Source organism: Cervus canadensis, chromosome 2 (assembly GCF_019320065.1).
Source record: "Cervus canadensis isolate Bull #8, Minnesota chromosome 2, ASM1932006v1, whole genome shotgun sequence".
In the NCBI taxonomy this organism is placed as follows: domain Eukaryota; kingdom Metazoa; phylum Chordata; class Mammalia; order Artiodactyla; family Cervidae; genus Cervus; species Cervus canadensis.
In genome coordinates this window covers 87,295,172-87,401,343 of record NC_057387.1, presented here as the reverse complement: position 1 = coordinate 87,401,343, position 106,172 = coordinate 87,295,172, and the positions used below count along the sequence as shown (strand labels likewise).

Below are 106,172 nucleotides of genomic sequence, written 5' to 3'. Positions count from 1 at the left end.
TTAGACTTGACAGTCAACATTTCTAACAGATTTCCAGATGATGCTAAGGCTTCTAATTTGTGGGCTACACATGGAGTAACAAGGCTCTAGACCTTCACTGTCTAATACAGTGGCCTCTGCTCACATGTGACCCTTGACCACTTGAATTGCAGATAGTCCAAATTGAAGTGTGCTGTAAAATGCATTCTGGATATCAGAATCAGAGCCTAAAAGTATGAATGAAAAACATCTCCACTTTTCAGTATTGATTATATGTTAAAATGGTAAGTTTTCTAATGTGGCTACTAGAAAATTTACATGACTTGCTTTCATGATTTGCATTGTATTTCTGTTGGCCAGTATGGTATCCTCCATACCATATTCCATCCATAAAAGGTGAGCTTAAAGCAAGACCTGCTGGCTCGTAAAAGGAAGGGAGAGAATACCTTAAGGAATTAGGAACTTGGTGTAACAGATTGGACATCTCGAAATACTCTGGAGTTGAACCAGGATTTTAATAAAATTAGATCTTGGATCTGACATGTGTTCTATTTGCTATTCAGAGCAAGGCAAGGTGCTCCCTTTGTAAATGTGGCTGCCTTTTGCCCAGGGTCATATCAAAAGCTCTGATTTCTGAAATTTATCCCGTGAAAAAGCAGATTCAGTGCAGATTTTTTGTTGTTGTGGAGGTAGAGTTGAGCTTTAATGTATCACGGGTGAACGGTAGCACACCTTGCCAGATTCCCAGTGCAAACAACTAGCCTTATTTGCCAAACTTAGCATGTATTGTTAGTCAGACGTGAATCTAATTTGATCACCGCCCACCATCACCAGGCTACTGTTGCTGTGGTGTAATGCTACAGCACAGAGTGGCATCTGATTACTCGTCAAACATCCCACCCATTCTGATCATTTTGGAGGGCAAATCTTTCAAAGCAACATCTGATTACTTTTCTTTTATAAACACAGTGTACTATTGAAACTAAAATCTCTCTTTAGCTTTTTTTTCTTTCAAGTTTCTCATTTTCCCTTGCTGGTGAGTCCTTTGAACATATATATTTTGTTTGATCCAAACAGTTCATTGTAGTCATTCATAGAGTTATGAAAGTCTAGTCTTTGTTTTAATGACTGAAACAAATGATGAAGGTCAAGAAATTATGACTAGCATAAAATAGATGAGGTAATCTCTGTGTGTTTTAACTTGCAAGATTTGCATGTTTAAAATTAGACTTTCTTGTTTCTAGAATTCACTTGCTAACTAATGATGAACTTTGGGCAAGTGATTCAGTTCTGCTAATACTTAGCTTAGTGTTTAAAACTAAGCCACCTTACCTACAGAAAGCTTGCAAGAATGAATAAATCAATGGACTGTAGCCCGCCAGGCTCCTCTGTCCATGAAATTCTCCAGGCAAGAACGCTGAAGTGGGTAGCCTTTCCCTTCTTCAGGGGATCTTCCCAACCCAGGGATTGAACCCTGGTCTCCTGCATTGCAGGTGGATTCTTTACTGTCTGAGCCACCAGGGAAGCCAGTGTTACCCAAAAACTGTGGTGAGTGATTCCCTGCCCTAGAGTCTCCTAAGGATTTGTTAAAATAAAAATTCCTGTACCCCACCCATATTTACTGAATCAGAATTTTTTAGTTTGTTAGGATTACATAATAATCTGACATTAGGCCAAATTTTCTTTTCATACATTTACTCCAAAAAATGCTGAGCTATTCATTTGAAGAAGTATCCATTGAACTTTTAACCTGTGCCTAGTCCTGGGGATTCAGCACTGAACAAGACAAAAGACAGTATTTGCCTTAAAGAAGCTTCCACTCAAGAGAAGTGAGACAGACATGTAACTTAAGAGGACGTAGATCAGCAGGCTAAATTCACATAATGATAAAATAGAGCTGGTAATGAGATGCTAGGGGAGGGAGATGGAGGGTTAAGTTTTTAATTAGGGATTGCAGAAGGCCTCGGAGGAAGAGACATTTGAGCTGAGTATGACAAAAAGGAGCTAGTCATATAAACATCTGGGTGAAAAGCTTCTGAGGAAAGGAAAGAACAAGTGCGGAGCCTGAGATGGCAAATGCTTGGCACCTTCTAGGGACAGAAAGAAGAAAAAGAATGAAGGTCAGGTGGCTTGTGTACAGTGAACAAGTGGGAAAAGATGAGAGAGACAAGTGGCAGATCATCTAGGCCTTGTGGCCATGGAATTTGGCTTTTACTTCAGTGTAACAGAAAGCCTCTGATTAAAGGTAAATCATGTCATCTGATTTATAATTTGCAGATTGAATCCTTGCTGCTTGATGGGTCCAGCGTGTGGATCATGGGTCATGGGGGCTGGGCAAGAGTAGAGTAGGGAGGTGCAATCAGGACCATTAAAGGAGCCCAAGTGAGGGATGCTGGCAGCTTGGACCAGATGATAGCAATAGCAGTGATGATGGTGATGATGATGAAAGGTTAGATAGGAGGCTGTTTTGTAGATAGAGCTGATAGGTTGTGTTGATGCATTTAATGTCAGAGTGAAGGAAGAGAGGGAGTAAAATCAAAAGTGACTTCTTCCTAAGGTTTTACCTGAGCATCTGAATGGATGGGAAAATGCAGGAGAGGAATAGATATGGGGTGAGTGGGGAAATCAAGAGTTCCGTTTTAGATAAGTTTGAGAGGCATAATGAGATGCTCAAGTAGGCAGTCAGACATATGAGTCTGAAGCTCAGAGAAGTCATCAGGACTGAAGGATAAATAAAGTTGGGGTTCTACAGTATAGGGTTGACATTTGGAACCCATGAGAGTATAGAATCACCTAGGGAAAGTGTAGATAGAAAAGAGACACAACCTAGGGCCTTCCCACACTTAAGATCATGCGAAGGAGAAGGAATGGATGTTGAAGACAGAAGTAAAACCAGGAGAGCATGAGCCTAGAAGTGAAAGTGCTATGATAAGAAGGGAGTAGTGAATTGAGTACTTCAATTTGGATGAGGCAAGTTATTTGACAAGTTGGAGGTTGTCCATGGCTTTGATTGGGTTTGGGGGAGGGGTGAATGTTAAAAACCCAACTGGAGTAGATTAAAGAGAATGGGAGATAAGGTGGTAATAAGAACTACAGGAGAAATTCCCAAGCCATGTCTTTTCCATCTAAACTACATAAAGGAGTATAAATTCCAAATTCTTTTAGTAATTGAGGTCTTATGGTTAAAGGAGTATTTTGTTTCAGTTTTTTCATTCAAACATTTAAAAGAATAGAACAAACCCTCATATACTCATTACACATTGCGATAGGCTAAATAATGACCACCTCAAAGATGTCCAGATCATAACCTCGGCAAATGTTACTTTACATGGTAACAGGGACTTTGTAGATGTGCTCAAATTAAAAATATTGAGATATGGAGATTATCCTGTCATCAGAAGGGTCATTCTAAGAGGCAGGAAGATCAGAGTCAAAAGTGAGAGATGTGATGACAGACCCAAGAGGTCGAAGTATTACAGTACAGGGACCGCAAACCAAGGAAGATGGGTGGCCTCTAGATGCTGACGAAGGCAGAGAAATAGATTCTCCCCCTGAAGCCTTCAGACAGAGGGAAAACACATGAGCATGAGAAAGCATGGGGAGTGTTTAAAAAATGCTTCCCAATCATGGAAATGCTTCGGACCATTTAACATCTTGACAAGTTTCATAGAGTTAGCTTGTAGCTTTCTCTGGTCTTGAGATTCTCCCCACTGCCTTTTTTGTGTTAAACACAGCTTTGATCATCTGGAGTCTTGCATTAATAAATACAAGATTATTTTCAGAGGGAGGGCTTTCCTGGGGCAGAGGAACATAATTTTTCTGGATCCAGAGCTAATTAAAAGAGATTTGATTCAGTAGCACAGCTATGGGAAGGAGTAGCAAGGTCCTCTGAAGTGTGCGTACAAAAGCTGGGTGATTATTTGGCAAGACTGGTACATAGACAATGCAAACATCAGGCGGAGGTTGGATTAGATGACTTTGAATGTCCTTTCCAGGCTTGGAAATCTCAAACACTTAGGTTTCCCTGGTCATCTCAAAGAATTCTGTGAAATGATCAAAAAGACTATTTTGATTCCTACATATATATTTTTAAATCAAGTCACATAATGCTCATGAGGTTAGGAATAGAAAGGGATAACAAGATAAAACATCCAGCAAGTGTACATCTTGGGAGGAAAATTGCTGACTTAAGAGTTTGGATTAGTGTTCCCTGAAGTTCCCAGAGATCACTCAAGTGAAGTCGCTCAGTCACGTCCAACTCCTTTCGACCCATGGACTGTAGCCTACAGGCTCCTATGTCCATAGGATTTTCCAGGCAAGAGTACTGGAGTTGGTTGCCATCACTCAAGGAGCCTGTAGGAAAAAAAAAAAAAGCAGGGATCTCCCTGGTAGTCCAGTGGTTAAGACTTTACCTTCCAATGCAGGGGGTACAGGTTACATCCCTGGTTGAGGAGTTAAGATCTCATATGCCTTGTGGCCAAAAAACCAGAACATAAAACAGAAGCAATATTCTTCAAATTCAATAAAGACTTTAAAAATGATCCACATTAAAAAAAGTATCTTGAAGAAAGTGCAGATAACCTCCACCCCTCCATTCTGATTCTGGAAAGTGAATTTGCCCCAGGAGCATGCATTTTAATTAATCAGCACATTCCCACCCCTCCCAAGACTCTGATGTGGCAGATCCCAGGACTCCTTTTTGAGACACTGAATGAAGATGATGCGATGAGGGTGACAATGATCTAAGTGAAGTGCTCTGTAATTTCAGTGTGCTTAGAAGATGGGAAACCAGTCTCAGAGATGTGAGGGGGGTGGTCCTTTTTGGGAAAGTCAAGATGTAATCTCAGATTGATTCTCAGGTTCAGTATTTCCCCACAGCAGAGTGCAGGCCAAAAGGGAGAATTTTGTAGGCCTTAATCTCATTCATTCCCATCTGAAAAGAATAGGAGGTTTGAGTCATTGCCTAAGTCTCCCAACCTATAAAATGAAACAATGATGGTTGGATCTTGTCTTCTCAGTGAATGAGGTAGGACAAATCTGGAGGTATAGACCTCTGGCTTGGTGGGGCTGAAAAACTCTGGTAAAGCATCTCCCTCTGCCTTACTCAAAGGGTTCAGAAAGCAGTCACAATGCAATAATGAGCCCAGCTTTTCTTTCCTGCCTGAAACAACCAAAAAAGCAGGCAGAATATATGAAACAACAGTTTAGAAACACTGGCAATAAAGGACAGTGACTCCCAAGAGACAGGATACGTGAGCCCTATGATTGCTCCAGCTTACTGCCTAGAGAGATTTCCTAGACTGCACCAGAGGGACAGGGAGTCCAGGCAGAGTCTAACATAATCCATGAATTGAGGAGTTAGAGCTTAGAGTTCAGGAAAAAACAAGGCAGCTAGAGTTCACAGGACAGAGCAGCAGACAGGAGAAAGCCACAGACACAAAGAACTCTGGAGATGGGCAGAGAGTGCCCCTCGAGAATCCCGGAGAGGACCGATCAGCACTTGCCTGTAAGGAAACTACTTCAGGCCAGAGAAAGAACCACCCAGAAGGATTAAAGGAAGCAGTACTTGATGGCCACACAGGACTAGGAATAGTAGATAAACCTCATTATCCACGGTATTGAATTCAGAAAATTCTTACCTCCGTAGTGGAGAATAAATTAGTCCCAGATAGTAATTAGCCAAGACGAAACATGGCTCTGGGCTTCCTTGGTGGCTCTGACTGTAAAGAATATGCCTGTAATGCAGGAGACCTGGGTTCACTCCCTGAGTTGGGAAGATCCCCTGGTGGAGGAAATGGCAACCCTTTTGAGTATTCTTGCCTGGAGAATCCCATGGACAGAGGAGCCTGGCGGGTTACAGTCCATAGAGTCACAAAGAGTTGAACATGACTGAAGCGACTTAGCGTGCAGTCACGCAAACATGGCTGTAGTCCTGCGCAGTGAGTCTTAAAAGCAAGAAAGACCTTAAAGAATCAAGTGTTATAAGTAACTTAACAACATTTCAGAGCCACATCAAGAATACAGGAAATCAAAAAATGTAACACTCAACAAACTAAAATTCACAATGTCTAGCATCCAATAAAAATTTAGCAGGTAGAGTCTAGAAATAAACCCTCAATTTACAGTTCATTGATTTTTGATGGGTGCCAAAATAATTCAATGGGGAAAGGATAGTCTTTTCTACAAATGGTGCCAGGCATCTTGATAGCCACAAGCAAAGAATAAAATTAGACCCTTTCCTCATACCAAATACAAAATTTATCTAAAAATGGATCATAGACCTAAATGTAAGGGCTAAAACTATAAAACTCTTGGAAGAAAGTATGGGCATAAATCTTCGTGACTTTGGGTTAGGCAAAGTCTCTTCAGATGTGACACCAAAAGCACAATTGACCAAAAATGAAAATTAAAGACAAAAAGTTAGATTACATCCAAGCTAAAATCTTCTATGCTTCCGTGGACAGCAGTGAAAAGACAGCCTACAGAATGGCAGAAAATATTTGCAAAGCATGTATTTGATAAGGTCTTTAGTATCCAGAATATATAAAGAATTCTTACAACTCAACAGTAAAATAAATTACTAAAAAGTGGCAAAGTAGCTGAGTAGACATTTCTCCAAATAAGATATGCAGGTAGCCAATAAACACATTAAAATATGTTCAACATAATCAGTTATGAGGGAAATGCAAATCAAAATCACAATCCACATGAGATGCCACTTCACACCCACTAGGATGGTTATAATAAGAAAGGGACAATAACAAGTGTTGGTGAGGAGGTGGAGAAATTGGAACCCTTGTACATACACTACTGGTGGGAATGTAATATGGTACAACCACTGTAGAAAACAGTCTGGCACGTCCTCAGAAGATTAAACATATTTATGACCCAGCATAAATATGTTTAAAGGTTAAACATATGCCCAGGTTAAACATATGACCCAGCCGTCCCACTTCTAGAGAAATTAAAATGTTCGTACAAAAGCGTACATAAATGTTCACAGTAGCTCAAAAGTAGAAACAACCCAAATGTCCATCAACCAAGGAACTGATAAACAAAATGTGATATATATATATATTCACACAGTGGACTATTACTCAGCAATAAAAAGGAATAAAGTACTGATACATACTATGAAATGGATGAAGTTCAAAAATATGTAAGTGAAAGAAATTAGCCACCAAAAACCCCCCACATTTTGTATGATTTCATTTATATGGAATGCCCCAAATAGGCAAATCTATAGCGACAGAGTAGTGGTTGCCTAGGGAGAGAGGCTGGGTAGAAAAGACAGCCAATGGATATGAGGGTTCTTTTGTGGGTGATGAAAATGTTTTAAAAGTGATTATAGTGATGGTTACACAACTCTATGAATAAAGATTATTGCACATTTTAAAGCAGTGAGTTGAATGATATGTAAATTATACCACAATATAGCTGTTCAGTTCAGTTCAGTCGCTCAGTCGTATCTGACTCTTTGCGACCCCATGAATCGCAGCACGCCAGTCCTCCCTGTCCGTCACCAACTCCCAGAGTTTACTCAAACTCATGTCCATAGAGTCGGTGATGCCATCCAGCCATCTCATCCTCTGTCGTCCCCTTCTCCTCCTGCCCCCAATCCCTCCCAGCATCAGGGTCTTTTCCAATGTAGTATATGAAAAGTAAAATTATCAGGCATGAAAAGAAAGAAAATATAATGGGGTTGTAAAGAGTCAGACATGACTGACACAGCATAATGAGAAGAAAAATCTATCTAAATTCACCCAGAACTGACGGATGTTAGAATCATCAGAGAGGGACATTAAAAGTAATTGTGTTCTATGTGTTGAAAGAGTTAAGTAGAGGCATAGAGGATACAGGAAAGACCCAAATCAAACATATCCTTGTAATGAAAACAACATTGTATAAAATGAAAATTATTGACATTAATGGCAGGTTAAAATGGCCTGACATGAGAAGAAATAAAAGGCATCCAGATTAAAAAGAAAGAAAACTGTCTTTATTCACAGACGATATGATTTCAAGTATTATTGTAAAGCAACTAGAATCAAGATAATGTGGTATTGGTATTGACAGTCAATGGAACAAATAGATCACAAGTATATGAATCACCATACTTTAACAGAGATGTAAGGACAAATGAAGGGCTTCCCTGGTGGTTTAGTCATAAAGACTCCACCTGCAATGTAGGAGGTTACCTGCAATGCAGGGGATTGCCTACAATTCAGGAGACTGCTTGCAATGCAGGAGATTGCTTGCAGTGCAGGAGACTGCCTGCAGTTCAGGAGACCTGGGTTCGATCCTTGGGTTGAGAAGATCCCTTGGAGAAGGAAATGGCAATCACTCCAATATTTTTGCCTGGGAAATCCCATGAACAGAGGAGCCTGGTTGGCTACAGTCCACGGGGTAACATGAGTCGAACACAACTTGGCGACTAAACCACCACCAAGGACAGTCAAATAGAGAAAGGACTGTCTTTTCAACAAATGGTGCTGGAACAATTGGATTCCATGTGCGAATACAAAACAAAAATAATATGGATTCATTATTTGCACCATATACAAAATTTAACTCAAAGTTAATCGTAGACCTAATTATAAAACCTAAAACACTGAGGTTGCCTCAGAACTGGAGAAGATGTCAGGACAGGCTTTCAGCTCTGTGAAAGAGCTCTGAAAGTACTCATGGACTTCCCAGGAGACTCTTCTTCCAGATGTGATATGTATTGGAAATCCAAATACATATCCAAATCCAGATTCCAAATAGGAGATACTGATACTAGAAGTAGGTTGTCTAAGTTATACTTACAGTTCTATCTAGGTCACAGCAGAATTCCCTTACTGCAACTACATGCTGAATATTTGATTCCAAAACTGAGAGTAATTCAACATGGAGGATGAGTCATTGGAAACTCCTGGATTCTTTTTCTAGGCTTTAAAAATGGCTTTAGTGAACAAGTCTAATTGCTTAGTTTATTTGCCAGAATCTCACCAGCAGTTAAGAGAATTCACTATTATTCAATTCAAAGTGATATTTTGAAGTTTAACCAATGAATGTCTAAGTTATAAATCCTTGCAAAGAATTGTTTTACTTCAGACCTTCAGGATGAAACCAAATTGAACTTGAATCGTTTTGTGTCAATGGCTTTTCAAAGAAAGAGTATCTTTTTCTCCTTGTGGAGAAATCAACTTAGACACTACTGAAATTTATCTAAACAAAAAAATGGAGCTTTTTTATCACTCCATTATAAAATGGAGTTTTTCTTAGAAAAAAGCCCTAAAATTATAAACACTTTAGAAGAACATATGGTATAAAATCTTTGTGACCTGCATTAGGTAATTATTTCTTAAACATAACAACCGGAAGCATGATCCATAAAAGAAAAAATTTGACAAATTGGACTTTTATCAAAATTAAAAAATTTGCTGTTTGAAAGACACTGTTAAGGGAATGAAAAGACAAGCAAGCCATTAGACTGGAAGAAGTATTTGCAAATGATAATCTAATAGAGAGTGTGTGTTCCAAGTATATAAAGAACTTTCAAAACCCAGTAATGGGGTTTCCCCATTGGCTCAGTGGTAAAGAGTCCACCAGTGCAGGAGACACGGGCTTGATCCCTGGTCTGGAAAGATCCCATGCTGTGGAGGGGCTAGGTCCATTCACCACAACTACTGAGCCTGTGCTCTAGAGCCCAGGAACTGTTACTGAGCCCATGTCCCACAGCTACTGAAGTCTGCACGCCTTGGAGCCTGTGCTCCACAATGGGAGAAGCCACGGCAACGAGAAGCCCTAGCACTTCGACAAAGGGTGGCCCCTGCTCATTGCAAGTAGAGAGAAAGCCCGTAGAGCAACCAATACCCAGCACAGCCAAAATAAATTTAAATTTTTTTAAAAAACCCAATAATGAAAAAACAAGCAATTAGAAACTGTTTGAACAAACTTTTCACCAATGGAGATATATGGATGGCAAATAAGCGCATGAAAAGATACTCAACATCATTAGTCATTAGGGAAATACAAAGTAAAATCACACTGAGATGCTGCTAGGACTTCCCTGGTGGGCCAGTGGTTAAGACTCCATGCTTCTGCTGCAGGAGGCACTGGTTTATCCCTGGTCAGGGACTAAGATCTTGCAGGTCCAGTAGCACAGCCAAAAACCCCACAAACCAAACAAATAACAGCAAAACAATGAGATGTTACCACCTACCCATTAGAACAGCTAAAATTAAATAAAGACCCATCTTACCAAGTGTAGGTAAGAATATGATACAACCACGTTGGAAAACAAACTGTTTCATAAGCAGTTAAACCTACACCTACCACATCCAGCCATTCTATTTTCCAAGATAAATGAAAGTAGATGTCCATATGAAGATTTATTCAAAAATGTTCAGAGCAGCTTCATTTGTAATAGCCCAAACTGAGAATAGCCTAAAACCTATTAGCAAATGAATGGATAAATGGAGAGTGCATCTCTTAAGCCTGGAATTCACAAATGATGGTATGTATATCCATACAATGGAATACCACTCAGCAATAAAATGCAGTGACTATGGGCTACAACGTGGATGAATCTCATAAGAACTATTCTGAGTGAAAAAAGCCAGAGAGACCAAAAAAAAAAAAAATTATATGCAGTATGATTTCCCTTACATAACATTCTAGAAAAGTGCAAACTAACCTATACTGATGGAAAATCAGTTCAGCTCAATTCAGTCGCTCAGTTGTGTCCAACTCTTTGTGACCCCATGAACCGCAGCACACCAGGCCTCCCTGTCCATCACCAACTGCCAGAGTTTACCCAAACTCATGTCCATTGAGTTGGTGATGCCATCCAACCATCTCATCCTCTGTCGTCCCCTTCTCCTCCTGCCCTCAATCTTTCCCAGCATCAGGGTCTTTTCAAATGAATCAGCTGTTCGCATCAGGTGGCCAAGTATTGGAGTTTCAGCTTCAACAGCAGTCCTTCTGTTAGGTAGTTAGAATAGGGAAAAAGAGTCCAAAATGGTGGTGGCTAAAAGACCTGGAAGGGAAAGCCCGCGAAAATAGAACAAAGGAAGGTCCGAGGACCGGAGTGAGAACCTCAGGTAAAACAAAAAACGCTCCTGCCTAAGCCCAATTTACATAAGGCAGGCCCAGGGACAGAGAAACATATAAAAAGAGGAGCCAAAGCCCTCTTCTCCCCTTTTTGCTCCCTCTCTCTCCCGAGTGATGGGGCGATCTCCTCTTCGCGTCTCTGGATCGACGTGCCCTCACGCCTCAAAGATGGATTTTCCTGCTATTATCTAAATAAATAGAGCTGTAACACTGAGCTGTAACACTGATTTATTTAAGAGCTATAACACGGTCCATTCGAGACCTGAGAGCTATAACACGGTCTGTCCTCCGAGAGCTGTGACCCGCCAGGGGGCTTTAATGTCCGTCACTCCAAATTTTTGTTGTGACGAGACAAAGAACCGAGGAACATACACTCGCGTGACACTTCCAATGAACACCCAGGACTGATCTCCCTTAGGATGGACTGGTTGGATCTCCTTGCAGTCCAAGGGACTCTCAAGAGTCTTCTCCAACACCACAGTTCAAAAGCATCAATTCTTCGGTGCTCAGCTTTCTTTATAGTCCAACTCTCACACCCATACATGACCACTGGAAAAACCATAGCTTTGATTAGACAGACCTTTGTTCACGAAGTAATGTCTCTGCTTTTTAATATGCTGTCTAGGTTGGTCATAACTTTCCTTCTAATGAGTAAGCATCTTTTAATTTCATGGCTGCAGTCACCATCCACAGTGATTTTAGAGCCCAGAAAAATAAAGTCAGCCACTGTTTCCCCATCTATTTGCCATGAAGTGATGGGACCAGATGCCATGATCTTAGTTTTCTGAATGTTGAGCTTTAAGCCAACGTTTTCACTCTCCTCTTTCACTTTCATCAAGAGGCTCTTTAGTTCTTCTTCACTTTCTGCCATAAGGTGGTGTCATCTACATATCTGAGGTTATTGATATTTCTCCCGGCAATCTTGATTGCAGCTTGTGCTTCTTCCAGCCCAGGGTTTCTCATGATGTACTCCGCAGTGGTTGTCTAAATATGGAAGTGAGGATCAGGGGGGGTGAGAGTGAAGGATTACCAAGGGGCACTAGGACTCTTGAGGATGATGGACATGTTCACGATGGACATGAAATTATGTGATAGTTTCATGGGTATATATGTGTGCCAAAACTTATGAAAGTGTACATTTTAAATATGTATAGCTTACTGTTTGTCAATCATACTTCAATAAACCTGTGTGTTTTTTTTTAAAAAAAAGAACTCTCTGAGGGACTCCCCCTGATGGTCCGGTTGTTAAGAATCCACCTTGCAATTCAGCGGACACAGGTTTGTTCCCTGATCAGGGAACTAAGTTCCCACAAGCCATGAAGCAACTAAGCCTGTATGCCTCAACTGCTGAGACTTGTGCCACAAGCAGAGAGTCCATGAGCCACAGTGAAAAATCCTCCATGCCACAGCTGACCCAACGAAGCCAAAGAAAATAAAAAAACTCACTGAACTATACACTTAAGATCTGTGTATTTCACTAAATGTAAATATAACTATAAATGTATGTTTTGTTTTTTTAATAACTTTTTTAAAAAAGAGAAATCACTTTTTTGGGAAGAGAAATCGCTCTTTTTAGAAGAGAAATCGCTTCTGCCTGGCCTGGAGTTGCTGGGTGGCCCTCAGAATCCCAGAGACGGCTACCAGGCTGTGTCAGTTTGGGCTGGTCCCCTCCCTCTCTACTTCTCCAGGAAGCAGTGTCTTCCTACCAGAAATCTGGCTGGACTCCAAGCTCCTTACCACCTCTGATGTATGTGGTCCGGTGAATTTTAGGATGAATGGAGAGCCCCAGGCAAACAGTGATGGCAGAAGGTTAAACCAGGTCAGATTTCCAGTCCAGACCCTGTGGCGAAGCCTGAGCCATTTTAAATTCCATTCATCTATCCCTGCGTATTTGCACAGAGAAGAACCTGTTGTACTTAACGTACTGATCTTGGAGCTGGGGCCAGGGAGGCTGGGACATGGCAAATATTGACGCTGGCTGCCTGAGTTCTCTCTGCAGGCTGTGGCATTAAATCCCCTGCTATGCTGATGTGAACCAAGGGAGGGGCCTGGCTGATCACCCTGGGCTCTGCGTCTTCCTGGACTAGCTTATGGAATGCTGTTTGGGAGGTTGCTACAGCACCTGCTTCTTTCTGAAAGGAAGAACCAATAAACCAGAAAAGAACAAACACCATTCTTCTGCCAGCACCAGCCACCTCCTGTTGACAGGCTGCCTCCCCCGGCGTAGGCTCCAGCTTTCTCTTCTAGGGAGTCCTGGCTAAGAAAGAGTGAGCCATCAAGGAGTGGGGGTAGTAGGCTCTGGGCTTGGGCCCATCAAGGTTTGATCCTGGCACCATCTTTTAAAAACTGTGTGGTCTTAGCCCAGCAACTTCATCTGTCTTAGCCTCCGTGGAGTACGAATACCAAGCCAGGTTCCTTTACAAGGATAAAATAAAATGAGGTACAAGAGCTAACACATAGAAGTTTGCAATAGTGCTTGGCATGTACTAAATGCTCACCAAATATTGCTAATATTTGTAGACAGGGACTGTTGCCTGCCATTCCAGTAAACAAAGAATGGTGCCCACTATACATACCACTTTTGTAAAGATCAAGCCATTAGCCCTTGCAGCCTCCCACCAATGGTGCACCATGAGGGGAATCCAGAATGGAGAAAACCAGGAAATACTCTGTGCTTTGGATACTGGTCCGAGATAGTTACAATGCATATGTAAAGAATGATTTCAGTGGACCCAGAGTCTTGTATCTTCCCATGAATAGAAAAGTGCCAAAATCATTCATTTGAGATGTCTGTTCTTTGTGATTAGCGGTAATCTTTTGATGTTCAACTACCTGTGTGTGTTTGTCTTCCCAGCAAGAAAGAAAAACAAACCTGTATATCCTGGCTCCTCCCTTGTCTCTTCAGAGTGGTTCCTCAGACCTGTCTGAGGGCTGTCTCCTGGACTACAGTTTTCAGTAAGGTCCCTGAGTAAAACTTAACTTGCAACTTTTAGTTGTTTATTTTCCTTCTGTCGACATACTCATTAAAGGCCCTGCCCTTTCTTCTGCTGGAAGCTTTACTGTTTCCCAGGGGAATTCACCTTTTGGCTTTCCCTCTCCCCTTCCTGCCTGCAAAGTAGTCTGGTCATGACATCCATGTACAAAGGAAAGCCTTCTGAGGAGAGCCTCTCTTCCAGAAAAAGGAAGCAAATGTGTTTTTTGTCTGCTGAAAACCTCTGCCAGCACCCTGCATGTTCAGGGTCAAGTTCACCTCTCCTGCTCAGAAACCAAGACTCTTCTTAATACTCCAGCCATGAGGGACTGCTTCTCATGCCCATAGGCTCCCTCCTTGCACTGGCAACCTGCAGCTCTTCAGCCTGGTCTGCCCTGTCTCTGGCTCCTCCCTGGCCCTGCTCAGGAGTCTCTGCCACTGGAAGCTTCCCAGACCTCCTGAAACTTAGCATGAAACAGCCAACTGCCATAGCTAAGTGTCCAGACTCCTGGTGCTGTCAAACCCAAGCCCATGTGCTCAAGGCACAGGAAGGCCAGATGAATGGAAGTATCAGAATTTAGAGCAAAGAAAGGTTTATTGCATGGCCAAGCAAGAATAGGCAGGCAGCTCAGGCTCAAAAGACCCGAACTCCCCAATGGCTTTCAGGGGAGCATTTTGTTTTTACAGGGGAGCATTTTTAAAGGCGACATTTGGGGATGCAGGTTCCAGGATTCCTGATTTTCTTTTCATTGGTTGGTTGAGAAGTAACAGTGTGGTGTTTCAGGAATCTTAACCATCCACTCTCTGGTTCCGAACAGTCTGGGGGTCTAGTGCTTGTGCTCAGCCTGTGGTCACCAGCCTCCATCTGACTTTGGGGGTCTTAGTTGCTACAGAACAACTCGAAGATAGGCATCAGATTGTTATGTTTAATCCTTGAGGAGGAAGTAAGACTCTGTTTTATCCCTGAACTATTATTACTTTTCTTTCTTAACTTTTCTTGTTTTCTCGTTATTTTTCTTGTTTAACTGCTGTTCCTTTGTTTCTATATTCTTCCCATCCCTAGTTATTAATAGTAACTGCTTGAGTCTGCTCTTTGTAACTCAGGAAGGACCTAGGAGACCAAGTGAGAAATGAGGGGGTGAGGCACAGAAAGGCTTTTGTTCTGGGAGACGCCGCAGGATTCTCAGTTTCCCTGCCTCTGCGCTCACCAGTCATGCGCCTTCAACAAGCTGCCTGGCCTCTCTAAACCTCGCATAAACACTGTACCACCCTCGGATGCTTGTTGGAGGATGAGAGGTGAAGTTCTTCTTAGCATGGTGCCTGATTAGTAGTGAGCACTCAGCAAGTGTCAACCGTGTGCACCTAGAAAGCTGGCTTTTGGTCTCCCCCGGGTACTGACATGCTGAATGGACTCAGGCAAGTTGGTGTCAGCTTTGGTTTCTTCATCCTATAAACTGAAACATCTTAACCCCACGGGCCAGTTAGGGAACGGTTGACTGAAACCATCCACCTTGGCCAGACAGAATGATAACTTGCTCATGTGTTGTCTCACAACAGGAGGTCTCATCAGTAAGGACCCTGAGTCAGACCAAATATGGGCCAAACACAACCCCTAAATTAACCCGATTACCACAATACAGCTGGAGCCACGTGGCAGAGCAGTTCTCCTGGGTTCCCTATTGCTCTCCATCCTGGGGCCCCTTCACAATACAGTTTTTTGCTATGTCAGTTTGTGTGTCTTTTCGGACAACTCATTTCTGAGTGGTAGGCAGAGGCCCACTTTCAGGCCCTGGGAAGGGGCCCCCCTTCCTGTAAAGGCCCATGGATGGGCTTCATTGGGAGCAGAGGGTAAAATTATGTGCAACTGAGTGCATCTGAACATTTTTCTGAGAAACTGCAGCCCGCTGAAGAAGCTCAAGACTGAATGAGCACTGAGGTCTCCCGTCTTCTCTCCCACAGGGACCAACCTTTGCACCACCAGCCCCTGGCGGGAACGGGGCCTCTCTGGCAACTGAAACACCGAGGCTGACTGGTATTGAAACAGGAGGGAAGGAGTCAGCGCACAACCTTTAAAAGAATGGCAAAGCCCTTGAGGATACAACATACACTGATTAGAACTGTTAAGTCCAATTTGGCAGAAGATTTGACTTCCGGTGGATCTCACTGTACACTCACATTAGCATGTGCTGAATGACATACCCACAGGCGCCATGGCAGTTCCAAGGTTAACCATAAAGGGTCAAAAGGTGGATGGTGGGCCAATTCCTGGAAAGCTCCCCTTTCCCAAAATAGTTGGAATAATCCTCCCATTCATTAGCCTGTGAAATTACCCATCCCATAAAAACTAACCACCCAGTGTTTCAGGTCCTTCACCTTCTGAGATGGCCCATGCTCTGTGTGTGGAGTGTGTTTCTCCCAGGGCCACTCTCACCTTTTGAGATGGACCGCATTCTGTCTGTAGAATATGTATCTCTCTAAATAAGTCCACTTCTTACCTATCCCTGAATTCTTTCTGCGAAGAGATCTAAAGAACCTGAGCTTCATTAAGTCCTGAGACCAGGCATGTGACCTCAATTAAAAGACAGTGGGTTCAAGTCCCAACCTGGGTTTTGGCTGAGTATGAGCCTAATCTAAGTTGTGTGGTTTCAGCGGGAGCTAGCATAGGCTCCTGTTCCCATGGCCTCTCCCCAGTGACCTTGTTTTCAACTCTAGTGCTCCGGGTGTCAGGAACATGTTGGCCTGTGAATGCTGGGAATGAACTGCTGGACCTTTTCTTGTTCCCCATGTTATTCTTAGTCGCTCAGTTGTGTCTGACTCTTTGTTACCCCATGGTTTATAGCCCGCCTGGCACTCTGTCCAAGTAATTTTTCATTTTTTCCTCCTCAGGGGTCAGTCAGTTCCTCTGGATCAGTCTTCGGAACTGAGGATGCCCCAAGCATGCTGGCTATGCCCCATTTGTGCTGCCCTCGGAGAGAAACTCAGCCAAAGGTGCCAGAATCCAGGGCTGGGCCTCGCTCGGACGGGATCTCTGAGGCATCCTGTTCCATGAGCTGGCCCTCAGGTCATCTGAGTCAGAAACATGGTTACATCCTGGCTCTCCAAGTCCCGTCCTTGGTGCCCTCAGCTCAGCACTTCCTGCTGTCCCACCCATCCTTCCAGTGTGAGATGCCTCCTCCGTGACACCTTCTTCTCCTCGGGTGCTGGGGTCCAGGTCTGTTCACCTCTGGGTGCCTGGCACTGGGCTTGGCACAGAACAAGCACACAGAGACTGTTCAGTGAGCAAATGAATTGACTCAGGTGGCAATAAAGAAACTGCAGCTCATCTGTCTCTCAGATGCCCATTTTTAATTCAAAACTCACAGAAGACTGATACATGCTGCTGCTGCTGCTAAGTCGCTTCAGTCGTGTCTGACTCTTTGTGACCCCATACATGGCAGCCCACCAGGCTCCCCTGTTCCTGGGATTCTCCAGGCAAGAACACTGGAGTGGGTTGCCATTTCCTTCTCCAATGCAGGAAAGTGAAAAGTGAAAGTGAAGTCGCTCAGTCGTGCCCGACTCATCGCAACCCCATGGACTACAGTCCACCAGGCTCTTCCATCCAATGGATTTTCCAGGCAAGAACACTGGAATGGGTTGCCATTGCCTTCTCTGAGACTGATACATAGAATTGATTATATTAATTTCTAACAGGGATATGTATGTCTTCATCAACAGGAACCCTCTTATTAGCCAGATTCCAAGTCCATGTTTCAGAATAAGTGTGGGACACTTTCTGACCCTCAAGCTACATTTTTAAACCCAGAGACTCTGCCTTTACCCCGGCCAAGATAGGGTCACATTGGTAGCAAAAACGACTTTGGGGTTGGGACACCATGGACCGTGTTTGAGTCCCACTTCTGAGCCTGACTTTGCTGTAAGATCCTGGGGGCCACAGTTTCCTCATCTGTTTAATGGATATATCCATCCATGCCTGCCTGGGTGTTGTAAAACTGGAATATATGCCAAGAAACAGCAGGTTCACTCAGGCTTTGGGACTGAAATACAATCCCTACCTGAAGGAACCTGGGCTGTTTGGTTGGGCAGGTGGTCTTGGGTGAGGGTGGAACTGGTTCAGAGGAGAGGGGATGGAAAGGGTTGAGGAGGGGCTCCTCAAGCTGTTCTTCCTACAGCTCAGAGCCTCCTGGGGTGGTTTCCTTGTGGTAGGGTGACAAGTACCCTGTCTCATGTACATCTCATGTGATCCATCAGTGGGCCCCACTAGGAGTATTGAGCTGGGAAAAACACTGAGGCTATATCCAAACCTAGCAACATGTGCCTTAGGTACCAAAGCAGCAGGAAGTGGCATATATATTATATATATATGCCAGCAAGAAGGGCTAAACTTCTCAGCTTGGTGTTCAAGCCCAAAACTTATTTTTTCTCCAAGGAGTGACAAGGTCAGTATCCACAAGCCTGTCTTGGAGCAAAGGAGCAGATTTCCTCTGTGTGTCGCCAGAGGCAGGCCTCAAATCATGGAAGCAGATTTCCCTCATCTTTGTTAGGAGTTGCCTAACATGGTAATGAGCCCCCCATCCCTGGAAGAATTCAAGCAGAGGTTAAAAAACTTGAAAGCAGGAGAGGCAATTCCTATTCAGAGACAATGGTGTGTAGATTCCTCTATGTAATCTCAAAGACTCCTTTCTGCTCTTGGATTCATAACACATGTGAAGGGTTATCAATACCATTCCAGCCAGCATCCCACTCTGGCCTGGGTGACTCAGTCAAGGGCCAGGACAGGAGTACTCATCGGACCAGTCGGAGCAATGCTGCACATGATCCCGGCAGAGGCTCCTGGGGATACAGCTACAGTATTTGAAGACAGTCGAGGGGCAGGGCCACCACCCAGGGCTGCAGGGTGGGCAGGTAGTCACTGGGAAGATAGAAGAACAACTGGAATGCCCCATGCACCAGGGCACTCCTTAGCCCTGCAACTGGCCATAGCCCCCACAGCCCCACTCTGTCTGACACAGGTTGACTGTATTCCTTATTTCCTGCAGAAGAGAGGATCTAGACTCCCCAGCTCAGCTCAGAGCCTCCTGGGGTGGCTTCCTTGTGGCAGGGTGACAGGTACCCTGTCTCATGTGCATCTCATGTGATCCATCAGTAGGCCCGACTAGGATTACTGAGCTGGGAAAAACAATGAAGCTGTATTCAAGCCTAGCAGTATCTGCCTTAGGTACCAAAGCAGCAGGAAGTGGCATATATACCGTATATGTGCCATCCAGAAGGGCTAAACTTCTGTGTGACTTTATGTGTGACCTCAAGCAAGTCTCTCACCCTGTCTGAGCCTCAGTTTCCTCATCTGCTCAAGGTTGTTACTAAGAAAGATAGGCCAAGTGCCAGGCTCACGGTCAGTGTTCAAATATTATTGTGTGCATGTCATCTCCCATCCTCCTCTCTCACCCTAAATTTGGTCCCACCAGCCCACTTATGACTCCCTGAGGGAACCTCGCAGGCCTCCCTCCTTTACCCTGGACCCTGGGTCTCCAGCATTCCCTGCTGCACACCCAGCCTCTGCCTGGTGAAACCCTGTCCATTTTTTAAGGCCTGCTTGATTACAGCCTCTTCTGAGAGATCTCCCTTGATGATTTCTTCTCCCCTTCCCCCCAACAAAAACCTCTCCAGGACTCCTGGCACTACCTTTGGTCACTAGCATGATGTAAGTCCTGGGGATAGGACATATGTTTGACCCCTGGCTGTCTCCCAGCAGAACCTGGCGCCAGGCCAGCCCCCCCAACAGTGCTTAGAACATATTTGTGGGTTGAATGCCAGGGAAGAGATTGGAAGCAGACTCTGGGGCAGTGAAAGAACTCAAATCTTAGAGTTGGGAGACCTGGGTTTATACCCAAGCTCCCTCTTTATCCCTCACTTTACTAAGTTGCTTCTCCCCTCTGGCCTCAGTTTACCTACATATAAATTGGGGCCAGTGATTCCTGCCCTGTTTTTCCTCACAGGATTGTTGGGTGGTGCAGAGATGAGGGAAGCCCAGGTTCAAACCCCAGTTGGGCCATTTATGTACTCTTCTTGTGACTGCTCTCTGGGCTCCCTGGCTTCCTCATTTGAGACCTTGAAACTAAGTTTCCCACCACAGAAGAATAACCCTCCGGAAGGAAACACTTGTAGTGGTAATGAACACTCTGCCACTTGAGGCATTTAGGCAGAAGTGGAAAACTTCTTCCTAGAATGCAAATAGGGGGCGCAGGGGGAACCTCAGAGATTCTCTGGCTAACTTCTGCCCTCCGGCCGCTACCTGGCCAGTTGCCCAGCCCAGCCTGTGCCCAGACCCCCACCTGGGCTCAGTTCATCTGAGCAGTCCCCACAGTTGTTGATCCCGTCACACATTTGGTCTGAGTAGATCCAGGAAGCAGGGTCTCCACAGTGAGCCACGAGAAAGCCAGGGAGGCTCTGGGGCACAGCTCCTGCAGAGGGAGAGGTGAGGCAGGAGCAAGCCCACATTTGGCTGCAATTCAGGTACATTCAGGCTGCAGGTGTCTTATGGCTAAATGGAGGTGGATTGTCCTGACCACCCTGGCAACTGATAAACCCGGGGTCACTGAGCATCCAGGAAGGGCACAAGGAGAAGGTTTCCTGGGGAGGAGGTCAGTCAAGGGGAGATGAGGGTTCTTGCCCTGTTTATCCAACAGGATGCCTAGAGCTGCTTCTCCCTTCCTCACTCCTACTCAGCTCTTGCTCCTTCCCATCCACACCATGTCTTACTCTGCTCCTCCCTCCAGAAATGTCCTTCTCAACACCTGTCCAAAACCATCCCACCTGCAAGCTTCCTCCAACTGGAACACAACAAAAATAAATGTGGGGTTTTCCTGGTGGCTAACCAGTAAAGAAATCACCTGCCAATGCAGGAGACACGGATCCAATCCCTGATCTGGGAAGATTTTACATCCCATGGAGCAACTATGCCTGTGAGCCACAACTATTGAGCCGGTGCTCTAGAGTCCGAGAGCCACAGCTACTGAGCCCATGTGATGCAACTACTGAAGCCCCTGCACTTAGAATCCGTACTCCACAACAAGAGAAACCACTGCAATGAAAAGTCCGAGCACTGCAACTAGAGAGTAGCTTCTGCTCTTTGCAACTAGAGGAAAGCCATACCAGCAGTGAAGACCCAACACAGCCATAAAGAAATAAAATAAATAATTTTAAAAAAGAATAAATGTGAAGTCTTGCACTTGGGTCCCAGAATTCAGGGGATGCGGGTTCACATGTTTTGTGAGAGGGAATCAGAGAACCCTTCTTGAAGGTGGGTTTTGTGTTAGACAGCAGTGTGACAGCGCTACCAAAATTAACACTAACTCGGGCCACATCACTAGAGATATAACCCAGACTTAGGAGGGGAAAAGTCTTTGTTCCCTGGACTGGCCAGAGCCAGCCGGAAGTGTCACGGATACCTCTGAGGCTAGTCCAGGGAGAGCGACACGGCAGTTGGTTTGTGTTCTGTGGATGCTGGTGGAGTGGGAAAGACCAATCACAACGGGGTGACTGGGAGTTCAAAGGGTAGTTCAGGGAAGAGGAGACTCATGTAGGACAACAAAGCAATCTCCAATCCATGCAGTGCCACCATCACGGGAAACAGATTGACATGTGGTTTTTGGAGGGTAGGGGTTGATGGGAGGTTAGAGTTAGAACCAGTCAAGGGTGCTATTGGGAGGGGGCCCTAAACTCTGTACAAGGGAGACGTCCCCATGGGAAAACCAGAGTGATAGGAGCAGCTGCCTCAAGTTGTAGTGAGCTTCTATCCTGGGAGTGTGCAAGCAGAGGATGGATGGCAGAGGGGATTGGGGCATGAGATGGAAAATGGGCTAGATGAATTTAAGATCTCTTCTGGTCTTGAGAGCTCATGATGCAATGACCCTCCCCTCATAAGCTACCCCACCCCACCCACTCTAACTCACCAATCTCTTTTCCTCCTCTGTGGCAACTGCCATGCTCCTCTCTCTTGAGAACTGTCAGGTCTAAATTCTGGGATTAGACCTTCTCATTCATTCCTTGGTTGATTCACTAATTTCATCATTTATTCAACACATCATTCCAGATATTTCTCTGTGCAGAGCCCGGTGCCAGGCCCTGGGCCCCAAGATCAAGCAGACTAGGTTTGCCTCAGAGGAGTTCACAGTCTGATGGGGGTGGCAAACATGCCAAATGAGATTGACAATCAAGGTGACTGGGGCTGGGACACAGGTTAGCACAGGGGCTATGAGAACCCAGTAAAGGGAACGTCATCTAGTTTGGGAGTCAGAGAAGGCTTCTTAGAGGAGGTAATGCTTGAACTCTGCCGTGAGGGTTACATAAAGTTTCTCCAGGCCCAGAATGGAGGCATTCCCTAGTGTGGGCATATGTGTGTGCGTGTGACAGGGACAGAGAGGGAGAAGCAAAGGCATAGAAGCACGCAAGGGTGCCTGGTACGTTCAGGGTGGTCGAGCTTCAGTCTGGCTGCAGGGAGAGCTGGAGTTGGGGGCAATTCCCGAGGGGCCCTGGCGTAGGTACTCACGGCACAAGGCCTCCTCCTCGTCCTCGCCGTGGGCACAGGTGCGGACGCCGTCACAGACCCTGCTGGCCGGGATGCAGCTGCTCCGGTCGTTGCACAGGAAGCCCGTCCTGTTCATCTGCGTCACGCAGGCCTGGGCCCCTGGGTGGGCAGGGCGAGCCCCGGAAGGGTCAAGGGTGGTGTTCACAAGGGCATCACCAAGTTCTCCCCTCTGAGCCCCACCTGAGCTGGAGTGAGGGGCTGGGGCCACGGGGAGGACACTGAACTCGGCATTGAAGATTGTATGCACGCCCCAGTTCAACCACTGTGTGACTGCGCTGGCTGTGTGACTATGGGCAGGTGACCTGACCTCTCTGTGCCTCAGGTTCCTTGTCTGCAAAGTGGGGAGCATAGCACACACCCCGTGGGGCTGCTGGGGAGATGACATAAAAGCCTTTGTGTCAGTAACCCTAGAGAGAGTGCAGAGAAAATCATGGTTCCCATGTCTATTGAACAACCACCTCACGGGAAGCTCCCCAGGACAGGCCTAGGGTCAGTGACGCGGTTTTCACGGCAGGGTTCCTGGTGCAGGTGAGGGTGTCAGAGGCAACATCCTGGGGCCAGCTAGCGACCGTTATGCCACAGTCCTTATGTCTGGGACAGCTTGACAGGCTGCAAACACCTTCACATTTTTATTCTACTGTTTCCCTGAATCCTCGCGCAATGTGTCATCATTAGCCTCATTTTATAGATAAGAAAAGTAAGACTCGGTGAGGTTCAAGAGGCCTGGCCACACAGCTAATAACCAGGCTGCTGCCTCTCTCCTTCCTGAGGTCGGGCTGCCTCTGCAGTGCCCAGGAGTGGTGGGGACCATCTGAGTGTCTGTCCCTTGGAGAGTCTTCGCTCTGTCTCACTGCGTGGAGCACCCAGCCCTGGGGCTGCTCCAAAGAATTAGGGGAGAGAAACTGTCAGAGGAGCTGGGAGGTCCAACTTTGCGGGTTGTGCACGCAGACACACATGTGTGCAGGTTGGAGGTGGGGGCGAGTTTATGTGGGTCGCAGCTCATCTCCTGGAACAGCCTCAGCTAGTGTGAGGGGGCTGGCTCTCAGAGACACATTGTAACACACACACAACTGCTTATAGACATACACACTTGGACACACTTGCGCAAACACAGACATGCACACACAAGGGCAAACACACACACAGATATGTTCCTGCACATACAAGCATATGCATACACACAGATGCTTGCACACATGTACACACAGACACACAGGTGCATGCATGGAGTTGTGAACACACAACTCTGCATGTGTTCACATCTACCCGCAGTGTCCATGCACAGGCACGAGGGTGCCGTGGATTCTACCCCTACTCTCACTGTGTCCCCTTAGCACCTCCTGCTAGGCAACAGGCATCTCTCAAAAAGGTAGGTCTGGTGACATTCCACCCCCGGCTTAATTCCTTTCCATGGCTCTCTAGATGGTGACCTCCTTCCCCAGTGCAGCCTTCGAGGCACTGGGCCCTGGGCCTCTGGCCCTACCCGCTGCCCTGTCCATCGAGTCCACTGACCTTCTCCTCATATTTCCTCCCACCCCAAGGGCTCCACACATGCTGTTCCCTGTGCCTGGATGCTTTTCCCGCCACCCCCTCCACCAACCAGTCCTGCTTTCCCTTCACGCTTCAGTGCCTTTAACTTCTCAAGGTGCCCATCCTGACCCCTGGACTGGCCAGAGCGTTGCTCCAGACTCTCAGAGCTCCCTCTAAGCCTGCCTTAAAGTGGTTATTCATTAACCTCCGTGTCACTGCAAACTGTTAGCTCTATGAGGTCACGTTTGGTGTTGGTGCTCACTGCTGAAGCCTGCCTGGCCTCAGGGCTGCACTGGACAGGTCCCTGTCCTCTGTGGTGGAGACAGACACACAGAAGGACAACACCACTCTGGGTGATCGGGCCTGGGGGAGAAGAAGTGTGAGAGTAATGGGAGCTGAAACAAGGCTCCTAAACAAGGCAGGCAGGGAAGGCTTCCTGGAGGAGGTGGCATCATAGCTGGGTCCACTTCAATAGCTCAGGATACAGATGTGCAGATGGAAGCTCAGAGATGTGCGCATGTCAGGGTCAGTGTGTATCTGTACATGCGCCCTAAGGAACTGTTCAAAAGTCACTTTGTGGAGAAGCCAGGCAGGATCAGTTTCCCCCATCACTCTGTGCTCCCTCTTCCCTCCCAACAAGTCTGACCCACTCTCTCTTGCCCACCCTGACCTGGCGTGCGAGATGGGGGTCCAAGGATGGCGACCAGGGCGATCAGAGCTGCAAGAGTTGTCAGCAGGAGCATCAGGAAGGCTGAGAGGCAGACCCCTCGGCGTGAGTAGCAGCAAGGGCTGCAGTCCGCTGTGTGGGGTGGGAAACCAGTGATGGAGCAGCCAGTGCCGGGGCCCAGGGATCCCCCACCCTGAACCCTACAAGTGATCCCTCCTCTCTGGGGTGCTGGGGTAGGACAGGCTTCCCTGGAGGAGGGTGCTCCCAAGCCCACTGAGATGCTCTCGGCTCTGTCTGTGGACTCACCCCACCAAACGCCTGGCCCTGGCCTACATCCAGGTGAGTGGCAGTCGGGATGAGGGTCCTCGGTCTCTGCTCCACCCCCTAACCCTCGTGTCCTTCCATGAGTCTGTCTCCTCAGGAGATAGGGAAGGAGACATGTACACCTGCTTACTGAGTTCCTGCCACAGGGCAGAAACCAAAGCAGGCCCTTCATAGCCATTATTTTCATTATTCAAGACTACCTTTATTTTACAGATGAGGAAACCGAAGCTCAGGGAAGGAAAAGTCCAGGCCCCCTTGTGTGGAGCTGTTAAGTCAGTCCACATCTATCTGCTGCCAAAATTGGTGCTCTTTCCACGATGTCAACTGATTATTCATTCTGGAACCTGCCAGGATGCTGGTTGGAATCCCAGCTCCACCACTTTTCAGCTGGGCCACACTGAAAAGCCATTTTACTTCTCTGTGCCTGTTTTCCTCATGTGGGAAATGGGGCTCTAATGCCTAAATTAGAGTTGTTGAGAGGATTAAGCTAGGTACTGGATCAGAACAGGGCTTGGTACATAGTAAGTGCTATAAAGGTTCTAGCTACTATTTGTCTTTATTAAGCATCTACTATGTGCCAATCTGGAAACGACAGTGATGCCTTTAACTGACTTTGCTTCTGAATTTTTCTGGCTTGTGAAATAATGAAAGAGAATAGTATTGGGGACCTACTAAGTTCCCTGGTGATTCAGATGGTAAAGAATCTGCCTGCAACATGGGAGACCCAGGTTCAATCCCTGGGTCAGGAAGGTCCCCTGGAGAAGGAAATGGCAACCCACTCCAGTATTCCTGCCTGGAGGATCCTGGCAGGCTATAGTCCATGGGGATGCAAAGGGTTGAACATGACTGAGTGACTAACACCCTGCTCTGTAGAGGACGTAAAAGCAATCATAGCTCTGATCCTTGCCCTCCAAAAGCTTGTAGTTCACTTAGAAGACAAGGTCTGGACATGTTAAAAGGAGAGCGTGAGCACTCCTCTGTCCCCTGGGGACTATTATCTGAGGAAAGGAGCAGGAGCGTGTGTCTCCAGAGGTCAGCCCAGCAGCAGGCACACAATAGGTGCTTTGTGAATGTTCTGACCTAGAGGTCCAGGGAAGAACCCAGTTCAGGTCAGTTCAGGTCACTTCCAAAATGTCAGGTCCACTGACATTTTCAGAGCAGCCTGCTCTGTGCTGGTCCATCAGTCAGACCTGTAGCTGTACCCCAGCAGCTCACACAGCCAGGTGACCAGTGTGGTGAAGGAGGTGTCCTGGGTGCGTAAAGGAGGATGGCATTTCCATGGGTGGGTGAGGGGAAGGTGCAAGGAGAAGGCAGTCCAGGTAGAGGGTGCAGGAGGGTAGAGGTCCTGATGGCATGTGGGGGACAGCAAGTGTGGCTGAACTCTTAGTGGGTGTAGCTTGGGAAGGGAGACATAGACGGAGATGCAGCATAAATCTGAAGCTCACATTCCCTGCAGCCTTGGTTGGTGCCTCCCTTGTAAACTCGGGTAACCAGGGAGACAGCGAGAAGGCTGGCAAGAGAAGGAGAAGAATCCTGGTCGGTCGGCCAAGCAGCTGCTTCTCAAATATTTGCGCAGCACAGGCTGGGCAGGAGGGGTCACAGGAGCATCTCGGGGTCCACGGCCAGGTGAAGGTTGCACTTCAAAGCCTGAAAGCCCTTAAGTGCTGATCCCCCTGGGGACAGATGGGAAAAGGAGGCCATTTTTCCACACCAGGCCCTTCAAGAAGCAGGCTTGAAATAAATGAGCGCCAGTGTGGAGCAAAAAGATTCTGGGGCTCTGCAAGCCGAGGGACCCTAATTCGAACTTGAACCCTGCCTCACGCCCCCCATCCGTGCGGGATCCCAGCTTGGCTGAACCACCCGACCTCAAGTCACCTCAGCTACCTCGTCTGCTATTTCACCCAACAGGAGACCCCCTCAGAGCTGACCATTGGGTGTAGAAGAGGCCCCATGGTGCTGGGCACACAATAGGGCCTTGATCCTTGATAGTTATTAGTAGTTATCTACCTCTCTGGGTCTGTCCCCTCAGTGGTCAAATGAGAGTCAAGATTGGACACATAGCAGGTGCTCAATAAAAGTGTTCTTTTCTTCTTTATTCCACAGAAGTAAAGCACACTGTCCTGGTCACTTGGTGAGCCAGCAGCCGAGAGCAGGTACTCAGTAAACGTGAGCTCCCTCCCACCTTATCCCTCGGAGGTAAAGAGACCCACCTGGGCCACCCTTTGAGTCAGGGTCTGGACTCTACAGCTCTTTCCTCTATGGGTTTTGAGGGGCACTGTGTGTCTGTGAGGTGGGCAGCACACAGTTCATGCTCACATGTGCTTATGCATTTAGCAAATGGCCATCAGTATGGATGGCCAGGACCCTGGGAATGGATGACATCAACAACGGGGCAGAGGTCTGAGAGACGGAGGGAGCCTTAGGGAGCTGCTTTTGTGTCTCCATAGCAACAGCCCAGCATCAAGGGGGTCCCATGTAGGGGAGGGGCTGGCCCCAGGCCCCCCAGCCTTTACCTTCCCCTCCAGGGAGGGCTTTGCTTCCAGCAGCAGCATTGCTATTGGCATCCCCCTGCCCAAGAGAACAGAATGTGGGGTGGGCTGAGGTGAGGGGAGGTCTAGACTGAAAAGCTTTTCAGAAGCGTCACCAAGAGCCTTGGGGAGAAACCCTGTCCCTCCACTTGGATGCCCCACACTCCTGTCTCTTTCACGTTCCCACACCTTTGCCTGTACTATGCCCTTGCCTGGAAAGCCTTTTCCTCCGCTGCCCATTTGGCAAACATTCACCCTTCAAACCAGCTCAGGGGGTACCCCCTTGGAGAAGCTCCCACAGGTGACCCCCTTAATGTCGATCGTTCCATCCCCTGGCCTCCTGGCCCCTCCCAGCTCCCACCACCTGAACCATGTACCTGGTTCACCTGTTGTGTCTCCCTACAACCTGGTAGAGGGCCTCCGGGGTGGCAGGGGACCCGAGTCACCTCAATGTCTCCCCTCTTTACTGCCCACCCTTAGCCCGGGATTTGCACTCCCACCCCAGGTCAGGAGCCATCTCAGGGCAGCTCTTACCTGGGGCAAGATCTTGTTCATGTCTCTGGCTACTAGCTCCAGTCTCCGGGCCCTAGGCAGTGCAGAAAACTCGGCAGGTTCCTGGCCTGTCACCAGGGGCAGCCAGGAGGAGGGATGACAGGAGGCCTCTCCTGGCCGCACCCTCCCTGTGGGCAGCTCCTCCCAGGCTGCCTCCCAAGAAGAGGAAAGGGCAGGAGGGCCCTGCTCTGGCCTGGCCTCTTCCCACTCTGCAGGCTGACAGCCATGCTCCAACGCCAGAATTCTCTATGTTACAGAAGAGCCTGCGGTTCAGAGAGCGAGGAACTGCCCTTGAATCACATGGTGTGGGGTTGAGAGGGAAGTTGAACCCAGAAATTTTTCAGTGTGTGATTTTTCTCCACATCAATGATGAGATGGAGGATCTCAGGTCTCCCCCAGCTGCATGAAATCCAGGCAGAAAGACCCAGAATTAAGATTCCAGTGGCTAAAAAGCAGGGGTCACGTTTTCATTGATGTTTGTCCAATGAAATACATAATCTATGTGGAAAGAATGTGTATTTTCCACTAAAATGATAGGTCACTTAACCTGAGTTTCAGCTTTCTCATCTGTCTCTCTAAACTTCTTTTCCCCTCATTCCTGAAGAAAGGTGGTGTCGTAGATGGATCTCTTTGTCCTCCCCACTCAACACCCAACACTGTACCAGACCCACTCAGTCCACTTGCTCTAATGTCTCCCTTCTTCCCCCTCTCTTTCCCTGAAAAACAAAATTTAAAAACGTAAGAAAATACAAAAAACTTGGAAGAATAATGTAACAAATAAACAAATAATGTAACAAACAAATGTTTGTGTTTAGTTGTTCAGTCATGTTTGACTCTTTGCCACCACATGGACTCAAGCCCGCCAGCCTCCTCTGTCCATGGAATTCTCCAGGCAAGAATACTGGAGTGGGTTGCCATGCCCTTCTCCAGAGGATCTTCCTGGCCCAGGGATCAAACCCAGGTTTCTCACATTGCAGGCAGATTCTTGACCATCTGAGCCACCGGGGAAGCCCACCATCCAGAGATAAGAAATGTTAAAATTTAGTCATCTTTCCATCAAGTATAGCAAAACTATCAGTCAGTCAGTTCAGTCACTCAGTCATGTCCGACTCTTTGCAACCCCATGAACCACAGCACACCAGGCCTCCCTGTCCGTTATCAACTCCCAGAGTCCACCCAAACCCATGTCCATCGAGTCAGTGATGCCATCCAACCATCTCATCCTCTGTTGTTCCCTTCTCCTCCTGCCCCCAATCCTTCCTGGCATTAGGGTCTCTTCCAATGAGTCAGCTCTTCGCATCAGGTGGCCAAAGTATGGGAATTTCAGCTTTAACATCAGTCCTTCCAATGAACACCCAAGACTGATCTCCTTTAGGATGGACTGATTGGATCTCCTTGCAGTCCAAGGGACTCTCAAGAGTCTTCTCCAACACCACAGGTAGTCCTCTTTTTTTACCCAGTTGTATTATTCCTTCCCTCCCTCCCCAGAGCCAACCAGTTTCCTGAACATGCCGTGTATGCTTCCAGTGGCTAGGTTTTATACACTCTCTAGAAATATACATACACATACACCTAGAATCACACTGCTGCTGCTGCTGCTAAGTCGCTTCAGTCGTGTCCGACCCTGTGCGACCCCATAGACAGCAGCCCACCAGGCTCTGCCATCCCTGGGATTTTCCAGGCAAGAACACTGGAGTGGGTTGTCATTGCCTTCTCCAGAATCACACTGCAGGGGCCCCCCAACTTCATCAGATATTGCCCAACCACTCTTCCAGGAGGCTGTACTGGTTTGCACCCCCATTAGCAGTGATGAGAGTTTCTGTCTCCTCAGTCTTGAAAGTGTCAGACCTTCTGACATCCATCTTCCTCTGGTGGGTGTGAAATGGTGTCTCACTTTGGTTTAGTTTGCGTTTCTCTAGTAACTCCTATGGCCATCACCAACTGCTAACATTTACTGACCACTTGTTTTGTCACATGCTGCACTGCATGTGTTACGTATGTTAACCCACTTAGTCCTCCCAACTACAAATGATGGAGACTATTACTATCTCCATTTCACAGATGAGGAAATTGAGGCACAGAAACATTGTTACTTGCCCAAGGTTCACAGCTGAAAGGAGGCATAGCTGCATCATAGACGTGGGTGGCTGAAAATTTCACACAGTACCTCTACCTATCCCCTCACTTCTCAAAAGTACGGTCCTCGGACCAGCAGGACCTCATCATCTGTGAGAGATGGAATCTCATCCAGGCCCACCAAGCCAGAACCTGCATTTTAACAAGAGCTTTAGGAGGTTCAAATGCATATTCAATTTGAAAAGCCCTGCCCCAGCCCTTGCTGTTATGTTGCCCTCTTAAAATGTATTGGTCGTGTGGATTTCTTCCCTGGTGAAATGCTTTTTCCTATCTGTTGTCCATTTTTCTATAGGTGGCTTATCTTTTTCTTATTGACTTATGGGTTTCTTTATGCTGAATTTGAATCCTTTGTGGCATGGATCAAACACATCTCTCCCAGTAGTAGCTTGTCACTTGCTTAGAGTGATTTCTGCTGGCTCCATTCACCTTTCTAAATCCATCTTTCTTGTCCAGAACCAGGCAATAATCTCATTCCATGAAGCCTTCTCCAACTCTCCCCTCCTCCTCAGATCTGCCTTTCCTTATACTCCTTAAGGTATAGGGCTCTATCTGACCTTGGCTATGGCTAGCGGAGATCCTCTGCCCATAAGATCAGCAAATCTCAGCTTGTCAGACAAACCTGGGTTTTTATTCTGATTCTGCCAAATTAATACCTGCCTAATTTAAGGCGGCAAGTCACAGCCTCTCTGTTTCCTTATCTGAAGAATGGAGATAAGAATACTTACCTCAGAATTTTGTGGTTAGAACAAAGTAAGTGCACATATGTGAAGGTGTTCTGCACCCTGGGAGAGTACAATATTGTTTCTGAATGGCTTGGTTTGTTTATAACTACAAAGAGATCTGCTTGAGGGCGGGGACTATTTTGTAGTCCAGGGTGCAGCTCAGGGTTGGTCAATAGTAAGTGGGCAACACAACTAGATTGACCCAGGCACCTGTCACATCGACTTCCAGACCTGCCTAGAGGTGAGGCTCAGTCCCTGCTTCAGCATCTATCACTGTGCCTTCCATAACTCTGAGAGTCCTGGCTGGATGCCTTTCCTCACTGAGACTCTCTTTCCTCAATTCTAACATGGAGATGTTAAACCCCATCCTGCTTTCCCAGAAGGATGCTGTAAAGACATATTTAAAGGTGACAGTGAGAGTACTCTAAAGGGCTTTGCAAAAGTCACGGGGAATCAATATACAAACTTCTTCATGAAATATCTAAGTAGGCACTTTTACAAGATAGCATTATAATATTTCTCAGTGCAGATGAACCAAATTTTATTTGGCACATACATACTTAAGCATTATGAAATTTTCAGATGTGAGGCTCCAATAATGACTGCATGATGGTATCTCTTGAGGTAACATTTTCAAGAGATGTTGTTGAAACCTTTCATTTCTAATCAGTTGCTGATTTCTTTCCACCCAAGCCTTCAATTATTGCTACAATGTTGCAAAACAAGTCAAGTATACAAAACATGTAATAGTAAAATAAGCCCAAATCATTTAGAAGTGAACAAACAAATAAAAATATTATACTCTCAAAATAACAAAGTAAAATTACTCAACCCCCAAACCAGAGATTCAGTAACTTGGAAGAAAAAAAAGTTAAATATTTTCACTAACTTCTAACTGAAATATAGCATGTCCTTTAATTATGAACACAATCAACGATTGATAGTACTGTGAGTAGTTCCTGTGACTTTATCACCAATAGAAATCAGACATTTACATATTATAATTGTTGCAGAGATTTCAAAATAAAATTTGAAATTGCTTTGAAATTCCAGTAGTTTTAGAACCACCACTAGGCCTTATTTTATGTGTTAATAAAGAAGTACATATATACATAATCAAAAATTTTTGAAAATAACTTAATTGTATTTTAATGATTAAAACATTTTTTTAATCAGTTTTCTTTGAAATCCTTTATGCTTGGTTTTATGCATGTGAAAACATTATTCTGAGGAAGAGTCAGTCCATAGATTTCACCAGATTATCCAAAAGGTCCATGGCATGAAAAAGGTCAAGAACACCTGCTCTAAACAGATAATTCATTAACATCACAGGAAGAGAATACTTAATAGTGAAATATGTAAAGTTGACTTCAACAATTATACATTTCAGAGAAGGTATACAAACAACACTTCAGAATTTAATTATTGCAAAGAGTCAGAAAACCTACTCTAACCGTACAATCTAGCTTCTCACAGAAGGCTGCATTTCCCACTAACTCAGTCTTTCGTCTCTGTACATACTGTAGGGTAAGGGAGTCAGAGAAGGCGAGGTTCGGAAAAAGAACGAGACTGGCACTTTACAGGAACAGATCACCTTTAATGAGGTGAGAAGGGGCAGCAGTCAGATTAGCGAGCAGCTGCACTCACCTAAGAAAAGAGTAAGTATATATAGGCATATATGTGGAAATATACTGTCTTAAGGGGGCCTGTTCTTCTCCAAGGTTGTTCAGAGTAGTTCTCTCTTAAATGTCTGGGGTAAGGAATTCTGGAGATCGACCAGAGGCTGGACCGGCTGGGAGCTGGGTGTAATTAACCTTAAAGTCCATTTGTTTTTCCTTCGGGTGAGAGATTTTTGTTTTGTATAGAATGGTGGGGAGGACCGGGAAGGGAGTTTTAACTCCAGGCTATTTTGAGCCAGGCAACTTTCCTTCACATACCTCCACCCTTAGATTCTAGTCTAGAAGTAGAAAGAAACATAAAAAAGGTAGCTTCTACTGTTGATACTCAAATGCAAACATAACCTACTCTGCAACTGGTAACGTGGAGGCGAGGGCTCAGAAACACCCTGGGTTAGTAGAAGCTGGGCTGGCAAACCTAGAATTTGAGGACAGTAATAAGTAGGCCAAGAATTGTGGTTTAAAAAGTTAGCCCAACGTGAAGTCTGGTAAGAAACTTAGGAGTCCATGGGACAGCCTTCCAGTTTGCTTGGCAATACTCAGATTGTGCCTATGACCCAGTGAGTAGGCTTACCATCCAAACAATAATGTGGAGCAACAGAGAGCCTTATACTTAAGAGCTCAAAAATATTAATATATGTCAAACAAAATGAAATAGGGTTATTGGGCATTTAAAAAAAAAAACTACACAAACAAAAAAACCAACCCTGGGAAGCAAATGGAATTTCCCATTTCTCTGTGGCTGGATAAACACAAAATTTAATAGATCCTGGAGGAAACTACAGAGCTAAGACATTGCTGTCCTCTCAAATGCCCCCTCAGTCTATAAGGCGCACTGTTGTCAAGTGCATTGTTCTAAAGCACTGCTGCTCTCATGCTTAAAACCTATGCTTGCCATCTTGCTCAGGACCAGGTCCAGGTTTACTAAGCTCCTTTATTTTGTGGTCTGTCTAGCTCCATCTGTTGCTATGTTTTTGCATGTGCTATCTCAGGCTGCTAAACCATTTGCAGTTCCCCACCTGTTGCCTCTAGATGTGAGCATGCTATCCTCACTGGTACACTGCTCCCTGTATTTTGTCTGGCTTTCCTTTTCCCTCTAGGTTTAAGCATGGGTATCACTGAAGCTAGGAGTCCTCCCATAGTACTTCATGCTTATCTGGTCATATCACATTAATAACAGTTTGTCTCCTTTAAAATCTGAGCAACCCGAGTTGGGTACTGGGTCTTTGTTGTTGCAGCTCCATCACCCAGCATAAGGCCTGACACTCAGGCTCTCAAGTGGTTGTCGAATGGTTAAACTGTGGATCTCTAATAGGATATCTTGGCAAAATCGCTGCCATGGTGTGGTGACAATGGGGACATAGCCGAGAATTTTATAGATTGTTCCAAAGGTTGGTGGGAGGGCTGACTAGCTTTATTTAAAAAGGTCTACAAATTTCTGTATTAATGATTCCCCTCGTGTGGTCCTAAGATACATAAGAGCCACAAAAATTATAATGGGAACTATTTTATGTATTTAAAAATATCACAGTGGAAATGACACAGTCACCTAAAATAAAGCCACACAGACTAATAATAAGAGATAAAGTTGTTTGCTTTTGGCTGAGCCAAAGTACCAGGTTTCAACATGCTAATAAGCAGCTCAGATTGACAGATGATACATCATAAGGATTTCTAAGATCAATAGATCAGATAATCTGGTAATTTCTGATTTACAAAAAATATACCATATTGAGGGGGTATTCATGAAGTTTTGTGAAAAGATTGGGAATCTTTGGCCTAAATCATTCATTAGGATTACTACCATCTTTGTAATCATCCAAATCAGCATATCTCTTAGACCAGGGACCTGAACCAAGTCCTTCCGGCAGGATTGAACCAGAGATGCCAAAGGTTTTGATAATTTGCATAGGAACAAAGGCAAGCTTCTCAAGATGTTATGTGGTAGAAAAGAAGGTGATACCTAAGGGAAACTACTTAAAGTTGGGTCCACTGAAAGGGCTAAACTGTTACTTTAGGAAAAGGGGCCAGTTTTGTTGCTTTTGTTGGAATTTTCAAGTCAAATATTTTAATGCTGTATACATTTGGGGGAGGGGGTGGTAATTTTTCTATTTTTAGAAGTGTTTTTGAAAATGTCTGGTTAATCATGCTAAAATAAAAAGGACGTAAATATTTGAGTGCCTACCAAATAGAGGAATGATTGGGTATTTCTACATACAAGGAACTGTCTCATCAACAGGAGGGGAAAATCTGTCTAAACTTGGATCAATACTTTCAAGAGGAATGACAGTGTCTCGGGGTACTTCATTCAGGAAACAAAGAGAAGGAAAACCAAGGGAAGGTGGAAGACTATAGGATAGTCATATAGTTGCTCTCTTGTTCAGGTTATCTTTTGTATTGTTTTGTTTTTATAAGGGAGGACTTTCCTAATTGTAGGCTGACTCCTACAAATCTGCAGCATTTTGAACATATCCCCCTCAGTTTCCTTCACTTGGTGCACTACAATTAAACCTGTGTCTGATTAATGAACATAAGTGTGTGCCATAAGTGGTAAATAAGACAACTGGGCTTTTTTTTTCCTGAGGTAAATCCAGTCCATTTCTTGTGTTTTTATAATTGTATTCTCACACAAAATAAGAAAGAGACAATGACTGCTTGGCAACCACTTAGTAATTTCCTCTTTTCCCCATTTGAATGTGTTCACATACTTTCTAACCCTCTATCTACCAAATCTAGACAACCTACTACTTAGAAAACTAAAACCTATTATCTTGTGACCAAAGCCTTACTTGGTTAATTGTATTTTCTTTTGACTCAGAGAAAGCTAACGACTAGGCTGAAGGTAAGTTAGTGACTCACTCTTCAGTCAATTGGCACTACTGCAGTTGCCAGTAATGCCCACGTGAGTGAAAAAATAATGGTTTGCAAAGTCATTTAAGATTTCATGGTATAATGACATTGAATCACTTTAAGACTGTAGTGTATTATGTTACCTGATGTCATTCTTCTTTTTGTACCTGTATTATTGATAATAATAATAATAAAGGAATGATAATAACAACCATTTTCTGCAAAGTGGAATCTAAACAGTCCTGCATCACTAGAGTCAAATTCTTACTGTCAAAATGAAGTTTTCTCTGAAAATATCTTTAACTTATACTTGACATGCTTTATAATAGAGAAAAATAGTTCTTTGGAAAGATCCATCCAACAGAAAAATCTATAGTCTGTGCAAAATAACATAAAATACACTTGTAAAAAGATCATTTTTGCTTTCATTTGCTTCCTGATCATATAGCAATAAACAGACACAGAACATTTCCTGTTTATTTTCTGGGTTGGGCAGTGGCAAAAGGGAAAATCTGGAAAGTCAGCTGCATTATTAACTCAAATTTCAGCACATAATTATTCAAAGAAAATTTTAATGATTTCAGTTCCATACAACTGAAAATGTAGTGTATCAAAGGGTATTTTCTACTAAACTTCAAATTACAAGTTGTCGGCCATTTGTGAGCAACAGCATCATTTCCTACTGAGTATTCAGCTTATTAACTAAGGTGAGTGACATGGCAGGCGGTGGGGAAGAACAATGATCAGCTCACAGAATTTGGCTAAGAAAGGAAACAAACAAAAACAATGCAAATAATAATTAAAATAGCTACAGATATTAGTAAAATAAAAATACAATCCCAAATAGCCATCTCTTAAATTACTAGAAAAAAATTAAAGGTAAAGTTACAGCAAATACAGTCTTCACAGATTTGGGTAACTTTATTTGCATTTAATAGTGATTTTTAAGCCCTATATCCAATGAAACCATTTTAAAAAGCTCTATGAGGAATGGAAACTTAGATGTCTATTCCACTTTTCTTAAAAAAAAAAAAAGCTTAAATTTCTGAATGAGCAAGATTCACTTTTGCAGGTAGAGGCCCTGCTTCTTCATGATCTTCAGCTTTAGATCTAACAACCACAAGAGAAGAAGCTGGATATCTGTTTAGCTTTTGTTCATTCATAAATTCCAAGTCACCATAGATACTCAGCTTCTGCAAAAGGAAAAAAAAATCAATCAATGAATATTAGCAATTTGGATAATTAGGAACCTCTCCAAGTAAGGTTTCAAATAGCAAATTAATATGCTAAGATTTGGTTAAAAAAAAAAAAAAAGAAGAAGAAGAAGATTATAGATATGTGATTCAATTCCCAGTGGATAGTCAAATAAAAATTTTCCATATGTCCTGACTTAAAATACTTACAAATTAACAACTGAGTATCAGGAAAAATTGCTCAGGTTTAAATGGAATAAGTGTGGTCATACCACACCCGGTATTGATTCTGGAGCATGGATTACAGATGCTTGATGCCTTGAGTGATCAATTCCTTTGAGATCTTATCTCTCCAACCAAGTGGTCAAATGATTTGGAGTAAGTTCCTCTGCTACTAAATGTTCTAAATTAACACATATGGAAAATGGTATGTATGATTTTAAGTCTGTGAGTAGAACAAAATATATATACAAAATAGTTTAACATTGACAGAAAGGTCTTCATAAACATATAAAAGTTCGAATTGTTACTAACATACTCAAAAAGATACTAAAATGAAAGAATGAAAGCATAAACAGCATCAGGGCAATGTCATAAAACTCACTGAAGTATAATGGAAATGTCTAGTATCTTTTGAAAGTACGTCTATTTAGATACAGGTTTACCTTCTAAAGGTAGAAAAAGAAAAGTTTTTACTAAGAGGTGGGGTAGATTTTGTTGTTAACGCATGTGGCAATAAATCTCTGATTCTGTGAGCTAAAAACTGAAGCGCTGACATTATTGACAGGGCACTAACTATATTAAAAAGATAGGGACTTCCGTGCTGGTCTAGTGGCTACGACTGCACTCCCAAAGCATGGAGCCCAGGTTTGATCCCTGGTCAGGGAACTAGATCCTACATGCTGTAACCAACAGTTCGCAAGCCACAACTAGAAGATCCCACACGTCACAACTAAGCCCAGTGCAGCCAAATAAATAAATAAGTAAAAAACAAATATGTATTAAAAAAAAAACAGAACCATATACAAGTATATTAATGTTGGAAAGATGCTTTTAGTAGGTGCTGAATAAAGAGCACCTTCGAAGTTTAAGTATCTACAATATCAATATGTACAACAATATGGAGCGTAATGCTCAGTGAAAGAGGCCAGTCACAAGAGACCACACATATGGATTGTCTATGGCTGGTAAAGATGCTTGGAGGAAATGGGGAGTGACTACTAGTATGAGTTTCCTTTCTGGGGTGATGAAAATGTTCTAAAAGTGACTGTCATGATGGCTGCCTACTTGAACACATTTCTGATGTGGTCTGCTATCTACTGTTTCAAGGTAACAATAATCCTTCAACAAGGAAGTGGCCCAGTACTTGACACTTTTCCAGTTAAGAGAAAATTTTCAAGACAAATTCAATGGTTGATGGATTGGACATGGATCTGATATAGTGAGGCCTCCTTAAAATCCAAATTAATAATTTGGGTTTTATTTGGGTGATAATTTGCTCTGAGGAACAATCAAAGAAAAACTTTCACAATTCTACTTAACATTTAAAAGCCTTGAAACAGTGACAGAAACTGTTTAAATGATTCCAAACATCTGTATGGAAGAAGCTATCTAAAAGAACAAGGAGAAAGAGTAAAATTTGTGCAGAGAAATGGATGGGATCATATGGATAACCTCTAACCAGTACATTTAGTGATTTTGTGGCTACTCTGTATTCTCAAGTGAAAATGAAAGTGGTCGCTGAGTTGTGTCTGACTTTGCGACCCCATGAACTGTAGCCCACCAGACTCCTCCGTCCATGGAATTTTCCAGGCAAGAATACTGGAGTGGGTTGCCATTTCCTTCTCCAAATTATCAATCAAATACAAGGGTACAATAAAGGTATTTTCAAATGTGTTAACTTGGAAAGTTTACTGCCCAAGTATCTTTTATGAAAAAAATTACTTAAGGAGGTATTTCAAAAGTAAAGAGGAATCTAAGGAAGAAAGCAACATACAAGAAACAGTGGCAACTGAGATGACTTTGATGGGAAGAAAGCCAGAACAAAACAAAAAAACAAACGTTCCATTAAGCAGAGAGATTTGGAAGATTCTCCTGGGAATACTTTTTAAGTAATTCAGGTTTATAATTTGCTTTCATGTGACTCTAATCACCACTGTACTTGGTTCTATTTTGAATATCTACATAATCATAATATTGTAAATATGGATTTTAAATTTTCAGATCAACCAATAGCAGAGTCTGAAAGCATATATACAGAAGAATGAATTTATTTTATTTCTCAAGGATTTAACTAATGTAAATTGAGAGTTAAAGAGTATAGGAAGAAAGTGAAAAGCAGTAGTAAGGAGTCAATAGAAATTTATAAAGCATTCACTAAAAGTATGCAAAATAATAATACACATTGTAAAAACTAGGAAGTGAAGAGATGTAAGTGAGAGACAGTGTAAGGGAACTAAACTCCTCATCTATAGTAGAAGGACATCAGATAAAAAGCAAAAAATAAAAAATTTTAAAAAGGCAACTGCATGGAAAAATGTTTTAAAACTACTGACTGGTTTATCTGAGAATTGAGGAAGAGGAAATCAATTTTATTAGTCGTTCACTGTTAGTCGACTACTTAGTCGTGTCTGACTCTTTGCGACCCCCCTGGACTGTAGCCCATGAGGCTCCTCTGTCCATGGAATTCTCCAGGTAAGAATACTGAAGTGGGTAGCCATTCCCTTCTCCAGGGAATCTTCCTGATCCAGGAATCAAACCCAGGTCTCTGGCATTGCAGGAGGATTCTTTACCGTCTGAGCCACCAGGGAAGCCCCTTATGTCACATGTATTACTTCTAAAACTTAAATTTAAATACTAAGTATGTATTTGGGCTTTAGGCCTGGCTTTTCTCTAACCAGTTAGGCAATCTTAGGCAAGTTATTATACATAAATCTTTTCCTAGACTCAAATTTTTTTCTTTCTTAAATTATGAAAGTTAAGATAATACATTTATAGAAGACTTGGAAAATACAAAGTTATGCATAGTTCCACTATATGTTACAATTATTTTTTAAGTAGACAGATTAAGATTTTTATCTGGAGTTTCAATATCAAACTCTCAAAAATTAATAGAACGAGTAGAAAAGTAGAAAGATATAGTAGACCTGAAAAGCAACTACGAGCCAATTCATCATAATTAAGGTTTATACAGTTTTCACACAGTAGAACACAAATTCCATTCAAGTTCTCATAGATATAAACCAGGAGACCCTGGAACATACGCAGAGGCATAAAACAAAGGGCAAAAATTTCATGGTCTAAAGGTATTGAAATCTTAGAGAGTCTGTTCTCTTATTACAGTGGAATTATGGTAGAAATCAGTATCAAAAGATATCTGAAAATAACTCACGTATTTTCAAGTGCAAAGTGATATTTACCAAGAGAGATCTCAGACTTAGCCATCAAAAGCCCAAGTTAAAAGACTGAAAATGAAAAAACTGCAGAGAAGCAAGCATTTAAATGAGAAATAAATATCAAAATGAGAAATTAATATTAAAGATACTTTTAAAACACCATGTATTTGGAAATTAAATGTCCCTTTTAAATGATGGATGTATCTAAGAAGCCATAACAAGGAAAGTTAGAAAATATTTGCAACAGAATAAAAATGAAAATTCTGACTTTATCAGAGTTTGTTGCATGTAGCTTTAGCTGCGCAATGCAACCAGATACCACAGGTGGAATCTTGAGTAACGTAAGAAAACGAGTAATGGATTCTAGCATAAAATTTTGTGAAATCTGAACAAAATCTGCACTTTAGTTAATAATACTATATCACATGTTAATTTCCTATTTTGTGCTTTGTTTTACAACACAGTATTTCTTTATATTCTCAAATTGGATTAGAAATTTCAAGCCTCAATTTAAAAAAAATCACTAAGATAATAATAAGCTTTCTAGTCTCTAAGCAATAATATTATATGCCAGAATAAATGGAACTATATCAAAGTTTTGAGTGAATGTAAGTTAGAAATTTAGCGTTCTATTCATACTTAGACAAGTGGAATCAAAATGTCATACATTGTTTTAGCTAGGCAAAAATCCATAGGTTTTCTAAAATATATATATTATACATACTATTTTTATATGTATGTATAAAAAACTTACTACATTTAATAAAGGCTTGAGAAAGAACAAAAATCCGCAAAACTAAATTTCTTAACAGAATTTAGATTAAAAAGCTATGGCAGCTCTGGCATTTATATAGTTTTTTGATTGTCTCTCTTGAGACTTAAAGATTCAAAACAGCAAGATTCTTGGTCTTTTTTTTTTAAAGACAAAGAAAATAATGTTTATTATAGTTTAAAACATGTTTCATTCTACTCGAGTCTTGAAACCTATAACATTTAACTTTGTTCATCGTGATCTTATTCTTCATTGTCTTTCTAATTTCCTGGACAGGGTCGTTACCTGTTCACACTGGATGCTACCAGTAAGTATGTGTGATTCACTAACGTGAATATTATTTGGAGTCTTCTAAAACTTTTTTTAACTGATCACGTGAAATCAGATGATCATGGGTTTGGCAAATAAAAAAGGAAACAAACAGATAATAAGATAACAGAGGCAGCATTTATATGATTACTTGTTGCTTTGGTCCTTTTCTGAGGCTGCCTGATCTCTAGAAAGGAATATCCAATACTGCTGAACCCTGTTTTAATAAGTCAGGTTTGACGTGAATGACAACTCTTTACTATCTTAAATAGGTAGTTCAACAAGAGAAAGGCATTATTTCATGATGTTTCCCCAAAAAATGACATCTTAAATGTGAAAGAACAGGGGGGAAAAGTGGAGAAATAAGGATCAAAATCTTTAGAAGTCAAGTTACTCAAAATGATACTGCATTAAGATCAACCAATGCCCACTCTTTCTGGCACTATTATTAAATGATGTATGATGACTATTTACTATGTGCAAAAGAGGCTAAAGATAAGTTATTTCAGAATTTTCCTAAATAAGAAGAGCAAAGCTGTTCATAAGTTTCCAAGACTACATTTCTGGCCTTTATTACAGACATTTTAAGCTTTATTTGTAGTGACTGAAAAGGAAGCTTTTAATATTTCATGTTTGAGTTCAAGATACCAGGTCTATACTGAAGACAGACATATTCTCTCAGCAGGTTTCTGATTTCTTATAAACACACGGGATTATATATGCAAACTATATTAACAAAATATAAATAGCATTGTTCACTGCTTATATAGGTTAAAATGCACTCTCATGTTACTATGGAGAGGGGTCAGAAGTAATTTATGTTCCAAAAATAAAATCAATGAAAAGGTTTTATGAAAGTAAATTTTAAAGTAGGTGACTTAAATTCTCAGCTATTTTTACAGTAAATTAAGGAGAAAATATCAGAAAAGGAGTATCTACACTGCAATATTTTAAAAACATTAATATGTATTGATATAGTTCAGTAAAAAGAAATCCACTAAAATGGCAATACAAAATAGTTCTGGATGAGTGACTTTTTTTCCTGCTTCTTTTTTTTTTTCCCCTGCTTCTTTATATATAACTTTATAAATTCTATGTCAAATATATAGAACTTTTATAATTAAAAATAGAGTTGAAAAAACATTATTTACTTAGCTAGCATGGTTTCAAATACAAAGTAAAGCCTAAAAGCAGTGAATACAAACAGCTGTCTTTGATACATTTTTCTTGAAAATGTATCTTAGAAAAGTATATATTCTTTGAGGGTGTCACCATATTCTTGATTGTTAAGGACAGGAAGAAGAGTTCTAGAGAGGGGCAAAGTGACACCCATATGCAGATATCAGGAGGGAATATAATAACTGCTAATATGACTCCACATGTGGTTCTAATGCTTTAGGCTTCATGATTCAGGGGTGTGGGGGGCATATGTGGAAACAGTGAGATGCTCTACAAACAACCTGGAAATAAGGGGACAGAACTTCTCACAGAATTAAAACTATACAATCAAGACAAAATTTATCACAGCAGAGACAACATCTAAAAGGAAAAGAAAGCTCACAAGTCATCTGAAGAGGAGGGACGGATTCCCAGGTCTGTAAGATGTAATCAAACACCAATGAGAGGCATTGCTATGTCTAAACAACACCAGAAGATGTCAATTCTGTAAGTCAAGTAAGGAGATTAAGAGAGGAAGAACTATGAAATGTCCATCTAGGAACTGTTTCAGTAAGCGTTTGAGCATCCTGGCTCAAAAACATAAACCATGTGGTACTGGTGGTGTTCAAATTCCTAGTGTCAGAGGCTACACAGATGAGCTCCTGATATGAGTCACATTATCAATTTCCCTAGTGATGGAGGGTAAAACAAAAATTTATTACTACAGGTTTGTAGCTTTGCTGCTGTGATTTAGAGTCATGGGGCAGTTCAAAAGTAAGTTAACAGGCAAAGGCAATCCTATATAAGATGTCTAACTTCTACTTTATCAAGAACCAAAAAAATGATTAAAATATCGACATCAGAACTAAACAGGAACACAAGTAGGTAATAAGCAAAGAGGATGTTCAGATGGTATCATAAACAGATGAGTTCTTTAGAAATTTACCCACTCTCTGATATTTCCACAATTCAAGGCAACCCTGTCTAACTTTATCTATTTGTTTAAAAACTGTCCACTTTTCTCTCTCTGCTAATCCATATCATTCTTCAAAGTTCAGGTCAAGACCCTCGTGACCTATCCTGACAATCCAACACATACTCTCTGCTTTCCTTAACACTTCATGTATTTATTATTTGTGCCACTTAAATAGTTGATCAGCTGGAGGAAAGATGGTATATAGGAAAAGACATAGGAGTTGCAGAGTCAAAAGACAGGAGCTTAATTCCAGGCTCAAAACTTTCATAGCTGTGCAACCCCAGCAAAGTTATCTAAACTTCACAAGCTTATTTACTCATCTACAAAATGAATAATAAAACCTGCTTTAGAGTTGTGCTGGACATGTAAGATTCATGAAAACTTTGTAAATTTTGAACAACTATATAAATATCAGTTATCAACATTATCCTATCCCAATTCTGTGTGCCTATATCCCATATGGTCTTAATAAAAACATGAAAAATATTATCTGAATCATTATTCATGTGTAAATCTTATAGCATATCTTTATAGTCTGTGAACTTAAGAGTACTGTTCAAGCATCATGCTAGGGACATGCTAACTACTTATTATCAGATTCTATTTTAATTTCCCTCCTTCCTTCTTTTCACTCTTTTTCTACTGGATTTTGAAGGCACACAAGAACTACAGTTTACTTCAGTTGGATGTGATGTCAATAGAATTTATTTTTAGTTACATAAATAATTTTTCTTCCTTTAAAGCTAAGTTGAATCATCAAATTAGAGGCTTTTTCTGAAACAAAAGCCCTTTACCTCATGATTCCTGGGCCAGTTAAATTTTAATTAACAAGAAAGTCAAGATAGTGTTCCATCTCTCTCAGAGTATAGCAAAACACATTACTCAAAATCAAACGCTTCAGCCTTGATGCTTCTAAAGCAACAATTATTCCTTAACATTTGTGGCAATGTTAAATTTAAAATTTGAAGTAGTTCCACAAGACTTCTTTCTTATTTATCACCTTAGAAACATGTCAGTGGGTTTTTTTCAGTCTCCAAGGCCTACGAGGGGATTCCCTGGCAGTCCAGTAATTGGGACTCTGTGCTTCTACTGCAGGGGGCAAAAGTTTGATCCTTGGTTGGGGAAATAGGATCCCTCGAGCCATGTGGCATGGCCAAAAATAAATAAATAAATAAAAATTACAAAAAAAAGAAGACCTAGGGAGAAGAGAGACATTGAACTCAAGTCAGCCAGTGTACACTGGTCACTATAGTAGTTAGCACGACAGAAAATTGGGAAGTGATGCTTATGCTGCAAACCTGTAATTCTCATGTGTGCCAACCCCCATGTGTGTGATTAAAACCGCCAAATTTTCTCTCATTCTATTAGTAGAAAGGTTTTGCTTTTCTAGTTAAACAAACAAAACATTTTAAAAAGGAAATGATATGGCTCAGTCTTCAAATGGCCTAAGGGTTAGAATTAAATTTACCTCAGAGGGCACATACTGCTCCACAGCTGTAGCAACAGTTGCACAACAAATCCAGAGCAACACCATCACAGAGAGGACAAGAGTCATGGTTAAAATCCACCCAGAGTTACTGGGGAAAAAAAAATCAACAGTTTTGTTAAAATTGCATAACATTAAAAACAGAAGGTTCTTAACAATTAAAGGCAATCAATTTTGTATACTTAGTTTAATACTACAAAATTTTATGTGTACTACCCTTAAAACTATTTTAAAAAAACATTCAGAAGAAAACATTATAATAGCTATTATATTAGGATGATATAATCCTCCATTTCTCAAGCTTATATAGCATGGCTATAAAACTTTTATAAATTAAAAAAATCAGACATATTGGCTTTCTGCTAAATATATAAAATTAAAGCAAATTACTGTTAAGGATTTTTTTAAATTACTAAATGAGATAAAGCAAATCAAAGTGTTTTATAAACTGTATACTGCTACACAAATATATATATTTTTGCAAGGTATTATGATAACACTAGCTCTAAGAAAACCCAATACCCCAAAGAATTAAGGTACAGAATAGGTAAATTATGAAACAATAACTTGTTTTATAAAAGGACTCACAACAGGCTTCCAGAAGTTAACTTCTCTATTATATTTCAAATATTTAACTTGCCACAATTTACTTGAATTTCAATTTACAAGAGTATATCTATTATGAGGCATTCTGTATTCATCACAGCATATCTTAAAAAAAGATAGTTATATTTTTCTTATGATTAAAATATCTCAGTGTAGAAGGCTAGTTACAAGAATTTGTAACTGGAGTTTTTTCCATAATTGACCTATTGTTTGCCAAACTATAGATTAAGATTCAAAGAAAAAGCTATTCTTAAAACGTTAGATTTAAAAGAGTAACATATAAAGTCTATATGCAATAAATGCTGGAGAGGGTGTGGAGAAAAGGGAACCCTCTTACACTGTTGGTGGGAATGCAAACTAGTACAGCCGCTATGGAGAACAGTGCGGAGATTTCTTAAAAAACTGGAATTAGAACTGCCATATGACCCAGCAATCCCACTTCTGGGCATACACACTGAGGAAACCAGATCTGAAAGAGACACGTGCACCCCAATGTTCATCGCAGCACTGTTTATAATAGCCAGGACATGGAAGCAACCTAGATGTCCATCAGCAGACGAATGAATAAGGAAGCTGTGGTACATATACACCGTGGAATATTACTCAGCCATTAAAAAGAATTCATTTGAATCAGTTCTAATGAGATGGATGAAACTTGAGTCCATTATACAGAGTGAAGTAAGCCAGAAAGATAAACACCAATACAGTATACTAACGCATATATATGGAATTTAGAAAGATGGTAATGATAACCCTATATGCAAAACAGAAAAAGAGACACAGATGTACAGAACAGAATTCTGGACTCTGAGGGAGAAGGCGAGGGTGGGATGTTTTAGAGAGAACAGCATTGAAACATGTATATTATCAAGGGTGAAACAGATCACCAGACCAGGCTGGAGGCATGAGACAAGTGCTCGGGCCTGGTGCACTGGGAAGACCCAGAGGAATTGGGTGGAGAGGGAGGTGGGAGGGGGGATCGGGATGGGGAATACATGTAAATCCATGGCTGAGTCATGTCAGTGTATGACAAAAACCACTACAATGTTGTAATTAGCCTCCAACTAATAAAAATAAATGAAAGGAAAAAAAAAAAGAATAACATATAATGACAAAATGTTAAAGGGTAGTAAGGCACCAGTAAGATGCTAGGTAGTGTAGTATTAAGTGTCAGGGAATGTTTGATGGGAGGATTCCTATGTGCTGTCTCTCATGAGTCCTTTGTCCCTCTTCAAGCGGAACAGCACGCTGCTCCCAGGGACTGAGGTCATTGTGTGAGGCAGGCTTGGGTCTCCTTTAGTAAACATTCTCTTTAGGACAAAACCGCTTGGTCTCGTTCCCCTTTCTTGAGATATGGATTGTCTCCTGACCTTGTGACTAACATTACCCCTTGTTCCCTTGGTAACGGTTGCTGTACGTTTGGTTTTCTGATCTCTATCATTCCCGAAAGAAGTTTCTTGTACCACAGCCTATATATACTCATAGGAAAATCATTAAAGCACCTTTGCTCCATCAGAGCTTAGGTCCCCGGGTCTTTTTTTTCTCTCTCTCTCTCTTTCTCTCTTTTACTTTCTTATCGTCGACTCCGTACCACCAGGTTCCGGTCCATTAAAGGACCCCAACAATTAAGGATAAACTGTAGGGAATTCCTTGATGGCCTAACAGTTAGGACTCATTGCTCTTACTGCTGGGGCCTTGGATTCGATCCCTGGTCGGGGAACTAAGATCCTATAAGTTGAGTGACGTGACCAAAAAGGAAAAAAAGAATAAATGGTAACTTAAGATTAGGCAATGACTTAGGTTTCATAAAACTTATCAAACTGCAACAAAAATCCGAAACACGGAATGAGAGAAAAAGTCCCCTCTTTTGGTACAAAATCAAAAGCAGGTTTAGAAGGAAAAGGAAGGGAAAATTTGAAGTTCAATTCTTATTTTCTTACCCAGTCTTTAAAATAAAAAGTACCTGATATCTGATTAAAACCTGTCAAGAAACGACTTCTACTCTAAGAAGTTACAGGAAGCATGCAGTGTGGACTACTGAAGTGTTACACTTGAGACACACTCCACTTGTTCACCTCTCTACTCAAGTGCTTGACCTGGTATCTGACATGGGTAGATAACCATCACTAAGTGCTACTGTCCCTTTTTATGGTGAGGGGCTGCAGGTGGTTGTAGGGGGAAGGCTCATATCAGAACTCCTTAGAGGAGTAGAAGGTTGCATACTTTGATAAAACCCTCCTCACTCTAGAAGGTTTCATATTTCTTCCCAAGAGGACACAAGGTACCCATTACCCTCACCAGTCCACTTTCCCTTGCCACCCTAAGAATCTTTGGCATGGAGATGACACTCAGTATAAAACACAAAACCCTCCTTAATCTATAGCCCTTATCCACCTCCCCTAGCCTCCTGTCTGGCTATGGAGATATAAAAATGAAAATCCAACCCTCAAACCATTCAAATACAGAGTCATCCCTTGGTACTCCCAGGGCAATGGTTCCAGGATTGCAACCCCCTCCTGTACCAAAATCTGAGGGTGATCAATTCCTTTTTATAAGTGGCATAGATCTCCACATAACCTACATACATCTTCCTATACACTTTAAATAATCTCTAGATTACTTATAATACCTAATAAAATGTAAATGCTATATAAATACAGTTGATCCTTGAAGAACTTAAGTTTGAACTATGTGGGAGAATTTATTTATTTTTAAAAATTTTGTTTTTTTATTGAAAAAAATTCATGTGAAATTTTTTTTCCAATAAATATACAGTTGGCCCTCCAACTAAATTAATTAAAGTTTAACTGAGATGTCTGAAGAAGTGCATATTGTAACATAAATCAAAGACCCCCAACGAGAACAAGAGTGCTTCTGTACTGCGGGAAAAAAACCCTTGGGTTTTATTAAACTAGAGTGAGTTATCACCTTTTAAACAAACCAAAACATCCAAAAGTGCAGTTTTTGTAGGAAAAAGATGAAAAAAAAAAAGTTGTTTTTTTTTTTTACTTTTGAGCAGTTAATATAACTTTAAAATAATAAAAAGGACTGCATCTCTCTGATACAAGCCAGATTTTATCTTCTGTATATATAAGTGAAGATGAATACATACAGAGACAGGCATCTTAAAAAGCCATCACTTTCTCCATCTTCAAGATAGTTCCTATGTGCCTGTGAACTTCTCATTTGCAGATCTGCTGAAATAATAAGGTACAAGTTAATGATATCCTATATTCCAAAAGGGGGTCTCAAATGACTGCTTCTAGATATACACACTGTACCCAGTTATTTCTGTAAATGTAACCTGGTATATTTATAATGAATGCAAGTTCCTCTGGCACATTAAAAACCAGCTGGATACTATACAACATTATGAATTTCCTAATTTATTTTTAAATTTTTATTGACATTGCTGCTTTCCATGTCTGAATGTAATAATAGAATGCTTTGTTCAAATCTAAAGTTAAAGATGGGAGTTTTCCTGGTGGTCCAATAGTTAAGAATCCGCCTGCCAAGGCAGGGCACAAGAGTTCGATCCCTGCTTCAGGAAGATCCTATTTGTGGCGTGGCAACTAAGCCCATGCACCACAACTACTGAGTCAGCAGTCTAGAGCCTGGGGGGCACAACTATTGAGTCCACACACCGCAACTACTGAAGCCTGTGCTCTGCAACAAGAGAAACACACACACTGCAATGAAGAGTAGCCCCTGTTCTTTGCAACTAGAGAAAGCCCACAAGAGGCAATGAAGACCCAGCATAGCCAATAAATAAATAAATCTTTAAAAAAATAAAAAGATACAGTTAAAAGATTATTTTGGTGGGTGAATGATGATAGCACCTGTGTGCTGTCATCATTCACCCACCAAAATAATCAGAAAGTTAATAAAATCAGTATCGAAAATAAGGAATGAGTTAATACATTGAAAAAGGTAAGCACAGTTTTAGCTTGATGTTTTATATTTCTGTGAGTTTAAATTCACTTCTAGCATAGAAATAAAAAGAGAATAAAAACATATTTTCAGGGTAGTTTCACTATTTGGTTAGTTTATTGGAAGATACCAGGACATCTCCTTAGTTCATACTCAAAACATCCTTAAAGGAAAACGAAATGTTTTTAGAATAGTGATTCTCAAAGTGTGATCCCCAGACCAGCCAACAGAACCCAGCAACCTGTTAGAAATGCAAATTCTCATGTCTTATCCCAGATAGAGTAAATTGGAAACTTTGGAGGCGGGGCTCAGAAATGCTTTTAATAAGCTCTCCAGGCCATAATTCACAATAAAGTTTGAGCACCACAGTTTAAGCTATTTATTCACCTTCCAATAATCATACAATCAATTCTACCACCATCAGATCTGACTGCTAATGTTTTTAACCCTAGGCTAGTTAAAATAAAACTTACAGGACATTTTGCTTAGTGACGATTCTTTCAAATTTGTAGGCTCCTGCTCCAACTGTGGTGCATACTGGATTTCTGGTTTAGACTAAAATGATAAGAAAGCAATTAAGTCATTTGTACTTCTTAAGCCTTTCTCAGTAGCAAGTTCTGTAAAATATCATCTCTATAGACATTCAAATTGAGAAAAAGTAATAGAAGTATGGTATAAAAAATAAAACACACACAAAAAAAAAAATAAAACACAGTAACTACAATATATATTTTAATTGCTTGTGCTAAGCTCTAGATCCAGTGTCTTGCAAAGAAACAGATTTCCATCATTGTCAAGAATAGTCAGTTTAATTTCCTTACAACATTAAAAAAAGTATTACAACATAGTACATTATCATACCCGATAAAAAATGAGTTCTAATTCTGGTTGATCAGGAATAATTTGGCAGACTGCCAAAATTCCTGGTTAGACACATCTCTTATCTTTTCTCATCTGAAACATTCTATTCTTTTCTACATATGAGTAACTCATAAATTTTAGCTCAATACTCCATACTTTAGGGCTTCCCTGGTGGCTCAGCAGTAAAGAATCTGCCTATCAATGCAGGAGATGTGGGTTCGATCCCTGGGTTGGTTGGGAAGATCCTCTGGAGAAGGAAATGGCAACCCACTCCAGTATTCTTGCCTGGGAAATCCCATGGGCAGAAGAACATGGCTGGCTACGATCCACGGCGTCGCAAAGAGTCGGAAACAACTAAGCGACTAAAAACATAGCTAACAACTCCATACTTTACATCTTCACGTAGCTCTGATGCTCTGGAGTAGGGGGTTTCTCCATCATAATCATTCTTAAGTTGACACAAAGAGAAAAACAGTTAACCATACATCTAATCAGGAATGAAGGATTCCACTCTTAAGAGTCAACTTAAGTAGCTTTAGGAAACAGAATTTATTCATGAACTTAAGAGAAAATTCGTTCTGTGTTTCACATATTACCAAATTACAGGGTAACCATGACTCAGGATGATGCTAAAAATCACATACTAGGCTTACAGTAAACCACTCACTTGGCAGTGATAATTAAAAGGTTTACTTTAATTACTTCCTGAGAAAGCATCATAACATAATTCGTTGGCTGGTAAATTCGAGGAATTTAACAACCAAATTAAAAAGAAGACAGCATGGTAGGGTAGTATATGAGCCTTGGAGCTAAAGTAACAGGTTTGACACCTAATTCTGTTACTTCTGGCAGTGTGACCTTAAACAAGTTAACCTCGCAGTTTCCTCATCAATAAAGCAGCTGTAATGCAACTTCAAGAAGTTGTTCGGAGAGCTGAGACAAAATATATAAATGTCTAGTACACATGAATCTTCACCAAACAGCAGCTATAATTATCAAATCCCATGATAAACAATGAACTGGGAGAAAAGTTCTCTCTCTAGAAGGCAACATGCTTCTTCAACAAGCTCTCTCATCAGAGTTAAGAGGAAAAGCACTATTAACAACTAAAAATTATGTCCCATTGCTTTTCTCTAATATCCATATGTGGTATAAATACACACCATTATTTATATTCAAACTACATTAATTTTCCTTATCTCTTATATCTGCTGCTGCTAAGTCGCTTCAGTCGTGTCTGACTCTGTGCGACCCCAGAGATGGCAGCCCACCAGGCTCCCCTGTCCCTGGGATTCTCCAGGCAAGAACACTGGAGTGGGTTGCCATTTCCTTCTCCAATAAATAAAAGTGAAGTCGTTCAGCTGTGTGCAACTCTTAGCAAGCCCACGGACTGCACCCTAGCAGGCTCCTCCAACCATGGGATTTTCCAGGCAAGAGTACTGGAGTGGGGTGCCATTGCCTTCTCCGCTCTTGCATCTATAGGTTTCATTTTATTAATTAACCACTCTAAAATTTAGAAGACTCAGAGATTTTGTTAGATACAGATCAATAGGCTTTAAATAGATTTCCAGTGGGCAGAGGGAGGAGTAAATCACATTGGGTCCTGATGCCCAATGTAGGTTTTAATGCAGGCTAAAAAGTAATTATTATTTGATAATAAATATTTGTAAGGGACTAAGTATGTGATTCTATGCTAAGATATTCATTTAAAATATATACATTACTACTGTTAGTATTTAAATGAATCTATGAAGCACAGTTATCACCTGGAATATAACTATTTTTCCATCATCAGCTTGAAGATAAAAAGTCCACGAAGAGGTTATGAAGCTCTGTGCAGAGTCCACCATATCACTCCAGAATGATCTTACCAGAGTTAGAGGGAACAGTAGATGCATTTTTGGCATCAGGGACATGAGCTTAAAAAAAAAAAAAGATTAAATCAAGGTGAAATATATTATTTTTTATATACACATATACAAAAGAACAATATAATCAAACCCTTATTTGGACAGAGTATAAAACAAGTGATTCTATTATCGTCATTAGCATCAGAGTAAACTCTTCATTATCTATGCAATTAACCATGAGAAGCTTAAATTCCTAGGATCCTTTAATGTACCACCTAATACAATATAAGCTACCTGTCACCTCTATGAAATTAACATGCTTTTGAATTAGGTCCAAAAATACAGAGAATCTTAATTCTTCTCTTTTGATTAAACAAGGATTAACAAGGCCTCAAGAGGTAGAAGGGGAAGGGACAAATCTTTAATACTTTCATGTAAAATGAACCATCCCGTAACACACACCAATGGAAAAAAGGAAGGTAAAAAATCAATCCAAGGAATATATGCATAAAATGTGAGATATCTGATAACAGGGCAGAGTGAGGGAAATATTTACCGGCTGACTATATAAACTACTGATGAGATTTTTACATTAACTGGTATCATCTCCCCTTCAATTCTGACTATTGACTAATTCAACAGCAGTGAGCCCCTCTAGAGAATAAGAATGAGACACCATTCACTGAACTCTAGGGATAGTTTTGGTTCTGGCTCTATTTCAAAAGAATGACAGTATGGGGTTATTAAGAGAGAAGAGCTTTTAGAATCAGAAGAGATTTGTATTCATGATCTAATTTTTCCATTGAAAAGCTGTGAAATCATTCATTGATTAGTTCACTAAATAAGCATTCATTGAGATTATAAATTTTAAGAATCAGAAGCCAAGTGTGTTTTATTTATCCACATATGTCTGTGTTTAATCTATGCAGGACAGAGGTGAAACACAGGGTGATACATGTGTATGGGGAAAGGCATCTAACCCAAACTGGGGTGAGAGGTGGTTAAGAAGGCTTCACAAAGGACATGATACTTGCCCTGAGTCAAAAGGATTCACTAGGCAGATACAGAATAGAAGAAAAAAGATATAAAGTCACGATGAACATATTACAAACATTAAGAACTTCTCAATTAAGAAAAAGGGAAATAAAAATGGGTCTTAAAAATTAGAAAGTATGTTTAAAGTTACTTATAAGAGAAACACAATTTAAAACTGTAATGAAACTAGTACACTGCCAAGGACTGGCAGGAGGAGGAAACGACAGTGACTGCTAATGGGTAAGAGATTTCTTTTTTTGATAATGAAAACGCTGTGGAAGTAGATAGTAATGATGGTTGCACAGTCTGGAATAGACTAAAAACTACTGCACTGAATACTTCAGAAGAATGATTTTTATAGTATGAATTATATCTCAATTTTAAAACCTGACAGAAACTCCATACAAGGCAACTTTGCTCTATTTCTCAAAATAAAAATGCATATACTTAACGCAGCAATTGTATTCCTATGACTTTATTCTAGAAATATAAATGTGAAAAATACGCATTATATGTAAATCTAAAAAGTTAGAAACAACCCTACATGTCCATAAACAAGTGAAGTGAAAGTGAAGTCGCTCAGTCGTGTCCTACTCTTTTCGACCCCATGGACTGTAGCCTATCAGGCTCCTCCGTCCATGGGATTCTCCAGGCAAGAATACTGGAGTGGGTTGCCATTTCCTTCTCCAGGGGATCTTCCCAACCCAGGGATTGAACCCGGGTCTCCCGCATTACAGGCAGACGCTTTAACCTCTGAGCCACCAGGGAAGCCCCTATAACAAGAGACTACTTAAATAAATGATACATCCATATAATGAAATATACATGTAGTGGAAAAAATGAGTAGACAGTCTTTAACTATACTTGTAGTTTAGAAAAGAATACACGTATCCTTGTATATGTATAAAATACCTCTGCATTGGTAACCCTGGCTACATTAATGGAGGAAAATGGAGTGGTTAAGAGATACAGGGGTAGGAAACTTTTCACTATACAACTGATCTTTGAACAATGGCAGGGGTTAGGGGTGCTAAAATCTGTGAATATACACAGATTATAGTTGGTCTCCCGTATTTGTGATTCAGCATCTGAGAATTCAACCAATTGTAGATCATGTAGTGCAGTATAACATTAAGAAAAAAACAAATTCAAGTGTAAATGGTCCTGCAGTTAAAATCCACATTTTTCAAGGGTCAACTGTATGTGTGTATATATATACACATATTTTTTTCTTTTTTACCTTTTGAGTTTTGTACCATGTGGTTGTATTTCCTATGCCAAAGTTAATAAAATTCAAAAACTTTTCCCCGAATGCTTAGATAGAGTATGAGGGGTAAAAATTCTAAGAGATGATATAGAAGAGGTAATCAGAAGCCAGGCTGTGATAAATGGTTTGGATTTAAACCTGTATATAATCGGAAGCTACTGAAGTATATAAGATAGAAGAATCATGGCATGAGATTTCCATTTAGAAAATAAATATGCAGACACAGACTAAATGATAGACTAGAAGGGGCTGACGTGGGAAAACAGATTGGCAGTTAATTTAGTAATACAGATGAGAAAAGATGCTGATCTAAGGCAATGGCAGGTAGGGTAAAAGGAACTCTCCATTTCTCTGAGCCTCAGTTTTTTCATATGCAAAATGGGGATAATATTGTCACGGGACCAAGAAAAAAAAAAACAAAATGAGATATGGGTGTGAACATACCTCTTAACATTAAAGCATTATACAAAAATACCTGACTTTTCTATTTGCAAAAATAATTTGCTTGCTGAAGACTAATTATAATACTGAAATAGGATCATGTGAACAATACACATTTCAATACAAAGTGCAATCTAAGCAGGCATTTCTGAAGGGCAGTATTGTTTCGTACTTGTTCTTGTCTCAATTCTGCGTATGGCAGCTGATTCTGGCAACCAAGATGGCAAGCATATTGCTCATCAGATTGGGAATATGCTTCTGTACATGCTGGAAGAGAAAAACAGTAAATTACAAGAAAAAAAGAGAAGGAGAGAAAGAAAAGGGATAGAACAGAAAGTAAGGAATTTGGCATTTTATAAAGCAATTTATTATACTTAAAAATTATTTCATTAATATGAATTTTCATATTTGGCAATAACAGCAAATGTTTTATTTTACTAAAATCCCATATCTTCTGCCTCCCACAAGTCAAATGTTTCAGGAATAGATCTATTAATTACACACTCAGGCTCTGGCTATATGATGACATTCACATGAGGTGAACCTCATAGCTAAGGTTTGCAGAAAAGAAAAAACACTGAATTGGCAACCTGAAATTCTGGCTCCATCCATCTGTTGGCTGTGTATGTGACCGAGGTAGAGCTATTTAACCTCTCTGACTATTTATTTTTATTATGTCTAAAACAGAATACCACCTACTTTATGGGGTTGAACAAAACGATACACTTTAGTAATTTATACAAATATATGATATTACTGTTAAGAACTGGATCACTGAGTTCAGCAGCAAGGGTATTCACAAGGCAAAGAAAAATAAAACAATCAGTCTAACATCCTAAATTCTGAGAAAACTGAACTTTGAAAATGTTCTGCAGCAGGATTCCAAACTTGGAATTAGTCTCTACCACATATATGCTCTTTACTTAGTTTACTAGAGCCATTTCTTTCCTGTGATATAACACTTTACACCACAATTTTATTTTTCTTTCCACCCAGTCATGCATTTGTAGTATACTTCTCAAAGGTACTAGATAATAAACTGAACAGTATTATGCACATATAAAGATGGCCAGTTAGGAGACTGAGCCATAAAAAAAGAGGTTATGATATCACACAGGGTAGATGGAAATAGTGGCATAGTGATAGGGAGAAAGCTACCTCACTGCACTGAATAAACAGTGTAAGGTAATGAATGAAGAAAATTCCATTATAGTTTTTTAAAAGCCAAATATCAATTTTGTCCTGATTACAGGTTTCTTTTATTAAACACATCGCTTTGGGCAAAAGGTAAGAATAGTGGCTTAAGAGATGACAAAGACTCTAGTTACTTCTTTTATTGGCATGACTCACAAAGAATACACTATTAAATACTGAGTCAAAGGCCTGATTCAGTAAAAAAAAAAAAAACTTGGGAGCTAAGTCAACTAGCCTATGATTGAAAGGCTTAGGAAAATTATACTATCCACTGAAAGGATAGTGATGAATTATGAGAAGGGTAATCACTATTGCATTTGTCTAAACCAAATACTTGGTTAAACAAAGGTGTTCCTATCTATAGTACAAAATAAATACTGTCTCAACAAATAGATGAAATTTAAAGCCCATGAAATTTCTAGCAGCAGCTCTTAGAAGTTCAACTTTATAATAATTAAAATATTTTTGATGATTAGTTTAAATAGTATGCTTGTCATTTTCCAAGGAAAATACATAAAAAGCATAATACAACTCAAAGAAAACACCAATGTTATATACTGCTGATGTCATTAGCATAGCATCTTACCAGATTCACATTCCAATTTGGTCCGATTTAAATCAATTCCATCATCCACAAACTGACAAATAGAAAACAGCCTGCAACCTCTCTGACATGCGTACAACTCCTCTTCCTAGGGAGGTCAAGAACAGGGAGGATTAACAAAAAAAAAATAGTATTTTTCCCTTATGGGGGAAAAAAAGTCAAAAAGAAAGCAAAGTTAGTAGGGTTTATTATAAATTGTCCAATAAAAGTTTTATAACTGAAAGAAAGAAAAATGATAGAAGTCAGGTAATACTTAAGGCTATATAGTCTGCCGCATAAAGAAGTTTTAATTTCTTACTTTAACAGTGATATCCAAAACAAATAATAAGTGATATAAAGAAACCAAGTGCATAAAAACATCACCCTTTTCCTACAGTCCATGGTCATATTTTGGGGGGAAAAGTTGAAAATAAAAATAACAGTGACATAATCAGAACTTTTAATAGAGGCAAAAATGAGAAAACAAGTACTTTAGGACCAATGGTGTACTTCTGCCACATAAATATTTATACAAATCATCAGGCCTATCAGGAAAAATATCATGACCAGTTTTACATAGCAGATAGTGCTATAAAGGCCCCCACAAAGTGAGGTACACATTTAGAAAAATGCTTAAATGAAAGGATTTTTTAAAACTCAGTTTACCTGAACTGAAAACAGAAACAAAGGCAACATGTGACATATGCAAAAGGCCATTGGAATCAGCAAGACTTAGATTAAAACCTTTCAGGTCAGCATGCACATTACTTTACCTATCTACTGATAAACGTCAAAAAGGAAATAAAAGCTATAAATTACCTCTAAACCCCTCAACAATGCTGGAAGACAGCTATTCCTAGTGCAGTGCCCGGAACACTGAAGGTGCTCAATAAATGGTAGTAGTGTTAATCATAATAATACATTTTAAAAACAGAAAACAACAGTTGTAGGCATCATTGTATTTGTGTGAGAGCTCAAGAGAAGATTTTCATTGCTGGAAAATGTGAACAGCTCAGTAAGACTAATGACAATGTCTTCAACAGGCTTTCCTTTGGTGAAAGGTATAGTATTTGAAACAAACCAGTATATGTGGGGAAGCCCCCTCAACTTACTGTGGGATCCACTGTGTACAAACTGGCAGGCACCTAATAAGGAAGGAAACAGCACGTGCATATACCAGTTAGCAACCAATGGAATACAAAGTTATGCATTTCTTTCCAGCAGGATTAGTAAAATTTGTGCAGCAGCAACAATCCGTTAAGAGGAGATGGCTGCAGTCTAGTATTTATTGTTGTTCAGTCACCAAGTCATGTCAGACTCTTCACGACCCCCTGGACTATAGCACACTAGGCTTCCCTGTCCCTCACCACCTCCCGGAGTTTGCCCAAGTTCATGTCTGTTGAATCAGTGATGCCATCCAACCATTTCATCCTAATTGTCTAATATTATACAATCTTTATTATACAACTTTGAAGGTAGTGCATTTCTGGATGTCAGTTCTAGCTGCATTTATTGTTACAGTGAAATTGAAGGAGTTTTAACCATTAAAGTAAATTTTATACCTGAGTAGCTTTCATAAGACAGTAGAATTCTCTCATGTCTTTGGAGCACCACATACTTCCTACTATGGCATGGAGAAGTATGAGCTCATTAGTATGAGCTATACTGCAAGCCATTTTGCTTTCAGCTATGTTTTCTTTTATTAAACCAATCCAATAAGCCCTCCAGTACGATTTTCAGAAGAGAGTGTAGCATGGTAAAAGAGTCTAGGTTCAGGAATTAGCCCTGGTTAGTCACTCAGCCTCATCATTTATTCTGCACAACCTTAGGCAAGGGCCTTAATCTCTCTCAGCCTCAATTTCCTTAGTTGTAGAACACTGACAATACTTACATGTCAATCCTGAAATATGAGGAGGATTCTGTATTTTATTTACATATTATTTTATATCCTAGCATCATTAATATTATGCTATACTATCTAATAAACAGATATGACATTAATAATATATTTTGTGAGCACCCACAATGTACCAGGTACAGTGTTAACACTTAATATATCATAGGACACCTGGCACAGAGCAGGCACTCAACTGGTAGCAATTAAGTCATATCCTTGTTCTAAATAATTGTTTCATGTTTCATACAATGTTTCATGCCCTATGCATCCAAAATTACTGGCAAGCTCATATAAAATATACCTTCTCTAATTTAGACCAAATCCTCCTTAAAGGAACCCTACTATCTATAGATTTTACACGCATTTTCTTATCCTGAGCTAAGTCAAACTAACTATTCTCTTCTTCAGCACTACTAATATACTGCACATACCAAACTGGCCTTATGACATCTGACAAAGGAAAAAACTATCTGTTGCCATGTGTTAGGTACTGTGCTAAGAGTACCATGTATATTATCTTTAATCCTCACACTTACTCCGCAAGGTGTAAGGATTTTTTTTTTTTACAGTTGACAAAATGAAGTCATGAGAAGTAATTATCAAGGACCCACAGATACGTAACTGTAAAGAGGGAATAAAACCAGGTTTGTAAGGTTCCAGAGCCCACACTCTTAAAAATGACCAGGCTGACTCTAACTACCTTTATTATTCACAGGACTTGTCTCCTGTATTTGGACCCAGACAAGTTACACAATTCTACCTCTGAGGAAAGTGAAAGGGTGAAATATGATAATTTTTAAGTACCTACTACAAACAAGTAAAGTACCACGCTTTCTTGCAACAAATAATTTTGAAAAAGAGTCATTAAAATGAGATTTCTATTTGCCAGTCACAAATACCAGACCAAGAGAGGCTTTAGGAGCTTGTAAATTTAAATAATATAACACCCACTGCTTTTTTCCAAACCATAAAGCACAATAATTTGACGGAGGACCAAAGGACATCAGTGAAATAATTAAATATTTTTAATCTACAACTTTATTAATAGAAAGCAGTATAGTGTAGCCAGTTTTAGGATTGAATTCCTGCTACTCCACTACTTCTTGGCTATGTGACCTAGGTCAAGTCACTGAACATTTCAGAGCCTTGACTTCCTCAGCTGAAAAGCCCAACTTGGCACGGTGAGAATTAGGGATAATGGAGGTAGATCTCCCATCATACTGGCTAATAAGACAGCAGGCAGTTTATAAACTTTAAGTCCAGGACAGGAAACCAGGTGATTTAGAGTTCCTAGGGAGAATAGTTTTACTGAAAAAGAAAGAAAGATTTATAGATATCACATCAATTGTTAGAAAGTAGTGGATATTATAAAAGTACTCTGAGGTTCCAGAAATGTCTAACCTTTTAAATTGCTTATTCTCCAGCATATGTACTCAAGTAACTACAAATATGCTAGGAAAATCCCAAAAAAAGGGCGGGGGTGGGGGTTGGGAGGTGTGTGGGAGGGAAGGCCAGTATATCCAAACACTATAAAGATACAAAATAAATCACTGCCCAATTCCAGGCCAAATCATTATTAATTTCCTCACACAATCCTCTTACTTATGAGCGATTTTATAAAAAGAGAAGAAAATAATGTATTCAGGAGCAGTACACATTGATTTAAAAGTCTAGAAGCCAGAATTCCTCATTTTTCTCTCTTGATTGCTAACGATATATTTGTCTCTGATAATTTGATAATCCCCTCTCCCACACTTTTTCTTGAAGACTGATAATCCTCAAGCAATGTGAAACCCAGCAGTAAACAGATATATGGGCAGAAACAGCAGTTAGAACTTTTCATTTCAAAAGCCTGAAAGCACTTGCCAATAAGGAACATCCTCAACTTTTTCTCCTAGTCACTTTGTAGTTTGAGAGAGCAAAGAGGCCTAGCCACATGTTTAAGCATATAGCATATGGAAGACAAAGCAAAAACAAGGGCAGAAAGACCAGCACAAGCTGTTATAAAGAAAGTCAGTGGTGTGGAGGGCGGGGCTTATGCCCAAATCACATATTTGGAAGGGTGGGGGACAAACCATGCAATTTAGGATGCTCAGTCAACAGTTCTTAAGCTGCAAAAACAACTTGAGAAGTGGAATGGAATTAAAGGAAAGGCTGCACCTAGGGACGGACAAGGAGGGGAGGAAGGGTCACTCTCTTCGTAATATGTGATCCGCTGCGAGGGCCAGTCTCGTTTCTTTCCCACTCTACTAATCTCCTGTCTTCTGCTGCACCGAAAGGTAAGTTCTCTGAATGTAGAAACCTAACTGCTTTTTCTCTAAGCCGTCCCAGTCCCAGTCCCAGTGTCAGCACCTAGCACACAGTCACTCAACACAGGCGGAAAGCCCTTGCTGAGTGTCTCCCCACTCCTTAGTACATTTCATACTATGGTGGAATTATCTACTTGTCTGACTCCAGGTACAGACTGCAGGCTTCCAGCCCAGAGAGGCGCTAAGGGAAGAGGGGGTTAAGAACTAACCTTTTAGTGGACTGGCGTATCTGCAGCTTTCCCCCCTCCGCCCCGCCATCCCTGGAAAGTGAGGACCCTGCATTAATCATCTGGATCCTCCTTCCCCTCCGAGCGTTCTTCTTCCCCGCCTTCCCCATAAAACCCCAGAAAAAAAGGGGTCGTGTCTTGCTTATTTTTCTGTCCCCGGCCTATTACAGGGTAGGTGAGGCACAAACTTCCGGTAATTACAGCAGAAGCGGGATGCGGGTAGGATTAGGGAAGAAAACAGGAGCCACATAGATGGGAGACAAAGGTTGAAGGGTGGATTCAACATCAGGCTCCCAGAAATGACAGAGGTGCGGGAGAGCGGAAAGATGGGCGACCAGGGAAGGGCTGTAGCCCGGTTCGGACGGGCCCTACCTTGGGGTAGGTGTGCAAGGGATACGTCAACTGACAGGCCCGGTGACAAGACGCCGTATCACCCAAGACCGAGTCAAACGCTTCAGCTGAAGCGGTTCCGGAGCCTCCGGCCAGAGCCATGGCCAGCAGCAGCAGCGGCGAGATCCCCAGTTGGGCCCTGAGCCATAGTCTCCCCTTCGGCACCGCCATTTTGTTTGCCTCTGTCACAGCAGCACAGCTTGTTGCTGTTTTCTTTTCAAGGTTCCTCCTCCTTCCGGGACCAGCCCCTTCCCCGCCCCGCGGGCCGCTGCTTCCCCCTCTGTAGTCTTCACAGCTCCGCCCTGACCCGTCCGAAACTGCCGCCTCCCGCCCCACCTCTACGAACTTCGAGGTTGGCGAGAGGAAGTGCATCCAAACATCGCGAGTACTAGAGCGAAACGACTCCTCCCTCTGCGAGGCATGCTGGGGCATGTAGTTCCCTTCAAGCGGGAGGCGCCCGGTGGTTGGGGAACTTGGTCTCGGGGAACTACCAGCTGCCCTAGGCGCTCCGGAGCCTGCCCATTCGCGGTGTATTCTGGGGAATGTGGTTTGGTTCACCCCGCCCACCTTCTCCCCGCAACCACCGCTGGCTGGCCTCGTACTTCAGCTGGCTGGCCGAGCTTTTGCCGAGAAAGTGCCAACCCTGAAAGGCGTTCAGACCCCCTAAGGCCCAGGCTTGGGCCCTCAGAGGGTGCGTGCTGGAGAGGCCCAGCTGCTTGGCAGGGCTGCTTTTCCTGGTGGGTCTCACGTGCCATCGTTAGCCTTCCCCTTCTTGGGCTCCTGAGTGCTGAAGGCAGAGGAAGGTGGTGTTTCCCTTTGCTATGGGATTAGAGCAGGACAGTCTTCAGGGTCCTTTGACCGTGGAGCATTTCCTGGAGATGAGAACCCTGCTGAGATCTGGAGGAGGTTGTTGGATATTGGTTACAAGGGGAACCCTTGGGGTTGTGGCTATGGTACGGTAGTTGTTAAGAGAGCTTCACTGAACCTGGGGGAAAGCTAACCCAACCACAACGCAACCTAAGATGGAAGAGGCTTTAGAAGTCACCAGGTTCAACGCCTGGCCCTCTACTGGTAGCCACTTTACAGTGTGCACTTCGGAAAGCTAGTCACCTCTTAATTCAGGAAGTAGACTGATCATTGTATACAATTTTCAGTTTTTAGGAAAATGTTCCTTTTTTAAGAGGAAACCTTCTTTTAAATTCCACCCGAGTCCTAATAATTCAAGAATGCTTCCAGAGTGTGTAGAACCCAATTATGTCACTTCAGGGAGCACACATCACTGAAGTTTTGATGACATTTTAGAACCTGCCCTCTTCGTTGAGCAGAACACGGTACAAGCACGTGAAGGTAGTTGGAGTCCCCTAGGAATGGATAAATTCGTCATTCGAACACCCAGAATCCAAAATAGTCCTCAGAAGAAAGATCCTGGAGGAAAGATTTACAAGCAGGCCACCATTGAATCTCTGAAGGTGAGAGGGGATCCGGGAGTGGAGAAAATGTGCAAAGGACTGGGATGGCAAGGAGGTCTGGAGAAGTTCTACTATAGAAGACCTTTGAGTTCCTTATTTCTGTGCTTTTTCCCCACCGTGTTCCTGACCACTCCAAATTTGTTTCCCCCATACCCTATTTATCAATTTCTGGACCTTTGTTACACCCTTCTAATTACTTTAGCTTTGTGGTATGTTTCACTAACTGGTAGGATACATCCTCTTAAATTATTCTTCTTTTGCAAGATGTTCTTGTCTATTAAATGGAATGTTCAAGTACCAAATATGATTCGTGTACCCTGTACAAACTCAGTAAGATTGGGTGATGATACCACCCCTCATCATATTGACCGGAACTGTATCACGTGGCCTTCACAGCCACAGCTGAGACTGAAAAAGAGACTGTTAAACTGGACTCTTTGCAACCTCAAACTGTCTGACTTATGTTGGCAAGGAAGAGGCAAGGCATCATGAATACAGTATAGACAACCAACAGTGAATCAATGAATGTAAGAACCCAATTAATGGTAGTTACTGCTTCACTTAATAGTGAAGGACAGGGGAGCCTGGTGTGCTGCAGTTCATGGGATTGCAGGGAATTGGCCACAGGTTAGCAACTGAACAACAAGAAGTTTCTTCACTAAAAACAAGCAGAAAACTGCTTGCAATTATTTCTCTTTGTCTTCTTGAGCCTCTCCTAATTTACGCACTTCTTCTTTCTGATTTCCTTTATTGCTTCCTCTTTTCTTCATTAGACTGCTAATGTTTGTGCTTTGCAGAGCTTTGTCACATTTTATGTATTTGGCCAGGGTAATCTTACTCATCTTAAGGCTTGCCGTGCTGATGACTGCCAGACTTGCACCTCTGGCCTAGGTCTCTGAAGAGAGTGGGATCAGGGGCTAGAGGAAAATTTACAAACACTGTGATGATGTGGGGGGGAGGGGGGGGCTTCTGAGTACTTGACTTAAGTACTCTGTTGGACTTTTAGATATACCACACGTTTACCAGACCCAGATTAGGAAGTGGTATAGGGAGGTGTAAAGAAAAACCCTGGGTTCTCGGCCTCCTGTGCAGTTGGGTGATCTTTAGCAAGTCATTTTCTAAACTGGGATCTCACTTTGTCCTTATCTAGGAAATGTGGTGGTTGACCTATGTCATTATGTCAGAGTTTCTTCAAACAAACACTGTTGTCCTTTCGGGCAAGATGACTCTTCCTCATTTGACACTGTCCTGTGAATTTTACAAAGTTGAGTATCTCTGGCCCTCGGACACTAAATGCCTGTAACACCTCCCATTGTGATGACCAAAAATGCCCTCATGTGTTTACAGGTAGGCCGTAGTTAAGACCCACTAAGCTCAAGATGATCTTTAAAATCTTCCCTAGTTTTGCAGTTTTGTCAATTCCTAGAATACAAGTGTTTCAAGTGTTTCAACTGTTTGCTCAGAGTATCCATGAATAATTGTAGACTCTATGTTGTATACAGTCACTACTGTATATAATTCTCAGAGACAGTGGTGGACAGGACTGTGGTATCAGACTGTCTGGAAGAAAAAAAGGGATAGTAGTAATTGACCTACATGTACACTCAACATACAAACACCCAGATTCTAATATGCCTTCACCTGTCCCTTCTGCCCTTGGTGTACCCCTGTGGGCCCCAGTTGAGAATCACTGTGTGTGATGATGAGAATAAGTCATGTGAAGATTGTGGAGTCAGAATAAACAACAGGCATATGAAGTAACATTCTCCTTCGGTGCAATGGCTTTTCTTCCAAACCTTCTTCCATATTTATTTTATCCATATACCAAGTAACTGGGACTAGAAATTTAGAAACCACCCTTAATTCTTCTTCCTTATATCCAGTTTTCAATTTTGTCTGCTAAAAATCCTTTCTGCCCTTACATCTCTCTCTTTAAATTTCAAAATCTTTTTGAATTTAGAGCAGTTCTGTAGTCTGTTAACTTTCTCTCCCTGACTTTGGCATCCCCTATCATTCCAACCTCCACACTTAAGTCAGAGAAATAAGGCTTAAAAAAACAAAACTACTCAGGTCACCTCCTTGCCAAAGGAAACCCTTCCCTCAGTGGTTTCAAGTCATCTTTCGATAAGACATTTCTTTACATGACACCAAAGGCCCTCTGTGACCTGGTACCTGCCTGCCCTGCTGCTCTTCTTATTTACCTTCTGTCCAGTGTCAGCTATTCACAATTTCTCAAAGATGTGTTCTTTCATACCTCTGTATCTTTGCATTTGCTGTTCTGTTTTCCTTGAATGGCTTTTTTCTCTTGTTTTAGAGGCAGTATGGTGTGGTAATTAACAGACTCTGGAGCCAAACTGCCCATGTTAAAATTCCAACTCTGCCACTTAAACTACCTGTGTGACCTTGGGCAAGTTATCCTCTCTGTGTCTTTCCTTATCTGTAAAATGGGATTAATAATAATATCTATTTAATAAATGAAGTGTGAAGTGAAAGTCATCATTTTATTTTATAATAACTTATATGGAATTCTTCAGGCCAGAATACTGGAGTGGCTACCCATTCCCTTCTCCAGGGGATCTTCCCAACCCAGGGATCGAACCCAGGTCTCCCGCATTTTAGGTGGATTCTTTACCAGCTAAGCCACCAGGGAAGCCCTAATAAATAGATAAGCAACTAGGATATACTGTATAGCACAGGGAATTCTAGGCATTATTTTATAATAACCTAAAATAAGCCTCTTATCCTTCTCCATCAAAGGGCAGACAGAATGAAAATCAATTCCACAGAAAACTAACCAATCTGATCACAAGGACCACAGCCTTCTAGCTCAATGAAACTATGAGTCATGCCGTGTAGGGCCACCCAGGATGGGCGGGTCATGGTGGAGAGTTCTGACAAAATGTGGTCCACTGGAGAAGGGAATGGCCCACTACTTCAGAATTCTTGCCTTGAGAACCCCATGAACAGTATGAAAAGGCAAAAAGATAGGACACTGAGAGATGAACTCTCCAGGACTGTAGATGCCCAATATGCTACTGGAGATCAGTGGAGAAATAACTCCAGAAAGAATGACGAGATGAAGCCAAAGTAAAAACAACACCCAGTTGTGGATGTGACTGGTGATGGAAGTAAAGTCCGATGCTGTAAAGAGCAATATTGCATAGGAACCTGGAATGTTAGGTCCATGGATCAAGGCAAATTGGAAGTGGGTCAAACAGGAGATGGCAAGAGTGAACATAAACATTTTAGGAATCAGCAAACAAATGGACTGGGATGGGTGAATTTAACTCAGATTACCATTATGTCTACTACTGTGGGCAAGAATCCCTTAGAAGAAATGAAGTAGCCATAATAGTCAACAAAAGAGTCTGAAATGCAGTACTCAGATGCAATCTCAAAAATGACAGGCTGATCACTGTCTGTTTCCAAGGCAAACCATTCAGTGTCACAGTAATCCAAGTCTATGCCCTGACCAGTAATGCTGAAGAAGCTGAAGTTGAATGGTTCTATGAAGACCTACAAGACCTTCTAGAATTAACACCCCAAAAAGATGTCTTTTCATCATAGGGGACTGGAATGCACAAGTAGGAAGTCAGGAGATACCTGGAGTAACAGGCAAATTTGGCCTTGGAGTACAAAGTGAAGCAGGGCAAAGGCTAACAGAGTTTTGCTAAGAGAATGCACTGGTCATAGCAAATACCCTCTTTCAACAACACAAGAGAAGACTCTACACATTGACATCACCAGATGATCAATACCGAAATCAGATTGATTATATTCTTTGCAGCCAAAGATGGAGAAGCTCTCTACAGTCAGCAAAAACAAGACCAGGAGCTGACTGTGGCTCAGATCATGAACTTATTGCCAAATTCAGACTTAAATTGAAGAAAATAGGAAAATCCACTAGATCATTTGGGTATGACCTAAATCAAATCCCTTAGGATTATACAGTGGAAGTGACAAATAGATTCAAGGGATTAGATTCTGATAGAGTGCCTGAAGAACTATGGATGGAGGTTCGTGACATTGTACAGGAGGCAGGGATCAAGACCATCCCCAAGAAAAAGAAATGCAAAAAGGCAAAATGGTTGTCTGGGGAGGCCTTACAAATAGCTGAGGAAAGAAGAGAAGCGAAAGGCAAAGGAGAAAAGGAAAGATATGCCCATTTGAATGCAGAGTTCCAAAGAATAGCAAGGGGAGAATAAAAAAGCCTTCCTCAGTGATCAGTGCAAAGAAATGAGGAAAACAATGGAATGGGAAAGACTAGAGATCTCTTCAAGAAAATTAGAGATGCCAAGGGAACATTTCATACAAAGATGGGCACAATAAAGGACAGAAATGGAATGGACCTAACAGAAGCAGAAGGTATTAAGAAGAGGTGGCAAGAATACACAGAAGAAGTATACAAAAAAGATCTTCATGACCCAGATAACCACAATGGTGTGATCACTCACCTAGAGCCAGACATCCTGCAATGTGAAGTCAAGTGGGCCTTAGGAAGCATCTATAAACAAAACTAGTGGAGGTGATGGAATTCCAGTTGAGCTATTTCAAATCCTAAAAGATGATGCTGTGAAAGTGCTGCACTCAACATGCCAGCAAATCTGGAAAACTCAGCATTGGCACAGGACTGGAAAAGGTCAGTTTTCATTCCAATCCCAGAGAAAGGCAATGCCAAAGAATGCTCAAACTACTGCACATTTGCACTCATCTCACATGCTAGCACGGTAATGCTGAAAATTCTCCAAGCCAGGCTTCAACAATACGTGAACGGTGAACTTCCAGATGTTCAATCAGGATTTGGAAAAGGCAGCGGAACCAGAGATCAAATTGCCAACATCTGTTGGATCATCGAAAAAGCAAGAGAGTTCCAGAAAAACATCTGCTTTATTGACTATGCCAAAGCCTTTGACTGTGTGGATCACAACAAACTGTGGAAAATTCTTCGAGAGATGGGAATACCAGATCACCTGACCTGCCTCCTGAGAAGTCTGTATGCAGGTCAAGAAGCAACAGTTCGAATTGGACATGGAGCAACAGACTGGTTCCAAATTGGGAAAGGAGTATGTCAAGACTGTATATTGTCACTCTGCTTATTTAACTTACATTCAGACTACATCATGTGAAATGCTGGGCTGGATGAAGCACAAGCTGGAATCAAGATTGCCAGGAGAAATATCAGTAACCTCAGATATGCAGATGACACCACCCTTATGGCAGAAAGGGAAGAAGAACTAAAGAGCCTCTTGATGAAAGTGAAAGAGGAGCATGAAAAAGTTGGCTTAAAACTCAGCATTCAGAAAACTAAGATCATGGCATCTGGTCCCATCCCTTCATGGCAAATAGATGGGGAAACAATGGAAACAGTGACAGACTCTATTTTTGGGGGGCTCCAAAATCACTGCAGATGGTGTCTGCAGCCATGAAATTAAAAGACACTTGCTCCTTGGAAGAAAAGTTATGACCAATTCAGACAGCATATTAAAAAGTAATGAGAAGTCTTTTCCAGCAAAGGTCTGTCTAGTCAAAGCTTTGGTTTTTCTAGTAGTCGTGTATGGATGTGAGAGTTGGACTATAAAGAAAGCTGAGCACCGAAGAATTGATGCTTTTGAACTGTGGTGTTGGAGAAGACTCTTGAGAGTCCCTTGGACTGCAAGGAGATCCAACCAGTCAATCGTAAAGGAAATCATTCCTGAGTATTCATTGGAAAGACTGATGCTGAAGCTGAAACTCCAATACTTTGGCCACCTGATGTGAAGAACTGACTCATTGGAAAAGACCCTGATGCTGGGAAAGATTGAAGGCGGGAGGAGAAGGGGATGACAGAAGATGAGATGGCTGGATGGCATCACTGACTTGATGGACATGAGTTTGAGTAAGCTCTGGGAGTTGGTGATGGACAGGGAGGCGTGGCGTGCTACAGTCCATGGGGTCACAGAGAGTCGGACGCAACTGAACTGACGTGAAAATTGCTTAGTCGTGTCCAACTCTTTGCGACCCTATCAATTGTACAGTCCTTGGAATTCTCCAGGTCAGAATACCAGAGTGGGTAGCCTTTCCCTTCTCCAGGGAATCTTCCCAACCCAGGAATCAAACCCAGGTCTCCCATGTTGCAGGCAGATTCTTTACCATTTGAACCACAAGAGAAGCCCAAGTATACTGGAGTGGGTAGCCTATCCCTTCACCGTCGAAGTTTCCTGATCCAGGAATCGAAACAGGGTCTCCTGCATATTCAGGTGGATTCTTTACCAACTGAGCTATCAGGGAAGCCCCATCTACTTAATAAGCTCGTTGCAAAGTTTTAATGAGTCAATACATGTAAAGTGCTTGGCACAGAACCTGGCTAGTACTAAGTACTATGTAAGTGTTGTTATCAGCTGCTTTATGAAATCCTTTGTCTCCATGACCTAGTCAAGAGTCTCCTGTATTATAAGGTCTTTCCTAGCCACCCTCTGTCCCCCAAATACAGAACCAGTCTAATGACTCCCTTCTCTAAGCTATCCCTTTTCTTAACGTGCCGCATTAGCACACTTCCTGTACTTGTGCTATGTAAAAGGTGTTTTTCTTTTTTTAATTGGAGGATAATTACTACACAGTATTGTGATGGAAACGTGTTCCTTTTCATGCGTGTGTCCTGGTATACTCTCAGCATCTGGAAAGACTATGTGTTAATGTTTTTGTGGCCCCAGTAGCTGTCGTGGGATTGGGCATATAGAAGGCCGTAGTGCATTTTTCTGAATGACCAAATGAGCTAAAACTCTTCAAGCCTGGACGTGGTGTATGAGCCCTTTTCTGTTCTGTTGTGTCTGAGGTGCCATCTCCTTATCTCTTACAGCTCCCCTTTCACAGGAATGCATTCCAGCCAGACCTCACTTCTTGCTCTTCTTTTTCTAAGCTCCTCTCTTTCATGTCTCCAGGGCTTTGACTTGATGCTGATCCCCTTTCCTGCATCTTTTACAAAGTGAATTCCTACTCATTTGTCAACCCACTCAAGTGAATCTTAGATTATAAGCTTCATAAATACAGGGACCTTGGACATTTTATTTACCTCTCTACCCTTGGACCTAAGACATTGTTCGGCACATATTAAGTCGTTAGTAAATACTTGTTTAAAAAGTGAATGCTGAAATGCTTTCTGGGGAATTAATCTTTCCCTCTTTGATATTCTCTTAGCACTTGGTTCAAATATCTGTTTTAATTAGCACTTACCTTACTATATTGTAATTGCCCAGTTACCTGTAGTTTCCCCAGTCTATCATGAACTATTCGGACTGGGATTGCAGTATCTAACTGTGTTCTGATTCTGCTCTAAGCCCTAACACAGGGCCTGCTATATTGTATGTAAAAATTTATTGAGTAAACAATAATCATTATTATTTGGGGATGTTCTTGCTGGGTCTGGATAGTAAGCTACTCCACAAATGCTATTGTGAAACAGCTTTATACTCAGTTCTATGCTAGGTACGCTAGAACATAAGAAAAATTTAAGATAAAAGTATGAGCCTTTATAGGACTTCTTCTTAGGACATCATAAGAAATTAATAAGTAATGATACAAAAGCATATGTGCTCCATTACAAAATTGTTGTTTAGACAATAGGGGGTCAAGAGTTAGGAGAGAGCTTAGCGTCTTGTTTTAGGGGTTTAGAGCACCTTAAAGAGATGGAAAGATTTGGCTAGGTAGAGGGAAGTTAGCAACATCTAGCCATTCAATAAGTTGTACCTACTGTTCTCTTTCCTTTATGCATGCATGCATGCTCACTTTCCTTTGTGCACAGTACAAATTAAAAACAAGTTAAATTTGAATTCTAGAGTTAGAATTAGCTAGATCCACGTTTTGCCAAGTGACTCTTCCCACACACCACCATTATGTTTTAATGCTAAGAATTTGCTGAATGGTCAAGCCTCAATTTCCTTATCAGTAACATCAGAAATAGTATTTCACCTGCAGGGTTGTTATGAGGGCTAAATAAATAAATGCACGTTGAAAGGGCTAAGCATTGTGCCTGGCAAAAAATAAAAACTATTAAGTAGTTCTCTCTTTTCTTATATGGAAATAAAAGAGGCTTGTGTAGTAAACCTAGAGCTGAGAGTGATGGTGGCGATGGTGATGATGATAGTAATGATTACTGCCTATATTTATTGAGCCTATTTCTATGGGCCAGGCATTGTGCTAAGTGCTTTACATAATAATAACTCTAAATTTGAATAATAGCTCTGTGAAATGGATGCTTTTATCATTTATATTTTACAGATGAAAAAAATATAAGGCACAGAGAGATTAAGTAGCTTGTCCAAAGTCTTGAAGCTCAGTGGTAGAGCTGGGATTTGAACTAGACAATCTGGTTCCACAGTCTGCCTCCTATAGGGAGAACTAAAAAAAATTGGAGGTTTCTGAATGCCAGCAAAGGAGGCATAAAAATCTTGGGATATTAGGACCATTGTACTTCTGTTATCAGCATATTAGAAGTAATTTTGCCATAGCCTTATCACATTCAATGAAAGTGCTACTCAATAGAGCTCATGTGGTGTGCATTTGAATAGTAAAGGTTAATTTGGTTAATCTCTTCTTACTCCCTAAGGGAAAGTGATTTCTTCTGTTGGTTGCAATAGGAGATTTTTTAAATTGAAAAATTCTGAAATATGCCTATTATTTTAGGTTATGCCCTTAAGAATGCTCTGTAAGTCTTCACACCCTTTGTAGGATTGACTAGCCAATATTGTCCTTGCCCCCACCAGTGGAATGTTGCCCATGTTATTGCTTATGAGCGAAGCATTTTCCCTCATTGGTTTTATCAGAGCTTATATTTCAGCCATCCACAACTATAGGACCAAATGGGATTTTGGAAGCACCTTTTCTTTCTGGCAGTAACCATTCCACTACTCATAGTAGCTTCCCATTGATATTTCATGTCCATTTCCCTTTTTTCCTCTAAATATTTCAGATAAGAACTTGTTGCATCTGTTCTGGGGCTCATATTTGGACAGACTTAGAGAAACATTCTTTGTAAGTATGTGAAATTCTTCTCTGGAACTAATTGCTATATTTTTCTATTTTTGCTCTATTATTTCAGATCTGAAGACTACTATACTTAGTCCTTGAGGGTAGAAATAACTGTTCAGTTACATCTGCTGATCCCCTGGAGAAGGAAATAGCAACCCACTCCAGTACTCTTGCCTAGAAAATTCCATGGATGGAGGAGCCTGGTGGGCTACAGTCCATGGGGTCGCAAAGAGTCGGACACGACTAAGCGACTTCACTTCTTCTTCTTATATCTACTGTGCATTGGGGATAGAGAAATAAGAAATGGTTCTGGCCCTCAACTTGTTCATAGTCTAGTGGAGAAGACAGCCTTGTAGATAACTATTTGCAGAAAGCACATATGCAGTAATTGATGTCTTTGCAGATTGCATGGGAGTTTGGTTAAATGTGGTTAGAGAGAGGCAAGAAAGTCTTTGTATAGTAGTTCTTTAATGTCTTTAAGAATAAACAGATGTTTATCATGTGGTTCAGGCAGAGAAAGAGCATCCCAGGCAGAGGATGTCAAATACTGTGATTTGTTTAGGCAGTTTCAAATTGTTTGATGTATGTTGAGCCAATGGTGAGGCCCTGAAAAGGATGTCAGGAGCCAGGTCATATAACACCTTTTATGCCATGCTAAAGAGCTTAAACGTCTATAGTTCCATATGTTGAAATAATCTGATGTGGAGCCCCCAACCTCATTCCAGCCATGTAGAAATGCTCAATAAAAAATCTCCAATACAGGAATTACCCTGGCAGTACAGCAATTAAGACTCTATTGCAGGGGCCCGGGTTTGATCCCTGGTTAGGAACTAAGATTGCGTGTGCCACATTGTGTGACCAAAAAAAAAAATAAAACCAACAGCAAAAAAGTCTCCAGAACAGAGCTGAGCTTGAAAAGAAAAAAGAGAAACCCTCAGGTGCCAGGAAGAGAGAGGAAATCCAAATGCAGAGCTATAAGTGGAAGTTGAAGGTACAGGCATACCTTAGAGATATTTCAGGTTTGGTTCCAGACCACTGCAATAAAGCAAATTTTTTTGGTTTCCCAGTTAATATAAAAGTTATATTTGAACTATACTGTATAATCTGTTAAGTGTACAATGGCATTATGTCTAAAAACATGTACATACCTTAATTTAAAAATATTTTATTGCTAAAAAATGCTAACCATCGTCTGAGCCTTCAGTGAGTTGAAATCTTTTTGCTGGGTCTTGCCGTTTGGAGGGTCTTGCCTAGATGTTGCTGGCTGTTGTCTGATGAGGATGGTGGTTGCTAAAGGTTATAGTGGTTGCGGCAGTTTCTTAAAACAGTGAAGTTTGCCATACCAATTGACCCTTCCTTTCATGAATGATTTCTCTATAGTGTGCAATGCTGTTTGATAGCATTTTACTCACAGTAGAACTTTCAAAATTGAAGTCATTCCTACCAAACTCTGCTGCTGCTTTATCATCTAAGTTTATGTAATACTTTATATCCTTCCTTGTCATTTCAACAGACTTCACAGCATCTTCACCAGGAGTAGATTCCATCTCAAGAAACTTTCTTTCCTTGTCCATAAGCAGTAAGTCCTTATCAAAGTTTAATCATGGGACTGCAGCAATTCAGTCATATCCTCAACTTCACTCATAATTCTAGTTCTCTTGCACTTTCCACCACATCTGCAGTTACTTCTTCCACTGAAGTTTAGAACCCCTCAAAGTCATCCATGAAGTTTGGAATCAACTTTATCCAAACTCCAGTTAATGTTAATATTTTGACTTAGTCTCATGAATCATGAATATTCTTAATTGCATCTGGAATGATGAATTCTTTCCAGAAGATTTTCAATTTACTTTGCCACCAGAAAAATCACTATCTATGGTAGCTATAGCCTTACGAAATGTATCTCTAATGTATTTCTCTATGTATGTATCCTAGAAGTATATTTCTAGGTCTTGAAAGTCAAAATTAGTCCTTGCAACAGAATGGATGTTGTGTTAGCAGGCATGAAAACAACATTAGTTTCATTGTACATCTCTGTCAGAGCTCTTGAGTGAACAGGTTCATTAGTCAATGAGTAGTGATATTTTGAAAGGAATCTTTTTTTCTGAATAATAGGGCTTGACAGTGGGCCTAAACTCTTCGGTAAATCATGCTGTAAACAAGTGTGCTGTCATCTAGGCTTTGTTACTTTCATAGAGCCCAGGAAGAGTAATTTGCATAATTAAGGGCCCAAGGATTTTCAAAATGACAGGTGAGCATTGGCTTCTATTTTAAGTTGCCAGCTGCATTAGTCCCTAACAAGAGAGTCAACCAGTCCTTTGAAACTTTGAAGTTAGGCATTGACTTCTCCTCTCTAGCTATGCAAGTTCTAGATGTCATCTTCTTCCAGTATGAGGCTATTCTATCTACATTGAAAATCTGTTGTTTAGTGTAGTCACCTTCATTAATTATCTTAGATAGATCCTCTAGATAGCTTGCTGCAGCTTCTACCTTAGCACTTGCTGCTTTACTTTGCACTTGCATGTTATGGAAACTTCTTCCCCTAAACCTCATCAACCAACCTCTGCTAGCTTCAAACTTTTCTTCTGCAGTTTTCTCACCTCTCAGCCTTCATAGACTTGAAGAGCATTAGGGGCTTGCTCCAGATTAGGCTTTGGCTTATGGGAATGTTATAGTTAGTTTGATCTATGAAAACCACTAAAATGTTATCAGCATTAAGTCTGTTCTGCTTTCTTATCATTTAATTTCCACCAGGAACTTTTCCTTTGCCTTTATGACTTGGTTAACTATTTGATGCAAAACACCTAGCTTTTGGCCTGTCTTGGTTTTCAACATTCTTTCCTTACTAAGCTTAATCATTTCTAGCTTTTGATTTTAAATGAGAGTCAAGCTACTCTTCCTTTCACTTGAACACTTAGAGACCATTGTAGGGCTGTTAATTAACCTAATTTCAATGTTGCTGTGTCTCAGGGAATAGGAAAGCCCAAGGAGCAGGCAGAAATGGGGAAATGACTGGTTGGTGGAGCACTTAAAATATTTATCAGACAAGTTTGCTGTCTTACATGGGCATGGTTTATGGCACCCCCCAAAACAATTACAATAGTAACATCAAAGATCATTGATCACAGGTCATAACAAATATAATAATAATGGAAAAAGTTTGAAATGTTGCAGGAATTACCAAAATATGACAGACACGAAGTGAGCATGTGTTGGAATAAATAGCATCTATAGGCTTGCTTGATGCAGGGTTGCCACAAACCTTCAGTTTGTTAAAAAAAAAAAAAAAAAAAAAAAAAAGCACTATCTGCAAAGTGCAATAAAGTGAAGTGCAATAAAACAAGGTATGCTTCTATGTAGTTTTATGGAAATCAGGCACAGAGTTTGGGGGCTGGATTTTAGGGCCACTATGAGGATTGCAGATAAAGGGGCTGGAAGTCAACATAGGGCTACCATATTTTTGAAAAATGAGCTAGAAAAATTCCATCCACCAATCTAAGGAATCAGCATGAGGATTATATCATCTCAGGGTTTGGGTTCAAAAAAAGTTGACCCCATAATAAATTAGAACCTCACGCTTATGACTCTGTGTGTGTGTGTGTGTGTGTGTGTGTATGTGTGTATTTAACTTCATACTATCTACAAAGCTGAAAAATTAACATGAAAACTGGTCCAGAACCAGGGAAATCCAAGGATCTTGACAAAGGCAAAGGTGAAATTTCCATGTTAAGACTCTTCTAAACCTAGAGTACATAGGATTCCCTTGGAAAATATTAAAAATGTACTCATGGTCAAAACTTACAAAACTTATAGTAAAGTAAATTACCAGGAGGGAGAATGAACAGGTAGATTTAAGTAATAGAATTTCTACTCCAGGAAACATAGGTAACAGTCTGAAAGAGATCTTAAATGTGTTAAAAATATTCACAGAGATAAAGAAAGGAATAGAAATGGTAAGAATAGGATAGTATGGAAAAAATGGGCAGATTTAGAGGAAAAAAAACAGAATTTGTCCAATGAAAAACCATATTTGTTGACAAGCACATTGGACAGGTTAAAAGTAAAGTCATAGCTATGGAGAGAAATGCTGAATTGAAAGCTGAAAAAAGTGAAAGTATTAATCACTCAGTCCTATCTGACTCTTTGCGACCCCATGGACTGTAGCCCGCCAGACTCCCTGGCCCTGAAATTCTCCAGGCAAAAATACTGGAGTAGCCATTCTCTTTTCCAGGGGGTCTTCTCAACCCAGGGATTGAACCTGGGTCTCCTGCATTGCGGGTAGATTCTTTACCATCTAAGCTACCAGAAAGCCCAAATTGAAAGCTAGATCTGAGGAAATCACTGGAATGCATCCCAGAGAAATAGAAATATGGCAGAAATGTTAAGAGACTTGAAGGACAGGCCAAGAGACCATGTATATTTCTAGTAGGAGTTTTCCATAATGTAGAGACTTGGTATAGATTTCATTGATTATCTTAAAAATTGTAGGGACAAACACTAAAATGATAGAAATAGAATGTATAACTTCTAAGCCTTGAAAGAAAAAACAAGATTAAAGAAAACTCAGGCTGTTAAATAAAAGATAAGAAGAAAAAAGGCAAAGAGAAAGTATGTCCAGTATATCAGTAATCATGATAAATGCAAATGGATTAAACATGCCTGTTAAAAGATAGAAATTTTCAGATTGGATGGGGAAGGAGGAGCAAAATAAAGCAGCCATAAGCTAGTAAATCATGACCCAGAAAAGTTGAAGGATAGAAGACATATGAATATATAATAGGCAGGAGTTCACTGAAGCAATGTTTATAATAGGAAAAATATGAGGGGGAAAAAGTCCTAAATATGCATTAGGGGAATCGATTTTAATATTCTGAGATATTGTATATAAAAATAATGGAATAATATTCAATACTATCAAAATGGATCAACTGGGTTTATATGTATCAGTATGGGTAAGTCAAACTATATTGAGTGAGAAGTGCAAGTTGCATAATATGATATTTATATCTACTTCCTACTGAAAATATCCCTTACCTGGCTTCATTTGTGTTTCATGCCATTTAACACCAATGTTATTTTATATTATAACAGGTCATGGAAAAGTACTCTGTGTCAATTTTGGTTAGGGCTCCGAAAGACTGAAAACAAAGTGTGCATGTATACATGCTAAGTCGCTTCAGTCATGTCTGACTCTTGACGACCCAGTGGACTGTAATCTGCCAAGTTCCTGTGTCCATGGGATTCTCCAGGCAAGAACACTGGAGTGGATTGTCATGCCCTCCTCCAGGGGATCTTCCCGACCCAGGGATCGAAGCCGTGTCTCTTATGTCTCCTGCACTGGCAGATGGGTTCTTTACTACTAGCGTCACCTGGGAAGCCTTGAGAACAAAACAATATGTATAAAATGGTGTTCCCAAAAGTTATTTAGACCGTCTGTGCAGAACTTGTGAAGGCATCTTCACAGTATGTGAAGACCAGCTTTGGAATCCTATCTTAGGTAATAAAGAAAGTTGAAGGTAAAGAAAGAAAGGAATAAAAATTCCTTTGGATAAAATGGGACGGCTGTGGTATTTTCTTTTGGAGAACTTGACCTCAGTTCCTGGAGTTGGTAGACAGAGACCATACCTGTGCCTGGGAAAGTCTAAAACCAGAGGGTTTTTACTGATGCCACTGAAAGGGAAGTGGTTGCATTCAGAAGGCTGTTATGCTCAGAGTTTTTCAGGGCAAAGATGTGGGCATAGCAGAGAAAATACTGGCTAACCTGGAGTTGAATTAAAGGGGCTTGGTTCACAAGGATCCTTAGAAGGGTAATGGAACCCCTACAGAGAATGTATGAAGCTGGTTGCCAGAAACTGGAGACTTAGGGTAGACCTCTATGTGGCTGGCTGGAAAAGACCTTGCCAGTGCTGTGGGAATACTACAGGTGAGATCTCAACCATGGGAGCTCTCCATGGAACCACAAAAACAACTCATGAGAGAGAGTCAGCTTTTGACTATCTGCCAAGTCTAGAGAGTACTGAAACCTGGTGAGCATAGCATCACAACCAAAAGTAAGGCTTTTCCTGACTGTTACTGTTCCTCCTTTTCCCAGTTTCAAACCTGGAAGGATCAGAGACCAAAGCAAACAAACAGCTAGGGAAGGAGGAGAAGCAAAGATGGGGAGATGGAGAAGTCCCCAGACATCCCCTTCTCCTAGCACAGGCAGCTAGGCTAGACCCTGCCCAGGGAGGTAACTGAGACTTTTTTGTTTTTTTTTTTTTATTGAATTACCACATACATGTAGAAAAGTAGACAAATCCAGAGTGTACATCTTAAAAGATTTTCACAGAACACACTTGTGTCACCAGTATCCAGATCAAGAAACAGGACATGTACCAGAAGCCTGTGTGCCCCTTCCCAGATAGAAGCAACTTTATTTTTTGTCTCCCAGTTTATTTTTAAAAATTATTAGTGGAAATAATTTTAAGTGCAACATAGTACAAAGACGTTCCTCATCCCTTTCACCTGGATTCCTTAATTGTTGATATTTTACACTTAATGGAAAGATTCGTGTCAGCTTTAAGATGGTAGTTCTTTCTAGAAATGGAAGGAAGGGATTAAAGGGTGAAGGGTGTAAGGAGACTTGAACTTTACAGTGTTTTATTGTTTTATGTGAAATGGCAAAATGTAACTCATTATAAGTGGTGAGTTACTCTAACTTTTTGTGTTTGAAGTTTTAAAAAATTCTTCATACAAGAGAAGATTTGAGTTTTACCATCTAGGACGTAGGGAGCTGTTGAAGTGTGCTTTTTATTGTTGAAATAGCTATGTCTTTATGACTTCTCCGCTCTCAGTCCTCCGCTATGGATTAAGACACTTAAGTGAGCTATAGGGTTGGTTCACCTCAGCATCGTTTTTCTTTTCTTCTCCTCCTTTTCGCCTCTCAGTACTAAGTGCCCAGTGGTGTCTGACATGGTAAGATTAAAACTTGCACTTTTCCTAATAGATGTGACTCTCTTCCTGATTTGCAGTAAGCAGGGGCTGCTTTTAAGCAATTACCCATCATTTGGGGCCATCATACATACTGTGCTTTGGTTCAGGTCATAATCAATAATTCATATGTCAGTAGGAGCCCCATTAGTTCAGGTGAAGGCAGATGTCTTTCTAATCAAAATGTTCCATTTTCCAAATGACTTTTCTTTTTCCCAGAGAGTTGTGGTTATAGAAGACATAAAAAGATGGAAAACTATGTTGGAGCTTCCTGATCAAAGCAAAGAGAATCTAGTTAAAGTCTTACAAGAATTAAAGAAGAAAATACCTTCCAGAGAAGTGTTAAAGTCAACAAAGATAGGTATGTTCCTTCTGAATTTTATGAGAAGTGCTTCTGTTTTATCTCTTTCTTTCTTTCCTCCCTCTTGCAAACATTGTTGTCTATCATATCACTACTTCTCAAACTATCTGTGGTGAGAGACCATTGTTTAAAAAATTCTCCATTGATTGTAGACTAATACTTTTATAGTATAATAAAAATTATCAGGTAAATGAAATTAAAATATACGAAGTGCAAGCCCTATTTTTTAAAAAAAATTAGATTCAACAGATGTGGAAGTACTTTGTCAGACTACTATAAGAGTTTCTAAATGCTTACTTCAGTTTCTGCACTTATTGCGTGATCTGTGGGTAATGTTTTGAGTGTGCTTGATGCTGGGTGTGCAGAAATGAAGAAGACATGAGTGTGACCTCAAGGAATTTAGGGTATGGTGGAGAAACCAGCACGTAGACAAATGTAAGTAGTAAAATAGTTTAGATTAAAAGTAAAAACATATGAATAATGTCTGTGGTACCATTCTGATCTGTGCAAGGTGTATGCTGGCACAGAGAACAGAGTAGTCTTACATCTGGGGATTTCAGAAAAAACTCCATAGAAGTGGCAACAGGTCACTTAAACCTTGGCTTTTCTGTCTTGAGTAGAAATAACTTCCAAAGCATGGTTTGTAAAAGCAAAATGATAGCAACTTTTGCTGCTACATCACTTATTACAGCATTGGAGTTATCTTAAGAGGTAAGTCAGGAACTACATCGAATTACCATTTTAGTACAGTACACAACTGTGAATAATGTGCGAGGGAGGGCCAACATGTGTTCCTCAAGCTGCTCCCAAGTCCCCAGGGAGTCCAGGGTAGTCATTCACAGCTGCTGTTCTTGCCCTCACCCGTGCAGCCATTGCCTTCTCTGCCTCCCCTGACCTCTTGTTCATGAGAAGCAGGAGAGAGAGTGGCTTCAGACTGGCGCTAACAGCTGGCAAGAGCTGTGTGAAATCCCCCAGAGGTTCCCCCAAGAGTCTTGAGAGTTGCACCCCTGTAATATAAACCAGAATCTGAGAAAATTAGATGCTTAAAGAACATAAAACCCTATCATTATAGCCAAGGAGATTCTCCCATCTGCTGCTGGATTTTCTCTTTATAGGTTGTGGTCACTAGAGGGCAATAAGACCATTCATATGAGCAGATAAGGTATTTCCACCAGTAGAGGGTACTAGTGGTTAATATTTTATGACATGTGCATGTACATATGTGTATATATATGTTCATATTTAGGCACACCACAAATATACTTACAATCAGATCTTAAATGTCAACATAATAGACTGGAATTATCCTATAAAGACAGAACAGATGACAGTTTTAAAAATCATTTCTATTTGTCCTTTGAGTACAGTTGCAAGTATGCTAAGTGCAATTACGAGCATGCTTTCAAGAATGGGCGTGTCTGATGTTCAGAGATTTCAATTCAAGGATCATAATGAAACCACAACAAGGGGATATGACTTAGGAGGACCTGGAAACCATCCAGCATTTGAGTATTGACCTTATCCCAAGCCTTGCCTAAACCTGAGGTTGTGTGGAATATAAGGGTTGCGTTAGTTGCTAGCCTGAAGATTCATTTGTGTCACTGCCTGAGAATGTTTACATTCTCCCACCTTTAGAGTCCTTCCTGTCCCTGTCCCATGAGACTTCTGTGAGTGCTCTGATGATGGGAAGTTAGCCCAAGGAGCACATGTGTTGAGAGTAGAGAAGGTGTTAAAGAATGTGTCAGGCAGGGTTGTGTCATGTGAGCTGTCCAGAGAGAACATGGTGCATGCAGAAACTAAAAGGACTCTGGTATACTTGAAATGTAATCAGTTAGAGAGTCTGGATCAGATGGAAAAGGCTCTCGGTAAGTCATTTGAAACTGTTTGGTCTTAGGCATGGGTTTGGATTTATGGCAGGTTGGCCCCCTGGGCCTCTCATAGCATCCTATGACAGAGCTAACCAGCCCTAAACCATTGCCTGGCCTCTGTCTGTAGGCTGCAGGCACTGAAGTGGGTTGCACAGTGGGGGCGGGGGGAAACTGTTTAGTCTTAGCATGCGTATTAATTACCTCTCCCTGTGTACAAATTACCCCCAAGTTTAGCAGCTTAAGTATTTGTTATCTCACACAGGTTTTCTGAGGGTCAAGAATATGGGAGCTGTTTGTCTGAGTGTTTCTGACTCATGGTCTCTTAAGAAGTCACAATCAAGCTGTTGGCTGGGGCTGTCTGTAGTCATCTGAAAGCTTGAGCAGGGCTTGAAGATCTGCTCCTAATGGCTCACTTAGCATGGGAAACAACTACGCATGGGTTATGAATACCAGGAGGTGAGGATCAGTGGGGCTGCCTTGTAGACTGGCTGTCACAGCATGTGTTTCTTTAAATTTCACCTAGATATATTCTTCTTCCTGGACCTGCAGACTTATGTTCATTTGTAGAAGTTTTACAGCAGTTATCTCTTCAAAAGCGCCTCCTTTTCATTGTCTATTTCTTCATTCTGGGATTCTACAATTAGAAATAGGTTAGATCTTTAATTTTCCATGTCCTTTAGCTCATATGTCTCCTTGTTTCTCATAAAATTCTGGGCAATTTCTTCAGAGATATGTCTTCCAAGTCACTAATTCTCCTTTCAGTTGACTCTGATTTGCTGTCTCACCCATTCATTGAGTTCTTTCTTTCTGAAACCATTTTTTTATTTTTGCAAGCTTTCTTTCTTCCCCAAATCTGTTTCTTTTAAATGTTACTTGTACATATTTGTGATTGTGCCTTTTATTTCTGCAAACACATAGTGTATAGTTCTTCTGTAGTCATCTGACTGTTCTAATATTTGTTGTCCTTAGGGTTTAACTCTATTGTTTATTGTTTCTGTTGACTCTCCTGGTGTTTGCCTTTTCCTGTGCTTGTTGATTTTTCTTTTTTTTTCGGCTGTGCTATGAGTCTTGTAGGATCTTAGTTCCCCAGCCAGGGATTGAGCATAGGCCCTCAGCAATGAAAGCACAGAGGCCTAACCATTGAACTGCCAGAGAATTCCTTGCTTGTTGATTTTTAATTGTGAGCTCATTATTTTCTTTCAATCTGTGGGAATTCTGTGGGGCTAAACTGGAAACATTTCTCTGTAGAGGGGATTGGCTTCTTTTTTTGTTTGTGCCAGTAGTCAAGGACCACTTCTGACCTGAAATGCTTTAGCACACCACTCAAGGATCAAGCACTCCCAGCTCAGAATCAGAGTCCCAGCATTAGCTCTCTCATTTCACCACTGACCCAAAGCAAAGTATTTCAGTAGTGTTGCTATTAGCATCAGCCCTTAGGATAACCCTATGCCTTTAGCCTCCACTTATTTTTTTTGAGATGATTTTTATCCAGAATCAAATTCTATTGCAGTGAAAGTGTAGCTTTAGTCCACTATAAAGCCTCAGATCCTAAAGATAATAAGTGGTTGTTATCAAAAGATTTTTGAATTCTTATTTGCAGTTTAGAAATACTGTCTCTGCATAGGGGAAGAGTGTTTGAGAAAAGCAAACTTGAAAGCAGGAAGCCCAGTTAGGAAGCTACTAAAACATTTAGATGAGAAATTAGGGTGGCCTGGAAGGGGTTGTAAACATGAGGATGGAGAAGTGTGGTTGGAATCAAGAGACATAAATGCATTAAAATCCAGCGAACCTAGAAGTTGATTGGATGTTGGGGAATGAAGAGAAAAGAGTGAAGGCTGAGGCTCAGATTTCTGATACAGACAAATAGGTGTATGGCAGCATTACTCATTAGGATAGGAAACAGCATGTTTGGAGGTGGGGGGAATGGTAAGTTCAGTTTTGGACTCACTGTGTTTGACATATTGTGGGACATCCAAGAGGAAATATCCAACAGAATGTTGGATATATAAGGCTAGAGCTAAGGAGGGACTATAAATATATACTTGAGAGCCACCATCAGCATGTAGTGAGAAAGCAAGGCAATTGCCCAGGAAGAGTATGTAGGAAAAGCAAAGAGCCAAATCCCAAATCCTGAAGCACACCAGCAGGCAAGAGGCTTGTGGGAGATGGGGAAGGTGTGACCAGGGAAACAGGAGAGAATGTTGCTGTGGAATGAGAAAGAGTGCTTCTGAGATGGGATTCGTCAGCACTGTCCATTGTTGTCAAAAGGCCAAAGAAACTAATTCTAAAATTGCATGTTGGCTTTTGCAAAGTAAGGTCATTAATGATATTGCTAAGGACAGTTTCAAAGGCATGGTTAAGGGCAGAAGCTTGAGTGAAGAGGAGGTAAGGAGATGAACTGTGAAAATAGACAACTCTTTCAAGAAGTTTGGTATTGAAAGAGAGAGGTGGCAATATCAGAAAGGAATGTGGGATTGAAAAAAGTTCTAATTTTAAAAATAGAGAAGTCAACCTGTTGAGCAACAGGTTCGTAGGGAGGCCTTCATCAAGGAGAATGGACCAGACTTTGCAGGAATTGACTGTGGAAATGAGAATGCCAAGATGCCTCTCGTAGCCTCTTTACTGGCACTTGCTTTCTACCTTCACATACACTTAAATCTTCTCCTTTAATTGTCTGCCATCTTTTCCAGATACCTTGTTTCTCTTCTTCTTTATATAGTTAGATTCCTTTAAATATGATTAATAATCGCAACTCCCATTTCTGACTTTTCTACTCTTTCATTCTGTGCTGGCTTCACCCATAACCACTATTATTCTGTCTTGGGACACAAGTGATTTCATTCTATCCAAATCCAATAGTCTTGTCTCAGTTCTCATCTTCCCAGAACCATGAATTTGAGACCATTGATTACTTTTTTCTGTTAACATAAATGACACTGAACTTGTTGCTAATTCTTTATCTATTTTATAAATGTTTATTTCCTTGAAGTCCTTATCTGAGTTTGTAATTGCTTATTTAATTATTTACTTTGTTGTTTTTTTATTTTCAGTAACTCTGTGCCAGCAGGACCATGCTGTATATTTTAGTCACCAGCGTGTTTTAAGCATTAATGTGGCATATGCTCAGGATACATTCATCAAATGAATGAAAATGACAAAGTCAAACAAGGTTTTCTCCATGGTATTTGTAGCTTTCTGTATTCCTGTTTCTTGCCCTTCTCTGTTTCTTCCATCTTTGTTCCCTGTCCTCTCAGAGAGGACTGTTCCATAAAGCTCAGAGACCTCAGTCTTTGGCTCTGCTTTAGAGCGCTTAGCCAGAGAGGCTGTTCACCTCTTCAGCCTAACTGAGGCCTTAATTCAGACAGCTCCTGGATATGCATCTCCTGTCCTGATCCATTTCTGAATCTTAGATTTTTAGAATTACTGTTCCAGTTTACATTACTACCATTTACAATAACATCTTGTTTTCATTTGCTGTATGGAATGGATTGTTTTCTATTGGCTTATTGTCATTCTGTCCCTTTTGTGTGAATTTTTGTGTTTTGTGTCTGTTGAGATCTTATAGTTTTTGTTATCTGTATTTGAACTTTATAAATGTCAATGTCATAAACGTCTAAATCCATTTAGCTACTTCAACTTATAAACAAGGAAATTCAGACTCAGACAGATGAAGTGACTTATCCAGGGCCACATCGTGGGTTAGCACCGGCGATGTAATGAGAACCCAGGTCTCTTGGGGCAGTGTTCTTTCTTGGTTAGCAGACTGCCATTGTGCCCTGAATCCCAGCCATATGTGCCTTTATTTTATTGGACTGTCTCTATGGGTTCTGCCATCTGCTCAAGCTCACCTCTTTTAAATCAGAATTTAGTGCCTTTTCTTGTGTACATCATATGGGAGTTTTCTCCTAGTATTTTCATTTTAGTCAGTGTTTGCTCTGACATAAACTCTCTAGGAGCAAATGTCCAATAGGCAGTTGGAGATGGAGAACTGAAACTCAGATGAGAGATATTTAGACTAAAAATCTGTATTTGGAACACATTTGCCTGGAGGCATTTGCTTAAAATCATTTAAGTGGATGAATTCTTTGAGTGAAAGAAAAGATTAAAGGGCTGAAGGATTGAAACGAAAATATCCATGGAAGGAAAATGGAAAGAGGAAGAGGAGCTGCTGAAGAAGCGGATGGAGTGTAATTAGAGGAAGAGAACCAGGGCCATGCAGTGACACGTGGACTAAGGAGGAGAGTGTTTTAAGAGACAAGGAAAGTGAGTGGCCTCACTGTTCTCCAGTGGTCTTTGGAAGTTGAGGGCTCACTGGGCAAAAGCCTTTGGAGTTACCTCTTAATGGGGCCTCTGTGACTGGAATACCTTTTTTTAAAGGAAACCACTGGGCAGGAGGTGGCAGGTAAATGGCTGACAAGGCGGTGTAGTGAGGCCTCGCACCCTGCCTGGGAGGCAAGCATGCGCTACTTCTGCAGTACTGTGGATATAAGTAATCTGGGAAAGGTTTTAGGTCAATCATATTGATCTGATTTTCATTTATAATTGATTAACAACAAAAAAAAACCCTATACTTACAAAATGCCTTCCTCTCTATGACTTCCCTGGAGGAGGAAATGGCAACCCACTCCAGTATTCTTGCCTGGAGAATCCCATGGACAGAGGAGCCTGGTGAGCTACAGTCCATGGGGTCACAGGGTTGGACACAACTGACTGACTAACACACTATGACTTCATTTGATCCATATAACAATTCTATAGGGTAAATATTATTATTTTCTCATTTTACAAATGAGAATACTGAGGCTTAGAGAGTTTGAAGTAACTTGCCCCAGTTCAGGAAACAAAATAAGCTACAAAGCTAAGAGGGACTTAGGCCATGTCTTGCCACCTCCTGAAACCCAAAGATGTACCTTGGCAAGCCTATACTGGGGCTTTAAGGCCCAGATGAAACATAATGTTCTTTGTGAAGCAAAAGTGTTTGTTGAATGAATAAATGAGTTAGTGAGTGAATGAATGACTGGGTATGTGATTTGACTTGCCCAAGTTCACAGAGTAACTTAGTGGGAAGGTACTTTCCAATGGCCTTCCATTCTCAGGTTGTTCTGTAGGTTCACATTGCTTTAGCAATCCCAAACTACTGAGAAGCTCCTGTATTCATTATCTATGAACAGTGCCATAACAAACTGCCATAAAATTGTTGTTGCTATTGTTGTTCAGTTGCCAAGTCGTGTCCAACTCTTTGCAAACCATGAACTGTAGCACGCCAGGCTTCCCTGTCCTTCACTATCTCCCAGAGTCTGCTCAAACTCAAGTCCATTGTGTCGATGATGCCATCCAACCATCTCATCCTCTGTCACCCCCTTTCTCCTCCTGCCCTCAACCTTTCCCAGCCTCAGAGTCTTTTCCAGTGAGTCAGCTGCTAGCATCCGGTGGCCAAAGTATTGGAGCTTCAGCTTCAGCATCAGTCCTTCCAGTGAATATTCAGGGTTGATTTTCTTTAGGATTGAGTAGTTTGATCTTGCTGTCCGAGGGACTCTCAAGAGTCTTTCCCAGCACCACTATTCCAAAGCCAGAAAAGTAATGATTTAAACAACAGATTTATTATCTTGCATTTCTGAATGTTAGCCCTTCAGTACAGGTCTCAGCTAAAATCACGGTGTCAGTAGGGCTGCATTCCTCCTGGAGACTCTAGGGGAGAACTGGTTTCATTGCCTTTTCCAGTTTCTAGAAGCCACCTGCTTTCTGTGGCTTGTGATTCCCTTCCTCCATCTCCAAAGCTGGCAATGGTGGGTTGGATTTTTCTCACACCTCATCTCTCTGACCCACTCTTCTTCTCTTCTGACTTTAAGGACTTATGTAATTAGATTGGGCCCACCTACATAATCCAGACTCATCTCCTCATTTGGGGGTCCTTAACTTTAATCAGGCCTTTTTCCATGTAAGGCAGCATATTCACAGGTTCTGAGGTTTAGGGCATGGATATCTTTGGGAACATTATTTTGCCTATCACAGTGCTCCAATGACACTGTGCCCTTTCAGCTTCTCTGCTCTTGTTCACTCCAGTGCTTGTCAAGACTTAGGACAAGAACTGCCTCTTGCATGGTATTCCCTGGCCCATTTGCCAGCCAGATTGACTTCTTTGTCCTTTTGGCTCTCCTTTGGCTTCCCCTTTCAATACTGTCTTAGAACCTGTGACACTTTGGTGCATTTGTTTTTGTTTAGATGTCTTCTTCTGTGCTTAGACCTCTGTGGGGCTCCTTGAATAAAGAGCTATGTCTTGTTCAACATTCTATCGCAAGGTCTAGCACAGGGCCTGGTACTTACTAAGTATTTGATAATGTTTGTTAAATGAGCAAAAGACTACTTCCTGCAGGGAATTTGTCTTAACAATGTGCTGGGATGCAGAAACCCCATACTCTTCAACCCAGGGGACTTGACCTAGATCATAAGACCAGCCAGTGGCACTGCTTGCTTTAAAGCATAAACTTCATGGAGCAAATAATGACTTTTTGCAGATCATTAACTTCCTTGATGTAGCTACTGACCAACTTGTGACCTTGGGGAAAGGTCATGGAGCCTCATTTTTTCATCTGAATCAGGAGGAGGTAGGACTGTGTGATCACTGGAGGCAGCAGTATAGGTTTACTACCCGAGCTCCGGAGCCAGACTGCCGACGCTTGAAACTTGGCCTTGCTGCTTGTTTGCTGTGTGCTGTGCAAGCTCCTTAACCTCCTAGTTCCTCAGGCTCTCCACCTGTCAAACGGCATCATCATAGCACCTGCCTCATAGGGTTGTTCTGAGAATCCATTGACTTAAATGTAAAGTGTTCAGTGCAGAGGCTGACTGTCATTATTCTTATCACGAAATTCACTTTCTGATCTAAAGTTTCATTTTGCCTTGTTTTTTATAGAAGGCGGTTCCTTAGACCTCCCTCTTCTCTTTTCCCGCCCCAGACTGAATGCCTTCCCTGCGGTCACTCTTGCCTCTGTCACCCTCTTGCTGGCAAATCTTGCATCCCCCATTCTCCTTACAGCCCTGCCCTGCTTGGCGTGTTTCCCTGGTGTTGGGAGAGCCTTCTGACCAGTCTGGGTGGGGCTGCTGTGGGGGACACTGTGGAGTATACTGCCCCCTGTGGGCCAGGAGCAGTGGTCACTTGTCCTGGCCTGAGAGCCCAAGTCTTCTGCCATTTGGCCATCTCTCAGGACCTGTGCTCTTCTGATTTGGGAATATCAAGAAGGTGAACAACATTATCTCAACGGAGCTTTATTGAACACTCCTTGTATGCCAGTCCTTAATGACAGAGGAGGACAGGGTGTTGGGTTAAGTGTGCAGACTCTAGGGTCAGGCGGCTGTGCTCAGATTCTGGCTTCCGCGCTTACTAGCTGTGAGGCCAGGGCAGGATGCTTTGCTGAGCTTCAGTTTCTCACTTGTAAAAAGAGATATAACAATAGTATTTAATTCATTGTTTAGTTATTAAAAAATGAGATAATTCCTATAAAATTTGGAGTAGTAAGCAGGAAGCATTCTTAGCAGTGGGTAAGAATTAGAACCTTTTCATTCAGTACTTTACAGTATAGCTCCATTATTTTGTTTGCAATTGTGTGATTTTTCCCAATCAGCTGCATCCATGTTCAGATGTTACTACAAAGCCAATTTGAAAGCCAAATGTAAACTTTTTTTTTTTTTTTTTAATATAACTGATTCAGTTCAGCAAACATTTCTTGATTGATTTGTGGTAGGCACTGTGCTGGGAGCTGGGAATGTATTTTGGAGTAAGGAGTCAGGTGTGGGGTTCTGCCCCCAAGATGTTTACATCAAGCTTAGAGGGAAAAATGAGCATTTAACCTTTCTAGGCAGAGGAAACTGTGAACTACGGTACAGAAATGTCAGAAGGCCAGACAGCCTGACCCCAAACAAGGGCATGCAAACTGTTCTCTATGACTAGAACTTTGTACCTAGGTGGCAAGGTGTAGGAAGGTTGAGACTGAGGGGAGGGAGGAAAGAGAGAGACATAGTAAGAGATATGGCCAAAGAGGTTCCAGGTCATTGAGGGCTTGAGTCTATACTGAGAAATTAATTTGAAGACAGAGGAGAAAACCACTGAAGGGCTTCCAGTAAGGGAATGATGTGATCAAATTGTGTTTTTAACAGGTTAATTTAACTTTAATGTGGAGGATGAATTGGAGAAAGCCAGTCTGGGGACAAAAATTGGTTAGTAAGTCATTGCAGTAAACCGGTAAAGAGGTGATGAGGACCTGAATCAGGGCAGCAGTGAGACTAAAGCGGGAAGTGAGAAAAAGGAAAAGTTATAGGAAATGTTAAGGAGATAAAATGATGGGTGAGTAGCACTGCCATGGAATACAGGAGGAGGGACTGAGGGGGATGTGATGAGTTCCACTTTCCATTTTAGGAATGTTGAGCTAGAGGTGGCTTGCAAAATAAGCAAATGGAGCTGTCCAGCAGGGGCTGGATACATGGGTCTTGAGCTCAGTGAGAGCCTTTGAAGTCATCTGCTTGCAGATGGTAGTTGGGCCCCAGGAGTGGGTAAGATTACTTAGGAAAAACAGTTGAAGAAAGAAGAGAAGAGGCCAGCCCAGCTAGGCTGCACTGGTAATTAAAGGTTTGGCAAGGCACATACCAGCAGAATAGATGGAGAAGGAAGAGGAGAACCATTAACAGGTGGTACCTCAAAAAGGAAGCAGTGGAAGAGACTATTTCAGAAGGAAGAAGGCAGCAGTGTCAGATGCCACAGAGTGATAAAGTAACATCACAATAAAAAGGTCCAGTGGACAAGTAGAAGCACACTCTTTTTGAGGGACTTCTACATCTTCATTTCTCATGGAGAAAGCTGGATCAACAGTGCCTTTTTTGGGAAGAGAAAAGGATAAGGTGGGGAACACATGAAGGGAAAGATCTCTATTCCAAAGAAGCTCAAATGCACCTGTAGTATAGCATTTACCATGCTTTTTTAGGATTCTGTACAGGTTGAGCCAGCCCATGAGATTGTGAGCTGAACTGCATAGATACACACAGTCCCACTACTCAGAAGAGACCTTGTAAATAATTTCATTATAAATTTTTTTAGACTCTTTCTCTGCATGTGAGCAAATATATGTATTTATGTGTGTGTGTGTATACAAATGTAATTTTAAAAATAAATATTGACTTATACTATGCAGGCTCTTCTGAGAACCTGAATAAAGTAATCATTTTTCCATGTTACTACATATAGAGCTATTGCAGTCTTTAGTGGCTGCAAAATATTCATTGTTCAATCGCTCAGTCATGTCTGACTCTTGGCGACCCCATGGACTGCAGCACTCCAGGCTTACCTGTCGATCACCATCTCCTGGAGCTTGCTCAAACGCATGTCCATTGAGTCGATGATGCCATCCAACCATCTTGTTCTCTGTCGTCTCCTTCTCCTCCTGCCTTCAGTCTTTCCCAGCATCAGGGTCTTTTTTTTTTTTTACTGAGCCAGCTCTTCCCAACAGGTGGCCAAAGTATTGGAGCTTCAGCATCAGTCCTTCCAAAGAATATTCAGGATTGATTTCCTTTAGGATTGACTGATTTGATCTCTTTGCAGTCCAGGAGACTCAAAAGTCTTCTCCAACACAGCAGTTCAAAAGCATCAATTCTTTGGCACTCAGCCTTCTTTATGGTCTAACTCTCACATCGATACATGACTACTGGAAAAACCATAGCTTTGACTATACGGACCTTTGTTGGCAAAGTAATGTCTCTGCTTTTTAATATGCTGTCAAGGTTTGTCATAGCTTTTCTTCCAAGGAGCAAGCATCTTTTAATTTCATGGCTGCAGTTAACCGTCTGCAGTGATTTTGGAGCCCAAGAAAATAGTCTCACTGTTTCCATTGTTTCCCCATCTATTTGTCATGAAGTGATGGGACTGGATGCCATGATGTTAGTTTTTTGAAAGTTGTTTTAAGCCAGATTTTTAACTCTTTTTGACTCTACTCTTTCACCTTCATTCAGAGGCTGTTTGCTTTCTCCCATAAAGATAGTGCTGTATGTATGCATATCTGAGGTTATTGATATTTCTCCCAGCAATCTTGATTCCAGCTTGTGCTTTATCCAGCCTAGAATCTTTCTCATGCTGTAACTCTGCATATTAGTTAAATAAGCAGGTTGACAATATATAGCCTTGATGTACTCCTTTCAATTAACAAATTGGACCCTTAATGGTGAGCTTGTAGGTTGTTTTTAGCTTATTGCTGCTGTACACAATACTGTAATGAATATTTTTATACATGAATCTAATTTGCACATATTGGAAGAGTTGTTTGTAGGTTAAATTTCAGAGTCTGTGTCTCACTCATCTGTATCTACAGCACCAGGCAGTTAGTAGGTTCTCAACACAAGTATTAAAATGCCCTGGGGCTTGCCTGAAAGCTCAGTAGTAAAGAATCTGCCGGCCAATGCAGGACACACAGGTTCAATCCCCGATTTGGGAAGATTCCACATAATGTGGAACAACTGAGCCCATGCGCCACAACTACTGAGGCTGCGCTCTAGAGCCGGGGAGCCGCCACTGCTGAGCCCACTTTCTGCAGTTACTGAAGCCTGTGCACCGTAGCTGGGGAGTAGCCCCTGCTTGCCACAACCAGAGAAAAGCCCACGCCGCAATGAAGACGCAGCATAGCCAAAAATAAAATTATAAAATGCTCTGAATTGAGGTCTTTGAGGTCCTGCAGTGTATCATTTATCTTGGTATTTTTAGCATCCACAACAGTGACTAACAGCACAAAAAATTGTTTTCTGAATGAATAATCTCAAGGATATGGAGAACTCTACCCCGAAAAGAAAAGTGTTGAGTAGTGACTTCAACTTTTAAATGCCATGTGTTTCAGAAGCACTTCACTAAGCATCGCCAGCTAGGAAGCACCTTGAGCCATTTCTAAGGAGGGCTCTGCATTCCTCCCCTTCCCCTTCCTCTGTGTGTTGAGTGTTGATGTACTTCTTTCCCTGGGCAGTAGAAAGGCTAGGTAAAAATTCTTAACAGATAATTGGGTAGAGAGAGAAGTTAAAGACTCTTCCTTTCCCTTAAAAGTTACATTTTGTTCTCACCTCCAGGATGCTACTCTCAGAACCTTTAAAGCAGGGGCAGTTTCTCATTCAGCCCCACATGACTAGTGCCTAGTGTAGTTCCTTATACAAAGAGCAGGCCTTCAGTCGACATGTGGGAAGTAAATAAATCAAGCAAGTGTTGAACTGTGCAATTGGCATGATCTGAGAAATTTTCTAAATATTTTGACCATCTTCCCAAATTTGAATTCTCCATTTTCTTCTGTTCATTGATGCCTCTTTTATTATATATCAAATTTTTTGTACAATAGGATTTATTCCTGAGTGTCATTTTTTTAATTCGTAGATATCCATCTGTTATTTGGTGCCAGTCCATATAATTTTAGTGGCTTTATAATATGTTCTAGTATCTTATAAGTCTAATTATACCTCAGAATTCCTCTTTTTCAAAATAGTATTTTATACTCTTGTTTTTCTAAAATAAGTCTAAAATTCTGAAGCTATCACAGCATTGTTAATCAGCTATCAGTTCAGTTCAGTCACTCAGTTGTGTCCAACTCTTTGCAACCCCATGAACCGCGCAGCACCTGTCCATCACCAACTGCCGGAGTCTACCCAAACCCATGTCCATCGAGTCAATGATGCCATCCAGCCATCTCATCCTCTGTCGTCCCCTTCTCCTCCTGTTGTCAATCTTTTCCAGTATCAGAGTCTTTTCCAGTGAGTCAGCTCTTCACATCAGGTGGCCAAAGTATTGAAGTTTCAGCTTCAACATCAGTCCTTCCAATGAATACCCAGGACTGATCTGCTTTAGGATGGACTGATTGGATCTCCTTGCAGTCCAAGGAACTCCCAAGTCTCCAACACCGCAGTTCAAAAGCATCAATTCTTCTGCACTCAGCTTTCTTTATAGTCTGACTGTCACATCCATATATGACTACTGGAAAAAACCATAGCCTTGACTAGATGGACCTTTGTGGACAAAGTAATATCTCTGCTTTTTAATATGCTGTCTAGGTTGGTCATAACTTTGCTTCCAAGGAGTAAGCATCTTTTAATTTCATGGCTGCAATCACCATCTGCAGTGATTTGGAGCCAAAGAAAAATAAAATCAGCCACTGTTTCCACTGTTTCCCCATCTATTTGCCATGAAGTGATGGGACTGGATGCCATGATCTTAGTTTTCAGAATGTTGAGCTTTAAGCCAACTTTTTCACTCTCCTCTTTCACTTTCATCAAGAGCTCTTTAGTTCTTCTTCACTTGCCATAAGGGTGGTGTCATCTGCATATCTGAGTTTATTGCTGTTTCCCCTGGCAATCTTGATTCTAGCTTGTGCTTCCTCCAGCCCAGCGTTTCTCATGATGTACTCTGCATATAAGTTAAATAAGCAGTGTGACAATATACAGCCTTGACATACTCCTTTTCCAATTTGGAACCAGTCTGTTGCTCCATGTCCAGTTCTAATTATTGCTTCCTGACCTGCATACAGGTTTCTTAAGAGGCCTACTACTCAGATATAAAATAAAAAATTAATAAAATGAGTGTAAAGCTATTTGGTGTATTCCAATAAAAGCAACCTATTGAGATTTTTTATCATAGTAACATTAAAACTACAAATTAATTTTTATATTGACATCTCTGTACTAGTCTTTCTATCAAATTTTCTGTTGTATATTTTAGTAAGAGCATATGTATTTCTTCATATGGGTTTCTCATTCTTTAACCTTTACCAAACAGCCATTCTCCTGACCCCCACTTCCTGCCATTGTATTTTCTGCTGGAGATACAAAGATGAATGTGTCACAGCTCATGCCCTCAAGGAGCTCACTTTGGTGGCAAGAGAGATAACTGATCAGATAATTACGACTAATTATCATAGTTATTGTGGTGAACAGAAGCGGAAGATGCTAAGGAAGCACAGAGGAGAGTTACCAACCAAGATTGGAGGTTATTAAGCCTTCTGGACGAGAGGACTCCTGAACAAGAGGCAGAATAGAAGTTAACCAGATGAAGAAAGAAGAAAGCGTACTCTAGGCAGACAAAATGCTCTTTGGAGTGTATGTTCAAAAGTAAATCGGTGAGAAAATTATTGAAGTGTCTTAGGAACTGCAGTAGCTGGAGTATCACATGACAGTGGGCTGATAGCTGGAAACAAAACTAGGAAGGAGACGGGAGGGTGGCAGATTGTGAAGGTACTTGTGTGACGAGAGAGAAGAATTTGGGTATGGAATTGAAAGATATAAGTGGGGGAGTGTAATGGTCAAATTAATGTTTTAGAAAACATATCCCTGAAAGAGAAAATAATGAAGTTAAATAAAGGTCACTCTGGCTGCAGTGTGGTGGATGGCATTCAGGGTTCCAAACTTCAGCTGACAGGCCAGCAGGCTGCTGGAGTCATCTGGAGGTGACCTGCCCTAAAGCAAGGGCCGTGGTGATGGAGGTGGCATTTAGGAGTGGTTCCAAGCTACAAAGGAGAGAGGCATGTACACAATCTAAGCGTGGGCACATGCAGCCCCCTCTTGTTAATATGTTGCTAAGTGGTTTATGGTTTTCACTAGTTTAAGCCTGATTTCCCCCTATTATATTCTGTTTATGGCTAACATAAAAAAGCTATTGATTTTTTTAAAAAATACACCTGTCTTGATATTCTTACACTTTCTAATTCTAAGTACTTACTTGATTTTTTTGGCTTTTCTGTGTGTTTATTTCTAAGTATTTTTGCTATGGTATTTTTTTACCTTTTCCCTCTTTTCCATTTTTATTATGAAAATCTCAGACAGTCACAAAAATAAAGACAATAATACAGACTCACATGGGCCTTTCACCTATATTTGATTCATTATTCACCTACTATTAAAATTTGGTCCTATTCACTTTATCTTTCCCTTTCCTGTGTTCTTGTGCTGTTACTGAAGTATTTTAAAGCAAAATCTCAGACCTTTTGTCATTTTAGTATGTCATACTATGTCACCTTTTGTCATACTTCAGTATGCATCTCTAAAAAATATGTTTTCTTACATAACCACAGTGCTATTATCATACTTAACAAAATCAGCAGTAGTTCCTTGGCATAATTTAATAACCAATGTATATGCATATTCCTTGTTTATCTCAAAGTGTATTTTGATTGGTTATTCAATTCAGGATTTGGATTGCACATCACATTTGATAGTTTGAACTCAAAAACTCTTACTCTTTAACAATCCATAACCTTACTCCCTTTTATAAAAAAAATGCCATTGACAGTTGAAGAAACCAGGTCTGTTGTCATGGAGAATGCCTCACATTCTGGATTTGTCTCTTGTGCTATAATTTAACTTACTCCTCTGACTCTCATATTTTCTATTAACTGGAGGTTAACTTTGAATGACGAGTTAGTTGGGTTATGGTTCATTTTTTCTTCAGAAAGAGAGTGCAAGACTACTTTGTAGGTAGGTCTGTGAAGTGCTGCTTCTCTCTGATAATCCCACTCAGGGACACTAAGATTGATCAGTGGAGGTGATGTCAGCTCATCCTTCCATTGTAAATTTCCCCATCAACTTTTCATTGACTGAGTTCATCCACTATTGATTGTCACCCGAATAAATTATTTCATGGTGGGCCACAAAAAATTGTTTAAGTACTGTCAATTTTATCACATTTATTAGCTGAATAAAGAACATTTTATCAATAACTGGGACTGTTTGGTTGTCCTAAAATATAACATGTACTGAAAAGACAAGATAAATGCTTAATTCATTTTCTTTTATTGCAAGTTTTGGATTAAGGAGTTGGTACCTTAGCTGTTCCATTTTAAGTATCTATTGATCATGCTTCTGTTTTATGACTTATTGTATTAGCTAACCCAGTGGTTCTTCCCTAGTGATTATCACATTATCTCAGCCTTTGAGAAACAGGTCTTCATTTGCACAAGAACCTCTACATCCTTAGGTATGTGAATGACTTGCTAAGTGCCACACATCAGTCCTTCCAGTCCTATACTTCTCAGAAGACAGAACAATGTTTCCTTTGGTTTCTGTTCTCTTGTTCCAGGTCATGCTGTGAACAAGATGCGTCAACACTCAGATTCAGAAGTGGCTTGTCTTGCCAGAGAAGTTTACACTGAGTGGAGAACTTTCATAGAAAAACATGTCAATAGACCTTCCATAGAAGTCCGAAGTGATGCCAGAACTGAATCATTTAGGAAAAATGCCCAGAAATTACTCTCAGAAGCCTTGGAATTAGAGGTAATGTCTTGGTTGGAATGTGATTATTAGATATTCTTGGTTAAATAACCTTCACATTTTCACAATGAAGTTTCATACTCTTTAGGGCCATAACTTTATTCTAACTTTTTCTTTTTAAAGATTCTGGATTTGTAAACATTCTGGGAGACAGTATTATATGAGGAGTGCAGGCATTGGAACTAGCAAGACATGGATTAAAACACTGGCTTTAGTATGTACTGGTTGTGACACTTTAGGCAAGTCTCTTAACATTTCAAAGACTTGATTTTTTAATCTGTAAAGTGAAGATTATAATTCCTACTACCTAAAATTTTTGGAAAGATTAAATGAACATTATGTACAAAAGAATAGTATAGTGCCTGGTGGTTAGAAGTCACTTCATGAATGTTGGTTCTTTCCGATTTTTGAAATCCTTTCTGTAACAAACACAATATGATACCATCTATATATGGAACCTAAAATATGACACAAATGAACTTATTTATAAAACAGAAACACCCACAGAAATAAAAAACAGACTTACAATTACCAAAGGGGAAAGAAATTAGGAGATGGATAAACTAGGAGTTTGGGATTAGCAGATACAAACCACTATGTATACAAAATAGATTAACAACAAGGACCTAGTGTATAGCACTGAGAACTGTATTCAATATCCTATAATAAACAGTAATGGAAAAGAACATATATATATACACACACACATATACATATATACACACATATATATAATTGAATCACTTTGCTGTATACCAGAAACTGGCACAACACTATAAATCAACTATATTTCAATAAAAATAAATAAATAAATAAAATTCTTTCCCACTGAAGCAAAAATTCTGAGATGGACTCTGTTATGGAATATCAGTAGCACAATAAATAGCTGTTTTTCGAAAAGACTCTACTGCATTTTTTGTCAGCACTCTACCTTTAGTTCTAATGCTTATAATCAATTGACTAGACATCATCTCTATTATCTTTGTGACCAGCAGTTAGATGGTGTTAGTGGTTTGAGGTACAAATGCCGGAAGAGAAATTTTTGTTCATTAGCAATAATATTAATCATCATCATCAAATGAATCTTACATTCAATTAGTATTCTGGGAAAATCAGGCATATAACATGATATTTTTTCCTCCTCTCAGGGTACCCCTAATAAAGTATCCTTAAAGAATGATTTAATAATATTAACAAAAAAGAAGCAATTCAGAAGTCTGATTTAAATAGTAGACTAGATCTGTCATTATATTCTCTAAAAAAATATTTTAACCTTTCTATCTCAATTATGCATCCACAAAAGAAAGGCAGATGGATTTGTATATATTATTTACTTTATTTAAAAATAAAGTTTTGAGTTTTTAATACAAATGTGATAGAAAATGGAAAAATACAGAAAGGAAAAATAAAGTCACCATTGAACCTACTATCCAGACATAATCTTATTAACATTTTGGTGCATTTCCTGTTGGTAAATTATTATAGCTTTTTCAAAGAATAATGGTCAAGTTATGATTATCCCAGATTTATTAAGAGTCTGTTATGTTATGTGCCAGCTGTCCTGTAAAGTATTTTTATTGATTATTTAAGTGACATTGCACATTGACAATTATTTATTTTTTTTATATTTAATTTTGATCAGTATCAGTATCATCTTGTATATAGTTTTCTATTATTTTTATCTATCTTTATTTTTTGCGTTTTTAACTTTTAATGTCTATTTGATGATTCAGTGAATTAATATACTATAAGTTTGTTTAACTTTTCCTAAAGAAGCATTAATATGAACATTAAGCCCTTGGAAGAGAGAAAAAAATACGAAGATCGTAAGTCTAATTTTCCAGAGTCATTGATTAGCCAACAAGACTTGGTATTTGATATTTTAAGAGAAGTTTAGTTTTCAAATAAACCAAAATTATTGCAGAAACATAGAGTGTGGATATATAATATGTAGTTAATGTAGTGGTAAATACCAGTTCCCTATGGTATCTTTTTAAGTAAATGATAATAACGAAGCTATGCTTGTAAGGATTAATGAGCAGTTTGCCTGCTATATTAAACTCCATAATAATTATCCTTTTAGTTTATCCATTAATTATCCTTTAAATGGCACATCAAGTGGTAAGCATTCAAGTGTTACAAAGCAAAGTTAAAAAAGTGATACATTTGTTAGTGCTTTCCAGTATAATTGGAAAAAATATCAGATTAAGCATAGTTGAATGGTTTTGCTCCCAAAGAGTAAATTTTAAAAACTAGAAGTGTTCATCTTACTGTCCTCCTTGGCCAAAGAAAGTCAATCTCTTTTCCTTGCATAAACAGCACTTTATAGTATTTTTATATATAATTTCATACATCAGAAAAGATAAATACAAACACTTTTACATAAAGTTAACTCTTAACACCCATCATCATCTGAAACATTTTCATATTAGGGTAAATCAATGAACCATCTAATCCAGTATCTGGTCTTTGACAGTAAATAATGTTGAGTGCATTGAAATCAGACATCAGATCTCCATAAATGTATTTTATCAGGCAGAAGTAAACCATTGGGTAAGTTATTGGCCCAGTGACTTAAAAGCTTTTGCAATTTGATTTTAGCATGTGTTTTTTTTTCAAATCTACTTATTTCATTTTTATAGAAAGTAATGTTTCCATGATATTTGTTTTGGTCTAAGTAGTGAAAGCCACAGAAGAGGAATATACACACACAGCCCCAAAGTGCATCTATTACTCTACCGATCTTGCTTTCCAGATTCATGGATTGTTTCCTTGTTCTTGGAATAATGGAATAGATGAATAAAAACTCCATTGTTGAGACCCACGCTCCATTCCCCTTTACTTTCTCCCTTCTAGATCTTCTTTGTTCTTCCCTATATTTTAGATCTTTCCTCATATGAACGTCCCCTGTGGTGTCATTCTCTTACTTCCCCTTCCTCATTATCCACTCCCCTTCCTACCTCACGGCCTGTGATCATTTTCCTATTATGCCATTAAAAAAAATGAATCTGATTCTCAAAGTGAGCCTGTTATCGTTAAGAGTTATGAAGCACTGGCTGGTTGGCCCAGTTGGTTGTCAGATGGTGCTAATGAGACCCAGGTCAGGCGTACATCCCCATATGGGACTGTTAGTTTTTCTTTGCTTAATGGCCTCAGACTGCACCTCTGGTTTTGACCAACTCTTTAATAAATGTATTCAAGTGGTCAAAAAGGAGTGTGGGTATATATGTACAAGTTCAATCATGCTATTGGAAAACTCATACAAAGTTTCCTTTAGTGTATATTCAATTCCCCGTGTTTAGTTCTGCTACTACTAGTGCCAGTGGAGAATGTTAACAGAGATGAGTTGCAGTCCTTACCCTAAGAAAGTTTACTGTCTCCTGACTAAGAGCCCGCAGATGACTAAAATATGAGGCAAGATGAAATATGTCTGAAATAGTGGTACTAGGAAGAGGTGTAAACACACAAAGGACAGAACAGTGAAATCTGGTGGGGAAGTCTGGGAAAAGTCCATGGAAAAGATAGCAGTTGAACTAGCCTTAGAATGGTTGGAATTTGCTCACTAGAAAATACATATAAAATAGAAACATATTTCATCTGCTATGTATAGGATGTTACTGACAGAGCAGAAAAGGAGGGAGGTATACCTGGGGAAAGAGGAAATTCATTTAGTAAATATTTACTGAGCGCTTAATATGTGCCAGTACCTATGCTAGGGATGGGGAATTTAGAAATGGATCCAGCATGGTATCAGCCCTGGAGGCACTCACAATCTTCTGAGGAAAATAGACAAATAGAAGTTAGAATACAGTGTGGGAAGTTCTGCACTTCAGGTAAACACACTAAGAAGGGTTTCTTACCTTGCTTTTAAAAAGCTTATAGTCATGGCGGACATCACTAATTGATTATGGCACCATTTCTTCTGAGTCCAAAATCCTTGACATAAGACAGCTCGGGGTGGATGTGTTTTATATCTTCTCTCAGTTTGTCCATGATTGGACAACTGGATAACATATTCATCCCACAGGTACAAATACATAAGGAAGGCAAATCAGATTTTCTGTCTCTGGGAAACTGACCTAGGAAATACCAAGAAACAACAATGTAAGTTTTGAAACAGAAGGAATCTTGGAGGAGTTTCAAGGAAGCAGAAGCTATGGATAGAGAGATGTACAACAGGAGGAGAGAATAAGGCAGTTAGAACTGATAGTAAGGCAAATGAAAAGGAGCAAAAATATGTGAAAAAGAGATCAGGCAGATCATGAGAGACACAGAGAAAGGATATGGTCCATAAATAAATCTTCCTAGGTTTCTTACAGCATTCTTGTTCCCATTCATACATGTATCCCATAGCAAAAAGGACTCTGGTCCTTTCACCTAAAGTTGTAGTTATTGTTCAGTCACTAAGTCGTGTTTGACTCTTTGCAACCCCATGAACTACAGCACGCCAGGCTTCTCTGTCCTTCACTGTCTCCCTGAGTTTGCTCAAATGCATGTCCATCAAGTTGGTGATGCCATCCAACCATCTCATCATATGTCGTCCCCTTCTTGCCTTCAATCTTTCCCAGCATCAGAGTCTTTTCCATGAGTCAGCTCTTTGCATCAGGTGACCTAAGTATTGGCGCTTCAGCTTCAGTGCTTCACCCAAAAGGGCTTACCTAAATTACCAGGTTAGGACCCACGGGAAAGACTCTCAGCTTGGGTAGGTTTAGAATGTCCAAAGGCGTTATAAGATAGGCATTTTTCACTTTGTGCAGTGAACACATTAAACACAAGGATACATGATGAATCACTTTCCTTTATGGTTTACATTTTAACATTAAAAATGTTTTTCTTCATGTCTTCATTCTCACTGGGCTTCATTTAGCAAGAGACATCCTTGAGAATTGTTAGCTGCTTGCTTCTTATTCCCATCACATCGCTGGGATAACACCTGTCCTGCCGCCCCATGGTTTTCTGTGTATGTGCCTCTCCTTTCTAGGTGTGACTTCTTAAGGGTAGGGTGTCAGGTCTTTTCTTTTTGGGTGTCTCAAATGTCTAGATCAGACTGTACTCAGTAGTAACTCAATAGCTATTTGTTGAATGAAGTATGAATAAGGATTCAGTTCTGTGAATTTCAAGGTACTCTCAGGTTCTTTATATATATTATATATATATATAATATATATTATATAATATAATGGAATGGCCATGATTTATTTTTGCAAAGGCACACATACCCTTCTTCCCCGAACAACCACTCCCCTCAAAACGAAGGAAAAAAACAGACTTTTTTCTTGCCCGTTATATTAAGTGGATCTCGAAACAGTCAGTGAGTAACCATCCTCACACTGGGATGAGGAACCCCACATTGGGGTGAGGAGCCTCTCTTGCAAATGTTGCTGGACAAATGCTGGGCAGACGGCCAGCCACCCTTACCACCTTGTAAAGTAGTCTGGTACCAGGGCTGCCTCAGGCTGGGGGCTAGTTCAGCGCCCACCCAGGAGTCCGTGAACGCTCAAGGAGTCTGGGTTTTAGAGAGCTGTGGCACCAAGCCAGCTCACTCCAGCACCATCCTTGGAGGTGATCAGTCAGTCATCAGGACCACAAACTTCCCTGAACGTCTTTCATCTATTACATCTAAGCAGACGTCTGGGCCTGGATATTTATCTTCTCTCTCTGTCTCTCCCAGTCCTATTCTGCTCCCCTGCTTAGTTCTCATTTTTTCCAGGTTTCTTCATTCATTTTGGTCTGTTGGTTTCTCTTTTTTGTTAGGACACTTTTAATCAAATGTCAGGTGATCCTTTTTCAATTTTGGTGCATTTTTTCCTTAAACTTTCCCTTTTTAAAGTATAAGTACAGTACATATGTGTACAACTCATTGAATTTATCACCAAGCAAATGGCCACGCCACCTGGCCTGATCCTACTCATTGTCCAGGTCTCAGGTCAAGCACTCACTCCTTGCTGGGCCGGGTCCCTTTGCTGTATCTCAGTGCCCCAGACATGCTTCTGTTCCCTCTGCTAGCACTCACTGCACTTCCAGTGCCTGCTTCTATCTGCCTCCAGCTGGCCCGTGGTCTCTGTGAAGTCAAGAGCTGTACTGACATTGTTCACTGCTCTTTTCTCAGCCCAAGCACATAGTAAGTGCTGAGTAAGTATTTGAGTATATGGTCAGGCAGGAGGGAAAGAGTGAAGGAAAAAAGGCTAATGAGAGAGAAATTTGTTTCCTGTTTTCAAGGAATTCATTCTCAGGGAAGACAAGACCATTCTATTGTGAAAATGACTACGGGGAGCTCAGGACATTATGGCAGCCCCGAGAAGAACTTGTAGTCCTTTAAACTAGGATTGATTTTTTTGCTTTTTGTGTTTTAGCTACACATACAAATAGGAATGCATTTCTTGGGAAATTGTGTCTTGCTGAGGGAGCAAGAGGTGCAGAGGTGTAGAGGTGTGTGAAAGCAACAACTGAGCATGCTCAGGCTAGGCTGGAGTCAGGACCGGGAAGGCAAAGAGAGCGATGCACCTGGAAAGGAAGGAAGTGAGGGGGTCCCCGACCAGCAGCCCAGTCTGGCCTAGATCCGGATCATGTGGACAAAGTCCCAGACCTGTCCTTCTTTATCAGGCCTGTGACTTCAGGAGGGCTTGGACCTGAGCCACACACCCCAGCATAGCCACAGATCCTGTCCTCTAGGCTCTTTTCTGCTTAGCTGACCCTGCCGAGGTCTCTCCAAACTCACATGGTCTCTCAGGAGGATATGGGGGCAGTGAGTATGGTAAAGGGAAGAAACATGAGTGTTCGAGTCAGAATCCCAAGTTCTCCTCTTAATAGTTGTAAGATCTGGAGCATTTATTTACCTTTGAACCTGTTTCCTCATCTGTAAAATGAGATAATAGGAGTTGTCAAGTGGTAAGTGTGAGAAGTGATTTATAAACTGCTTAACACACATTTAGGATCCAGACCCAGTGTTTAAAAATACTATAAGGGGTTAAAAAGCACTTTCAAGCAAACAAACAAAAAGTATAAACTCTTACACTGATTTATTATCCTTGGTCTTTGTTTCCTGGTTGGTAAAGTACAGGGCCCAGGGCCCAGGGCCCATTGCTTGGTTCACGTCAGTTTCCTGTTATAATGGCAAATATTACCACCCGGCAGGGGTTGTGAATGAGGTCCCTGTCACAAAGCACATGGCCTTGTTCCTTAATTGCCAGGGTGGAATTAATTTGCTCTTCCTGTTTCTCTTGTGACAGGAAGTAGATGTCCTTGAATTTCAGTTGATTAATGGAGGCCTCTGAGCAAAGTGCTCCAGCCTGTCTTGCTTTTAATCTTTATGCAATGCAAGGCCCTAATTTGATAATTTTTCTGTTTTTTTAGATGGATCACCTACTGGTTGAAAATATTGAACGGGAAACGTTTCATCTCTGCTCCCGCCTCATTAATGGGCCATACCGGCGGACGGTGAGAGCCCTGGTCTTCACATTAAAGCATCGAGCTGAAATCCGGGAGCAGGTGAAGAACGGCATGCTGCCAGTCGGCACGTTTGTACAGACCCACAAAAAGTGACCTGAGGGTGGTTCCAACACTGGGCTGGGCAGAAAGGAAAATGGGCCTCTCTCTGCCATTCAAAGATTCTTTTGAGTTTGGGCGACGGTTGATGCTGGCTGTGCTAAATTTTCCCATGGTGCCATTCCTTCAGACAGAGGATGCAGAGCCCTGGAGACAGGCCTGCAGGAAATGCTTCATTAGCTGGAGTGCGCTGGGGCTGCCTAACAGGACGAGCGCTCGCTGTCACTGGGAAGCGCAGTACGGTTGCCGTCACCCAACACAGTGAAAGGGTGATGGATTTCACTGTGAGCATGCCAAGGACACCTCTAAACTTCCCCCGCGTCAGGCAGGTGAAGTTACTGCTTTATTTCACCACCCTGCAGGTAACTGAGACTCAATTACCGCGGCTGCTCACTCGGTTCCGTCCCCCCGAGTTTAGATAGCTCCAGCGCCTCTCAGAACTCCCCGTCTGTTCTCTTTGCTCTGCCCCAGGGGTGAGCCTGCTGGAGCCGCCCGCTACCCCTTCTTTCCAGGACCGATTTATCTGAACATTTCAGCTCTCCCTGGAAGACCTTCCACGCATTGGTCTCCAGAGCCCCCCTGCTGGGGTTTCTAATGAGGAGCTGGCCTGAAGCATGCCCACTCCTTAGAGTTTATTTGAATATGCTGGCTGCCTCGGTTTAGGGCTCTGTAGAAGACACATAATGAAATTGCTCTTGAAATGAATTACTGTAAGAGGAAAAACTATATACATATGTTTTTTAAAACAAAATACCTGTATATAGGCTTGCTTAAACAATTATGGAAATGATACTTGCTTTTTTTAAAAAAAATAATAAACTGGGACTTTTTTCCCCTAAAACCAAAGGTATGGCTTTTTCATTGAAAAATGTTTTGATTTGAGAAAGAGTATAGGTGGTAAAAATAAAGAATGATTAGACAGGAATTTAGGGAGATAGAATGAGACCCAAAAAAGACTTTTTAGGTTAGGGGAGACTGGAGCATGTTTGTAATCTGAAAAGAAGGAGCCGGTAGAAAGGAAGAAGTTTGGGGAATTCACTGGTGGTCAAGTGGTTAGGACTCTGCTTCCATTGGACGGGTCCCGGATTCCCTGGTCAGGGAACTATAAGGTCCTGCAAGCCTTGGGGCTTGGGCCAAAAAAAAAGATTTAAAATCCGGAAAAGAGATAGATTAAAAAAGCAAGGACACCCTCTTTCTCTCTCTCTCTCTCATACAAACAATTTTTTTCTGATATTCTTGATAATAAGTTGCATACATCGAAGATCTTTATCACAAATGACCAGTAAACAATAAATGATGCTGAACCTCAAAAATATTTAAGAAAATGCAAAATAAAGCAATAATACATTGCCATTTTCACCAATAAAACTGGAAAACATTTAAAATTAAAATGCCAACTTCTGTTGAAGATGTGGGGAAATGGGCCCTTTTTTACACTGATGGTTCACATCCCTCTTGGAAAATAATCTGTCAATATTTACTCATATTTAAGACATGTGTATACACTGACCCAGCAGAGAAGTTTCCTAAAGAAACACATAATCCATGCAAGGATATTGTGTGCAACTTTATTGTGGGAGGAGGAAGACTGACAGTGAGCAGTCAGTCATTGAAAAGAAGGTATGACTTCTGCATCCATTGACCTGAAGGATTGACCAAGATGTATTATTAAGTGGTGGGGGGTGGGGGGGTGAGAATTTACAGAGAAATGTCTTTAATAAGAATCCAGTTTTATAAAGAAACAAGAAAAGAATCCTATATATGAATATATGTCTTTGTACAGGATTATATGAGCAGTGTATGAAAGGGTATGTATCAGACTATTTCCATTGGCTGCCTTGGGGAGAAGAGGGGAGCCAGAAGATGGCATGAAAGGAAACAGGAGATGGGGAAGAAAAAAGTCTGTCGCAAAATGAAATATGCCAATGTAATGATGTTGAATGTATTTGTATGATTTTATATGTACTTGTGTTTATATTTTTCCTGTTATAGTAGATTAAGCTTATCAGAGATTTATTTTAGAAACTTTTTTTTTTAAAGCAAGGACAGAAAGAAAGGGCCTAACATTGTCTACCTTCTAAGTGCTAGATCCTTTTCCTAAGATAATTTATTAGCATTTACATTGATCTTTATACGGTTTAAAAAAGCCTGTTGAATCATCTCGTCTATTACTAGGTTTTGTTTCCGTATTTTTA

The 106,172-nt window shown here is 41.0% G+C and overlaps 3 protein-coding genes and 2 non-coding genes across 19 annotated transcripts; 2 read left to right on the top strand and 3 right to left on the bottom strand.

Annotated features, from left to right (window-relative positions):
- Positions 1–12,028: 12,028 nt before the first annotated feature.
- Positions 12,029–28,433, bottom strand: LDLRAD1 (low density lipoprotein receptor class A domain containing 1). 4 transcript variants are annotated; one of them, XM_043461242.1, is made up of 7 exons: positions 28,215–28,433; positions 27,666–27,720; positions 24,832–24,960; positions 22,593–22,730; positions 20,377–20,505; positions 18,769–18,956; positions 12,029–12,060 (listed from the first exon to the last, which is right to left on the bottom strand). In XM_043461242.1, exons 1-6 carry the CDS (start codon positions 28,233–28,235, stop codon positions 18,808–18,810), a joined length of 621 nt encoding a protein of 206 aa, XP_043317177.1. In that variant the 5' UTR covers positions 28,236–28,433; the 3' UTR covers positions 12,029–12,060; positions 18,769–18,807. The 4 variants fall into 4 exon arrangements, with proteins under 4 accessions (XP_043317177.1, XP_043317179.1, XP_043317176.1 ...); XM_043461244.1 differs by having other exon boundaries at positions 18,769–18,889; XM_043461241.1 differs by lacking the exon at positions 12,029–12,060 and having other exon boundaries at positions 17,574–18,956.
- Positions 28,434–36,171: 7,738 nt separating this feature from the next.
- On the bottom strand, positions 36,172–61,867 carry TMEM59 (transmembrane protein 59). Of its 4 annotated transcripts, none has more exons than XM_043461227.1 (9): positions 61,478–61,725; positions 57,785–57,817; positions 56,676–56,781; positions 55,068–55,162; positions 52,069–52,221; positions 49,915–49,996; positions 48,624–48,708; positions 44,888–44,996; positions 36,172–36,809 (listed from the first exon to the last, which is right to left on the bottom strand). In XM_043461227.1, the coding sequence occupies exons 1-9, from the start codon at positions 61,664–61,666 to the stop codon at positions 36,654–36,656; spliced, it is 1,008 nt and encodes a 335-aa protein (XP_043317162.1). In that variant the 5' UTR covers positions 61,667–61,725; the 3' UTR covers positions 36,172–36,653. The 4 variants fall into 4 exon arrangements, with proteins under 4 accessions (XP_043317162.1, XP_043317163.1, XP_043317165.1 ...); XM_043461228.1 differs by having other exon boundaries at positions 48,624–48,705; XM_043461230.1 differs by lacking the exon at positions 57,785–57,817 and having other exon boundaries at positions 48,624–48,705; positions 61,478–61,867.
- TRNAY-GUA lies at positions 53,884–53,955 on the bottom strand. Its single transcript has one exon. It is a non-coding gene; the product is annotated as a tRNA-Tyr (tRNA).
- TCEANC2 (transcription elongation factor A N-terminal and central domain containing 2) lies at positions 60,667–104,823 on the top strand. 9 transcript variants are annotated; one of them, XM_043461240.1, is made up of 5 exons: positions 60,667–60,848; positions 62,821–62,964; positions 79,156–79,297; positions 96,242–96,435; positions 103,786–104,823. In XM_043461240.1, the coding sequence occupies exons 2-5, from the start codon at positions 62,863–62,865 to the stop codon at positions 103,972–103,974; spliced, it is 627 nt and encodes a 208-aa protein (XP_043317175.1). In that variant the 5' UTR covers positions 60,667–60,848; positions 62,821–62,862; the 3' UTR covers positions 103,975–104,823. The 9 variants fall into 9 exon arrangements, with proteins under 9 accessions (XP_043317175.1, XP_043317173.1, XP_043317172.1 ...); XM_043461238.1 differs by having other exon boundaries at positions 62,798–62,964; XM_043461237.1 differs by lacking the exon at positions 60,667–60,848 and adding an exon at positions 61,797–61,913.
- On the top strand, positions 81,192–81,322 carry LOC122437515. The gene has a single exon (XR_006268327.1). It is a non-coding gene; the product is annotated as a small nucleolar RNA SNORA42/SNORA80 family (small nucleolar RNA).
- Positions 104,824–106,172: the final 1,349 nt, after the last annotated feature.

Bases quoted from the DNA above. Each gene is read 5' to 3' on its own strand.
- LDLRAD1 (XM_043461242.1), bottom strand. From the start codon at position 28,235: ATGAACAAGATCTTGCCCCAG. The intron at 27,721-28,214 runs GTAAGAGCTGCC...TCTCTTGGGCAG, and splicing joins TGAACAAGATCTTGCCCCAG to GGGGATGCCAATAGCAATGC. The intron at 18,957-20,376 runs GTGGGGGTCTGG...CTATCTTCCCAG, and splicing joins CTCAGATGAACTGAGCCCAG to TGACTACCTGCCCACCCTGC.
- TMEM59 (XM_043461230.1), bottom strand. From the start codon at position 61,867: ATGCACTTCCTCTCGCCAACCTCGAAGTTCGTAGAGGTGGGGCGGGAG. The intron at 56,782-61,477 runs GTAGGGCCCGTC...TGACCTCCCTAG, and splicing joins CCTTGCACACCTACCCCAAG to GAAGAGGAGTTGTACGCATG. The intron at 44,997-48,623 runs GTATGTATTCAT...TTTTTTCCCCAG, and splicing joins TTTTTAAGATGCCTGTCTCT to TAACTCTGGGTGGATTTTAA.
- TCEANC2 (XM_043461240.1), top strand. From the start codon at position 62,863: ATGGATAAATTCGTCATTCGAACACCCAGAATCCAAAATAGTCCTCAG. The intron at 62,965-79,155 runs GTGAGAGGGGAT...TCTTTTTCCCAG, and splicing joins CCACCATTGAATCTCTGAAG to AGAGTTGTGGTTATAGAAGA. The intron at 79,298-96,241 runs GTATGTTCCTTC...CTCTTGTTCCAG, and splicing joins GTTAAAGTCAACAAAGATAG to GTCATGCTGTGAACAAGATG.